At 44.4% G+C, this 144,179-nt stretch overlaps 8 protein-coding genes across 8 annotated transcripts in view; 4 read left to right on the top strand and 4 right to left on the bottom strand.

Moving 5' to 3' along the window:
• Positions 1 to 1,035, bottom strand: part of kcna3a (potassium voltage-gated channel, shaker-related subfamily, member 3a) — a gene marked incomplete at both ends in the record, with an annotated part of 1,533 nt that extends 498 nt beyond the window's left edge. The window contains one exon of the mRNA XM_084441055.1: positions 1 to 1,035. This exon is cut by the window's left edge and continues 498 nt beyond it. Within this exon, the coding sequence (XP_084297181.1) occupies positions 1 to 1,035 (1,035 nt within the window).
• Positions 1,036 to 50,379: 49,344 nt separating this feature from the next.
• Positions 50,380 to 51,042, top strand: ngfb (nerve growth factor b (beta polypeptide); the record flags this gene model as incomplete). The annotated part of the gene is made up of 1 exon (XM_084441147.1): positions 50,380 to 51,042. One exon carries the CDS (start codon positions 50,380 to 50,382, stop codon positions 51,040 to 51,042), a length of 663 nt encoding a protein of 220 aa, XP_084297273.1.
• A 3,151-nt stretch (positions 51,043 to 54,193) lies between these two features.
• On the top strand, positions 54,194 to 71,013 carry LOC311311595 (ATP-binding cassette sub-family C member 12-like; the record flags this gene model as incomplete). The annotated part of the gene is made up of 21 exons (XM_084441345.1): positions 54,194 to 54,442; positions 57,148 to 57,321; positions 58,983 to 59,130; positions 59,213 to 59,361; positions 59,784 to 60,005; positions 60,171 to 60,242; positions 60,363 to 60,487; positions 60,576 to 60,648; positions 61,127 to 61,330; positions 61,433 to 61,567; positions 63,211 to 63,300; positions 64,427 to 64,653; positions 64,926 to 65,063; positions 65,295 to 65,478; positions 66,231 to 66,320; positions 66,679 to 66,868; positions 67,387 to 67,546; positions 68,885 to 68,963; positions 69,178 to 69,291; positions 70,206 to 70,370; positions 70,918 to 71,013. The coding sequence occupies 21 exons, from the start codon at positions 54,194 to 54,196 to the stop codon at positions 71,011 to 71,013; spliced, it is 3,084 nt and encodes a 1,027-aa protein (XP_084297471.1).
• A 1,054-nt stretch (positions 71,014 to 72,067) lies between these two features.
• tspan2a (tetraspanin 2a) lies at positions 72,068 to 82,812 on the top strand (the record flags this gene model as incomplete). Its single annotated transcript, XM_084440693.1, has 8 exons — positions 72,068 to 72,136; positions 75,228 to 75,330; positions 81,570 to 81,667; positions 81,922 to 81,996; positions 82,098 to 82,190; positions 82,301 to 82,366; positions 82,504 to 82,587; positions 82,747 to 82,812. The coding sequence occupies 8 exons, from the start codon at positions 72,068 to 72,070 to the stop codon at positions 82,810 to 82,812; spliced, it is 654 nt and encodes a 217-aa protein (XP_084296819.1).
• A 2,198-nt stretch (positions 82,813 to 85,010) lies between these two features.
• Positions 85,011 to 90,712, bottom strand: slc25a55a (solute carrier family 25 member 55a). The gene is made up of 10 exons (XM_084441501.1): positions 90,626 to 90,712; positions 89,553 to 89,671; positions 88,920 to 89,045; positions 88,383 to 88,438; positions 87,029 to 87,119; positions 86,693 to 86,811; positions 86,377 to 86,572; positions 85,946 to 86,100; positions 85,679 to 85,754; positions 85,011 to 85,516 (listed from the first exon to the last, which is right to left on the bottom strand). Exons 2-10 carry the CDS (start codon positions 89,570 to 89,572, stop codon positions 85,357 to 85,359), a joined length of 999 nt encoding a protein of 332 aa, XP_084297627.1. The 5' UTR covers positions 89,573 to 89,671; positions 90,626 to 90,712; the 3' UTR covers positions 85,011 to 85,356.
• Positions 90,713 to 93,168: 2,456 nt separating this feature from the next.
• Positions 93,169 to 94,438, bottom strand: tshba (thyroid stimulating hormone subunit beta a; the record flags this gene model as incomplete). The annotated part of the gene is made up of 2 exons (XM_084441346.1): positions 93,169 to 93,447; positions 94,277 to 94,438. 2 exons carry the CDS (start codon positions 94,436 to 94,438, stop codon positions 93,169 to 93,171), a joined length of 441 nt encoding a protein of 146 aa, XP_084297472.1.
• Positions 94,439 to 96,991: 2,553 nt separating this feature from the next.
• slc5a8l (solute carrier family 5 member 8, like) lies at positions 96,992 to 112,962 on the top strand (the record flags this gene model as incomplete). Its single annotated transcript, XM_084441347.1, has 15 exons — positions 96,992 to 97,345; positions 107,928 to 107,993; positions 108,281 to 108,332; positions 108,736 to 108,803; positions 109,024 to 109,178; positions 109,429 to 109,569; positions 109,932 to 110,061; positions 110,213 to 110,301; positions 110,446 to 110,558; positions 110,735 to 110,802; positions 110,901 to 110,987; positions 111,133 to 111,326; positions 111,602 to 111,714; positions 112,574 to 112,659; positions 112,837 to 112,962. 15 exons carry the CDS (start codon positions 96,992 to 96,994, stop codon positions 112,960 to 112,962), a joined length of 1,842 nt encoding a protein of 613 aa, XP_084297473.1.
• Positions 112,963 to 118,400: 5,438 nt separating this feature from the next.
• On the bottom strand, positions 118,401 to 123,497 carry LOC311311598 (monocarboxylate transporter 1-like; the record flags this gene model as incomplete). Its single annotated transcript, XM_084441348.1, has 4 exons — positions 118,401 to 118,645; positions 118,823 to 119,602; positions 119,842 to 119,985; positions 123,281 to 123,497. 4 exons carry the CDS (start codon positions 123,495 to 123,497, stop codon positions 118,401 to 118,403), a joined length of 1,386 nt encoding a protein of 461 aa, XP_084297474.1.
• Positions 123,498 to 144,179: the final 20,682 nt, after the last annotated feature.

The raw sequence follows: 144,179 nt of genomic DNA on the forward strand, positions 1-144,179 counted from the left end.
ACTGGCCTTGAGTGTCTGTCCTAAAATCTGGAGTCCCTTAGAGTGACGGGAGAGCTTGAAGATGCGGAAGACCCTGACGAGCCTGATCACCCTGAGTATGGCCAGGGACATGGCTTGCTGACCGTTGCCCTCCTTCTCGGCCAGCTCCGTTCCCAGCGTGATGAAGTAGGGGATTATGGCGACAATGTCAATGATGTTCATTATGTTCTTTGAAAACGTGGTTTTGCTGGGACATGCGAAGAACCTGACCAGCAACTCGAACGAGAACCAAATAATGCACAGAGTCTCAATCACAAAGAAAGGATCTGTAAATCCACTAGGGACGGAGGGGGCAGTCCCATTGACCGTCGGTACCACCGTTACCGGATCTTTATCATCCCGAAATTCTGGCAAGGTCTCCAAACAGAATATAACAATTGAGATTAAAATAACGAGGACAGATACGATGGCTATTCCCCGGGCTGGACCAGAGCTTTCGGGATATTCAAACAGAAGCCAGACCTGCCGTTGGAATTCATTGTTGGGCAGGGGACGTTCCTCTTCTTTTATGAATCCCTCGTCGTCTCGAAATTTTTCCATTGCCTCTTCTCCGAGTTGATAAAAGCGTATTTCCTCGGAGAAAATGTCAATGGGGACGTTAACAGGTCTCCGGATGCGCCCCCCTGATTGGTAGTAGTAGAGAATAGCATCAAAGCTGGGTCTGTTTCTGTCGAAGAAGTATTCGTTCCTCAACGGATCAAAGTAGCGCATCCTTTTCCTGGGGTCTCCGAGCAACGTTTTCGGAAACTGATTGAAAGTTTTAAGTTGAGTTTCGAAGCGTAAGCCTGAAATGTTGATAACCACCCGTTCGCAGCACTCATGGCCGCGCTCATATCGATCCACGGACAGGTGGGTCGAGAGAGCAGCAGACTCCTCCAACATGTTCTCGACTGTCATGACGCCCTTATCTGGTTCAGCGTACCCAGGGTTTTCAGCGTTGTTCCCTCTGTTCCTGAGAGACGAGGGGGACTCGATGAGGTTGAAGTGGTCATCCATACAGTTGGTGTGGAGGGGCAGAGTGCGCCGAGCCTCCCCCTGCCAAAGCCTTCCTCAGAAGTGCTAAAGCCGACGCTCAGGCGACGCGTCTTCTCTTCTCTTCCCCCTCCTCATCACCTCCGCTCGTGTAGCCTAGTGTAATGAAGTGTTGCCGCCCCACGAAGTGCACGGCGGTTTATGTAAACACACGTCTATTCCCGCCCACGGCGCGCATATGTCTGACATCGCTCCACCATCCGCCCAATCGGAAACCAACTTGACACTCGCAGAGACACCAGACGCGGCCCCCCGTCTCAATTTGTTTCCCACATTCTGTGACCGTGACACAAACAACAACACATTATAAAAGGCGACCCCACCGAGTTCTGACGCCAGGCCGTTGGATAGCGTATTGGGTAAAGTCTTCCTATTGAAAGCCTTCTTGCGCAAACAACACTTTTTGTCTGAAAAATAACATTATGATAGAGGGTGGAGAGAGAGAAGGCGTTTCCTCACCCACATCTGTTCTCCCCTGACGAGATGTTACAGGAGTGGCTGTCAAACGCGGGCGCTGTCCGTGGTGCTGAAAGGGTCTCGCTCTGCTCCGAAGGCTATAGGTTAAGGTTTACGTTCACGCACGCTCTTTTTTAGAAGGCTAGTGAAATCTACCTCTAGATTGTAGACCTATTCACCGGCTACAGAAAGTAAACATACTAACCATGTATTTGCTCCACCCACTAAACCAACTAATCTCACTAATATGTCCCCCAGCCTGTTTTACACACCTGTCTATTCATAACACAAATATTTCCACCACAGTCTCCACAACATACCATGCATTCGCTCAATTGTTTGCATTCATGGGTGTCCTTCTTTGTAGGTAGGCCTATAAGCAAATCCATACAGTCATAGGCTATTTCAGAAAGTTGATTCAAGCCATTTCAGCTGTAGAATATGAAGACTGTGGAAGTAGCCTACTAAAAAACAAAAGTATCCCACTTATCAGATGCTTTTATCCAATGCTAATATATAGTGCAGTAAATGAAGTAACAACTTTTACCTCATCACAAGACACAGCTGAAGACTTGAAAACGGACCAGCCATTCTATGTTCGATCCCTCTTTCCATGATGAGAGCACGCGTCCGGCTCTCATCGCGTGATAGAACAGCCCAGAGCAAACACCTGGGATGTCGGCCCCAGAAAAAGCTGGGATTGATGAGGGGAACGTGCGATCAATGATGGTATTAATAATTCATATTGACGGGCCTGTTCAAAAGCAGGCCGTCACAGTCGACGGCAAGGAGGGAAACACATTCAGGGTACAAACAGACCCCCAGAGCACGAGAGCTGGGATTCTATCACACGACAGAGGAGACTGGAGGAGAATATCCACACGTTGGACTCCCAGCCCAGATTCCCTTCATTTGCACGCTGTCTTTTCCATGGACAGGTGGACATGCTGGAACTCAGCGTTGGGACTCTGCCAGTGTGGGAGGGGAGCATGTAGCCTACAGCGAGTATAGAACAGCCTTCAGGAATGTGGCCGTTGGGGGATTATGCAATCTGCAGGCCATAAAGCTGTCCACTAAGGCAGTGAATTGATCACTTTATATGAACATGGACTCATCCATGATCCTCAGAGATACAGAGATATAAAGCTCAGTGTGTATTCATATGGATCACACACTGCGTGAGGTGTAAAGACTTTGGATTTAACACTGATAGGATTTTTCAATGTACTAATTTACCAAAGAAGATTTAGTAGGGTGGGAGGGGCTACTGATACAGCCAGCAGACAATTTCCATCCAAGTAGGAAATGTTTTGGGCTGTTTGTGCTGCCATGGCAACATAAAATGTCTACGCTTTTTCAGAGATGAAAAGTGTTTTGAGGCGGAGACTTCTTACATAATTTACAATGTGTCTCTCCATCAGGGACACAGGCGGTATGAAACGATTTTCCCTTGATCATGAAGGAGTAACCCTTTTCAAATCAGACAAAAAGGAAAACAGTCTCTTTGTGTTGACAGCGTGGACACTTTTCAATCAACAAAGTGACAGATGAAAGAAAACACACTAGGTAGAGAAGAGAGACACTTTCATTTTCAGTGCCAGTCTTTATTGAATCTCTCCCTCACCTCTCTCTCTTTCTCTCTCTCTCTCTCTCTCTCTCTCTCTCTGTCTGTCTGTCTGTCTGTCTGTCTATCTATGTCCGTCCTTTGACCCCCGTTCTCTCCACCCCAAATGGAAAATCTTAGCAGAAAATAAATTGAATTGTAATCTGTCATTTCCCCAAGCCCATTATGTAAGTACTGTTTATCCCGTAAAGACTGAGGGTTTCTGTCCTGAACCGTCTCTGACCCCTAAGATATAACTCACACTTGTAGAGCTAATGAAGACTAATAATGTGTTCATACAGCAGGCCTTCTCTCAGTTGGGTTGTCTGCAGCAGAGATTATAAGGGCAAATCATAAGGCAGTAGAGACTCATTCACAGCTGGAGAAACAAAAACACAAAGATATTTTACATGCATATCATTCTAATCAAATACATATTTTGTAGCTGGTTTCAGAGTTGTGTGTGTGTGTGTGTGTGTGTGTGTATGTGTGTGTGTGAGAGAGAGAGAGAGAGAGAGAGAGAAAGGGGGGGGAGAAATAGAGAAAAAGAGATTGAAAACCTTATTATGGGATTCCCCACTGAAAACCATCAACGTAGGCCTGCTGTAAGAGCTGAGAAAATGGGGCAACACATCAAGATCTGAGCCACTGAAGTAATTCTCCGTTCAATCACCTTACCCTCCGCCATCGAGGTACGGCAGGTGATTTGTCCTCCATTTTTATTCTGGAGCGTGGCTGGCTGCATGCTTGACCTTTTCACGTGCCAATTTCACACATGTTCATGAATACTTAATGAGCTTCTGTTCTATAGGCGTTTTAGATGCATCTCCTCCCTATCCCTATCCCAGTCTAACCTGTCATGCTTTTACTAATCTAGGTCTAATAGTCAATAGTCCTCTACTTGAATCGGGACAGCAGAGAATGGTCTACACAGCAAATTATGATGCTGCTCAGTCATTTTGAAAAGTAAAAATTCTAAGTTAAATCCTACTTATTTTATTTTCATTTAATTTATCTCTTAGACAGGCAATCGCACGGGCACATCTGTTTTTCATATCATTAAATCAAATCATTTTATATTCCAATCCTCTTATCATATCTTTATCCTAGAATAATCCTCCTACGCCGTGGCGAGATGGCGTGTGTGTCAGTGAAGGGGTCCTACTCCATCATAGTGGCTCTAGTGGACCGCCCGGTCTGAGTGATGAGGAGCAGAGAGAGAGAGAGATCAATAGAGCCAGAGAGAGAGAGAGAGAGGGAGAGAGAGAGGGAGGGAGGGAGAGAAAGAGACAGACAGAGAGAGAGTGACCAGGGTTAATCGATCAGCGCCACGCTGGCTTCAGGGTAACTCACCAACACAAAGCCGGCAGGATCATTAGAAGTTCCATACTGTCCATCCTGCCATGATCACCGGGCAGGGTCAAGGTCATGGTCAAGAGTAATGTACTGGAGCAAAGCCAGCATTATTATCACTGTGTTATTAAGCATGGACAGTCATACTTATTAGAAGATGGACTTTACTCAACATGTTACTGATCACAACCGTGGCCACGCCCTTACCTTGTGATTACAAAGGCTCTTATTCCTGTTATTATTCTCTATCAGTGATTTGGCCATTTACAAACACTTTAGTGTTTTCTTTACAGCATTGGTAACTGCTTTGTTAAGAATCATTATCTTAACTCTGAAGCAGCTGAGAATTTCAACATGAATGTTATGACAACACCAGAAGTTGAGCCATCATGTGATAATGATCTAGTAACCACTTTCAACACCAAATAGACCCTTTCCCCAGAACCCGTGTCAACATGTCAAAGCACGGTAAACAGGTGTAATTAAGAACATTAGTTGTGGCCCTGTTCCATTTGGGATTTCGGTTGGCCAGGGTCCTTATATTGTGCATGCTGACTCATTGGAATTGCTGTGACACAGAAAATACATCAGGACTTTAACTAATTTGATCAATTACACCTGTTTACCCTCCTACATGAAGAGACCAAGCTGCAGATCCACCATGATATTCATAGAGAAGACCTTTCTGCCTTTAATATGGCAATACCTGCATACATGCTATATCTATAAATAATAAATGCTATATCTATAAATCATAACAACTAATAGGGTGCTGCTTTCAACAATGACAGCCTTATAAATCCAGCCTCCAAAACACCTGACCCTGTTCTCTACCTCCAAAACACCTGACCCTGTTCTCTACCTCCAAAACACCTGACCCTGTTATCTACCTCCAAAACACCTGACCCTGTTCTCTACCTCCAAAACACCTGACCCTGTTCTCTACCTCCAAAACACCTGACCCTGTTCTCTACCTCCAAAACACCTGACCCTGTTCTCTACCTCCAAATGTGAGGAATTTGCTAAGATAAGATAATGTGACATTAGGATGAGTATCACTCAGGATAGACCAGTATCACTCAGGAAAGACCAGTATCACTCAGGCAAGACCAGTATCACTCAGGCAAGACTAGTATCACTCAGGCAAGACCAGTATCACTCAGGCAAGAACAGTATCACTCAGGCAAGGCCAGTATCACTCAGGCAAGACCAGTGTTTTGCTTGTTAACCCTCTCAGTAGCAGCAATGTAAGCTCTTTTGCACTGGCTGATACAGGAAATGCTGAGCAAAGTAGCATCACAGCTTAAGTCGTCCTGTTGTGGAGGAAGTGTAGGTTGGTTGTTACGCTGCTGTTTGCTCCTGGGTGTCAGCTAGGACACTGACACAAGACAGAGTGGATTTTCAGGTTAATGTATTTTATTTCATTCTTGGGCACGATAGGCATGGGCATTTGGTATTGGGCTCAATGCATACGTGTGTGGTGTGCAACACAAGCAGAGTACAAAAAACCCTATAATAATGCCCTTCATATCTCCATTGCCAGCAAGAAACTAAACATACATGCATATTTTAAACATCACTATTAAGCAGTCAATAATCACACTGGAATTCAGTTTGAATAACATACACTTCCACATGGCTTTGTGCTGCACCTTTAATAACCCAGTTAAACATCAAAGGCGGGCTGCTGACAGTTGCCGCTCTGAAGCTGCACCTGTAAAGAACACACATCTAAATAGGCATGTAACCCCAAAGAAATACATACACAAGGAATAAGGAAGTAGTTTAGCTTCATCACTCAACAAGCCCAATGTAAACACAAGTGCACAGTGAATCTGTTGTCCTCCACCCATGATGTATGTCATCAGGGCTGCGTTCAAATTCAGCTAACAGAGGCGAACGTTCGTCGCAAACATGTTTTCTCCAAACGGTCACATTTGAACGGCTTTTAATTAACGTTCCAAATAGTTCGCATAAACGCAACAATGTTCCAAAATATCGTTAGGCTACACATAAAATGGCTTCAAGAAGACAGTACTTGCTACGGCAACTTTTGTCATTGTTGAATTTGTTGATGATGAGATATTCGATATTGTTCAACTGCTACAGTGTTGCTTCCCATCTAGTGAACCAGCCACTGGTAGAGTCGAGGGTTTTGTGACCGAAATCAAATCAATCCCCATCTGGGAGCACATCTCCAGTAAGCCTGGGTCCATTGTGATCCTCGTTCCGTTACTGGCGAACTACCTCTCCAAACTGTTAGCTTCTGTTAGCAAACGTTTGCGGCAAACACAAAGCTAACGGAAAATAGTTCGCTAACGTTCGCAAACGTTCGCTATGTTCGCTGAATTTGAACGCACCCCAGCATGTAGCCTACTGTTGTTGAATGTGGAAGTGGGGTGGGCTTTTCCATTTAGCACATATTGTGCTTGGTCTAAAATGTAGTGAATTAAAATTTCAGTGAGTAAGATGAAGGGAACCAACAATGTTATTAAAAAACATTGAAAACATGCAATGAGATGATAATCTATGATGTTATGTGTTTTAGAATGTGTTATAGTTAGCAGTCAACATAACTTTCAGGAAAGATCCATATAGGTAGGTGACTATATAGGCCGGGTTAATCCAACATTTTCCTGTAGCTTGTTGTTAAATGTTTTATAATTGTTGTGTGTTACTATGATATTCAGCAGCTAACATTTAGCCTACCATTCGGGTAAAATATTTGTATTTATTTATTTATTCTTTTTTTTTTTATATTGTGCTATGTTTTGTATAATGTGGTTTTTATTCTATGTATGTGAGAGAGGTCAGGGAAGCATCATTTATAGTTCTTCTATATTGGCTCAAATGAGTGTTGACATTTTTTGTGTTGTTGTTGGTTCCCTATGGAACTCGCTAGTGGAACTAGTGAAAATCACTGTCAGAATAAGTGTGTGTGTGTGTGTGTACACCCACCCTTCCCCCCATCTTTCTCTGAACAGTTTGTTGCCTCTGTGTGTGAAATGTGCTAAATCAAATTTGATTGATTGACTGAGTTATAATTATACTGAGCTTGATTTTCTGAAGATTGTATGTTTAGCAGCAGTGGCCTTGAGCGTTACACGACACAACACCACAGTGAGGCGGTCTCAGAAGTGCCGCTCCCTCTAATATTCCTCTTCCTTAATTAGTCTTTGCCACCACAGATATGCAAACAGCTGCTGCCATGGCAACATACAAGACAACCCTCACACTGAATGGTTGGCGGAATAGACCCAGGCATCTCCTCAACCTGTAGCCTGAAACAGTACAGTATATAAACCTGTAACAGTATGGTATATACACCTGTAACAGTATGGTATATAAACCTGTAACAGTATGGCATATAAACCTGTAACAGTAGGGTATATAAACCTGTAACAGTATGGTATATACACCTGTAACATTATGGTATATAAACCTGTAACAGTATGGTATATACACCTGTAACAGTATGGTATATAAACCTGTAACAGTATGGTATATAAACCTGTAACAGTATGGTATATAAACCTGTAACAGTATCATATATATACCTCTAACAGCATGGAATATAAACCTGTAACAGTATGGTGTATAGACCTGTAACAGTATGGTATATACACCTCTAACAGTATGGTATATAAACCTCTAACAGTATGGTATATAAACCTGTAACAGTATGGTATATAAACCTGTAACACTATCATATATAAACCTCTAACAGCATGGAATATAAACCTGTAACAGTATGGTGTATAGACCTGTAACAGTATGGTATATACACCTCTAACAGTATGGTATATAAACCTCTAACAGTATGGTATATAAACCTGTAACAGTATGGTATATAAACCTGTAACAGTATGGTATATAAACCTGTAACACTATCATATATAAACCTCTAACAGCATGGAATATAAACCTGTAACAGTATGGTGTATAGACCTGTAACAGTATGGTATATAAACCTCTAACAGTATGATATATAAACCTCTAACAGTATGGTATATAAACCTGTAACAGTATGGTATATAAACCTGTAACAGTATGGTATATAAACCTGTAACAGTATGGTATATAAACCTGTAACACTATCATATATAAACCTCTAACAGCATGGAATATAAACCTGTAACAGTATGGTGTATAGACCTGTAACAGTATGGTATATAAACCTCTAACAGTATGGTATGTAAACCTCTAACAGTATGGTAGGGTACTACTGTATATAAACCTCTAACAGTATGGTAGTGAACAGTATAAACCTGTATAGCTACTGTAACAATATGGTAGGATACTACTATATAAGCCTGTAGCATATAACAGTATGGCAGTGTACTACTGAACATCAACCTGTACCCTGCAGTAACACTACAGTAAGATGTAGGCTTAATGTACTACTGAACATCAACCTGTATCCTGCAGTGACACTACTGTAAGGTACCACTGTGCATACAGGCTCAAAGCAGTACACATACACACACACACACACACACACACACACACACATCACAGAACAGTTCTGCTGGTTAAACACACACACAAAGGTAAGTGAAATTGATACATCTACAACACTGTTGACAAACACATCTGGATGGATGACACAGAACACAAATACTACAAAAGCACAATGTTTGTTGTTGTTGTTCTTGTTTAGTACGATTAACCTCTCCTTTTGTCACCCTCTGAGACTAGGCTCACAGACAGGTGGTAAAGATATATTTAAATCAGGGGTGTTAAAGCGACACCTTGGGTGTTTTCAGTCCGACGGCGTGATCTCATGAGGAATGACAGGACGCCAGCAGAGTCTTACAGCCCCAGAAATGCCTTGTGATGCATCACACTCTAAGCCTTAAGATGCCATTACAGATGACAAGACCCCGCCTTCGAAACCTGAAGGTCGTCCAGCAGCACGGCGTGGACGCTTCCCTGGGGTAGGTGATCCCGTCTCCCTTGGGAGGAGTGTGTGTGTGTGCGTGTGTGTGTGTGCATGTGCGTGTGTGTGTGTGTGTGTGTGTGTGTGTGTGTGTGTGTGTGTGTGTGTGTGTGTGTGCTCGGGACCCCAAGTCGTACACTCTGTCAAGGTAATTGATTGGTTGGGCTGAACGGAGAGCGGCGGGTCAAAGCTTTGCGTCTGACCCGAGCAGAGGGCCTCTGTGCTGGGAAGAACAGGGATGGGGGCCTGGGTACTAATACACTCACCACTATTGATTTGTGGTGGAGGAGGAGGAGAAGGGGCCATACATTCTGACGGGGAGAGGAGAGGGAGGGGGGGAGAGAGAGAGAGAGAGAGAGAGAGAGAGAGAGAGAGTAGGAGCAAGGTGAGGTCATGGAGGAGCGAGATGGAGATACAGTAGACCTGGGGTCTGGGAGTACTGTTCCCGCAGAAGACGACGACTCGCCTACTACTGTAAACCTGTTAAAGGGTGGAAACAGACACACATTGTCATCCATTCCTTCCATCCTGGCACAGTGGAACCTGCGTCTGTGTTCATAGTATGTCTCAACAACAAAGATTAATATCTACTTGCGTAAGTTCCAAGAAAGCCATTAGCCTTATGTGACGCACACACTGTTTGAGATCTGGATATAAATGGGATGAGGCCAGTTGGGCTGGGGGCTGTACATCAGAACATTGTGAAGCTGTATTGAGTGTGTATCCGTAATAAATACTCGTAAAGGCTGAACGACTTGAGTCTCCTGTGAAGTTTTGTACTATCAGAAATAACCAACAATGCAAACACACACATGCACACACAATTTGACGTTGTGACACCTCAATCTTGTCATAATCTCGAGGATTAATACAGTATACTGTACGTGGAGGCCTATTCAGAATTGCATGGCTCTGCACTAGCTTGCAGGATGGCAGTATTAGAAGCGGGAATCACAGTTTGGGAGAAGCAGATGGACCGACTAGTGTGACGCAACCCCGGCTTCGTTCTCACCGGCAGAGCGAAGCCAGAAGCGGACCGTGGGAGACCCGGTTCATCCGAGGGTCATCTGCGGCCTCCTCCGCCAGCAGCAGCAGACCGTAAGTGAATCAAGATAATAAAGAGGGGTGGGAAGCCGGAAACTCAATTTGCGTCTGTCGCCAATATCGATAAACAGCGCTAGACGTGCATTTACTTCTCCACCGTGCGCTACGCCTTCGACTCGCTCGCCGGGCTATCTGTTCGTTGCAGTTCTGCCCGGCGTTGACACAGAATGAGTCCCTGGGGCGCCATTGCATGATACAGTGAAATCTTGCGGTGGAAAAAGTATCGCGTCAGAGGAGGGGGGCCTGTTGAAAGAGAGGGTCAATCACACAGGAAAATGGAGCTCGGAAAACAAGTATAAATGGATGGTTACCTCGATTCTAACGATTAAAAAAAAACTATTTTAGAGATGTTGATTGATTGAATAACCCTGTAGGCGGTTCCGTCGGGTTCTCGTCCAGAATGTGGAACCATTGGTGTTTGTGTCTGGATACAAGAGTCTGATCATTGTGGAATGTCTTTGTCTTGTGTTTTGTTTTTCTTTTCTCTTTTTATCTATTTTCTGTATCCTGTATTGTGTATTTTATTGTCATATGGACCTCCCATGCAGTGTGTCTTGAATAAAGTTTGAATTAATTTAAATTGAATTGAATTGAATTGAATTGAATTGAATTGAATTGAATTGAATTGAATTGAATTGGATTGGATTGGATTGAATTGAATTGATTCAGAACAACAGAATCCAACCTAACAGCAGAACACTATAGGAAAACCTGGAAAAGTGCCAACAGCGGAGCCATTCCGTGTTTTGTTAATCTTTGGGAATGCTGGTAACCATGGAGAGGCAGGAGAACATCCAAAAGGTTTAGTGACATGAGAGGAATTTTCCTTCCTTGGTATTCCAGCAGGAGAGATCAACTCCAAATGATTATTTACAGCCTGCGGCAGCCCCAGGCTGAAACACACACACACACACGCACACACACACACGCACGCATGCACACCCACATGCACACACATGTGAAATGAAAAAAAAAACAGGCAGGTTCCTCTTGCCACAGCTGTCTCTCCCTGCTTCCCTGGAGAGAAAATAGAAAAATGAACAGACATGAATATGAGCAACGAGCAAAAGTGTTAAATTACACCTAAACTCACATGCTGACATGCACATACTGAACTGCACTGTACTGTATGCACACACATACACATACACACACACACACACACACACACACGCACAGGTCTTTGATCTTGCTTCCGTGTATTAGCTTATAAATGTAGATCCTATGAATGAAAATCTAACTTGGGTTAAGTTAGAGAATCAAAGAACACGCGAGTGGTCGGTCAAGCTGTTTATCCAACTAAGACAATAGTTTTATTTTATTTTATTTTATTTCTGTTTTACGATTTGCAAAAAGGATTCTGGACAGGAAGTGGTTCCCACGCTCAGAATGAATGAATGATTGAGGGAGTGTAGTCTTATATTCGTGGGAGAGGAAGTGACGTCAATCAGGACGAACAGGACAAGGAAGTGATGTCACACAGAAACAAATGGTGGCGGTCTTATGAGAACGAACTACAAAGTAGTTTACACAAACAATCCCCATTAACAGACAAAAGATAAATATATTCCAATACTGCACATCATTATCTACTACAGCAATTACACACTCTACGAAGACGCTAACAGACACGCAGCTTGAGAACAGGGATGTGCGATGATTGATGTCTGGTATTGAAGAATCCGTGGCCGGAGAGGAAAGTAGTTTGCCGAAGCTGGATTCAATATTTATTTAGTGAAACAGCGTACAGATCTGCGTCAGTCACAGTGAAACGCTTTGGCAGTCAGCGTTCCCTGTGTGTCCCACCTTTATAGTCGGTAGCCTGTATCTATACATAGTTTCAGTCCAATGCCGTTATAGAGTTCTCTAACTATGACCTTATGCTGTACATCAGGGGTCAGCAAGCTTCTTATAGCTGCACCCCTGATCTTCAATGGACAATGACCATGACCAACTGCAACATGTACTGTAAATGGTCTTGTGCTGAGAATAGTCGTGGCACTTGTGACTAGGGATGCATTGATATGAAAATTTTGGCCGATACCGATAACATTGCTGCCAAAACATTCGGAAAAGCCGACAATTCATAGATTTCCACATTGTTTCCTCTCAAAAACAACACACACAACAGCAGCTAGACAGAAATAATGATCTGCTGTTCACATCGGCCCTGTTTTGCACATCGGACCGATACCGATATATAAAAAAATGACTAACATCGGCCGATACCGATATGATAGCCGATATATCGTGCATCCGTACTTGTGACAGAATAAAAAACCTCTAATTAGACAGGGATGTGATGCGATGGTATTGATGAATTCTGAGCCCACGGCCTACAGCTCACCTTGAGGATCCCACCCTAAATCTGTCCCTTCACAGGCCCCTCCACTGGACCTCGCTGCCCCTGACCGCTCTGACGGGGGAGGGCAGAAGACTGATCGATTGTCGAGTGATTAAAACTGACTTAAAACGGAACACAATTTGAAATCTCATCGGTGTCAAGGTCGTCTGGCCTCTCAAGCATGTTAAAGTGAATGCCACTGGCCCGGGAGACAGGAAGGAACAGTGACATGGATGGCGACTGGTTGGGGGACACAGTAATAACCCAAATTAAACACATTACTGACATTCGGTGGGGGCAGTTGTTCGATAGTGGACCGCTGCTACGAACCGGTACATAGTGTCTGCTCAGAGCAGACTCTCAGAGCAGCCCACTGGTACCATATGGACTTAGGTGGTGTTCTCCCCTACCCACACACACACACACACACACACACACACACACACACACACACACACACACACACACTCAAACACACACTCAAACACACACGTGCACACACACATACTCTCTTTCTCTGTCTCTCCCAGGGTGGTCCTCTGAATCGTTCAAACAGATATAACAGACATGAAACAGTGAGCTTCCATTACCCCCGTAGCCTACACACACAGTCACACACAAGCATACACACATACACGCACACACACATACACACACATGCACACACGCACACACACATACATACACATGCACACACGCACACACAAGCACACACACATACATACACATGCACACACAAGCACACACACATACACAAACATGCACACACAAGCACACACAAGCACACACACATACACACACATGCACACACGCACACACACATACACACACATGCACACACAAGCACACACACATACACACACATGCACACACACAAGCACACACACATACACACACGCACACACACATACTGTACATACACATGCACGCACGCACACACACACATGCACACATGCACGCACACACACGCACGAACACACGCACACCACCTCCCCAGGGTGGTCCTCTGAATGGTTCAAACATAAAGCGGTGAGCTTCCATGGCTCATGAGAGCCAGCGACGGGATCCTGAGGCGACTCCGCTCCCCTGCATCCGCTGGCTGTGAAATATTTACTGAGAGGCTGCGCTGCCTGACGGGCGGGAATCCAGGTCAGTGGAGATGAAAAGAGAGAGAGAGAGAGATAGGGCGGGAGAGAGAGAGAGGGCGGGAGAGAGAGAGAGAGAGAGAGAGAGAGAGGGAGAGAAAGACAGAGAGAGAGAGAGAGGGGGGGGGGCAGAAGAGAAAGAGAGGGAGAGAGAGATCAGTCTGGTCTCTGGGAAACACCTCCCTGCACAGGCTGACAGGCAGGCAGGGGGAGGACAGACAGGCAGGCAGGGGGGAGGGCAGACAGGCAGGCAGGGGGGAGGGCAGACAGGCAGGGAGGCTAACAGGGAGGTAGGGGGAGAGGCAGGAGGGAGGCAGTGAAGCAGGCAGATAGACATGCGCAAGGGAGGCTAATTTAGCTCTAAAAACCTACAGCGCTCAAACATCACTCTCGCGCAACCAGTTCCCTCTACACAGTAAAGCTGTGATGCCTGCCTGTGTACATTGCACTGGCCCTATGAATGAGAGATGAGAGATGCACCCAGGAGACCCAACCGTGACATGGAGGCGATATCTCTCTCACTACTTCTTCTACTGCAAAACAATGAACCCTTCTCGAAATCCCAAACACCAGCAAACACATTTAAAGATTATCATTAACAGACTTCAAAGCTCCAGTCCTCATTAGCTGCCGGTCCTTTGAAGAGACGCCGGCATTCCTCAGAGCGAAATCACAGATGGATCTCTTCAAGAACTCTCTCTCTCTCTTTCTCTCTCTCTCTCTCTCTCTCTCTCTCTCTCTCTCCCCCCCTTTACTCTCTCTCTCTCTCTGTTATTCCACTAATTACACAATATATACAAATGTATAGTTTTTGGCCTTTTCTATGTCGCCTTTGAATAAGCCAATCCATAATTACCACGGTGACGTACTGTATATAATTACATTTAATTGCCATCATCAATTGTACCAGCATTACTTGCAGTTGAGTATGTCAACAGTTTCTTTTTTAAATCGTAAATTGGGTCCATATTGTTCTCAATTAACATTTAGAAGAACCTGGAACCTGGACCTAAAAGGATTTAGGTCAATTATCAACCACTGGAAAGAAAAGAGTCATTAGTTTGAACGATGCATGTGGGGCATCTCCTGTCATGTCAGAGGGGCTAGTGGAGGTTGTGACCAGGATGTAGGGTCACTTACTGTAATAAGCAGCGAAGGACTCAGGTGTGCCGGGATGAGGTAACAAAAATCAGACTGTGGAAAACTCTTCATGGGACCTGTATGACATGGCACAATCACCCCTGTCCAGCACTGTCCTTCAGGACTGCCCTCAAAGAACATACAAATACATTTATTTATTATATTTATAATATACTATTTATGATGAATATTTATACGGAATTTTAGCTTCACTTGGCTCCCAGTGCAGCAGTAGTTCTGTATGAAGTGTGAATTCATGAGGTTTCTGACACTTCCTTTTGTTGTTGTTTTTGTTTCTTGACTGCCTTGCAGATGTTGTTTTGGCAGGAATGGAACATCTGCTCAGCCTGGACAGATGTGGACAGCCAAGCCGGGTCAGAGAGGAGGAGCCTGGTAGCAGGAAACATGATGATCCTGCATGTATTGGAAGTTGCAGGGGGGGACTCTGAACAATGCTTGAATAATAATAAATATATTTATTTGACTGGACATACTGTAGTAAGCAGGCGTATGCATGTGAGTCAATCCCCATATCGACTGCTGTTCGCCCCTGTAGTCATGTCTCTGTGGGGGGCATGGCTCACAGGAAGAAGCTAGTAGCAATAGTCTTGTTTGAAGTGAGTTTTTGAACACATAGACACAGGCACACCCATGCCTGCCACCCCCCCTCCCCACCCTCACCAGTCCCAGCCCCCTACCACTTACACACACGCGCACACACACACACATACACACACACGAACATGCACACACACGCACGTACACACACACACACACACACACACACCCACACATAGGCACACACACACACGAACATGCACATACGCACGCACACACACACAAACGAACGTGTACACACACGCACATGCACACATACACACACACACCCATACACACGCCGCATGGACGCACACACACACAAACACACACACACACACACACACACACACACACACACACACACACACACACACACAGAAGAATACGGCCAGAGGCCACTGGCCCATACATTATATTCCAGCCATTAGCTTACCAGCTAAATGTGTCATATGTTTCATACCACTACTCCCATTTGTCCTCCAGGCGCAAAGCCAATAAACACAAACAAATAGCCTCCATATATGAACAATTGGACACAGTCACTGCACCTCGTGCGTCCGGAGCGAGATATCACCCCAGCCTGCCTCTCTGTGCAATTGCCTTAGCTCAATGATTTATGGAAAGAAGAACAATCTGTGTGCAGATGGGACATGGGTATAAATATTCGGACCCGTCAAAAGGACCGGGGGGGGGGGGATGTTCCCATGCTGCTGAGGGGCTGCAGGGTCATTGAACTGAAGCTGATCTATAGCTCTGCTGTGACAAGGAAACATCTAGAAAGTGACACACCTGGGTGATTGGACCTGGGTCGCACATCCATTCACGGACCGGTACCATCGTGGATTGTGAAGTGAATGGTACTGATAAACGTGACTATCCTTTATTTTTAGAGAATATCTGACCTTTGAAAAATTACCCTTCTCGGGCATTTTAGGTTTTTAGTATGAGAGTTTTTGTGAGAGTAGTACCACTGTGGAACAAACACAGACATGCACAAAAACTCTATAGGTTATCTATCTTTTATTTTTAGAGAATATCTGACCCTTGAAAAATTACCCTTCTCGGGCATTTTAGGCTTTTAGTATAAGAGTTTTTGTGCGTGTCTGTGTTTGTTCCACAGTGGTACTTCTCTGTGAAGCCCCAGTCTCTAGAGTCACCCTCTCTAAAAGGATGGGCTCTATAGAATGGAAAACATTCATGGTTACCATGGGCTCATGATATCCAGAGACTGACTGGCAGCAGCTGATGTGTGGAGGTGATGGTGGAGGACTAATTAACAATAGGATAATATGTCTCAGGAGAGCCTCGGGAAATGCCTCAGGAATGACAGACAAACACGGATTAGTGTGCATGAATTGCACACACACACACACACACACAGACGAACACACCCACACACACACACACACAAACACACACACACACACACACACAAACACACACACACACACACACACACACACACACACCTCGCCAACCTTGTTAAGAACACAAACACCGCTTGTGTTTCCTTCACATGACTGCTCAAGCCTGCTCTAACGACCGACGGCGAAGGAGGATATGACCCACTCCTGAACTGATGGGAAGAGAGCGCTGGCTAATGGCTGCCATACATCAACACTGAAATGAACTGCCACAGCATAAGACCTCAGTACTGTATGTAGGCTAGTTCACCACATATAACAGTGCATAAACCCCCACCTAACACCAGAGGAGCGTTTTCATCTATATATAGATGTCTTTAGAGACGTGCACGGAACATTTGCATTTTTATAATCTGTGTGTGAAATTCATTCTTCGCACAATTCACATACTGCAGTGCCCCCTCATAGTATTTAAAGGTTGGCTTTCTTTCTGTATTAAGTTTCTAGTCCTTACGTTAGATTATATAGGCTAATCAACAGCAGTAACATGTTTGGTTGTTTGTTTTAAAATGTGAACTGAAATGAGCAGCCTGAACTCACTGTGTATTTCACTGATAGATGGAGCTAGCGTTTATTTTCTGAGAAAATAGACTGACTAACCCCACCGTTCCATAACCCTAACATAACCGTCACTTCTCTAAACCCCACCGTTCCATAACCCTAACATAACCGTCACTTCTCTAAACCCCACCGTTCCATAACCCTAACATAACCGTCACTTCTCTAAACCCCACCGTTCCATAACCCTAACATAACCGTCACTTCTCTAAACCCCACCGTTCCATAACCCTAACATAACCGTCACTTCTCTAAACCCCACCGTTCCATAACCCTAACATAACCGTCACTTCTCTAAACCCCACCGTTCTAAGCAACAGTCTTTCACCTCCTCTACTGACAAGCTTGACCATACCGGTACATACATCTGTCAATTTGGACAATGGCACAGTCAGCATCACTCTGGACTATTGAAAAGGAGTAGACAAATGTTTATGGTCCCAGTATGGACTCAACAACGTTTTATCCATAGACAATTGAAATGATGAGTAGCAGCAGCCATTAACAGCACAATATCATATGTGCCCAAAACAGATGCCCTCACGTAGCCACACACTCTATCTGCAGCTCGATTCAGTATCAAGTTTCAACCTCTTTTCAAAGTGTGTATCAGTTCAAAGCCAGTAGGGGGCAGTAGACTGATGTGGTCTAGAGGTAGCTTAGGCTACTCACACACACACCCCTAGGTCAATTTGTTCAGCCCAGAGGTGGGCTGAAATACTATTACATACTGTCACTTCAGTGTTTGCGTTCAAGTCCATCTTGAGTGACAGATAAATGAGTTTGCATATTTGGAAACAGCCCTTTGGTGCCATTGTGTACCAGAAAGGACCAAGCATGCAGAGAGTCCATGAAAGCATTTCCAACAGTATTTCTACCCAGATCTGATTCAATCCCATTCCACTCTGATAAAAGACAGCTTGTTTCAATTCGCCAGACTCTCAAACTTCATTACAGACCTCACCATAGAACCAGAGAGCGGGAGGACTTACTGGATATGACAGCCTGAAAACACACTAATAAAGTTGTATTTGTTATCATTGCTTTTTTTTAACCTTTTTTTTCCCCCAAAGCACCCATGCTGCAGGTTATCCTAACAACCACAGTTCAGATTAAGGACCTTTCAACAGTTGAATACACATACAGTGAAACCTAAGAGCTTTGGCGGTCTGAGAAGCTGCCCTTGTGCCAAAGGACACGTGGAACAGTTTAGATTAAAGTTGAGGTCAAAGGTGAAATACGAAGGTCTGCTATGACACACTACTCTGCAACAGAAACACTTAACTAGAGAGCAGTCTAACTATCCACACACGTTCAGCTCACTATCCACCACCCCCAAAACCCCAGACAGCAGTTGAATTGAGTTTGTGGATACTGAGCCTCTAGACTTTGAAGCATCTGAAGGGGCTCCCAGAAATAAACGGATGCCTAATTATATTGAAATGGTGTAAGAGTTGACCATGTCCACACGCTCCCCATATCTTGGACATATGTAACGGTAGTAGTACTCTGGTCTGCGTTGCGTTCTTTCAGCTCCCCCCGTGTTAAGGGCTTGCCCAGGGAGGGATTCGAACCTTACGAGCTCTTCCACCTGCGAGGTGGACACGCTGACTGTTGCGCCAATAGGGAGGTACCTCATGGAGGGACTGTCAGCGCTCAGTTGAGGAGTACATTTGACCAGATACTCGCTACCGCTCCCACGGGGCGAAAACGGTCTGTTTTCGGGAATATCCAAATCGGACATTTGTCATATCCGGAGGATGTTAGAACTCCAGAGTGGGACATATCTGTACGCAGTGTGTTAGGACTCCGTATATTTGTACATTCTGAATATAATCAATATGCTGTACGTTCCACCACGCTGCATACTGATATCCCATATCGGTTCTGATATGCTCCGGATGTGACTAATATCCCATTTGGATATTCCCGGATACAGACCCTTTTCGCTCACTGTCACGCCACAAGGGCTTATGAGGTCTCACGATTCACTTGGTTACAATAACAAATGTGAATCCTTCGGCTGTCAGAGAATGGATACGCAATAACAAGACTCTTGTTTGCCTGTGATCCATGCTTGACTGTGTGCTGGATTGTCCAACAAACTAAGGATCCCCTCCCAGTGATCCTCTCTAATGTGGTGAAATAAATCAGCGTTATGATAGACGATGTTTATATTGTTGTCTATCAGAGGATAACATCTACCATCTGGAGTCCAGGCTGGGAAGGGTTGGGGGAGATGGCTGGTTTGACCCAATAAAATGTACAGGTTGATGAAAGAACATGGTGAGTGGTTTCAACCTGAATTAAGTCCCTATGCTGTAGTCTCTATTCTGCTCTCTTGGAAAAGCCGCCTTTTTTCAGTTAAGGCTCATCACCAAGGTCAAGGCTTATTATTTCCCCTTGAAGAGGGTTGTTCATGGTTTTATAACCTCAATGCTTGACTACTGCAACTCTTAGTATTTGGGTGTAAATCAGTCCTAACTCCGGAATTTGCCTTTTCATCTAGCTGAACTCCATCACATCTGTAGCCCCGCTAGAGCACTCAGGTCAAGCAGTCAGCTGCTCCTGGACGTCCCTCAATCCAAGCTCAGAACCAGAGGTGACCGAGCTGTTGTAGTTGCTGGTCCCAGACTGTGGAATAGCCTACCACTGCATATTAAAACTGCCCAGACCTTGGATGCCTTTAAGTCTCTCCTGAAAACTCACCTCTTCTCTATGGCCTTCATTACATCAAGAGCGTAACACCCCACTATGTTATGTTTGTATTTCCTGTTTGTCTCTTGTTATTTTCTATTTATTACATTGTATTTATTGTTTTAGTGCTATTTAGCCCACTGTACAGCTCTTTGGTCAACCACTGTTGTTTTTAAATGTGCTTTATAAATAAAGTTTGGCTTGACTTGACTATGCTAAGCTACAATACGTAGGTGTGCTTGAGGGTCATTGTGTGTGGTATGACTTTTTGGATATCATCAAAAACATATCAGTAGGAATCAAGTTCAATTTCTGCCCAACATTGACACCAGCCATTACTGCAATCTTATTTAATGACACATGGAATGATATTTTTATTTATCTGTGGAACATCCCCTGGCAATACACTTAAAGGATTAGTAAAAGATCCCTTGTAATTTTGAAAGAGTTGAACTGGGGATATTGTAGCAGTGATTGTGTTCAATCTTACAGTATCGGGTGCTGCCACTCTCGGGACCGTTGGGGTTTGAAAAGGAGCAGGCTGTCAGTCAAAGCAGCCCGAGGACAGCAGTGTAGGAATGTTGTCTGGGAAAGCAAGAGCCTGTCTGTGAATCTCAAGTGCTCAATGAAGCATATGACAAGAATGTCATCATAACTGCCACAGAATGGGAGAGAGAGAGAGAAAGAGAGAACAGTGAGAGAGAGAGAGAGAGAGAGAGAGAGAACAGTGAGAGAGAGAGAGAGGGAGAGAGAGAGAGAGAGAGAGAGAGAGAGAGAGAGAGAAAGAGAAAGAGAACAGTGAGAGAGAGAGAGTCAATATTCTGGGGGGTGGGGGGTGGGGGGGTATTACAGAGGAATCCCCCCCCCCCCCATCTCCCTGCCTGACTGGCACTGCAGAACAATGGACAAAAAGAGGAGAGAACAAGCCATGGGTGTACAGAGAGAGAGAGAGAGAGAGAGAGAGAGAGAGAGAGAGAGAGAGAGAGCCAGAGAGAGAGGACAGGACCAGTGGCAGGAGTGTTCTGGTTCGAGACGCAGATGCTTGATACAGTATGTGTTACTAAAAAGCAGAGTGAATTCTCTTGAATGCTTACTATGTGAGTTTCACACTTGGCTCTCATCAAGCCAACCAATAGAAATGCTCAAAGAAGAAAAAGGTCCAAAGCACTCTTCTGGCAAAAAAGTGAAAAAAAGAAAAACTTAATTGAGATGAAAATGTCATTATGACATCATAATCCACAGTACATGTTAACACTGAGGTGGGTAAAACCCACGCGTAACGTTAGTGGCATAAGTCTCTTCAAGGTGTGTAAAGAAATGCAGCGCCGAAGTGCTTCTACAGAAACCTAGAGCGAGGTCTCGAACACCCGGCTCTCTCCAGTGACTCTCCCGCCTCCCGGATTCACATAGCAGGGTTGGGATCTCGGACCCCTAGAGTTCCCCACAGGGAATCATTTCCATTTCCACCACTGGACAGGTCTCCAGAGATGACATACCGACATACTGTACATACATACAAACAAACAAACAAACATACATACATACATACATACATACATACATACATACATACATACATACATACATACATACATACACACAGACAGACAGACAGACAGACAGACAGACAGACAGACAGACAAATACAGTAGATAGATAGATAGATAGATAGATAGATAGATAGATAGATAGATAGATAGATAGATAGATAGATAGATAGATAGATAGATAGATAGATAGATAGATAGATAGATAGATAGATAGATAGATAGATAGATAGATAGATAGATAGATACAGTCTGATGTCCGCTGGCACAAAGGAACACCTGAACCGCTACGTAGTGCACCTGGGTGGGATGAGTCTGTGACTGAAGGTGCTCCCCATCTGCCACAGCTCATCATGGAGGAGATGGGAGGGGTTGTCTAGAACAGACTTCAGTTTGTCCCTCATCCTCCTCTCCACCACAGTCTCCAGGCTGTCCAGTTGTTGCCCCACAACAGAGCTGGCCCTCCTTACCAGCTAGTTCAGCTAGTTTGTCTCCCCAGACCTGATGCTGCCTCCCCAGAAGGCGACGGTAAAGAACAGTGTGCTGGCTACCACAGACTGGTAGAACATCCACAGCAGCCTGCTACACACGCAGAAGGACCTGAGGCTCCTGAGGAAGAACAGTCTGCTCTGTCCTTTCCTGTAGAGGGCCTCAGTGTTTTCAGTCCAGTCCAGTTTGTTGTTCAGGTGCACTCCCAGGAACTTGTATGAGTCCACCATCTCAGCTTTCTCCTACAACAGGAGAATATGTGCAGTCATCACAATATGAGGCCGTGATCCTCTCCGGCTTAAAATTAGTCTCATCACTGGGCTTTCTTTGGGGCGAGGGGAGAGACCCTTCAACCACTCTGGAAGACCTTATGGAACTCGTTTGCAAGTCAAAGTCTTCTCAAACACACGCCATCTCTGGAAAAGTACTTGATGCATGACCTAAACCAAACACGATTGGATAAGATTGAATGAATTCCCTCCGAGGGACCTAACTTGAATATTTCAGCAGGGGGCCTGTATTTCGCACGGGGGACGTTCTGTTCACCATGGCGGGTCGTTTGATCACGTCCTGGATTTCAAAGGTTGGAGGGTCACCTGATCCTCTGGGTTGGGAGGAGGTTGGGGGGGAGGTGGGGGAAGCGTTGGCCTCAATGCCCCCAGGCTGATGGGGTATAATAGGTACCTGCCCACAGTCGGGCTCTGGGCCCTGGCCCCTCTCTGCCCCCCTGGACAGGGCGGCCCACCTCCCCAGATCTCATTTCAAGGACCAATCTATCGATTGATGGTGCAGGACAGGTTCCAGGGAGTTCAACCTTTGAAGAGATACTCTGGTCTCTAGTCCATCTCCCTCTCTGTCTCTTTCTCTTGTGCTCTCTCACTACTTTTCTCCCTCCCCCCCTCTCTCTCTTTCTCCCTCTTTCATTGTTGAATGTATAATAAGTAACATATTTCACGTCGGTGTAAATAAACGGTTTCAGGTTTTGACAGCATGCGCCAGATGGTTTGAGACCATTCCGGTGTATTGCGCTGTTCTATTCTTCGCAAGGACAAGGCGTATATTTCAGCAGTTTGAAGTATCAGCCAACACTCGGATAGATTGCAGTGTCAAATAAGTTGTCCCATCTACCTTGGATCACTATTATCGATGTTTAAGATCACATAACAGACCTCTCTGTCTGGATGTAGGATACATGGATGTGAACTCACCTATGTCTGTCTGCATATTTTCGGCTTGTCCCCAAAACACAGATTAAGCTTGATCCTGAACATTCCGATGGAGATTTTCTAACGAAAGGTCTTTCTACTTCTAGTCCAAATAGACCGTTCTAGTCAGTTCCAGTCAGGGAAATCTATCTTAAGTATTCTGTTTACTGGGCGATCTGACTGAGTATTTCCAATACCGGCCCTGTAAGATTGGTCACAGAGGGGATTGCAACATCTGAATATATCTATGTTAGTTGATGATTTCCAACGGGAAACCAACAGAGAGATTGGGTAATCACAATCACCTGTTTATGTGGGCCAAGACATTAAGCACATCTCAGGAATCGTTTCCTCGCCAGTCAGGGAGGCGCGCAGGTTTTACTACCCGCATGCGACCATAGACAGATTATGAAATGATGGGCCCCTGGGCCCAGACACGTAAAGGGCCCCCCTACCCATTTCATTTATCAAAAATTTTAATTTGCCAAATGAGACGGCACCCAATCTGCAGATGATTTGAGAAAACTCACAATGAAAGCAGCTTTATTCAGTTCGGTTTCGACTCGAGGGACCTCAACTCTGTGGGGAGGACTTACTTTTTGGATCTCTCCCCAAAAGAGTTGAAGGGAACATATTGCATGGAGTACTCATCCCCTCTTAAGTACTATAAACACTCACTTAAAAACTACAGGTATCATGATGGTTTCTTTCTTGTGACATCTTCAAAGTGAATGTTTAAGCTATTGTTCCCAGGATTTTTGAGGCTCTGTTATTGAATGAAAACCTTTTGACTATGCAACAAGAAATGTAAAGGGCCCCCTAAGCTCTTGGGCCCCTGGGCCTGGGCCCGGTAGGCCCGTTTAGTAATATGTCTTTGCTTGTGACTGCAATCGCTAAAGATGCCGTCTCACTCGGGTCCTCTCGTTTCAGCGGAGATGGGGATCTTCCTGCCTGAATCGCCACTGGGGTGAGAGGTTGTTTTCAGAGAGGGCTTTTGAGACAGAGGAGCATTCCTTCTCTATGAGAGAGACCGATTTGTGAGCAGCTCTCTGTTGTCCTCTACTTTAATATCCCAATACTTCCCTCCCTACACACACACACACCCACCCACACACTCTCACACACACACACACACACACACACACACACACACACACACACACACACACACACACACACACACACACACATACACACACACACTCTCTCTCTCTCTCTCTCTCTCTCTCTCTCTCATTCACACACACACACACACACACACACTCTCTCTCTCTCTCTCTCTCTCTCTCGCTCACTCACACTCACACACACACACACACACACACACACACACACACACACACACACACACACACACACACACAGGAGGCAGAATCGTGGAAGTGAGTCAATCCCTCAGGGTGGAAATAGTGGGAGCTCGGCCAAAACAGAAATGTATGGTCCCGCTCTACAGTGAACTGTACATCACAATCCCTTATTGTGGCTGTGAGTCCTTGGGGACATCAGCGGGGATCCGGATGACGTGTGTCATGTGGTCATGTTGCAGGATCATATCTGTCCGGGTGTATGAATGACGCGCCACAGCATTCATCTCTCTCCACTTTCATCACCGTCATCACAAAACCATGAATGGCAACGGACACAAGCACACGCACATGTGCACACACACACACACACACACACACACACACACACACACACACACACACACACACAAACACACGCTTAAACTTCAGCGTACATCTATTGAATGGATCGTGACAGATACAGCACTGTATAGCACCGTGTTTTGTCTGGATGTATTTAGATCCCAACTCTCTGTCTCTGTTGTGGGCTCCTGATGAATGTTTAACGTGACCTCGTCTCTCAACACCGAGAGGAACACAGGCATCAAGAGACCAAACAGGAACGGGATCCTGCTCCAACAAAAAGCCAGCCAGGAGGAGAATAGATGTCTCACTCAACACGCACAGCTGTAAACACACACACACACACACACACACACACACACACACACACACACACACACACACACACACACACACATAACACACTCCCTCCGAGATCACAGCACTACAGGACAAGTGAACAGGATACACCTCTGAATGACGCTCACTGAAATCATAGGCATTACTCTGTCCACACGTGTACTGAACCCTGTAAAAAGATTAATAAAAACTGAAATGAAATTAAAACTAATTTATTTTTTCTTCTATGTGTTTATGGAAGGGAGAGGGACAGGCAATAGCTCTACAGAACTGTGAATGAACAGTATGAAGTCTACTCTCAAAGTCATTTGTAACAACAAAAGAAGCCTCTGACAAAAGGTACCGGATAAGATCCCTTTCAGGTCTGTAAGGTCGGTTCTGTGCGGAACCCTAAATGATTCGCTCTGACCTGAGAACGGTTCTTATCTGGAATCTTTTCTCTGAGGGTTCCAGCACTATGACAATTTGTTCTATACAGTGCTCTTTTTTTAGAATCTATACAGGGAGACCATTCGGAACGGACCCTAAATCTCACCAGTGAAGTCTACGACTCAGCAATCATCGGGGTTGAGATTAGCTGAATTGAAGGTCACTGAGAGCCGCTAAGCTGGCAGCGAGACAAAGACTCAAACGGGCCGACTGTGTGACACGACATTACATAGTGGTGAGATTTCTGGAATTCTTCTTTTTAAAAAGAAATTTAAGCCAGTGTGGAAATGCTCCTTTCCGTGGAGACAACACCGGCATTGTGCTCTGGGGCTCACAGACTGTCAGGCTATGTTCCCCCCCCCCCCCCCCCCCCCCCGGGCTAGTGTGTCGGACGGGGGGTGACGGGGGTCTTGGATGGCTGGAGGGGGCTCTGGGCTAGAGAGGTAGATGACAGGCCCATCCAGGGTTGAGATAGAGGGGGGTTTCTCTGGGGATCAGCAGCCTGGCTATACAGCTCAGCAGACCTGCTCACATAACTGGCTCTGGGACTGGCTGCTGCCAGTCTGGGTGACAGGAGTGACCGTGGGTGTTTTTGTGACAGGAGTGACCGTGGGTGTCTGGGTGGAGGACAGGAGTGAGACGGTGGGTGTCTGGGGGAAAGGAGTGAGACGGTGTGGTGAGGGTTAAACTCACAGAAGCTCCTGTCTCCTCAAGCCTATAGAGCTGCAATTCTACAGCATATTCTCTACTCATCAGGGGGGTGTTGTCGCACAGACCTGGCAACCCTCTTTGGTAACCTACAATGTGAAGTTGATGTTTTATTTCATGTCGTGTTTTTATTTCTTTGGCAGATCGATACAAATTGGACGTTTCACAGAATCAAGGTGAACTCCCATATCCTGTTGAGTTCCACGGGGTCAGTGTGTCTCTCCTGACGGGTCCAGTTCTGATCCGATGTGACTAATAAAGTCCAGATGTAAGACCGACCCGGCCAAAAACCCCCAGTTAGAGGGGGTCTGCGGGGCTGGCGGGGTAGATACACCCTGGGAGCTCTGATGTCCACCCAAGTTCTGCTCTCCCTCACTGGCTTCCCTTATCAGAGCAACAGATCGTGTTCAACTCGATCGGTCCGGTTCAGTTTGATTTGGAGAACATTTGAGTTCTTCCACAGCTGTATAATCATCTCTGATGCGTACTCCTCCGCTCAGCACTCTTCTCTTCCTTCCCGTTCCCTCTCTTCGTATTTGCTTCCTTTTTTCCTGGCCTTCCACCATGTCCCTCGTCTTTCATCCATCACAGAACTGCTCCACAAACGCTCAGACACAGAACTCGCCTTCCTGTCACCTGCAGCATGTCGCTGGGAGACAATTTACCGGAATCTCGCAAATATGAGATGTTCAAAATCGCACGGAAGCTGTCCAATTGTTGAAGCTGTTCATTAAGAATAAAATGACAGACTCGTACTTTGACACTAAATAACCCTCCTATTTTGAGACACTGGGTAAATAGAGGCACAGGTCCATACTGTACAGCCCTAAATACAGTGGAGACATTAGTGTCCGACATCTGGATCTATACTATAAATATCAACCATAAGGTTGAAGCATAATTCTTTGAAATGTGTGGTCCATAAAACTCTAACTACACAATGTAAACAGATCTTTTCCATTTGCAAAGTCTGGTTGCACTTACACGGCTGCCTAGTCCTATCAGTTTTGCAGTGTTGCACTCTTACTCTCTCTCTGTGTGGCACGGTGGTACAGTGATTTGCACTGTCGCTTCATGACACAAAGGTCCTGGGTTCGATTCCCGCTTGTGACGCTGTTGGCACAGGATGTAGTCGAGTACTCAGGTGGGGTAACCCTGTTCTGCCTTCTCTCTCCCTAGTGCCTCTCTCTCTCCCTCCTATCTTCTAACCAGGTCCAGTGGATGCCCCACTGTCACCAGCAGACCTCCCGGAGTCCGATAGATACCCCCATGTCTGCTGTGGATGTCGTAGAATGTTCTCTCTCCTATGATGCTTTTAGCCTCTCTCACTCTGAAATGTAATTTAATGTAATGTATTGCTTTATAAATGTTCTTAGCCGGTAGACAAACATACTCCTGGAGCTTGCTCGATCGCCTTGTTGAGAGGGGTCAGGGAAGAATTTTTACAGCTCACTTATCTGGCCCCCGGGTGATTACTGTTTTTTTTCTTCCCTCTGGAATATGTAGAGAGTGGGTCGTATGCCCACCTCCCTTGTTCTCTGTAAAGCGCATTGTGTTGCCTCTGGGTATGAAATGCGCTATACAAATAAAGCTTTGATTGATTGATTGATTGATTGATTGATCTCCTGGGCCTTTCTGTGTGGAGTTTGCAAGGGTTTCCTCCCAAGAACCCCAATATAAGAACATGCAAAAAAACAGATCGCTCTTCAGCCTGGTCCCTGACCAGGACTTGGACGGAGCATTTGGACTTGGTTCCCGGGCGCCACTGATGAGGAGGAGGACAGCTGGGAAACCCAGAGGACACCGGTCACCACTGAAGGTATGTGTGTGTTGTGTGTACTGGGTTGGTGCTCATTCATGTGTGCGTTCATTCGTGTGGTTAATAAAAGACCCTTGAGGTCAATCAAAGCTTTATTTTTTATAGCGCATTTCATACACAGAGGCAACACAATGCGCAGGTCCTGTAATTAAATAAATTATCTATGTTCTATTCTTCTTTAGGTAAATATTTTTACTATTTTTACTATTTTTACTGTATTATCTTACTTACTATGCCTTATTTGTTATTTATTTATTTATTTATTTTACTTATTTTTAAGTGGTGTAGCCGCTTCTATTCATGATGTGTGTGTGTCCGTCCGTATGTGTGTCCATAGAATGAGATTTAGAACAATCAGGAGTAGCCAATACTGTTGGAACAAAGTTTTGCTACTGTAAATATTTAGTTTATCTCAATGCTCACGCCAATTCCACAATTATACAGTCTACTGAAATACTTTTATGCTGCATTACATTCCAGTAAGAGCGTCAAGTATTTTACCAGCTGTTAACACAGAACCATTGTGAGACATGTGTCCTGTCTGTCTGTCTGTCTGTCTGTCTGTCTGTCTGTCTGTCTGTCTGTCTGTCTGTCTGTCTGTCTGTCTGTCTGTCTGTCTGTCTGTCTGTCTGTCCATCCATCTCTGTCTGTCTGTCTGTCTGTCTGTCTGTCCATCCGTCTCTGTCTGTCCGGGACGTTGACGTTCCCGTCTCCCTGTCCTCAGGATCCGCTGCGTGTGGGTTATGTGTCCTCTCCCCCGCCTCTCTCCTCCTCCCTGACCGTGTCATCTCCCCCGCCTCTCTCCTCCTTCCTCCCCGTGTCTTCTCCCTCGCCTCTCTCCTCCTCCTCCTCCCTGTGTCATCTCCCCCGCCTCTCTCCTCCTCCTCCCTGTGTCATCTCCCCCGCCTCTCTCCTCCTCCTCCCCGTGTCATCTCCCCCGCCTCTCTCCTCCTCCTCCCCGTGTCTTCTCCCCCGCCTCTCTCCTTTCCTCCTCCTCCCCGTGTCCTCTCCCCCGCCTCTCTCCTCTCCTCCTCCTCCCCGTGTCCTCTCCCCCGCCTCTCTCCTCTCCTCCTCCTCCCCATGTCCAAAGCCGGGGAGCCGTGATGAACGGCGCTGGAGCGGAGGCTTCTCCTCTTAATGTGTTTCACAGCCGAGCAGAGGGAGGCGGCCGCGTCCAGATCCCTGAAGCCCCGCTGTGCCAAAGCAGGAAGGAGCATCTGCTGGCCTGGCTGCCCAGACACGCGGCTCGGAGTGACGGCAGACAGACCCGGGGCCACCGGGGGTGTGTGGGGAAGGGCCTGGAAGGGATGCTTCAAAACATGTATGTCTCCTTCTTTTTGAGGGGAGATGACAAGGAGAGAAACTCTATAAAGACTCTAGTAGTAACAGCAGCGCGCTGAAAATTAGAAGCTTTACCCTTGGGGGAATATTGGCCGCATACAGGATATTGCTTCCAGGTGTTCGAAACGAATTGTGACATCACGGACACAATGAGAGCTTTATCAGAACGTAATCTCTTGATTGCTGAATTATTGAGAACCACGTACAGGAAAAACCACACAATTTGAGCTTTATACTCACTTATCGTTAGAATAACAAACACAGAGAGAGAAAGTGTCAGAGAGAAAGAGAGAGAGAAAATTGAAGATATAGTGATAGAGAGAGATATGCAGAGAGAGTCTGACAGAGACAGAGAGAGAGAGAGAGAGAGAGAGGGAGAGAGAGAGAGAGAGAAAGTTGGAATGAGAGAGATCCCATCACCTTACCACCTGGATTGGTTTATACTTCACCCTGAAGCTAAAACCCTATTATGGGGCCATTAACACCATGGGATGTTTCACAAGCTTGCTACTGCCCTGCCTACTGCACCAAGCAACCCCCCCCCCTCGTAACCCTATACCCAAACTGTTCGGGTGCCGATAACCGCTGCGAAAGTCGAGCAATTTCAGGGCCTTGGGAACCAGACGGTCTTTAGAGGGAAAACACAAACACATGGAGAGCAAATGTCAGAGAGGTGAGTGGATTCATACGAGTCCTTGGAAACACGGTTCAAGTTTTCACATGGAGTGCTACTGTAAATAGAATAAAGTGTGATACAATAATTTCATCCCTCCCCAGCTCTCCTGGGTATACCCTATGTGAGAGTAGGCTATTAGTGTTCACCTGAGACAGAAACTCAAAAAGAGGTGCTATCTTCAGAGAGCTGTGTTCTAACGGATATTATAGATAAAGTCTTCAGTATTATTAATCCCTGGACCGCTGTGGACTACAAAAGCATCCAGACCCATGACCTCATAAACATCTGCTGGAGAAAAACATGCTGCAATAACAGCTCACAATGGTCATAGAATGTACCGGAAACCCCCAGAACAACCACCCATAACGTTTTAGAGAGTAATCCTTCTGGGAACTTTTTATGAGGTGAGGACATGTTAAGCTATTGGTCTCATCAACAGTTTATCATGTCCAGTTTAACAGGCCCCGCCCCCAGCGCAGTCATGCATGGAATGTTGGAACTGCTGTTGTCCCTCTTTCTCATCATTCTCTCATACAATCTTGTGCCATTAAAAGAGATACCCTATTAAAATAGATACCCTATTACCTCCTGTAATGGCTGCTATTGACAGAGACAAAATCAAAATCAACTAGAATATCAGTAACCAGTGGCACGTTGTCAGAGAGATTGAGTATTTTGTTTTAGTTAATGGACCTATACTTTACGGCCAACTATTTATTATGCAATGGAGAGTGTTTTGTGTACTGTATATCAATAAGCAACGTGATCAAGCTGAACCTGGTCCATGACGAGTACAGGCTACCTGGCAGGCACTAGGACCCGTGGCTGTCCTCAGCTGAGCGCAGTGCCGTCCCAGATACTCCTCACACTAACTTTCATCAATTCCCAAACAAGTGCAGGAGTCTGAGTGAGTGGACCCTCTGAAGCAGAAGAGAAGGGCCAGGGCAGTTTGCGGTCTGTTTGAGGAATAGGACCAAATCAGGAATATACCTTTGGCTGGTCAGTGACGATCCGCTGGTGTGGAGAGGAGAGAGAGGAGCCGTGGCAGATCAGGTAGGCGACTTTATCCCAGATCCACAGTTTTAGACAGCTTGACTGCAAGCTTTACCAAGCCCAGAGGGGATAGGGCACAGTCACTCATCCTTGAGGTCCACTGAGAGGTCAAGCTATATAGTATAGGCTACTCTTCTGTTTTTGAACAAACAAAATTTTCCAGATGCCTGCCTCTCCAAATGTTAATAATACGGATGATATTGCTCTTAAATACATTTTATTTTCACAAATGTTTAAATTATCAAGACAGTGTATTATAGTATAGTACGGGTATGTGTATTAGTATTTCTACTGCATGTCTCTGAGCAGACCCTGTGGGGTCTACAGTGCTGCTGCTGTACTGTATACAGTCAGGGGTCCGGGGCAGCAGTGGCTGTCTGTCTGTCTGTCTGTCTGTCTGACCGGCTGGCTGGCCGGATGGCAGTCCAGACCTCAATGGGAACCTGCCATCTTGTCGGTTCCCTCAGGCAGAGATGCAGCCATGCAGCCTGAGGCTCGTCAAGTTACACCGGTCCCCGTGACCGCCCTGCCCTGCTCTCCTCAGGCCTGGGACGGGAACTGGTCACAGCAGTTACTTTGTGGGTGTTCTCACAGAAAAATAACTTCTTATTCCTGCTTTTTTGTTCTTAAAAAAAAACTTAAGTTAATGAGTTGTAACTATATTCTGTGGACAAACAATAGTACAACTACTATTCTATTCAGCAGAAAGAAAGCAATGTCAATAATTCTAATTTGGCTTGAACATGCGCCTACTGTGAGCATCCAGTTATATTGTCTCTTCAAAAATCCAGTTGACGCAGTAATCTTACTTCAGGGAAAGACAATTATGCTGGCCCAGATGTGTCAAAGCTGCCATTCTACTGCTTATTTCAGTACCTGGAATGAGGAGTGGAGTTTGTGATGACGCCTGAACACCTGCTCTTTTTCTCCAAGAGGGAGGTGGTGACCCCCCACGGTCCCAAGCAAGCCCTCCCCACTCCTCCTCCTCCTCCTCGTCCTTCTTCTCTCTTTTTCCATTCCATTTTTGTTGTTCCAGTGAATCTGGCAAAATACAAATGGGATTGTGTGTCAGCCATAAAATATTGCCAGCTGTAATGACCTGCTAATGAGCCCAGAAGACCACAATCCAGATGTTTCTCTATATGCTGCCCTTTGAACTATCCCTCTACTCTTGGGACCTGGAAATACACACATACACACATTCAACCAAAATTCGCTCCGGTTCTGACAGAACAAGCCTTCGCCGGCTCACCTGTGACTTAAATTGGTCCTCACCACAAGCCCCAAGCACTGTTATTGTGTGGTGGGTCATGACTCATCCCCACTTTAGAGCCTCCCAGAGGCCATCTGTGGTCTTAGGAAAGTACTTAGTTAGAGAAGCAATCTCCTCCTGACACCTGTCTGTCAGATCCACCAATGTGAAGAGCCTCCATTACAGGTCCCTGGAGTCTCATAATCCACCTCCACCTCTTCTAACCCCTCCCCCTCCGCCTATTCTAACTCTGCCTCCTCCTCTAACTCCTATTCTAACTCCTCCACTTCCTTCTTCTCTACATCCTGCTCCTTGATCTCCTCCTCCAGCTCATCCTCCTCTATGTCCTCAATCTGCTCACCATCCTCTATAACTTATCCTCCTCTACATCTGATCCTCCTCCACCTGTCCTGCTCCTCCATCTGCTCCTTCTCCTCCTCTACACCTTCTCCCCCTGTCCCACTCTTCCCCCTCCACCTCCTTCTTCTGCTCCTCATCATCCTCTACCTCCTCTTCTATCTCCTCCTCCTCCTCCTATATCTCCTCCTTCTGCGCCTCCTCCTTTACATCCTGCTCCTCCTCCTCCTCTATCTCCTTCTTCTGCTCCTACTCCTGCCCCTCCTCCTCCTCCTGCTTATCCTCCTCTACGTCCTCTTCTTCGTCCTCCTGTCCTGCCGCTCCTCTTCTTCCTCCTCTAGCTCCTCATCCTCTTCCTTTATCCTCCTCTACCTCCTCCATCTGCTCCTCCTCCTCTACGTCCACCTCCTCCTCCTCTTCCACCTCCTCCTCCTCATCTTCCATTTTATCTTCCCCCTCCCCCTCCTCCTCCTCCCCCCCTCCACCTCATCCTCCTCCTCCTGCACCACCTCCTCCTCCCCCTCTACCTCCTCCTCCTGCTCTCAGGAGAGGCCTGGTGGTGCTAGGTTAAGCCCCCGTGTCTTTCCTCTGTTTGATCAGGATTTACTATGAGAGGACCAGGAGAACTGAAGAAAGGAGAACTGAAGAAAAAAACCAGCAGTCCATCCTGTTACTGTGTCCAGACTGAATACTAATTAAAATCTGAATTAAAGGCATCCCAACAATTTCAATAGTTCTTCAGAGTTGGTGCTCTTTGAAGACAGTATAGGGGGAGGGACACTGGGCCTCATTCACCAATCGTCACCAAAGTATTTTCTTCTTAAACCCCACGCCCGCAGTTTTCATGAAGATTCTGACCAATGTTTTCGGTAACACTTTATAATAATCAGTTTTAAGGCATTTATAAAACATTTGTTAATAATAAACTAATCATTAACAGATCATTTATAAACATGTGTACATGATTCATAAATTATTTGTAAATATACTAGCTAAACATTCACAAATGATCTGTAGATGATTTCAGGTCACATGTAACATGAACATGAACACATTATCAACATTACTTGTAAATGAGGTGTTCAACATTAATTAATGTTGGTTAATATGTAGTAAAACATTTGTAAATTATTTTAAGTATGCCTTATTTATTTGTTTTTCATGTTTATCAAATGATTTGTTAAACATTTACTAAAAGTCTACAAATCATTTGTAGACATTATTGCAGCCCCAAAGACTGTTATAAACTACTAGTTTATAATGAACTAACCATTAACAAATAATTTATACATGTTTACATTACATGTATAAATTACATGTTACAAATTTACATTTATACATTGTTGTTATTTTTTTATCACAAAGGAACAAAGCTGTCTACAACATTTACAGATCATTTATAACAGGTGAAGAAAAAGTCCATAAGACATTTGTAAATGATAAATAGTTTCAACTTTAGATTAGCGCATGCAAAAACCTTTACAAATGATTTGTAGATGTTTTATGATGTTTTATTTATGTTTAACAAATCATTCGTCAAACATGAAAAACTAAGACTGCTAGTAACTGGTGTAAAATGTTATTCTTAAAAGCAATTAAAAATGAGTTACTACACATGAACTAATGTTATATAATGTTACTTAATGTAAGTACTGTTGATGATGTGTTATAAATCATCTACAGATCATTTTTGAATGTTAAACTAGTGTATTTATAAATAATATATGACTCATTCATAAACATGTATAAATTATTTGTTAATGATTAGTTCATTATAAACTAGTAGTTTATAACTGTCTTTGGGGCTGCAATAATGTCTACAAATGATTTGCAGACTTTTAGTAAATGTTTAACAAATCATTTGATAAACATGAAAAACAAATAAAGGCATTCCTAAAATCATTTAGAAATGTTTTACTACATATTAACTAACATTAATTAATGTTGAACACATAATTTACAAGTAATGTTGATAATGTGTTATAAATCATCCACAGATCATTTGTGAATGTTTAACTAGTATATTTACAAATCATTTATGAATCATTTACATGTTTATAAATGATCTATTAATGATAAGTTCATTATTAACAAATGTTTTAAAAATGCCTTTTAACTGATCATTATTATAAAGTGTTACCAGTGTTCTTATTTGGGATTTGTTTGTACAGCAGGTAAGAATCACTCAAGAGCAATCGTACATTTGACTGCTGACATGTTTCTGCAAAATCATTATAATATTTCATTATTATATTATAGGATTGAAATACAATAATTGTATCATTTGTAATATATGCTAATAAATGTTGTCATTATTTTAAAATAATAGCCCCGATGCACTGGTCCAGCTCAGATAAATGTGTGACCTTCTCCAGATACAGCGTTCACTGAATGAGTTGTACAGCTGTAATAGCATCCATCCCATGCATGTTATTTATGTCCACTGACCCTACTGAATATGACAGAGGGAGTCCGGCGCTCCACCGTCTTTACATTTTCCTTTGAGCATTCTTTTCTTTTCAGTTTCTGGGTGATTTGTGTGTGTGTGTTGTAATAGATGCATTCAAATAAGTGTATTCTCTGTTCAAGACATGGTCATAGGAAATCTACATTGTGAATCCTGTGTGTTATACAGTGATGCATCTGTCTCCTGACCCCACTATCCCCAGGCCTTAAAGGTTTTATGGGGGTCCCCAACGGGTCCCCTCCTATCAGTTAATCTTTGATCTCTCTAAATGTTCGCTTCAGCTGTTCACCCCCAGACCTAGCCTACTCACTGATAATTGGTTAGTGAAGTTTTTAATATGCATTATGGGTTGTACCCACAGTGTTTATAATGCTCTGGTTTGATGATAATCTTTGCTCTTGGTGGATTTCCTTTCTCTGAGCGCCCAGCTTTGCAAACTCGTGAACTATTTGTAATAAAAGTAACCAGCTTGGACTTGCAAAGATGAACCTTGGCATTCTCGACTACTCTTTTCTTAAGTATTAGAATAAATCTATCACAGGGTGTGTATGTCACAGGTTGCACTGTGTCGTTCGACAGTATCACTTCCAAGTTTTCCACCCTAACTTGCCCACACTTCGATCCAGGGTCCTCAGACTTTCCAGCACACGGGACAAAACATCGCTTTAACCAACTGCACCACCGAAAAGCTGACGATTCAATGGGTGGGCGGTATTCCTCCTGAGTTAAACCAGTTCAACTTGGTTAGGGTTATTTAGCGAGTTTAACCAGTTCACCTTGGTTAGGGTTAGGGTTATTTAGCGAGTTTAACCAGTTCAACTTACAAGGTTACATGGGCACACGGTACGCACTTTCAATTTACGATAAGAACACAGGTGCGAACAAATTCTCCAGTGTAAGAGCATGTTATGAGTCAGACTTTTCTTAGGACCTTTCTTAAGAACATTTTAACAAACAAACAAACTTTGGAAGATGTTGACGAATGAGGCCCTGACTGTTCTGTACATTTTATTAATTGACACATTTGTGACGGTCTTGTCTAATGTGTTCCATGCTTCCAAAACATTAATGTCCCACTTTGAAGCAGAGCAGGATGGTATAATTTTAGCAATTGTCCTCAGCTTGGGATTTGTGAAGTGTATCCCTGGCAGAAAAATAAAACCAGGAGCATGAACCATGTTCAGCTTTTCCAAAGGTTAGAACGATTTCCATCAGTTTTGAGATCCTCGTTGGTAAAAATGGATTCTGTGTTACATTCTCTGTGTTACATTCTCTGTGTTACATTCTCTGTGGTATTTCCTGGAAAACACCCATCTATCAGTGCTCTTGTCTCTAGACCAGATCCTCAGCATGATAACATAACATTGGACGTATTTACTGCAATATAATTTAACCATCCACACATGCCATTCACACACGCCATTTTCTATTTAAAAGTACAATTTGAAAAAGTAAGTAAGATATTTCTTTTCCAATAAGCTTAATTTCTAAAACAATGATGAGATGCCATATTTCATAGCCAGGCCTGCTATGTGTAGCTGTTCTCTGTTCTCTCTCCTGGTCTGTTATGAAGAGCTGTTGAGAGGAGCAGGCTACAGCCGATGTACCAAGAATGGCCTTCCTCCCGTCCAGCTGTTTGCTCTCCTTGCCAAACAATGCGTTGGGCATGCGTCCGTCTGTCTGTGTGGGGCTCATCTCACAGCAGTCAGACACGCAGGCTTATGAGATAATGAAAATGCAGGATATTAATTAATATCAGCAACTGGGCATGTTTTAGACGCTAATTACGACAATTACCTTTCTTTTGCACAAAGTACAGGTACTACCACCGGTTACAGCTGACACCCTTTGCATTGCTGGGGAGACTGGAGAGGAGCATCACCTACATACCACAAAGAGAATGTTGTGACGTTGAGGCCCGTTTATTTTACTTGCAGAGGGTCAATCATTTCTGATGTTCTGCACCAGTAGATTTATGTACACTGTCTAAACGACGGATTTTATTTCAATATTTAGAGAAAGTGAAGACAGTTGTATACAGTGCCAAGGGACATAATGTAAATCTGCACATCTGCTAAGATGATCTGAAAGGAAAGACAGGGTCATGATGACTGTCCATCATGCAGTTACTCCAGGCTGCTTACTAACTAGCCTCTAGTCTGGTCAGTGGTGACAATAAAGGCAGTTTGAATCTAGAATTCTAGAACTCAGAAGTCTAGAACTCAAATTTCAAGGTGTGAACATTCCAGAAATTAACCTCAAGTCCAGAGAGCATTACTGTACCAAAACACTGTTTTCAGCCTGACATACCAATAGCATGTCGAAATGATAGCAGCTGGAAGCCAGCACGCTGTCTTGGTCACTTTGAACCCGCCCGTTGTCTGCCAGGCAATGCCATGGAGACACGTATAAACAGAGAAAAACGGAGGTGTAAACAGATGGAGCCTCTGCAAAACAGCGAATGTTATGACCCGGACTTGAACGGGCGGCTGAGAGTGCCGAAACGTAAACACGTATTGGCGCTGAGATATCTCCAGGGCATTTTCTTCATTGTATTTTCTATTACCAGGATGGGAGAATCTGCGGGTCTGTGCTTTCTCAGACTGATGTAATGCACGCTCGGCGCTTTCACAGAGGGGACAGGCTGATTTGCCTGGCTGGGCTTCCTCCTAGGTGGACGGAGAATCATTTTGGTATTTTTGTGGCCAAGTTTGAAAAGAATACGGACAGATGTGGTCACATTCCTTGATAGAACAATCATTGATATGGAAGCCCATCGGATAACATTGACGAAACAATCTTGTTGCTGTGTGTGGACACTGGAGAGTGTGGAGAGAGTGTGCTGCTTTCTTTGGAGGTGTTCCACATCTGCATAGCCGTCAGTCAGGAGCTCCCCACAGTTCCACTGTCCATGGGCCTGAGAACTGGATGGAATTTGAACTCGGCGTGACCACCACTGTTCTAGAATCAGTCGGGTCAGGAACAAACCTATTGCAAGGCAATGGGAAGATTATCAAGTGTTATCTGTTACATGTAAAGTAAACTAGATTTTACGTTTCATGTACTGTTTGTCCAACTAAAACAAAAACTATCCTGCATCAACAAGTGAAAAGTGCATCCGTTAGTAGCAATGGAACTCTATAAAACTATAAAGCATCTTTCCTCATCATTGCAAGCAGAGCTGCAGCCTTCTGGTATGTGAGCTGTGCTCCAGTCGGTCAGTGAGTGTGATGTGTGTGTACTGTATGAGGTGTGAGTGTATGTGTGGAATGTAAGTGTGGTGTGGTGTGTGTGTCTGTGTATGGAACTATGTTGCGAAAAGATCCAACCGGTCAGCTGTGTCTGCTCACAGCACAGAGAAACCAAACAAGCCCTCAGTGACTAATGAAAGTGTCCATGTTAAACTATCCGTGCTCAGCGACATGTTTACGAGCCTCTCCTGGTCCTGCATAGCACAGCCCCGTCCTCCTTGATGGACGATGTCTTCACTGCTAAGAGATGAGGACGAACCTCAGGGACCGTTCACATGTTCCACAATGCCAAGGACAATTTTGTGTTGAGTCCATTCCAGTCCATTTAGTGTCCAGTCCATGTCCAGATAGTGTCGGATTCAGTCCAATTAAGTGTCCTGTCCAGTCAACGTTCCAAGTATGGTCCAGTCCAATGTCCAGGTCAGTCGAGTGAAGTCTGGTCCAGTGCTGTCTCTAGCCAGTTAGGCCGCACCTACCGAGCCTGTAAGCCGAGTATCTCTCTCTCTCTCTCTCTCTCTCTCTCTCTCTCTCACTCTCTCTCTCTCTATCCGAACACCATCTCTGAAATGGTTTCCTAATCCCTCATACTTATCTGACACTGTTAAACGGTAACACAGCAGCCAACTAGATAAAACAGGAAAGCTGTCAAGAATATAGGAGCGTGTTATGGCTCAATTGCAGGCTATTATAATTGCTAGTGTTAGCTCTGATTAATGGCCTAAGGTTGAAGGAGACATGTACATTTCCTGACTGGTGGAGCAAGCTGGAGCATGTATGGTATAGCACACAAGGTATATGTCATTATGAGGCACGGCTTCAGGTGAGCTGATGTGATCTGCATCTGTCCTGTTACCTTGTTAGGCTGCTTATAACAAGCCATTCTTTGGTTAACATCTAATCTTAACATCAAGGGTTAGAGCTGGTCGTCCAATTATCGTAGGGTCGGTGGTTTGAATCCCAGCTCGTCCTGAAGACATGTCAAAGTGCCCTTGGGCAAGACACTGAAACCCAAATTGCTCCCAATGAGCAGGCTAGCACCTTGCATGGCAGCTGTCGCCATTGGTGTGTGAATGGGTGAATGAGAGGCCTTCATTGTGAAGCGCTTTGGATAAAAGCTCTATATACTGTAAGAGCAGTCCATTCACCATTTATCATCTATGTCCCAAACCAAATCTGAGCCTGCTCTGTTAAACCTTCTAAATACCGAGTTGATGTCCAAATACAGAACGTGATTGATGCTGATGTTGATGTAACCTATAGTTTTAGATACTACCACCATCAAGATCATGGCTTGGATATGGATATAGCTTTTGAATGGTCCCCTCTGCTTTCTTCAGTCAGTTCTCCTGACTTCCACTGCATGTCTTCGTATCTTGTAGATAAGATTTCCTCGGGTGAAATCACTCACTCAATCAATAATGTATTTACCTGTAGTGTGCTGAATTCATTTTACAACTCTTAAAGTTTCTAATCATTCCTCTCTCATCTTATCTTCTTTCAATGTTCTGGAAGATGTATTGATTTTTCCAAGCTTTCAATTAAGCTTCAAGCTACTCTGAAAAAAATATTTCAAACATGACAGACCATAACATTTCTCCTTCTCACCACAACTGCAGACATGTTTTAGAAATGGGCCAGTCAGATCTGGAGTGCCATGTTTTTCTATAGTGATATCAGGGCATGCTGGGAACTCTAGGCCTAGCTGATTTAGTTAATAATTTATTCACTCATATTCACTTCATACATCTATGGTTATTTGGTATCGTTGTTAGCCAGCCACATCACGTTTGGATGCAACACAGGGTAGCTAGCTCGCGGCCACAGAAGTGAATGGGAAAACGCTCACCATGAATAAATGATTGCGTCAAACCAGTTCTCCTCATCTACGCACATCAGATTATTTCACTAGCTAGCTAGTGTTATACCGATAGTTATGTGTTGACATGCTGCATGAAGTTCTAGCTAGTGTTAGCTACTGTGTCTAGCCGATGAAATAGCTATTTAATTTTTTAAAGTTCATTTGGGAACCAGCAGCGTAGCAGGATTCAATACACAAGCAGCCCAGTGGTGCACCTGACCTGAGTTGACGGAGAAAGGGTGACTATACGCTTATCAGTTATGATGATGAATAAGTTACTTTTTCTGGCATATGATTTCTACTGTTATGTCTTGTCTTCACAAACACAGTCATCATATATTAGCCCCCACACATACAGAAGATAATTTTATCTTCAAGTTCTAGCTGCCTTGAACCATAGTTCTTGTTGTGTTCCACAGAAGCCAAACTCAGAGTCCAACTCCCTGACGGACCCTGTGGTTTTACAGTAAATGACGGAACTACAGTACTGTCTCTCTCACTGTTTCACTCTGCTAAATTAGTTTAACTGAATATTCTACCTCAATGTCTCTCACACATAAAGAAAGTGAAAACTTGCCCGTCTTGTCCTTCAGAGTCAAGTTAAATGAGCCCCATGTGACAGGGATGCCCACCTCCTGTGGCGCTGAATGTGTAATGTCTGCTTTATGTCATTATTTGTTTGTTGGCTGTAAGCCGACACACCAAGAAGAGGGAATCCTTTTTGTCGCTCCCTTCCTCTGTCACTGTTGGCGTTGTTGACCTGCAGTTCAGTGTTGCTACCACAAGAGGCAGTGGTCCCAGAACATCAAAAGAAAAAGACTCCACAGATTTCCCAGGTCAGTAGTTTTCGAGTGGATAGTGCGCTGCCTATCACCGTGAAGGTTGTGAGTTCAATCCTTGGTGTGGACATACCAAGGTACCATGACATATTTTGTCACTGGATGTTGTAGAAGTTATGTAACGAGTGTGGGTCATATTTGTTAATTATAGACCCTTTTACAGCCTAGTCAGCACAAGTATGCGCGCGCATTCATGAAACAGTAGCAGAGGAAGCCCATTTTTTTTGCGGTGCCCATTTTATATCAGGTAAGTTATTTTGACTACCTGGTTTCACTGGAATGTCTGGTTGAAATGTAGCCCTTCTCAGTCCTGTTGTCGCATTCCGCTCGCTCATGCCAGACAACAGTCCTTTGCTGGTCCATTCACTTTGCCGTCAAAATAAATCGGTGTCGGCCTAGTTAGGAGAGGCGCTCATATTTACAAGTGTCAGATAAACATGAAACTTCACTTACCTAAGCAAAAGGGTCTATTTAAACAAATGCTGGGTTTTGAAGCCTCTGCGCTACCATTAAATAACTTATTTAGACGTGTTCTGTCCGAATGATTTTTTTTAACCGAGGTAGTCTTCTTCTGTGGTGGTGGCGGTCTCTTTGGCGGTCTCTTTGGCGGTCTCTTATTTAGACGCGCAGAACGTGTAGGTTAGCTACTACAAGCCAGCTAATCCTTGTCACCAACACTTGCCTCACAACGTACATAGCTAAACTATTCACACAGCAAGCAACGTCAGCTGACTGGGACTGTCTCGTGAGTAGAATAACCAGTGTTGTGAAATACTGTACATTTAACAACTGGTCAGTTGATATAAATGATTGCACAGCAATCAAGCAGGACAATATCATTAGGGCTAGGTTAGGTAGCTAGCAAAGTCAGCTTGCCCAGCTGGTATGGTTATAGGTTCATTCCTATGGGATAGCTTAGTTAGTAGTTTGTGCAATGGGTTGACTAATCACTAGATCAATATTTTCAGTTGGGGATAGGACTACAACACCACCTGTGCTGTGGCACCAGGAATCTGCTCTGACCACTGTTTTTATTCACCACCATATCATGTTATTATACAGAATAAATGTACTGTATGTCTATGCGACACAAAAAAGGTTTTATATAAATGTTATTTTTGGCCAATATTTTAATGCACTATTTTAATGCACTATCTCCCTTCTGTTCTGTTGCAGCTTTGATGCTGGGATGCCTGGTGTGGTTGAGGCCAGAGAACACCGTGATGCAACACCAGTCAGGTGTCGGCTGCTGTGCAACGCTGATGGTCTTCAGGTGCAAGCCCCACCTGGACAGGACATGGCCAGACAGCAGTATCTGATCATGGATGGTTGTGACTGTGTCCATGATACAGGCAGTGCAATTACATAACATGTCAAGTATACTGTACAGTAGTATACAGTAGTGCAGAGTCAGTTGTCTATTGTATAGACGAGGTGTTCAATTGCTCAAATGTTGTCAGGTGTTGGTTCGAGTGTACAGTGGTGCAGAGTCAGTTGTTTATAGTAGTTTATAGTACTCTGGTTGTACTATACATAGGCCCTCACTCTAATTATAACAATGGCACACATGCCACCCCCTGGACCAACAAGTGAACATGTGACACCTTGCGCCTTGTCTATACAATAGACAACTGACTATGCACCACTGTACACTTGAACACTCGAACCAACACCTGACAACACTTGAGCAATTGAACACCTTGTCTATACAATAGACAACTGACTGTACTACTGTATACATGTGCATTACATGCCTCTCTTCTTTACAAAGATGGTCACAACCACATGTCCTGAGAGCACATGCAAAATAACAACTTATGGCTACTTTTGATGTGCATGTCTGTATGTTTAATAAAGCATTTAGGAAAAGTTTCAATCAAGACTTGAGTATTACCTATTTTGTTGAGTACTATGTTTACAATTGTTCATTCATGATATTATTACAATTGACCTTTCAAGTCTGCCTACACTTCGGTTACTTAGCTAAGAACCATTTTAATTACAATTTACTTCTAAGGGCAAATACTTTACTTTCATATCTTCATATCAATATAATATCAAGATCCTAGTAGATGTCCAAATAACCCACTGTGTCCTGGGTCTACTTATTCAACACCTAAAGGGAAGTGCAAAACAGCAAGTCATGACCTTTATCCAGAACAAAAGTTGAACCCATTGCAGCAAAATAGCTAACATTACAGGAATCATCAGTGTAACTGCTTTAGCCACTGACCGCTACCATTAATGTTATGGAAGCTGCTGCTAGTTGTTGTGAGCCCATGAGCTAACTAGCTATCCTGCTCTCATTGTGCTGGATTAGCATTGGAAGCATTGGAACTGATGTGTCCAGGTGACAAGACCCATCTTTATTTATCAGACATTACCGTCCTACCAGTCCCGCACAGAAACAAGCCAGCCAATGCACATAAGCCAGGCTTGACCCGGCCTGGTTTTCTGTATCCCTCCCAAGATCCCTCTGCCCCTCCAGTCACAGGTGTTCCCCCAGCTCTGGGAGTGTTGACGCAAGGGTGTAGCGACTCTTTCCAGAGCCTGTCTAACTGGGGTTCTCAGTCCCGCATGCACTCCACCCAGACCCTAGGACCAGCTGCCCCGCACTGCAAAACGAACGCTCCACCAGTTCAGAACACAACAAACACATAACAGTAACATGGACAGCTGTACACTGAATTGTTCAGGAAACACTCCTCTGCTCGACCTGTAGTATACGTTTGGAATGGCCAGGGAACTGTACTGCTTACTCTTCCAGTTCAGTGTCTTTTAGGTGACCTTGTTTCTCTCTGTCTCAGGTCAATGGACATCTGGCTCCAGCCTTGAAGCCATAAACTATCCCTGGAATGAGGGTGAAGTGGGATCAGTGTACACTCTGGTACCTGGAATTCAGAACGCAGAGTTTACACTCTAGATGTCAGTCTTCAGGGTTCTCTGTGCACAGCCATGGACTAGCAGACCTGTTGCATGATGGGTAGGGATGTTAATAATTAATCGACTATAGATTAATTGCCGATAAGAATTTACTCTAGTAAGATTTGGTAACTCAATTAATGGTTTGTTAATGGAATGGAACTTTTTTGGGGGGAACGAACGTTATCAACGGGAGTTACGGGATAAGGATAATCCTGATTTTTATCATCAAAACTCAAACTCAAATCTCCACCTTAAAATTTTGAAATACCAAGAACAACCTTTGATCAGGATTCTGAGTAGGATCGGATTGCCAAATCCGTATCTCAATCTAGGAGGATCAGGATCACATATCCTGTTTTGAAATACCCAATTTTGAGATTGAATCCTATCCTGATCATTCTGATCCAGATTGAATGTTTTGAAATACTGGGCCCAGGCGATTCAATTGCCTTTAAAGGAAATGTACAGCTCCCCTAGAGATTCAACAGCCTCTTGGAATCCAACATATTGTCCATCTTCTACCGACATCAGAAATGCCAGTGTAACCGAGTGAAACTGGGTTCTTGTGAGTATTTTAATACTAGGTAGCAACTCGTTGGTTAAACTCACTCCCCAGTGTAAATACCGTCCACCCACACCAATCAAGAGCTTGATTTTCATCGGCGTAGCTGGTTACAAAGGTGTCGGTCCCGCAGGAAACCTAGCTTCGAACCCCACCCAAAAGATATGGGTTACCGGTGCCTTTCATAGCCTACTGGCCCCACTTGTTTTGCTGTAGTTTCACACGCCAAGCTAGCCCAGCTAACAAGCGATATGTGAATTCACCTCGTCACCCCCCCCACAGACATGTTAGCTTAGGCTGCATCTCGCGATTGACTTCAGGGATCCTTCGGGGATGTCTGGAAGTGGGGACCGGGTTCTACAGGACTTCAGACTCCAAACGGGCTCGCCAGCTTTCATGCTCGGTGAACCACAAAGTATTGCTTATATTGTTGATGTTCAACATTCAACTGCTGCCAATATCAACTGCCTGCGGTCACAACACAGCCCCTCTTCTCCTGTTAGCATAGCGGCAAAACAACCTCTGCTTCTCTGTCCTCCTCGGGTTCATGGGAGCAGCTGCGGCCTCTGCTCCTCTCTCTCAGTACTGCTCCTCTCTCTCAGTACTGCTCCTCTCTCTCAGTACTGCTCCTCTCTCTCAGTGCTGCTCCTCTCTCTCAGTACTGCTAGTCTCTCTCAGTGCTGCTCCTCTCTCTCAGTACTGCTCCTCTCTCTCAGTACTGCTCCTCTCTCTCAGTACTGCTCCTCTCTCTCAGTGCTGCTCCTCTCTCTCAGTACTGCTAGTCTCTCTCAGTGCTGCTCCTCTCTCTCAGTACTGCTCCTCTCTCTCAGTGCTGCTCCTCTCTCTCAGTACTGCTCCTCTCTCTCAGTGCTGCTCCTCTCTCTCAGTACTGCTAGTCTCTCTCAGTGCTGCTCCTCTCTCTCAGTGCTGCTCCTCTCTCTCAGTGCTGCTCCTCTCTCTCAGTGCTGCTCCTCTCTCTCAGTACTGCTAGTCTCTCTCAGTGCTGCTCCTCTCTCTCAGTGCTGCTCCTCTCTCTCAGTGCTGCTCCTCTCTCTGTACTGCTCCTCTCTCTCAGTGCTGCTCCTCTCTCTCAGTACTGCTCCTCTCTCTCAGTACTGCTCCTCTCTCTCAGTACTGCTAGTCTCTCTCAGTGCTGCTCCTCTCTCTCAGTGCTGCTCCTCTCTCTGTACTGCTCCTCTCTCTCAGTGCTGCTCCTCTCTCTCAGTACTGCTCCTCTCTCTCAGTACTGCTCCTCTTTCTCAGTACTGCTCCTCTCTCTCAGTACTGTGGTCCTCTACTCTGGCTCGAAGAGATATGCTTGGATATCACTCATTACAGAGTGTTGTGAAATACTTAATCTTCGTCCTCTAAAACAATGCAATGCATCATGGACTTCAGAGGCAGAGAAGTAGAGAAAATGTGGACCCTCTGTTAAAATACACATATCCAGAGGATATTTAAAATATATAAGGAATGGCTTATTCGAGGGAAGACAACCATGCACATAAACATATTGGACAGCATTGAAATACAGTAGGACATGTAGAACCACAAGCTTAAGAAAGTGTACTGAAAGGTGTGACGTCATACCGGCTGTATTTCTGCCAACATTATCGACATTAACTCGAGACACACTTAATACATTTCATAAAAATAACCCCGGGAACTGATAGAACTTCTCTCAGAGATGGCAAAAAACAATAGGACATTCAAATTGGGTGATTTTCTTTCCTTTAAGGTTATTACTGTAACTGGTGGCTAGGAGTTTCATTCACCAGATCAAAGACCATTTTGTTTCATGGCATTGTTTACTTAAAGTGTCACTTTAAAGGTGACAGTTTATGCACTAGGGACAGTCATTCATCTTTCACACCACTTCATAATGCCCTTGACTGAAACATTAAATCACCCTGATGTGTGTGTGTGTGTGTAATAGAGAGAGAGAGAGAGAGAGAGAGAAAGAGATTGCGTGCAAGCATTTGTCAATAGCCTTTGTTTCTGCTAACACACACATAACATAAATCGTTCAAACAGGCGATATTTGACAGAGGGTTTCCGTAATTCTAGGGACACTCCGTTTATCAACCAGTACCCATCTTCCTCTAAGGTCCCTCCTAGCTCTCCTCCCCGAGCGTGGATAGTCTACAGGCTTCAAGCCAACACAAAGACTGTGCTTCATCCCTGGGAGCAGTTTTGCCCGAATACCCCAAGAAACGCAACAAGCAACATGTCATTCAGAGTCCAGCGGTGGCCCACAGATAAAGTCACCCACAGATAGGGTCACCCACAGCTCCCCAAGGCTTTGAATGGGAGCCGGGCCGGTGGGCTCAGCTTACCAGGGGCTGGCGTGCTCGGGTTACCAGGGCCACTGTGGGACCTTTACCATATGAATGAAATCTGCAGGTTTTTTTCCAGAAGTAGGGAGAGGGTCGGAGGGAAAGAGAGCGGAGGGGTTTGTCTGTGTCGCCGGCCTGGTTTGTCAGTCAGGCCAGACGGATTTCATTAAAGTGACTCCATTAGAGCTAATGAGCTGTAGGTCGGTGCTTGTGGGTGGGCCCGGCCATTCAAAACCAGCAGACCACATCAGTGACTGGGCCCTTACTCCACAATGACACACAAAAAAATGTTGGGTCTTCTTTACATACATGCAGACTCAGCTCAAAGTATCTTGTGTTTTCCAGCCAGTAATTTCAAACAGAACCTTATAAAACGCACAGGATGATCTGAGTCGGAGAATATTCAAGATTTAAGATCAGTTTATTTGCCATTTATATGGTTTACACATACTAGGAATTTGACTAGGGTAATGGCATACGCTGATGGAGACAACAATTGCAAATGCAATATAACCAATAAAAATAAGGCACAAATGCAAATCACGCAATATACAGAATGGAGTGTGGTTAGCGTATATACCGTACAGTGTGTGTGCAGAGGGTAGTGTGATAGATGAGCGATGTTTTATATATACAATAAATGCAATGTGTGTGTCGTTGTGATCTGTGGTACAATCAGAGGTTGTATGCAGGTGGGGTAAAGAGCCAGTGGGGGGTGGGGGCTCACACTAATATCCTTGTGTGATGGATGCTGTTCGGGTTCAGAAGGTCAGATAACTTAGTTGTGTCAAGATGACATTATGGTGTTGGACCCCAGGAAGTCTTAACTGTTGTTTTACTGCCAGTGAATGGGGATCCTAAACAACTAAAAGATAAACATTGATACTTTAGTGTATTGTGTATTCAAACTCCCTCTGGCTCTGGCAAACACACTGTACAGTACTCACTTCCCAACTGAATTCTACTGTTTGTGTTGCCAGTGGCTCTGTTTGCGCTGCGTCTCCAGGCTGTTGTCCAGTGAGCTGGAGAGAGAGAGAGAGAGAGCGGCTGGTTTCAGTGAGCTCACTAGGGATGATGTACGTTACTGTGTGACAGTAATGAGGTGTTGGAGAGACGAGCGGTCCGGTGTGGTGTCTCTCTCTCTCTCCTTCTCTCTCTCTCTCTAATTGAGGCACCAGATCTCAGGGAAGGAAGATAAGAGGACTGGGTGGTCCAATATGAGTTTGACTTCATACTACTGGCCAGTGGAGCTGAGTGTGTCGTTTATTTCAACATTGTTAAATAGAGTACATTGATGATGGTACTGTACATGACACAGGATTCACACTGCCTCCATCCTGTGTGTGTCATTTATGTATTATGTTAGTGTGCGCGCACACACACACACACACACACACACACACACACACACACACACAATGACACATATTGACGTCTACAGTACCTAGCTGATTGACACTGCGTGTGCTTGTGCTCTCTCTCTTTACAGGACGGAGCGGAGGCGTGTGGACCTACACTGAGCTCATCAGAGCAGAACCGAGGGGGCTGGGCCTTGGACCAGCTGCACTGGGCAGAGCAGGCCTGGGTAGTGATCTAGGCAGACCGCCGGACCGGGGAGAGCAGAGCAGCCCTGGGGGAAGTGGAACAGTCCTGGGTAGACGAGAGCAGAGCAGACCTGGGTAGACGAGAGCAGAGCAGACCTGGGTAGGGGAGAGCAGAGCAAACTCGGGTAGGGGAGAGCAGAGCAGACCGGGTAGGGGAGAGCAGAGCAGACCTGGGTCCGGGGGAGCAGAACCGGCCAGAGGACAGGCCCAGGCCTGGGTAGTCGAGAGCGGAGCTCTCGTGATCTGCGCACGGGGGGGCCGTCACCAGCCCTGATGGCAGGACCCTGGACTCGCTGTTCCGGACGCGCGCTCTAGGGGCCCAATAAAGGGGCCACACTTCTTGTGGAAAGACTGCACAGGTGAGGACAGAGGACCGACACACACAGCTGGGCGCATTTTTCTCCTACATTCGGCTTAGTCCGAGACTGCAAAACATACCCATGGAAACCCTCTGCTGAAAATGATTTTTAAGCCAGGTCCACATGAGCTGCCATGGGTTTAAAGAGTTTTAGAATGGAATTCAAATGTTTTGTGACTGCCAATGTGGAACTCTGACATGTCCAATCTCAAAAACAGCTGTTTTAAAACGGTCAAAGTTATGGAAAGACTCATGATGGGAGGGGCGTTTTGAAATGAGCATCTTGTCACAGCTGTTGTATGTGAACATGGCTTTAGAAATACAAAATGTTTAATCTAGGGAGCTGACTGCACCCGCTAGTTCAACCCTCAATCCTTCTTCACACTTTATAAAATCATCTCTCCTCCTGTAAATATGAACATGTAACATAAAACAAAACATAAAACGTTACAAACGACAACATGTTTTCCTTCTATGCAACAAACCAGTAGACGTGTTTGGTTTTTTCCCCAAGTGTGTTGTTAACTACCACAATGTGAGCTGTCATTTTAAGCCACCTGAAACACAGCTGTTGTGTGATTAGGAGACATAGGCGACCTTCTCACCTTAAGCTGTCACACAATTTCCTTGTCTGCCAAAGAGGCAGCAGAGCCCAGTGGATGACAGGGTTGTCTGATTGGGAGCCACCAGTCTGTGATGTAGAAGAGGTCCAAATTCTGCTCTGACACTTTAGAGCTCTTGGCTGTTAGACATTCTCTATAGACCTAATACGGACAAGAGACAGTGATCTGTAACAGTTGTTATCACCCTGTAATATCTACTAGTGTGTGTGTGTGTGTGTGTGTGTGTGCGCGTGTGTGTTTCTCCCAGGTCGAGCGCCCATGAGGTCATTCATGCTGATCCTGCTCCTCGCGATCGGCGTCCAGGCTGTGGTCACCATGGTTACGGTGGGAGGGGCCACCTGTCCCCCGGCCTCCTCGGGACAGCGGCAGAAAGAGCCCGGCGGGACCCCCGCCCCCACCGTGGACCCCAAACTCTTCGCCAAACGCCGCTACCGTTCCCCGCGCGTTCGCTTCAGCGACCAGTTGCCAGAGTCGGACCCCTCGGGGCGGCGGGCAGGGACGGGGACAGGGACGGGGACAGGGATAGGGGCGGGGACGGGGGTCCGGGCCCGGCGGCGGGCGGGGCGTCAGCCGCAGCACGAGAGCAGGGGGCTCCTCAACGTGTGCGAGAGCATCAGCTTCTGGGTGGGCAACAAGACCCGGGCCACGGACATCAAGGGCAACGAGGTGACCGTGCTGCCGGACGTGAAGATCAACAACGTCAACAAGAAGCAGTTCTTCTTCGAGACCGTCTGCCACACGGAGCAGCCCGAGGGCTCGAGCTGCCGGGGCATCGACGGCCGACACTGGAACTCCTACTGCACCAACTCGCACACCTTCGTCCGGGCGCTGACCACCTTCCAGAACCTGGTGGGCTGGCGGCTTATCCGCATCAACGTGGCCTGCGAGTGCGTGCTCAGCCGGAAGTCGTGGCGGCACTGACCGATACGCTCGCGCGTGTACGTTCGCCACGACGACAGCCTTCGTCCTCCACGCGCGCACACACACGCGCACACACACAGACAAATACAAACACCGCTGGACAGCTTTGGGACCTCTGCCTTATACCGCCTCACATAGCCCTCTGCACACAGTAAATTATTGGTTCATGTTACATATGAGGACTGCATGAATATACTGTAAACCAACCATTTGTTTATCTGTTGTTGTTGTTGTTGTTGTTGTTGTTGTGCTGTTCTGTTGTTGTTGTTTATATTGTTATTTATTAAACACTGAGGTACAAGCATCGTAATTTGTATGGCCTTATTCTCTCTGGACCAGGGTTGGGGTCAATTTAAATTCAAGAAATTACATTGAATTTTTTTATTTATTTAAAAGAAGAAAAAAAAAAATCCAAAGCACTCTTCTTCTTCGTATCAATCAAGGAAAACAAGGAGAAACTATTTGGCTAGCTTCAGTTGTGGAATAGAGACTGAATTGACCCCTCCCTTGTGCTGGGCTGCAGGCCTGTTGTTTCTTCTCAGGGAGGAATGAATAGCATTGAGACATGACAGGGATTTATGGCTTGGCTTGTAGGCATGACTGGGTACTGAGATGAACCGCAAAGCCTTTCTAGAACAATATTGATGAGGACAAACATGGGAACATTTAAGGTCCCCGCTTGACTCGTTGAGTTGAGATTCATACTGTTTTCCTATTTTCTTCCAAATTATCCTTGACGTTTAGAAGTGGAAGAACATACCTTGACATAAGGGTAGGAGCAAGGGTATACTTGCGTTACGCCTCATCCATAAAGTGGCCACTGTTCAGATACTGTAAAAGACTATCTTCCTTCCTCCCTTCCAAATTGTTGATCTGAAATGAGTGGATTGGTGTGAGCATCGTAGAAATGATGGTAGAGAAGAATCACCTTTCCAATCATGCTAGATCAGAGATTACCTCAAGGAAAGGAATGCTGATTGCATTTCTAGACCATTCCAATGGGTGGCCACTAATCCAATGCGTGGCCTTGGCCAACATTCCGCAGGGTCTGTTCATGGCAGCCGAGGTTTGCACCCTGCGGAATGTGGAGATGAAATCTCCGGTTCCGTACACGAGCTCAGTGGACACGGCGGTGATGACTAGTTTATACACCCTGATTGGCGTTCTGCTGTTAAAGATCGAGAAGGGACGACTTTGTCATTACCGAGATAGGCTACTTAAATTAGGAAATATTCCTTGGCTGCCTACTGATGAGCCATTCCCAAATGATAAAGCCATGTATCGACTCATTGAATACAGCTACATTATTTGTATGAGGAGAACCACTTACTTCAAATGAATAGAGGCATCCACATTCCATTGTGACTTTTGGAAAGTTGACAAGAAAGGGATACCTTAAGCTAAGTGACAGCGCAAGCCAAACTGAAAGGTTTAATTGTATAGTCAAATCACATCACATTAGTGCCCTCTAGTGTCGTCCATGACCCCATCGCTGTCCCAAGGCAACCTGACTAACAGAAAGGATAATCACTGTGTCAACATTTCACATATTTGTTCCGCACAAAACACATAAAACACTTAAAACGCCCCAAGTCTAAACAGACATCTCTGAAAATGGAAATTGGTTACACCTAAAGGCAGCTACTGTACAAGCACTCGTATTGCATAAGGAGTTGGTGTGCCTATATGTATGTTTGTGGCTCCTCTCTACTTGACATCCCCACCAAGCAACGGCATTGGCTTTAGCCTTGCAGAACCATGGTAGGTGACTCCTGCACCAACTGAGGTCCCGGCTTCTAAAGCAGCAACGCTCCACATGTCATTGGACTGAGCAGGAGAGAAGCAGCTTCAGTATCAACAGAAACTTTGTTAACTTGGTAAGTACATTATCTGGGAGGATGTGAAACACAAATATGTTATTCAAAGCCTAATGGAAATCTCTTTATTTTTCTATCTTTGGTTCATTTTCTTCTCAAGAAACTAAAAATGGAGATGGAAAAGGACGTTAACTCTATGACTGACACATACCACCTGTCGTCTAAGGAACATGATACTGGTACTTATGGTACTTTCCATAGGTACCAGGCTAGTTTGAGAACAATGATTCCTTTTCGCAAGACATCAGAGTAAGTCAAAGAAAATGTACTAATTGTTTAATTGTGTGTATGGTATATGTATAGTTGTTGGATTGTGTGGTATAATGATGAGTAGAGATATTGTGTCATATGGGGATGATGATTAGATATATTATGTCATATAGGAATGAAACATTAGAGATAGTCTGTGATATATGGGATGATTAGAGATGTTCTGTGTCATATGGGGATGATGAATTAAATGGTAAATGGACTGCATCTGCTGCGGTAAATGGACTTTTATCCAAAGCGCTTTACAATGGCCTCTCATTCACCCATTCACGTACACATTCACACACAAATGGCAGCAGCTGCCATGCAAGGTGCTAGCCTGCTCATTGGGAACAATTTGGGGTTCAGTGTCAATTAAGAGATATTCTGTGTCATATGGAGATGAGGATTAGAGATATTCTGTGTCATATGGGGATGATAAATATGAGATATTGTGATAATGGGATGAAGATCAGATATATTCTGTGTCATATAGGAATGATGCATTTTTATGTTGATTATCATTATCTAAGGACCAATCCAGTGGATGATGCTGGATTCTTCTCCTTTGCCACTTTCTCTTGGATGACTTCAATAATGTGGAAGATATTTAAAAAGAAAATGGATTTAGACAACATGGCGAACCTTTCCTCCCATGATGGGGCTGATATGAATGGAAAAAGGTGGGAAGCAGATCAAATACTGTAAGACATTCTAGAATCTCTGAGCTTGGATATATAAACAAAATGTCTTATATTATTTGTCTAAAATGCTTCAGATTACAGAGACTGTGGGATGAGGAGGTGGCTAGGAAAGGACTTGAAAAGGCCTCCTTTGGCTTAGTAATTGTCCGTTTCCTGAGAACACGGATGATTATAGCTTTCCTGGTGTCTATTGTGTTCACGGCGGCAACTTTCCTGAGACCAGTAAGTTTGCCCTGGGCCAATGTCCACTCACCTCCAACCTGCTCCACAAAATGATTAAAGATGTAAATCAAATGTAAACCAGGGCACTGAATGAACGCAATGCTCCCCCTGCAGACGATCATCCTCAACGCGCTGATGAAGACCTTCCAGGAGGCGGACCCGGACGTGGGGCACGGCGTGGGTCTCTGCTTTGCTCTGTTCTCCACTGACCTCTGCAAGGCTTTCTTCAACTCCCTGCTGTGGGCCATCAACCTGAGGTCTGCCCTCAGGATCCGCAGTGCCTTTGTCACCGTGGCGTACAACAAGGTGGTCTCTTTGAACTCCCTCCACACCGTGTCCATGGGAGAGGTAGGTTCACTTACTACCTCAGTTTCCCTATTTTTTAATAGCTCTTCAAGTACTTTCAATAGTAAATTGCACCTGCAGCTCAGCACCTTAAATGCTACTGGGTGTGTGATATACCAGCCTGGTCTCACTTGGCAGACTTCAGAATTCGACACTCACCGAATAAAAAATAATTTTCTCTTTGTATCTTTGTATATGCTCAACTTACATTCAACTAACTATCCACTCAACCCTTTCCCTAATATTAAAGGAGTAGTAAAGGGAAAATGCATGTTTAGCCCTGTTTTAAGGTTACTTATGATCATATACAATGGTTCAGATCAAAACGTTGACTAAAATAGCACTTTTGAGAAAGTCTGATAATTGCTCTACCAACGTTTTGGTCATACAATGGATGTGGGGTGGCACCTTGAAAAATATTTCAAAAACATGTTAAACTCTCGATTTCAAAGACAAGAAGCTCACGAGGGGGTAATTGGTGTCCGTTGGTGTTCTGACATCAAATTCGCCGCAAAGTATGAATCCTGTAGGGTTTTATTGATCATTTTATGAAATCCATTGACTTGTATTGAAGCTACCGTTGTAGATGTGTAGATCAATCCGCAGAGGGTATTCAGGAAGCGGAACTACTTATGGTAGCTATTGTTATTGTTTATGCTGGTAGGCTACCTAGTTTGCGGAACTTTACACACGTATGTGCTGCGACTAAATAGTTCTATGCTAAATATTTTTAAAATGCCTTTCCAGATGAACTAGAATCTTACTTTATGGCGAATTATATGTCAGAACGCCAACTAACACCTCGGTGAGTTTCTTGTCTTTGAAATCGAGAGCTTAACATGTTTTTGAAAGATTTTTCAAGGTGCCCACCCACATCCATTGTATGACCAAAACGGTGGTAGAGCAATTATCAGACTTTCTCAAAAGTGCTAGTTTTGTCAACATTTTGATCTGAACCATTGTATATGATCATAAGTAACCTTAAAACAGGGCTAAACATGCATTTTCCGTTTACTACTCCTTTAAGCTTCAACAGTTGTCAAAGGTCAGCGAAGTGAAGCTGGTTTGATTTTGGATATTTCAGTTGGATATTCGAGGTGAACTTCACCGACACTTTGACGCTTATTTCGCCGACTGTAGGCTACCCTACCGAAAGCCGGGGTTGAGAGCTGTTACCGCAACGGTCCTCAAGACCGGCTTCTTCGCAATATAAATGTTAGGGGCCGTCTACAAATTACCGTTTTATATTACTTTTTTCAAATCTTTGATCTTCAATAGCTCTAGTACCATGTGACTCAAAAACACCAAAATTGACTTAAATTGTTCAGGGACAATTGCTGCACTAGATAAACCTGTCATTTTCTCAAATTTTATCTCACATTATTTAATATGAATTTTTATCTTCATTTTTTACCTTTTCTTTATCATTTAGTCATATATAACGGTGATTTGTAGACGGCCCCTAACATTTACGTTGCATTGTGAAGAAGCCGGTCTTGAGGACTTTTGCGGTATCGCTCTCAACCCCGGCTTTCGGTAGGGCAGAGTCGGCGAAATAAGCGTCAAAGAGTCGGTGAAGTTCACCTCGAATATCCAACTGGAATATCCAAAATCAAACCAACTTCACTTCGCTTCTAAAGTCCATACATTGACACTTTGCAGGTTAAGTAGTTTGAGCATCTTAAAGGGCAATGCTCGTTTTTGACAACCTGGACCTTATTTACGACATATTATAAGAAGTTTGACTCACCGAGATCACTTTTGTGTAGTTCGGAGGCCTGTAGAAGAAATTTAAAAATCCAGCGCGAGCCAGTATATCCATGTAATGACGGTGATCGGGGCACCGAGAATGCAGTTTCTCAAAATCTATTTTCGGCCGCTAAACGGTTGTTTTCATCAATCAGATTGGATGAATTGACAGTTGAGATTCCTGAACGCGAGGCATTGTTGTGGTTCTCAAATACGGGGTCTTTAGCCTCTGTAATATGATCTTTACACGCCTTTCCCCACTTGCTCCAGCACGCATGCGCACAGGCCAGCGCGCAGACTGGCTATTCTCCGGCTCACATTCTCTGCGCTACGATCGGATTGTTGCTGACGAATGACGACGACAATATTCTCGGCACCAACAACGATCGTAGCGCAGAGAATGTGAGCCGGAGAATAGCCAGTCTGCGCGCTGGCCTGTGCGTATGCGTGCTGGAGCAAGTGGGGAAAGGCGTGTAAAGATCATATTACAGAGGCTAAAGACCCCGTATTTGAGAACCACAACAATGCCTCGCGTTCAGGAATCTCAACTGTCGATTCATCCAATCTGATTGATGAAAACAACCGTTAAGCGGCCGAAAATAGATTTTGAGAAACTGCATTCTCGGTGCCCCGATCACCGTCAAGGATATACTGGCTCGCGCTGGATTTTAAATTTCTTCTACAGGCCTCCGAACTACACAAAAGTGATCTCGGTGAGTCAAACTTCTTATAATATGTCGTAAATAAGGTCCAGGTTGTCAAAAACGAGCATTGCCCTTTAAGATAAAATAAAGTATTTAGGCTACTACTGCAGTAGTTCGACGTTCATCTCCATGACATCCATTTTATTTCATGTTTAATCATCGAAAGGCTCAAGTGTTATTTAAAGTACTATAGTTACTACTGCCTATTTTTTTTTTTTTTTTTTTAAAGCAACCTACAACTCCATGTGTTGGCAGGTGATCAACGTGCTCTTCACCGACGGGATCCGCATGTTCGAGGGAGCGGTCTTCTTCATCTATGCCTTGTGTCTACCGGTGTTGCTGCTGGGCTCTGTGATCTACTTCTTCTTCATCCTGGGCTCCGCTGCGTTCAGTGGGATCGGAGTGATCCTGATATTCCTCCCCATACAGGTGGAATAACCAGACCTTGGGTCCACATCCTATTTGAAACAGGTTTTGCGCTCTCATGTCAATCAACCAATCAATCAAACCTTTATTTAACCAGAAATTTAAAAACCCCTAAGGCTTGGGAAAATGTAGTCCCAGACACGACCATCTTATTTCAACACAGGTGTATCTATTCTCTGATTGCATAGGATTCTATTCTATTCTAAGCCCTTTTGAGGCTGAGGTCTCTTTTTATGCCTCCGCCAGGCGATAGCATTATGGTTTCGTGTTGACCGTCCGTACGTACGTATGTCCGTCCGTCCATGCGGCTGTCCGTCCGTCCGATGTTTGTTAATGCAATATCTCGGGAATACATTGACGGAATTTCTTCCCCTTTGGTACAAAATCAATTCATTCAAATGTTAGAGGTCACCGTGACATCACAAAAGGCACTTTTTAACGATAATGCTAATGCTAGCTAGCTAACGCTAATTCTAACACTAATGCTAGCTTTAGCTAGCTAGTATTAACATTAGCTAGCTAGCATTAGAGTTAGCTAGCATTAGCATTAGCGTTAACTAGCTAGTGTTAGCATTAGCATTATTGTTAGAATTAGCATCATTGTTAGCATTAGCATTATTTTTACTCATTTTTTCCACCCACTTTTAAAGGAGAAATCAGGATGCATGTCTTCAGTCTCTAGTTGAGCACAGCATTTAGAGACTGACTCATGTTAATGTCTTGTCTTTCAAATGGTAGGGTTGTTGAATTTTTATGCCTCCGCCAGGCGATAGCCTCTGGCCGGAGGCATTATGGTTTCGGGTCGTCCGTCAGTCCGTGCGCCCGTCCGTCCGATGTTTGTTAATGCAATATCTCGGGAATGCATTGACGGAATTTCTTCCCCTTTGGTACAAATGTTCACTGACACTCAAGGATGAACTGCTTAGATCGTGGGGGTCAAAGGTCAAAGTTCAAGGTCACTGTGACCTCACAAAATGTGTTTTTGGCCTGATGAACACTATCTCAAAGGCTTAATGGAATTTGTTCATATTTGGGTAAAATGTCCAGTTGGACTCAAGGATTAACTGATTACATTGTGGGGGTCAAAGGTCAAGGGTCACTGACCTCACAAAAGGTGTTTTTGGCCTGCTGAACACGATATCTCAAGAACGGCTTGACAGAATTTGTACATAATTGGCCAAATGTCCAGTTGGACTTAATTAGATAGATTAATTGGATTCGATTTTGGTATTCAAATGTCAAAGGTCAAGGTCACCGTGACATCACAAAAGGCCCTTTTGAACACTAACGCTAGCTAGCTAACGCTAATCCTAATGATAATGCTAGCTAGCTAATGCTAATTCTAACACTAATGCTAGATTTTAGCATTAGCGTTGGCTAGCTAGCATTAGCGTTAAGGTTAGGTTAGCAGTTAGTCAGGGTTAGGGTTAGTTAGGTTAACTGCAACTGGCATTGTTGGGCGGAGGCATTTAGCCGCTACACGGTTTTTCTAGTTTATATATATATTATTTAATTTTTTTATGCCTGGCACAGTGGAACTGATAGGCTGCCACTCAGGGCAATCTCAAGAAAACACCTAAGCCATTGAAAGTATTTTACATCATATTTCAGCCCATGTGATTCCATAACTAAAACCACGCAACTGATATGTTGCTGTGCTGTAGTTTTTGTCGGCGGCAGTGATGAACAGGTTTCGGAGGAAGACAGTGGGATTCACAGATAAGCGTGTTCGGACCATGGCTGAACTCCTGGCCTGCATCAAACTCATCAAAATGTATGCATGGGAGAGCTCCTATGAGAAAAACATTCAAGGTACATTCCACTATTTCATCTAGACATGCCTAAATTTCCATGTACCTTCGTCTAATTAACATCACATTGTCTTCATGTCCAGATCTCAGGAAAATGGAGGCACATATTTTGTCCAAATCTGGATACGTCAGGGATACCAATTCTACCATCACATACATCCTGCCGGTCTTAGCTTCAAGTGTGATGTTCATCACTCAAACAGCGATGCACAGAAACTTGACTGCTTCGACTGTAAGTTGTTGGCTTATTCCGAATCTAACTGTCTATCTGTTACAAAGACACTCTGAATATCTGACTTGTTTTTTCTTCATCTTCTCATCCATAAAGGCTTTTACCGTGCTTGCTCTATTCAACTCCATGAAAGCCGTCTTGGGGCTCCTCCCCTTCTCTGTGAAAGCCTTAGCTGAGGCTGCAGTGTCAGTAAACCGTTTGAGGGTGAGATGCTCCTCTACCTTGTCCATTTAAACTGACCAATTGCTGAATATACACCGGAAGCAGTCATTATTTCACACAACTTCAGTGTCAAATTACAAACATTATTGCCAAACCTTTTCTCATTCCAACCATAGCTGTGTGATTATGGATGCTTATTTGGTAGGACTCAATCTTCTGAACGTAAACACACCTGTGTTGTTTGTTTACATGTAATCTAGAGAATCCTGCAGCTGAAGAACCCAGAGCCTTACCTGATTAAGATGGAGTCCTCTCACAACGCTGTGGTCCTGGAGAACGCCTCTCTCTCTTGGCCTCATGCCGACCAGAGCCAGGGAACTTCACAGTCCAACCCAGCGTTTGATGAAGAGGAGAAGGAGGGGGAAAGCATTACTAAGCCAACCTCCCTCGTGCTGCGACACATTACCTTCACACTGAGGAAGGTACAGGAAGCGAACACCATGTTTGGGGTCAGGGGTCAAGCGTGATGGTTGGGTCAGAAAGTGGCATTCAAGGAATGTAAAGAAGATGGGCTGCATCCGGTTTCTCTGTTTCAATTATGAAAAATATGCATCACTCGTTAGTGATCAGCCTATTGTCTGTTGCAGGGTCAGTTGTTGGGTGTTTGTGGAAATGTGGGCAGTGGAAAGACATCGTTGCTAATGACTATTCTAGGACAGGTAAAAGCGAGTTATATTTCTTCTATTCCAAATGATTAATGTTCATAATGTGCCACAGTGACAGTATCAACTATGGGCATGTGAGCACTTCCGGCATGACTGTGATCCTGTTCCCAACAGATGCAGTTGCACAGTGGTTCTGTGTTGTCGGGCGGTTCTTTTGCGTATGTTGCTCAACAAGCCTGGATATTCCACGGTAGTGTCATGGACAACATATTAATGGGAGAACCATTTGATAAACCAAGGTAATTGTATTACTGTCTCTTCTAAAATAGCAGATCATCACAGCAGTTGGGAGTAAAACATACTCGTCTGTCATAATGGCCTTCACAGATATAAAAGAGCAATCGAGTCATGCTGTTTAGGACCTGACCTGGAGATGCTACCTTATGGTGACTTGACTGAGGTACCTACACACACATTTTCTCCATCAATGGGCATATCACTTGGCTACAGATCATATTTGATCTTGGTAAACTTAATTTATTTGTTCATGAATGCAATTGTTTTTATATTTAATTGTGCCATAAATCTCGTAAGCTATTTCAATGTTAAGTGCACTGCACTTACTCTCAGTTGTGACCTCAAACTTCATTGCTGTGATTTGTCGGTTTAATTGATTCTGCCAATGGGTGCTCGATGCAAGAGTTTTATTTAGTTTTTTGCCTACTTTATCTAAATGTATATACTTTTTCAGCGCTCTAGATTGCAGGAAAGTGCAGTTATATAGGCTAGGTAATCAAAACGTACTTTCTTAACGTACCGCCATAGCGCCGGTGCTCATGACGAATTATCTCGAGACTAAGCCCGTTCGGCCTGTCAGCGGAATGGGAAGGTGGTTTTCTACAAACACAATTTTAATTCATATGGATATCTTCCTCCAGATAGGCGAGTCGGGTCTGAACCTGTCCGGGGGACAGAAGCAGCGTGTGAGCCTGGCGAGAGCAGTGTACGCCAACAAGGATGTGTTACTCTTGGACGATCCTCTGTCAGCTGTGGACGCTCACGTAGGGAGGCACATCTTCCAAGAATGCATCATGAAAGAGTTGCAGGGAAAAACTGTCATTCTAGTGACACACCAAATTCAGGTAATTCTACACTATGCCACTGTATGTCACTCAGCACTATGAAGACTCGCCCAAATGGAATACAATTTATCTGAATAGCGAATACTTATTTCCCACACGCAGTACCTAGAGTTCTGCAGCTCTGTTCTACTGCTTGAAGGTGGTGAAATAAAAGAGATGGGCAACCATAAAGAGTTGATGAGCGCTGAAGGAAAATATGCAGAGCTTGTCATCAGTCGGGAGCTGGAAAAGTCCAAGGTGACGCGCACACACACACACACACACACACACACACACACACACACACACACACACACACACACACACACACACACACACACACACACACACACACAGTGAGGGACAGAGAGATAGAGAGAGATAATTCCCAAATTACTCATGAACCAAATAGACAAAAATAATTAACTAAGATATTTTGAACAGTGGAAAAAATATCCAATCAATTATTAAACTGGAATACTACAGACTGATACTTGATAGAAATATTAAATTGGCCCCAGATTTAATCAAAATTTAAAATCCAATACATAGACAAACTCGGTGACCATGAACTTGCTATTGAAACTGGTTGCCATACAAATGAATGGTTAGAAAGAAAAAAAAGACTTTGGATCCAATGTGTAACAGGAGAAATAATATTTTAGGACAAAAATATTTTCTCATAAATTGTCCAAAATATAAAGACATTAGAGAAGAATTATTTCCCAAATTTGACCAAAAAATTTAATAAAATAATACATCCTTCCAGATGACCTACTAGCCAAAACTCCTCTTGGAGAAGAGAGGGCTGCTGCAGACCTGGCGAGGGAATGTGTAACTGCATGTCACAATGCTTGACCTGGCGAGGGAATGTGTAACTGCATGTCACAATGCTAGACCTGGCGGGGGAATGTGTAACTGCATGTCACAATGCTAGACCTGGCGGGGGAATGTGTAACTGCATGTCACAATGCTAGACCTGGCGGGGGAATGTGTAACTGCATGTCACAATGCTAGACCTGGCGGGGGAATGTGTAACTGCATGTCACAATGCTAGACCTGGCGGGGGAATGTGTAACTGCATGTCACAATGCTAGACCTGGTGAGGGAATGTGTAACTGCATGTCACAATGCTAGACCTGGTTTAGTGTAAGACTACACTGATTTTGTCTATAGTTTTTATGATTCACTTTTTGTATCATCATCATCATCATCATTAATATGTTTACAATAATAATAATAATCATTATTATTATTATTATTATTAGGCTATTATTGTTATTATTATTATTATTAGTAGTAGTAGTAGTAGTAGTAGTATAACTATTCATTGGTTAATTAATAATTTATATTAATGTTTTTCTGCTTTGGCAACATGCTATTATTATTCACTGATTGTATTATTATTATTATTATTTTTAGTAGTAGTAGTAGTAGTAGTAGTAGTAGTATATATCTTTATATATGTGTATAAGCATAATATACATAATTATTTATTGGTTAATTCATGATTTATATTGATGTCTTTCTGCTTTGGCAACATGTTTTATTATCAGACGTCATGCCAATAAAGCTTCTTGAATTGACTTGATTTAACATGACATGCCTCGAGTTGACTTGACTTGAGAGAGAGATACATGTGTATACGGCACAAATATGTAGATAATTATAATCTAATTATCATAACTAAACAATCAATGTTTGCCAGTATGTAGTTCTCCACCACTTGTTTCATCATAATTCTGAATGATTGTTTTTCCGTTTTGCTCTTCCAGAGCAAGGTCAGAAGAGACAGAGCCCAGTCTGCTGAAGCAGAGGGGGGTGAAGATAATCCAGGTAAGAAGAGGGGGGTGAAGATAATCCAGGTAAAATCCTCTGTGTGATTGTCTAATCTCTGATAGAGGATTTACTGGAGTGACACTCCCACCCTGATTTTACAGAAAAATCACCTGACGTTGAGAACAAGGAGGATGTTGAAGCTGGGGAAGATGGTACGTTTGTTTAACTTTCCCTTTACAATAAAAGATTCATCAGATCAGCCGCTCCACCTCGTGTTCTCATACACATCTCATATTGATTATTGTGTCCCAGATTTAAAGAACCAGCTTGTGATCAAAGAGGTGTTTGAGGAGAGGAGCAAGTCGTGGAAGATATACCACCATTACTGCAAAGCCGCTGGAGGTCAGTCCCTGGGCTGAAAGGCTTTTTGTCAAAATGGATTTAGTAGCGGAATAATAGCGTAGCCTATTAACATTTAACATTCAATTTATGTAGTTTTTCTCTGAATGGGAAGCATTAGTAAATGTGCTGCAATCTCCAATCAAAAGCCAGGATAGATCTTTGGATCATATCGCTTGACCGGTGTGGGTGTTGGATTGATTTTGAAATCAGGACGCGGCAGTATGATGATGCTAACTCTTTGGTCCATTTTCTCAGGGTATGGCGCAGTTTCATTCGTTTTGCTCCTGTTTCTGGGAATCACCGCTTCCACTGCTTTTAATAATCTGTGGCTGGCTCACTGGATTAAGGAAGGCTCAGGGGTAAATCTATAGCGACGGTCAACAACAGTCCCAGCATTTGTTTAAATCAATTATCGGCGTTTGGTACTGTGCAACTGAGTTACTTTAATGGTTTGTGTGCTAAAACTTATATGTGCTTCACAGAGTAATTCCTCCAGTGTAAATGACACGACGGCTGGAAACATCAGTAAAAACCCTCACCTCTTGTACTACATGCTGGTCTTTGGGATGAGCATCGTGGTCTTGTTGTTCTTCAGCTGCCTGAGGAACATCTTTTTCACCAGAGTCACTATACGCGCCTCCTCAACTTTCCACAACAACTTATTTTATACAGTAAGACAACACTCCATTGTCCTTCAAGATAAATTAGGGGTTGTATTTTTTGTTCTTTGTTTTTGTGTGTGTTGTTTTTATTTGTGAAACACGCACCAGAGAGACCACCACTAGTATATGTCCGCTAGATGGCGCCCGTGTTCAAAGTTTGAATCCTGCACTATGCAAGGCGAAGTAGCGAGTCTTCACTCTGCAAACACAGGACAAAGGGCTGTGCCTCAAATATAAACCTTGTGAGAGTGATGTTCCCTCTCCTGTCTTTTAGATCCTTCGCTGTCCAATGAGCTTCTTTGACACTACCCCTACCGGGAGGGTGATGAACCAGTTTTCCAAGAACCAGGATGAGATAGATGTGGCGTTACCTTTCTACATGAGGAACCTGATCCAGAACATGCTGGCCGTGGCCTACGTCTTCCTGGTCACCTCCATCGTCTTCCCTCCATTCCTGGTGGCGCTGGTCGTACTGACCGGAGTGGTGGCTGTTCTCTTAATGTGAGTGGGCAAGCATATAGACATACACACACACACACACCTACATCACCCCCTGCCACTCATACACACACTCATGCGAGCATACACACACACACGCACACATCTAAACACACGCATGCATGCACATATACACACACACACACACACACACAGTATCACACATTTTGATTCTGACTGCCTCTGCATCTCTTGCCTCAGTATTGAAGTCGATTTAATTTGATAAACAGCTAGTAACAGTGGATGTGATGACCTAAAATCAAACACCTTCACAGCATCTTCCAAACCAGTATCTGGAAGTTGAAGAGCATGGAGAACATCAGCCGGTCTCCTCTGATCTCCCACACCACAGCCACCATCCAGGGGCTGGTCACCATCAGCGCCTATGAGAAAAAGGGGCAGTACATACAGAGGTCAGAGAAACAAAGTATAGATGCTGCTGTCCAACCCATGGAGAGGATGAAAAAACTGCAGCACAAAAACCTGGGATTTTTGGGCCAATTTGTCTGCTTGCCTTTCCCATTAATGCAGAGCAATAAAAATAAATAAATAAATAAAATAATGCAGAGCAATTAAGGAGTTTACTGACGAAGTTATGACTTTTAATGACTTGACACTGCTGTGTGTGATTTGTCTCCCTCTAGGTTTAAGGAGCTGTGTGACATAAACTCCAGTCACTTCTACCACTTCAACTGCGCCACGCGATGGCTGTGCACCCGGCTGGACTTCCTGTCCACCACCATCACCTTGACGGTCGCCCTGTTCTCCTTCTTCTCCCACGACACCAGCACCGCACTCAAAGGGCTGGTCCTGTCCAGCATCATGCAGGTACTATACAGGTGTGTGTGGGGGGGCAATGTAATCCATCAGATTATGGACTGGATTCCCCAGGTAGCGAAAGATGTAATCCAGGGCATTAGGGACTGGATCCCCCAGGTAGCGGAGGCTGTAATCCATCAGATTAGGGACTGGATTCTCCAGGTAGTGGATGCCGTAATTCATCATATTAGGGACTGGATCAACAAGGTAGCAGAGTCTGTAATCCATCATATTAGGGACTGGATCCCCCAGGTAGCGGAGGCTGTAATCCAGCAGATTAGGGACTGGATTCCGCAGATAGTGGAGGCTGTAATCCATCAGATTAGGGACTGGATCCCCCAGGTAGCAGAGGCCATAATCCAACAGATTAGGGACTGGATTCCCCAGGTAGCCGAGGCCATAATCCAACAGATTAGGGACTGGATTCCCCAGGTAGTAAAGGCTGTAATCCAGCAGTTTAGGGACTGGATTCCACAGGTAGTGGAGGCTTCAATCCATCAGATTAGGGACTGGATCCCCAGGTAGCAGAGGCCGTAATCCAACAGATTTGGGACTGGATCCCCCAGGTAGCAGAGGCCGTAATACAACAGATTAGGGACTGGGGGATCCAGGGTTAGGGTCAGGGTTAGATGTGTTTGTAAAGAGGCATCACAATATAGTGTAACTTCTAATATGTTTCTGTCAGGGTGATTTCTAGCCATCATCTATTGACACTTCTGTGAAGTTCTGATGATGTAATGATGTTGATGTTCTGATTTCAGTTGACCGCACAGCTGCAGCTCGTAGCCAGACAAGCTACTGAGACAGAGGGAAGGTTCGCCTCAGTGAACTCCATGCAGAAGTACATAGAGGTACCACAATCATCACTAGTCAACCGATCCGCACATATATTTGATTTGTGGGATTGGGTACCCACAAGGCCATAGAAGAATGCCCCGTGTTGCTGAAGCTGTTGGATCTGAATGCGTGCGCATGCTTTGAATGTGTGGCCATGCCTTGCTGTAACAGAGCCAAACAGCAGTCTAAAAAGGCCGTTTTCACAGAGGAGTTCAATCACTTATCCCACTCGATTCATCATAGCAACAGATCAGTATTTAAAAGTTTAAAATCGTACAAAAATTGTGCATAGCCTGCCGCAGATTTCACAATGGGTTCATATAAATTCAGTTTCCTTTTTCTTTTTCTGTTTTTATTTATTTATTTTTTCAGGAGTGTGATGCCGAAGCCCCCAGAAAGGTCCAGGATGTGAATGTGCCAGAGGACTGGCCACAGAAAGGAGAAATCATATTCAAGGACTATCGAATGCGTTACAGGAAGAATACGCCCATTGTCCTTGATGGACTGAATCTCCAAATCCAACCCAAAGAAAACCTTGGCATTGTGGGTAGAACTGGATCTGGTAAGACTGAGATCAGAGGACATCATTGGCCTGTCTACCAGACCTGGGTTAAACCCAGTCAGGAACTTTAAAGAGCCTGTTAATATCCATTGACATGATTTTTTTGAATTTATGATCTCTAATTAATCCATCTGTCTGGGGGAACCTCTGGGAAGCCTCACAGAGCAGGAATAGAACAGTTCAAGATACATTTGCTTGCCGAAAGCAGTCAATGTTTAGCTAGATTACAATAAATAGCATTACATTAGAGTCATTTATCAGGTGCTTTTGTCCAAAGCCACCTAAAAATAATTCAATCTACCGTAGGAAGTCACTATACTACTACTCGCCAGAACTCACAAGTGCATCTCCTTTCTAAACAAGTGACTAAGAGCATAATCTAGTGCTGAAGGCAAAGTGCAAGAGTAGAACAAAGGTGCTTAAGAGGGCGGATGCTGGTCGTACTTCTTGAAGAGGTGGGTTTATGGCAGCAACTCTGCTGATGTCAGGTGCCATTCATCAACAATGTCTCTGTCCAGGGAAATCTTCTCTAGGAGTAGCCCTGTTCAGACTGGTGGAGCCGTGTTCTGGAACCATCTTGATTGACGGCGTGGACATAAGCAGCATCGGACTGGAGGACCTGCGTAGTAAACTCTCCGTCATTCCTCAGGACCCTGTGCTGTTCATCGGCACTGTAAGGTACAGTACTGTAGGAGGCCAAGATAACGCAGAATAACTTTAAGATCATTTTAATCTCGTTCCAAACTTTGTCATTTTAGAGTTCAGTTGTGTGCTGGAACATTTCTTAAGATGTCAAACCTTTTTATTGCTCAAAGGCAATCTTAAGGGGAGACACTATGGACAAAATGGCATTTTTTCATCCACTCAATTTTTTGATTTTTCCTCATTCTCTACTCTACTATGACATGTATACTATCACTACATTAAAGGAGTAGTAAAGGGAAAATGCATGTTTAGCCCTGTTTTAAGGTTACTTATGATCATATACAATGGTTCAGATCAAAACGTTGACAAAGCTAGCATTTTCGAGAAAGTTGATAATTGCTCTACCACCGTTTTGGTCATACAATGGATGTGGATGGGCATCTTGAAAAATCATTCAAAAACATGTTAAACTCTCGATTTCAAAGACAAGAAACTCACCTAGGTGTTAGTTGGCGTTCTGACATATAATTCGCCATAAAGTAAGATTCTAGTTCATCTGGAAAGGCTTTTTTTAAAATATTTAGCATAGAACTATTTAGTCGCAGCACATACGTGTGTAAACTTCCGTAAACTACGTAGGTAGCCTAGCAACATAAACAATAACAATAGCTACCGTAAGTAGTTCCGCTTCCTGAATCCCCTCTGCGTATTGATCTACACATCTACAACGGTCGCTTCAATACAAGTCAATGGATTTCATAAAATGATCAATAAAATCCTACAGGATTCATACTTTGCGGCGAATTTGATGTCAGAACACCAACGGACACCAATTACACCCTCGGTGAGCTTCTTGTCTTTGAAATCGAGAGTTTAATATTTTTTGAATGAATTTTCAAGATGCCCATCCACATCCATTGTATGACCAAAACGGTGGTAGAGCAATTATCAACTTTCTCGAAAATGCTAGCTTTGTCAACGTTTTGATCTGAACCATTGTATATGATCATAAGTAACCTTAAAACAGGGCTAAACATGCATTTTCCCTTTACTACTCCTTTAACACAAAAATGCCCAGACTTTATTAAAAACTATTTTTCAACATTTTATGTATCCACACCCATGAAAACATCTACGGGTGAATAGGATTTTTTCCCCCTTTAAATATATCCTCATGAATTTCTAACAATTTAATGAGATATCACCTAATCTGCATACCTAAACATTTTTAAAGAGAAAGTGTAATACAAAAATATGTATCTTACTGTGAAGATTAAACTGGTAGAAATGCATGAGGATATCTTTAAAGGAAAAAAAAAACATATTTGACTGTACTGTCTCCCCTTAATTGTCATATCCCTTCTGTCACAGGTACAACCTTGACCCCTTTGACAAGTACAGTGACTCAGATCTCTGGCTGGCTCTGGAGAGGACCTACATGAAGGACAGTGTATGTTTGATACCAATATGTTGAGGCAGTTAGCTTTATGGCAGAAAAACATGTTTAGAAATATCTTCATTCATTGAAACCAAATGTACACATCAGTGACATATTTCTTATTTTGTTCCACTGAGCATAATATCAAAACTATATGTTTATGCCACAAATCACCCATTATGTTTTTGTGTGTATGTGTTGTTGTTGTTGTTGTTGTGCATTTTAGATATCCATGTTGCCCATGCAGCTGAACTCTGCTGTGTTAGAGAACGGCGAGAACTTTTCTGTGGGTGAACGCCAACTCCTCTGTATGGCAAGAGCTCTTCTCAGGAAGTCCAAGGTGATCGAACTCTGGTCATGTAGTTGCCCATTTCAACTGGTCTTTGTTAGTTAAACATTTTGAGTGCCGCTAACTTTATTATTAATTTTATTGAAGACATAGATGATTTAAAATGGATGTTGGGGGGGGGGGGGGGGCAGTGATAAGAGCCTGTGTTTTGTTTTCTTTAAATGTTCATACTGTATGTTTGTGCTCGAGGACCCCCTCGAAAACGAATTGGTGCAACTCAAGGGGCTTATCCTCATTTCATTAAATTTTTGAATGTAATGGACGCCTCACTGCAGTACACACTCGCTGCACCGTGTCAGCGTAGCCATGTCTCATTGCACGCATTGTCTCAGTGGTGGGGCACATTGTCTCTGGTGGGGCACCTCGAAGGATTGGGGCACTCAACATATTTGGTGCAGACGTCTGAGGAAAGCTTGTTTTGAAATTAAAGTCGCACAGAAACGGACCTTTGAGATCATCTAACTTCCGTAGTTTGACGTATTTCTGACGCAAACAAGCTATGAGGGTGGGTCATAATGTTAAGAGGAATTTGATTGGAACATTAACAAGTGGACGGGTTTTAAGGACTTTAGACAGATTCGATAGAAGGATAGCGTTGATTGCCAGGTGGATGTCGTGAGATTATTGGCCTAAAATCTAAGGTACCTGTTGTCATCATTGCACGTGACCTACCATTTTCCAGGAAGTAAGAAATTATATATTTTGATATAAGATTAAAACAAAAGTAGAATTTTGTATTTTTTTTGGCATACATCGTTGAATAGGTGAACACTATGACCAATTATGTGAACCAAAATGGGACAGAATGCTTTTTTTCATTTCAGTGCGACTTTAAATGTATTTGAATTATTACAGTTTGAACCAAAGATCCGTGTAGCCTACTCTAATACTGTATGTTCCTCCAGATCATCCTTCTGGACGAAGCCACAGCCTCCATAGACCCTGAGAAGGACGCACTGATCCAGAAGACCATCTCTGACGTCTTCAAGGACTGCACCACACTGACTATTGCTCACCGCATCCACACGGTCATAGACAGCGACAAGATACTGGTCATGGAGAAAGGACAGGTAAAGACAACTACACTACTGTACATTTGTATTTATTTTTCATTTAGCCTTTATATAACCGGGAAAAGACCCACTGCAAATCTGTTTCAAGAGAGGCCTGTCCAGGAAAGGCAGCAGTCTGAATGGCAATATAAGGTTGTTCAACTCCAGGCTAAAAATGCATTTAATAACCACGGAATTATACATGTAACCTTCTTCAGTAGTGTACATTGTCATTAACACAGTCAATTTAGAGAATGATAATCACTGAGAGCATGTTGAATTTATTTTACTTGATGTTACCAGCTGATAGAGAGAGAGAGCGAAAGAGCTTGCGAGACCTAGAAAGAGAGAGTGTGTGTGAGAGAAAGAGTGAGAGAGAAAGAGAGAGTGTGTGAGAGAGAAAGAGAGATAGAGAGAGAGTGTGTGTGTGAGAGAGAGAGAGAGAGAGAGAGAGAGAGAGAGAGAAAGTGTGTGTGTGTGAGAGAGAGCGTGTGTGTGAGAGAGAGTGTGTGTGTGTGAGAGAGAGAGAAAGAGAGAATAATGCCTGTGCTGTTTCCCCGTCAAGGCTGTAGAGTTCGAGCCACCGGCTGTTCTGACTGAGAGGCAGGGGTCACTGTTCTCCTCCCTCCTGAAGGCGGCCAACAAAGTTAAAACCAGGTGAACCCACAGAGCTGTGACCTCCGCTGACCCCCGCCCCCCTGGACCAAAGACCCAACGATAAGCTCGATATCAAAGTGACTGCATAGTGTCATAGTCTTCCTAATTGGAACAAGCCTCAGAAGATTACTTGAAATCTTGTGCGTAACTGTATCTATTTATTTTTTATTTTTTTTTACCACATGTGATGGTTAGTGGGTGAAGACAGAGACTGCAGTAGATAGATATAGATATCGATGATGATATAGATATCGATGATGATCAACAGCTGCAATGTGAACAGTTCAAATAAAGACTATTATTTATTGCATTCCTGTTTGATTTAGATTTATTTTCAGTATTGTTAGTCAAATCTGGTTCGCCAAGTCATATGCTTTCCATGGGTCAGTTGAGTCACTGTGTTTTAAGATGAGATGAACTGTAATGGGGCGGTGATCCCATGTTTCCACAATAAACAGATTGCCTTGGGAGGGCATGCTATTTTAAATGGAAGGGACATGCTTATTGCTATTTTAGAAGGAAGACATTATGACTAGAAGGATTTTAGCTTACAATACATATCTCATTTGCTTTCTAATATATCCAGGGGCATGCTGTATAGCGTTGTCTAAATCACAAAGATCACATTACAGTTGATTTACACAATGTTGTTTGATTTAGGCTATCTACTATCGTTCACTGTAGTGTTATTAATGCAATAAAGGGTGTTGACACGTATACGATATCGAACATGTTTAATTACTGTTTAACGACACCTGCTGCATCATGAAATCTAGGCCACCAGTGAAATGCTGGTTACATGCTGGTTAACCCCTCACTGCCAGTGGCTGAAATGGGCGGTGCGAAAAGGCGCGTGTAGCTGCAGCTCTTTCAAATGTTTTCATTTGCAGATTGTGTGGTTGTGCAGACCGTAGTCAACAGTTGATGTCCGTCGATAATTACACATTGCTAAAATATAATTACATTACAAAGGAGAGAGAAGCGTTTGATACCCGCGTTTTGTAGCCTATTGGCTATTTGTCGTTTTATAAACGGATTCCTCAAACCTGACGGTCAAAATGAGTAAAGTGCAAGGTGGGATGAAATGCGTGAAATATCTTCTATTCATTTTCAACTTCATATTCTGGGTGAGTCCGCTTTTGCTCATGACAGTTTTTTGTTGATGCTCGGCAGGGAATCGATGTTTTACTCAGCTCATTGTCGTTATTTAAGAATCACAGTCTCGGTTACATTACACTGTTTATCCGAAAACATTAGATAAACCTTGTATATTGATTTGTCGAAGAACTATACTCTAGGCTATAATGTAGCCTACTTGCAATAATCATTTCACTAGACGGGAGAGTGTTTCGGAAACTATTGTTTACATATCAAACATGTTATCATTGCCAATCATGTTTTGTTCATCAGTGCTCTTGTCAGTCAGAACCTCACACCACTCGTTTGACTAGTCAGTAATTGCTGTTGCTTTATGTTCATTTGCTGGCTTTGTCAATTTGGGTATACATCCACCTCTCTCTCTGATGCTCTCTCTGACTCGCACACACGCACACACACGCACACACACACACACACACACACGCACACCAGCCAATCTCTATCTCACGCACACAGACACGGAAAGAAACAAATTGTTAATATCGATCAGTAGAGATGACTAAACAGTCCTCACAGTTACATGCTCCACACCGGCATTTCATATAGGCCCACTGTAGTTCCACAGAGAGTGTAAATTGATGTTCTCACAGTATGATGGGTGTTATTATGTTAAAACATAAATGTGCCCTGTTAAATAATTATTGTATAACATAGTTAGAAACACTTTGTCCTGTGTGTGTGACACAGGAAGTACACTGAACCTGTTGCAGATCTGCACTTTGTCGCTACATCCAACATTGCTACGACAGCCACAGTTAATTCCGTTCTCCCTCACTTGAACAATTTGGCATTGCGATGTGACTTTCTTTTTGAAAGTCTGGGAATGTGTTTAGTCTGTGAGTGTGGTGTGGGTGCGTGGAGGGTGGTCATCGTCTTGTATAGTTTTTAGAAAGGTGGCGAGATGCTGAGCAGGTCTTTCTAGCAAACCTGGAGAATGAGGGTGGAGTTTACTCATAACATGTGGATACATAAACATTCCTTCTCACCTGGAGAGCTTGCCACTGAGACATGCAGGCTTTTTTGTCTATCACTATTGCTAACGAGGTGAACATTCAAACACCTTGCTTTGGCATTTCATCTTAAGAAACACACTGCCCATTGTAATGGCCAATGTGTTTCTTAAGCCGAAATGCCAAAGCAAGGCATTTGAATACAGTGAAACGTATTAGCAGGATTTACATAATGGTTAGGCCTAATAAGTGGACACAAACAAGCTTAAACGGAGTCTTAGGCTGAGTGTGAGCCTTCCTTCTTTTATACGAAGTCTTATTTGCATACAAAGTATGCCGAAGTGCTGATACAGCTCTACACATTATGATTATAAATTGTGTGAAGGCAGGGTTAAGCATCCAATAAATAATGACAATATGAGGCCTTTATCACATATAAAGATCTATGTATGAGGTCATCCAAGCAGGATAGGAACAAATATAATGAACAGAGCTCTGATTGTTTCATATTATGATTCTTTAATGGTTGAATTAGTCTGATGAGGCCAGGGTTGGGAGAGGGTCAGCGGATGATGGTGTCAGGAGAAGGTCACAGTTGGTTACACAGTTAGTTTCTACTGTATTTTTCCATTACTTTTTGCCTACATGCAGAACACATGGTAAATTAATTAACATAGGCCTACATCAAACAACACTTCATTGCGTCATTTCAGATAATTTCTCCTCCCTGTCTGTTTTTTCCATGTTTCTGTAGAAAGTGTTTTTTCGAGGGCGATTTGGTACTGTGGTGTGAAAGGCAGTGTGTGATGAAATGGATGTTTCAGTAATGATCTAGAACCTCTCCAAGGGCAGGGATCATGCGCTGAGAAGCTGTGGGCCAGCTTTCCCGGAAGGATTAACCCTGCATGGTTTTACCTCCGTCTTCAACTGAAAATCTCCATCGACGACTGGATGTAATCCAAGATCAGGCTGAATTCGTGCCCCGAGGACTCGTCTTTATACGTTTTTAATTGGTCAGCGCTGTAACAGTGGCTGCCAGACAGTCGCTCGTCACCACAGTGGCGTCACTTCAGCAGACAGCGGCTCTTTGTGCTGGCCGAGCCGGAGGACAAGAAGCGACGCCGTTGGGAGCCAGCTGAGGGGCGGGCCGTGGTCAGGGGACAGTGGTGGGGATGGAGGGGGGGTGTACAGTGCCAAGGGGCCGGCAATGCCAGCGTGTGTTACATCACCCTGGCACAGCCTGCAGCTGAAGCTCCCCACAGGGTGTGAGCTGTGTGCTGTTGCTGCTGTTATCAGTTAAAGTGTGTTTGCTAACAGGTCACCGTCAGTCAGGTTGTGAAGCTATGGCTCAGAGAAGGAACAGCACTGAGGAGCAGCTTGTACTTGATCTGGCTTTGACCCTGTTAGACCATGTTATAGACGTTATGTAGGCCTACATGTTAGCCCCCATTTTCCCATCTGCAATGTTAGTGAGTCAAGCTGAGAAGTAAGTTTGAGAGTGTCACTCATGTCTTACTGTAGCGATTTTATGTTCCGTTTAACGGAAAACAAAACATATTGTGTTCGTGCAGTGTAGGCTATTTCGTTTTTTTGAGGCAATGGATTTTTCGTTGTGTCTCCGTGAACCGCTGATGTGGAAACAGGACAGGAGGACTGTAGATTCTGGTGAAACCCACCCTAGGAGCCATGAGGAAAAGCCTTCTCCTGCTCTCTGTCAGGCCTGGCTGGTTCTCCTCATCTCAACTCTCTCATCTCCTTTCCAAGGCAAAGTTCATTAGTAACAGATGCGATGCTCTCTCTTTGGTTGATCCTACCACTCACGGGAATAAAATCTACTCTCTGTTGTAATAGATGCTATTATCACACAGCTCAAAGAGAAGAGAGTGCCAAGTGTCAGCTCTGTATGTGTATGTGTACCATATGTACATATGTACATACGTTTTTGCTTGTGATCATGTTATCATATCTTGTTGGAGTATATTATAGTGATTGTTGTTGTTGAATGTTTTGTTATCACTGATATATGTTGAAAGATATTTGGTTATTAATGTTGGGTGTATGTTGTTTTTGTGTGTGTTGTTGTTGTTGTTGTGGGTGTGGTGCACCCCAGCTGTCAGGCTCCTTGGTGCTGGCAGTGGGCTTATGGCTGAGGTTTGACCCCGACACCACCAAGCTACTGACCGGAGACGGAGCGCCTGAGACCTTCTTCATAGGTGAGCCCTCACACACACGCACGCACGCACACACACACACACACACACACACACACACACACACACACACACACACACACACTTATGCACACACATGCACAAACACACACAGTCACACACACACGCACACCTGTGGTCACACACACACACACACACACACACAAATACACACAAACACACACACACACACAAACACACACACAGTCACGCATGCACACACACTCATGCGTGGATTTCTACACTATGCTAGTTATGAGTGACTGTAATCACAATCTAACATTCACTTTCAGTAGAGGTAGATTTGGTACAACAGTTTTCATTAATGAGTTGTTTCTATATATTTTTGTTTCTCTCGTAAAGGGACAGACCTCCCTGGGATAGTTGTCACTGCAGCTACTGTATCTTTTTTATTGCTGCTTTAGTGCCTTTAGTCATGTCCTAGATGGCCAAACCCATCTAGGACATGAAAATGGATTTATCAGAGGTTGAGCGCAGCCAAATCAAATCCCTCTTCATAAAGCACAGTAATATCCCCCAGCAGAGGTCCTGTAAAGAGAGACCCTGTGTTTGGAGGGACCGTTAGTGTTCAATTAGTAACGTTCCATACAATAGCATCTCTCTCTCTCTCTCTCTCTCTGTCTCTCTGTCTCTCTCTCTCTCTGTCTCTCTCTCTCTCTCTCTCTCTCTCTCTCTCTCTCTCAAGGCAGGGATAATGCAGCCTATTCTAGTTACTCCCATCTAGAGCATGACCTAAAATGGTGACTTCACTTCATCAGCTCTGTCTCTCTGCTGTCTATAGTACCCTCAGGATGGGACTTAGCTGCAGGGCTAGGGCGCGGCTCGGCGACCAGCTAGCAACATTCCCTCCCCCCTCCCCTCCCCTCCCCCCTTCCTCCCTCCAGGCCACCCTAGCCACTCCCGTTGCTGTGGCCACACAAGAGTGATATCATCAACCATTGCATCATCTTCACACAGTGATACTCGGCCTACGGTGCCAGGCAGCTTCACAGCTCCTGTCCTTGTCAAAACATGGACGAACAGAATAGGCTGTGTGTGTGTGTGTGTGTGTGTGTGTGTGTGTGTGTGTGTGTGTGTGTGTGTGTGTGTGTGTGTGTGTGTGTGTGTGTGTGTGTGTGTGTGTGTGTGTGTGTGTGTGTGTGTGTGTGTGTGTGTGTGAGGGGGGGGGGGGTTCTGACGGGTTTGCTGCGAACGCAAAAGCTTGCCATGAGATAACGCATATCATACTTACGATGCAAATGTCCCTAGGAGGCCGAGCGGGAGACAGGTCCTCTTTCTCAGGTCCACCCCCGGGAACACGGGACACGCTGAGCAGGAGACAGGTCCTCTGTCTCAGGTCCACCCCAGGGAACACGGGACACGCTGAGCAGGAGACAGGTCCTCTGTCTCAGGTCCACCCTCGGGGACACGGGACACGCTGAGCAGGAGACAGGTCCTCTGTCTCAGGTCCACCCCTGGGGACACGCTGAACGGGAGACAGGTCCTCTGTCTCAGGTCCACCCTCGGGGACACGGGACACGCTGAGCGGGAGACAGGTCCTCTGTCTCAGGTCGACCCCTGGGGACACGGGACACGCTGAGCGGGAGACAGGTCCTCTGTCTCAGGTCCACCCTCAGGGACACGCTGAGCGGGAGACAGGTCCTCTGTCTCAGGTCCACCCCTGGGGACATGGGACACGCTGAGCGGGAGACAGGTCCTCTGTCTCAGGTCCACCCCCGGGGACACGGGACACGCTGAGCGGAAGACAGGTCCTCTGTCTCAGGTCCACCCCTGGGGACACGGGACACGCTGAGCAGGAGACAGGTCCTCTGTCTCAGGTCCACCCCTGGGGACACGCTGAGCGGGAGACAGGTCCTCTGTCTCAGGTCCACCCTTGGGGACACGCTGAGCGGGAGACGGGTCCTCTGTCTCAGGTCCACCCCTGGGGACATGGGACACGCTGAGCGGGAGACAGGTCCTCTGTCTAGGTCCACCCCCGGGGACACGGGACACGCTGAGCAGGAGACAGGTCCTCTGTCTCAGGTCCACCCCTGGGGACAAGCTGAGCGGGAGACAGGTCCTCTGTCTCAGGTCCACCCCTGGGGACACACTGAGCGGGAGACAGGTCCTCTGTCTCAGGTCCACCCTCGGTGACACGGGACACGCTGAGCAGGAGACAGGTCCTCTGTCTCAGGTCCACCCCTGGGGACACACTGAGCAGGAGACAGGTCCTCTGTCTCAGGTCCACCCCCGGGGACACGGGACACGCTGAGCAGCAGGGGTACTTAACCCCCCCCCCCACACACACACACACACACACACACACCCCCACGTCTCCTACACAGCTCCAAGATTGATCACGCTGTGTCATCTTCCAGGGGGGAGCCATGGCAACCGGATAAATATTATGGGTGTGGGCGTGATGAGCAGATGGAGAGGGAGGGGGTCCCTTAACGCAGCTCCCATCACAGCTTTAAACACGCAGGCCCACGGTGGCAGCATTCCCCACAGGAGATTCACTTTCCACACGCTCACCTGAACCTGTGTGTGTGTGTCTGTGTGTAACCTGAGCCCAGCAGCCCCGGATTGTGTGTGTGTGTGTGTGTGTGTGTGTGTGTGTGTGTGTGTGTGTGTGTGTGTGTGTGTGTGTGTGTGTGTGTGTGTGTGTGTGTGTGTGTGTGTGTGTGTGTGTGTGTGTGTGTGTGTGTGTGTGTGTGTGTGTGTGTGTGTGTGTGTGTGTGTGTAAGCTGGGACTAACAGCCCAGCAGCCCTGGGTTGAGTGTGAATGTGTGTGTGTGTGTGTGTCTTTGTGTGTAAGCTGAGCCTAGCAGCACGGGTTGAGTGTGTGTGTGTGTGTGTGTGTGTGTGTGTAAGCTGAGCCTAATAGCCCAGCAACCTCGGGTTGAGTGTGTGTGTGTGTGTGTGTGTGTGTGTGTGTGTGCGTGCGCGCGCATGCGTGTGCATTATCTATTATATTATATTTGCATTGTCCTATTGATACTAGCCTCCCTAAATATTGGTCCAGCCAAAAACAGCAGAGATAGGTGTGGGTGGAAAGGAGGAGTGCGTGTGCGTGTGCGTGTGCGTGTGTGCGTGTGTGTGTGTGTGTGTGTGTGTGTGTGTGTGTGTGTGTGAGGAGCGCTCCATCTGAAGAACCCGTCCAGCCTGCCCGGTTTTCCGCCGCTAAGTGTCGAGATCGGTTCTCTCTCGGTTCTCTCGGTTCCGTGTGGTTCTCTTGTGTTCTCTTCTCACAGCAGTGAGGCCTCTCCTGCTCTCCCGGCCTCCTGTCTGTCGGTTCCTGAACCGGTAAACAACAACAACAACAGCCCCCGTGAGGGATCATTAGCAGCGGATCATCCTGCGGTTCCTCTGATTGGGCCCAGAGCACCGAGCGCAGGGACACGCTGGCCCACAGACCCGGTGGCCCCTCTCAGAGCCAGGGAGGGTGGCAGGGAGGGGCCCAGGGAGGGTGGCAGGGAGGGGGCCAGGGAGGGTGGCAGGGAGGGGGCCAGGGAGGGTGGCAGGGGGAGGGCCAGGGAGGGCGGCAGATGATCGATTGATCCCCGGCCGAGTCACACCAAAGACAATAAAAAATTGCCCCCGATGCCCCCTGCAGGGCACTAAGCATCAAGGGTTGGATTGGGGGTAAGTCCCTGCGACATACTACAGTAGTGTCATGTCCAGGGGGTGGACTTGTACATCAAGCTGCCTCACGCTAAGGAATCAGGAGACAGGCTCCTGCCCTATGGGCCACTAGGCTTGAGAGAACCATTGGTTCTCAAGGCTACTTATGTTTCCATGGAGATAGATTACTCACACGCTTGTTAATCAAGACACCCTCCTCTCTGGTGCCTCTCTGCCACTGGCTGGTTGCAGGGGAGTGTGGGCCACCATCACTGGGGGGATGATGCCATGCTGCCAGCCAACCAGTCAGTCGTTGAACCAACCAACCAACCAACCAACCAGCCACTCAGTCAGTCAGTCAATCAGTCAGCCAGCCAGCCAGCCAGTCAGTCAGTCAGTCAGTCAGTCAGTCAGTCAGTCAGTCAGTCAGTCAGTCAGTCAGTCAGTCATTCAGTCGGACAACCAACCAACCAACCAGCCAGTCAACCAGTCAGTCTGACTGTCAGTCAGTCAGTCAGTCCAGTCAACCAACCAACCATTCAGCCAGTCAGACACGGAGCTACAGTGATGCCTAGACAGCCTAAGAGCAAAGCTGACCCCTGAAAAGCCTGGCCTGTGTCTCCGAGGGGGCTGCGGGGGCTACTCTGAGCGCTCTCTCTCTCTCTCTCTCTCTCTCTCCCTCTCCCTCTCCCTCCCTCCCTCCCTCCGGTTATGCAAAGTACATCCAATCCAACCAAGAAGCTTGTTTTGTTAAAGGGAAAGTACCATCCTTTCCTGTAAGTCAGTTAGTGTCGCTATCACTTCCCATCACGGTTCTTTCATTTTGACTCTCATCACTGATCTCTGTGGTGAATGCATCTCTGTGGTGAATGCGTCTCTGTGGTGAATGCGTCTCTATGGTGAATGCATCTCTGTGATGAATGCATCTCTGTGGTGAATGCATCTCTATGGTGAATGCATCTCTGTGGTGAATGCATCTCTGTGGTGAATGCGTCTCTGTGGTGAATGCGTCTCTATGGTGAATGCGTCTCTATGGTGAATGCATCTCTGTGGTGAATGCATCTCTGTGGTGAATGCATCTCTGTGGTGAATGCATCTCTGTGGTGAATGCGTCTCTATGGTGAATGCATCTCTGTGGTTAATGCGTCTCTATGGTGAATGCGTCTCTGGTGAATGCGTCTCTATGGTGAATGCGTCTCTATGGTGAATGCGTCTCTATGGTGAATGCGTCTATGGTGAATGCATCTCTGGTGAATGCGTCTCTATGGTGAATGCGTCTCTATGGTGAATGTGTCTGCAGTGTATTTCAAATGCACAATCTAGTGTATTTCAAATGCACAATCTTCTTGTGGAACAGAACTTCAAGGAGGCCAAAAACGTCGAATCATCACTTTATTGAGCATGCCTACCACAGGGGTCGAATCTTCGGCAATACTAGAGTTTCTCTTACGAGGTGGCGAGCTTATATCTGGCTTCAGACCAGGAATCACATGACAAACAAATTTGCATACAAGGCATACAAACATGGTCACAAACGGTCAACTGATATTCTAAATGGTCAATGGTGTCAGCTGGTCTTTGCATCAGTTGAGCTCTTGGCCCCCTTCCTCGGACATGGGGCTATTTTGGGTCTTCCTGTCTCCTCCTAGAATCACGTTACAAACTATAGGCTAACTGACTTCAGAGGTGAACTTTAGGTCACGCTGACTCAGAGACAGGACAAAAGAATGCTGACTCAGGACAGGACATCTGTTGTAACTCACCTGTTAAACTCCTTAAGTTAACACAGTTCCTACTAAAGTGAAGTTTATTCATTATTCTTAATAAAATTATTACTACATGAGAGTAATAAAGTATGATTGATGTAATACAGTATGATACAGTATACTACAGGTCTCTATGGTGAATGCATACTCACCAACTCGTGCTCTTTTGTAAAACCTGTGCAGTATGCTGACACCCTCAGTTGTGGTTTGGAACTGCAGCCTTATAACAATGTATGACCAAATCTTGTGTAATGTCCTTGTCTCCCCTCTCCTCTCTCTGTCTCTCCTGCCCTCCCTCTCTCTCTCTCTCTCTCTCTCTCTCAACCTTCTCTCTCCGTCTTCGGCTTTTATCTTTCCCCTGCCCCCCTTCTCTCTCTGGTCTCCACTTCTCTCTCTCGCTATCTGTCTCCTGCCTCTGATATCTCTCTCTCTTGTCTCCACTTATATCTCTCTCTCTGTCTCTCCTGCCTCTGATATCTTTCTCTCGTCTCCACTTCTCTCTTTCTCTCTCTGTCTCTCCTGCCTCTGATATCTCTCTCTTGTCTCCACTTATATCTCTCTCTCTGTCTCTCCTGCCTCTGATATCTTTCTCTCGTCTCCACTTCTCTCTCTCTCTCTTTCTCTCTCTGTCTCTCCTGCCTCTGATATCTCTCTCTCTTGTCTCCACTTATCTCTCTCTCTGTCTCTCCTGCTTCTGATATCTTTCTCTCGTCTCCACTTCTCTCTCTCTCTCTCTCTGTTTCTCTCTCTCTGTCTCTCCTGCCTCTGATATCTTTCTCTCTTGTCTCAACTTCTCTCTCTCTCTCTCTCTCTCTCTATGTCTCTCCTGCCTCTGCTATCTCTTGTCTCCAGCTGTCTACATCCTGATTGGTGCCGGCAGCCTCATGATGCTGGTGGGCTTCTTCGGTTGCTTCGGGGCGGTTCGCGAGTCGCAGTGTCTTCTGGGAGCGGTGGGTAAAGCACAGTATCAGTAAAGTCAGAGTTGGAAGGTCGATGTCTCTCTCCCCAACACGTCAGCTAAGCACCCTAGAGTATTGTCTTATAAGGACTCTGACTCTGAACATTTCCAGCTCACCCATGAGTTTGGTATGACTGAATTTTGCTGAATCTCAGCCATCTTGAATGAATGTGCAGCTACACTTGTGTGTAGCCATGTGCGTGCTGTGTACCGTGGGATAGTAACACTTCTCTCTCTGTTTTCCAGTTCTTTGCTTGCCTTCTGATCATCTTTGGTGCAGAGGTTGCTGCTGGAGTGTTTGGATTCCTAAACAAAGAACAGGTAAATCGAGAAGAATCAGTACAATGACATTTGATCAAACTTTTGTGAATATATGTATGTATAATAAAATGAATATATTATTTGCTTGATTTGGGTTTTAGATTGTTGAAGAAGTCGAGAAGTTCTATCTCACTTCTATCTCCGACGACCCCAACTCCAATGGCACAGCCATTGCGACAATGTACCACACTGTGGTGAGTGACAAACTGTTTTCATTCTGCTCTCTAACCTTCCTGCTGTCATCACATTATCCATGAAGTCAACTTCACCATGTTGATACAGTGTTTATCCGGTTCCTTACCAGCTTGACTGCTGTGGAAGCTCCACCTCTAACCCTTCTCTGTGTGCTGACGCTGGGGATGAGACTAAGGTACAGCTCTTCTCACTGGCCCTCTGTTGTAGTACCATGCTTACCCACCAGGGGGCAGTGAAACCAAACAGACAATGCACAAAGACACACGAACCCTGTCTGGCAGTTCTATGACTTTTCTCTCTGTGTGTCACTAGGACTGTCTGACTGCAATAACAGACTTTTTCAACGAAAAGCTCTACATCATCGGATATGTGGGGATTGGGGTGGCCGGAGTAATGGTAAGGTCTCAGGAAGACCACACTCATCTGTCATTTAATACGATGTGCGATGTTTATCAGTGTTCGCTTTAAAAGGAGACAATGATAATGCAAAACGTTATTGCCATCTCATAGCTGTGATTTATTTGATCTTCTCAACTGTTCTTGTTCTCCCCTCAGGTCATAGGTATGATCTTTAGTATGGTGCTCTGCTGTGCAATCAGGAACAACAGGGATATCATCTAGGGGTCCCCCCCCCCACCCCACTGTCTCCCCCAACAGAAGTCACACTGGTTGCAAGCACCCTCTAATCATCTTCTGTGAACTAGGAGGGGGGCGACAGAAGGCACGAGGAGTGGGGGATCACCCTCTGACATTTTTATGCAAGGATTTGGCAGTGATGGTTTTATATGGCCGAAGGAGATAGGAGCGCATTAGGCTGCCGTACATTACTGGTGCTTTCCCCGCTTCTTTCCGAACTGAATCGTGCGCCACGTAGACCACGAGTCCTCTCCTCGGCTCTGCTCTTCAATTCTCCTCTCCTCTTGTCGTCTCTCCTCTCCTCTCCTCTATAACCTGAATACTAGCAGCCTCGCTCCTCATTCTCATGCACAGCCACATGCTCAACATTAGGCACTACTCTGTGACATTCCCCGTTTTTTGCATCCACTTGTAACACTGCTGAGCTGCGTGCAGCGTTGTGTATATCCTCTACGACACTGTGCTGTGGCTGAGGAGTATTGCTGTAAATATGAACACCTTTTTGTGTATTTTTAACACTATTTATTCAATGCCATTTGCAACCTCAACTTGAGAGGATGATTTTGTGCCCTGAGACAGTTGTAAGTCTGTCCTACTAGCGTTATTGCTAACAGGTCAGGAAACAGGGAGCAGACGATGCAAAGTGCAACAGAAGCTCATTTCAATTTGACCGTTGTCACCATTATGCTATCTGGCTAACCGGCAAAGCTGGTTATTAACTTCCTTCCTGTATTTCCAACCTTCATGAATGATAATGGCCTTTCACATTTGCATAGTGCTGTTGAAGCTCAGTTAGAGAACATGCTGCATTTGAACTGTTAAGGTGAACCAGTGTAAATGTTGTGTGATTGTTGTAAATGTTCATTTTCTTGCATGCCAACAAGATGTACTGTGAAGTGGTAGATCTAGATTTGAGATGGTGTGAGCTTGTACTGGACTGCTTGTACTGAACTGCAAACAATTAAACAAAACAAACATGTTTTTGTTGGCATGTGCATTTTTAGAGGAAGTAATTAATGTGGACAATTCAATAGTTTTCACGCGGTGTCAGATCTTGGCAGATACAGAAATTGATTTAAAACAACCCAAATCTAGCTGGGTGGAAAGGGGTGGGAGCCAGGAGTAACTGCTTATAGAATGTATAGATGCACTACACAAGCAAATTAGTTTATAGAGCAATTTTATGTTGATATATCAAGTGCATGTACAAAAGGACTGGACAAACAACATAAGTGAATTAACAGTCATCTTATAAGTGAATTAACAGTCATCTTGAAAAGTCATACTTTTTGGTCAACAGACTTCCTCAGTGACAATTGCGCATTCATTCATTTAAGGCATAAACATCCACACATGAAATTCTGTGACATGTTTCAAACTTCCCTTGCACAGAAATGTCTGGTGAGAAATGGTGGTAGCTCTTAACATCACCCAAACTATTTTTTGACCATCCAAGAAATAGAGCTACCAGTGTTAACACTATGATGTGGGTTGTCTGAGCACAGTCCATGTCTTCACCTACAGTACATACTGGGACCACCCGACAGACTGGGACAACAACCATGACAACCACAAACTCAACATCCTACTGCATATAAGTACTGGGCATAAACATATCTCAGAAACTCTTCAGAATGTTAACAGGGTACAAAAACAAATGTAAATAGTTCAGTAAACTAATATGGGACTTCAATCTCACAAATTCAACAGCATATATATACATATATAACAGAGGTTACTTGTTGACAGTTGAAGGACTTTTACTGTAGGTGGACAGTTGAGGGAACTAGTGAGTTCTTTGGAGGCCAGTGTGTTCTTCATGAACAGCCCTTAGTGATTGGACCTCCCTTCCTTTATCCAAAATGTGAGTAGAACCTAACAAAACACTGAATTTGTCCCAAAAAAAAAGATGGGTCCTCTAGACACTTTAATGCAACTTATTCCGCGTGACATAAGTAGCATTCGTTAAAGGCTTGGTGTTGTAACATTGCAAATACATTGCAAAAAAAAACACAATAACACTCCCAGGGAATGCCATAGCTGCAAACCATTTAATTTAACAGCAAAATGTGGAATAATCTTAAATAGTCACAAAAACCAGTCTGTGTAGACTGCAGAGGTCACGCCCCCCTGCCTGGTCACCCTCACAGAGGGCAGGCAGGGGGGTCGGTGTGGTCCAGGGACTGGGATAACACTGCAGCTCTGGGTGCTCAGCAGAGCTGCTTTCTTCAAGTGCCCACGTTGGCCACGGCCCGTGTGAACAAGCCGGAGAACCAGGAAGGAAGTGCCGTGCAGTCGTTACACCGCACAGGAAGTGCCGAACCGCGTAGTTCCTGCTCGTTAGTAGGCTCCTACAGCCTTTCGTAGTTTCTCTAAACATACTCTGGTGGTGGTGGTGGTGGTGGCAGCAGTAGTAGACCAAGTAGCTGCCAACTTTTGTTTGCTTGTTATACTTTGTCTGGTGAGAGGGTCCCGTGCGTAGCCAGGCCAGCACGGGGATCGGGAGGGACGGTTGCACATCTGTTCATCTCAGGCAGACAGGAGGTTGACCGGCGTGTTCTCAAGGATATACTCCCCGATGCCGACGAAGTACATGACTTGCGCAATGCCGAAGAGAGGTGCGATGACGAGGGCTCTACAGCCCGCCCCCTTCAGGAAGGCCGAGGGGCCCTCCTTCCTCATGATCTTACTGCCGACACACACAGGAAACAACAAGTTAATAAAACGGAGTCTATCAACAGACCTTAAACCAATAAAACAACACCGATGTGTCGTTAGGTTGCGTATCTTATATCACGTGACGTTAGAGTCATAAACCTTGAACAAAGTGATAAAGAGGGCCTCTAGTTACCTGACACAGTCAACGACACCATTGTAGCACTCCTCGTTGGCTCCTTTATTGAGAGACTGCAACCGGGTCTTCACCACTGAAACAGAACAGGTATTCATTAGACCAAATTCAAAAAACGCAAACACACGTCAACGATCGGGGACTTGGGAAACCACCTTTTTAGACTTGAGTCACACATTCTCTTTGCTACGCTAACAGGCTCTTTGGTTCGGAGCAGCTGAAGTCAGCGGTGACAGGTGTCTGCGGTGAGGAGGGTGGGGGACTCACCGTCGACGGGATTGACAGCCACAGCCGCGGTGGATCCGGCCAGGCAGCCGGACAGGAAGGCCCAGTGGAAGGGGGCGGCCTCCCCGGGGCCCGGCTGGCCCAGGCGGTTCAGGTTGGCGAACAGAGGGAAGTAGACCATGGAGAAGGGAACATCTCTGGAACACAAAGACGGAGAACGAGGTGACTAGGGGGTACACAAAAGTCTGGTACGATATTATATAGCTTATGCATGTATGCCGTTTACAACTTTTTGCACAAAGAAACGTAAAAGTACAGCATACATTCTCAATAACATTGCAGCTCTTGTAGTAAGCAAGGCGACACACTACACAAGACTGAACAATTGACTCCTTATTAACCTAGGCCTTGCTTGTTGTTCAAAAATCAATCGATCGATCAATCAATGGTATAGCTCAGGTGTGAGTGGTCACCTCATGAGTGTGGCTCCCAGCCCTTTGTAGAGCCCCTGGATGCCCTGCGTGTGGAGCAGCTCCCTGGCGATCTGGGTGGCCGACGCGGCGCGGGTGGCGGGAACCGCCGGGCCCACGTTGTAGGAGCGGGTCAGCACAGTGTTGGTGGCGCCCAGCTTAGCGGGCGCCATCATGGCCGGCTTCCTCTGCTGGGCGGCTGGCAGCGCGAGAGAAGGGAGGTTATCATCACGCAAAACGATTCAGAAAACTTGAACGTGCATCTGTAGTGTTAAACGTTGGCATGCGGCATGTCAACAGGAAGAGGTTGGTAGCTCACCTAGTCTGCCAGCATCCTGCAGCTGGATCTTCAGCATCTCCATGGGGGTAGTGATGACTACTTGGCACATGCCGGCACCACATCCAGCCAGCATTTCCTTCACCACAGTCAGGCCTTTCCTGAAACAGAACATGGCAACGTCAGAAAAAAACAAATCCGCCGGAGACAGTCGTCTTTCATGATACTTCGGGGAAAATCGGGCAGGCGGAGAAAACTTCCACTAACACAAGCGTGACGATGACAAGAGTGGGTACGTGGTCAGCGCCACACTGGTCACTGCAACTGGATTGGCGATCGGTAGGTGATGGCCGTACGCGGCGTGTTATGGTCTCTTACCCGTCTTTGCCCAAGTGGTGGCGGAAGAAGTCGTTAGCCGCCAGCTTGATAGCCTTCTCGGGGGTGACCAAGGTCAAGTTTACAGCAGCACCTGAGGACAAAAACATTGACAATTAGCCATGCATTCACATTCAGCTGTCACGGTTTTTCAAGTATGTGGCACAACAAAACACAAAACATTCCCCTGCCACAGTCAAGACACAGAATATGAAACTAACTGGTCAGTATTCTAACACAGAGTTGTGATGATAGAAAAGACAGGAGCAGAGATCAGAGCATGATGGCCTCAAGGCGAGATCATGGAGGGGATTATTTCAAGAGCAATGACACAAAGAACATGATGAGTAGGAACATAACTGACAGGCAGAACCTGGAACTACGAGAGGAGAACTGACCAAGACGCAATGAAAGAGGCTACGAAAAGGGGATGCAGAGAAGTGAAGTTAAGAGAGGAAATGATACTGTAGCATTTGTCTGATAACATGCTCCATTGTTTTGTCAATGTGAAAGCATTTATACACAAAAGGTCTACCGGTCAGAGAGACGACAGAATACGTCTAGTCAAGAGTTCACTACGACTAGAAACAGAGATGTTAGCGAGGGGACAGAGAAAAGACAAGCCGACAGGACAGGACGGATGACATTCGTTGATATTAACAGACTGACATAAAAATAAAAATAAACATAAAACTTGGTGCCTAGTTGAAATAGAGCAGTTTTGTAAGAACCATTAAATGATTTGCCTCCAGCGTGGCTGCGCCTTATCGGCTAGCCTGCAATATCCCAGGGGGACCCACGTCTGTAATATGAAAAACACAGATGCAAACAAACAGCATTCCTCACACAGATCCCTCAGCCAGACTACGGCCTCACCCCCCACCCCCTCAAGAAGAAACTACAGTATGAATGTCCCTCCATTTACAACACCTCTTTCAAATTACAACATCTCCCTCAATTTCAGGCGTTAACATAGCATTTCAAAGTGAAAACTGAGCTGAGTGTGTACAATAGGCTATATAAATGATTAACAATATTTGGCTTGGTTTGCTTGAGAACAGGTATGCAATTATCTTCCTCTCCCTGTAGCAATATACATTAGGCCTACATCAACAGAACTTTGTGTGATCAGTGACATTTATCAACCATACATGTGGGTATCTCAGTCAGCACAGATACTACTCTCCTTAACACCGTGGTCAAGTTAGTTGACACAAATATGGTATTACAGAGGCAAGAGGGGTGATAAATCTGCATTGGTTCCATAACAACTAGCCTGTTTTAAGATCACATTTCCCAGCCATTTCTTATTGGCTATGTGTGAGTGTTTGAGGACTAAAATAGGAATGAATCTTACCTCGGTACATTCCAAAGTATCCCTCTGATCGAACGGTTTTTACAAGGCAATCCATCCTGATAAGAGAAAAGAAACATGATTAACACAAGCGTTTCTTTTTAGTTCTAATCATCTCCGTCTTTAAAACTATTCTGTTGAATTTCCGTATGGAATGCTTGATATCATTCAGTTAATGAAACAGCGGTCAAATATATAACAATATTTAAAAATGAGCATTGGGTGGATCAACTCACAGTCTATAATCTATCTCTGTTTATGATTAGACATGCATGCCATAGCGAGCGCCAAGGCATGTTAGGGACTTAGGCCAGAAATGGCAGCTGAATGCACATGTGGAGGGCAGAGACAGAACTTCACCCCCATTGCACATTCCTGAGGATTACTCATGTGTGGGGGGGTGGCTGGTGGAACAATGATGGAGAGTCGTCAGGGCTACCGAACCAGACACTCAGCGCTCTCTGATTTCACAATCACAATGGCGACCATGCCTTTTGAACCTGCCACCACCCAGACCTCAGACAGGGGGGGCTAACTTACATGCTTCGGTAGACCTGCTGTCCTGGTCTCTGGTTCTGTAGCCTGGTCTTTGCCAGGTCAATGGGAAACACACATGTGACCCCCACGATGCCAGCGATTCCTCCATTGATCAGCTTAGCGGGGAGGCTGTACAAATCAAAACAGCTGTTAGGAACATAGATGTAAAGAAACTTGATATTTAAACATCTGGGCTTCAGGTGCGTTAAGGCTTTAGCCCACTTGAGTAATTTTACTAAATCAAATCAAGCTTTATTTATATAGCAAAGGCAACACAATGTGTTAAACAGAGTGAAGGGGGGTACATACTGAACCTACCCCTAACACCTAATTTTCCAGAGGGAAGCAAAAAGCCAGTTCACCCATTGAGCCACTGTAGGAGAACTGTACAAATTCTTCCCTGACCTCTCTCAGCGAGATAATCAAGCAAACTCCTCGAAAATGTTCAATTGTATTAGCTATAGGAACATTTTACAGAGCACTATGCATGGAATAAAGGCTCACTGCCAGGGTACTCTTAACATTAAGCATAAACTAATCAGTTACTAATTACAACTGTTAAAATAGGTGACATTGAATTGAAGTGTACGGAGATGAGAGAGAGAGAGTAGGAAGAAAATAAATAGTTGACCTTACCTGATCTGCTGCTGAGACATTTTGACTTTCAGTAACGTAGAAGCAGTAACAGACGAATCAGAAGATGTGACTATGCGGAGGTCTGTAGATCAAGTGCCGATGAGTAGGAGAGTGGTGTCCTATAGAGTGACAGGAGTTAAGGTTAATATATATAGACAACCCAATCGGTTCCCAGGAGTACACATGCAGCATTTAAAGCCTTATCCCATCACATCACCCCCGGCTGGGATTACTCACTCCGCCCACACGTAGTAAAATGGATCACGGGTTTATGATGCAGCAGCACCAAGGGGCGTGTACTTACCGTAAACTTGATATATGCACGTCCCTTTTACTCAATGGTGTGTCCTTAGCTAACCTTTTGATCTACAATCCCTGTAAATATCGTGTGTGTGTGGGTTATTTTTCTATTGTGCTGAAATGCGTGCGTCTGACTTTTCTTTTTTTTTTCTAATTCAAAATCCTTATTAGCAACTAGGCTATGGTGGGCTTGCCTGGCGGGCTATGGCAGAAGTTTGATCTTGGGCGTGGTGAGGCATTCAACTGTTCTGAGCACACCCGGCAGAAACATAAATCGTCGCCTATGGTTCATAGCCAGGAATAACGTTAACATAATTCGGCTTTCGCTTGCATTCAATTGACAAAGCTCTTGTCTATAAACACCGTTATGCTACAACAATATGCAAGGAATGTATACATATAGCTAGCGATAACTTGACGTTAGCAAGAAATTGTCCAGACTGTCCAATTGTCCGATTCTGGCTAGCTGCTAACAGTTGAACTTACTAACGGTATGTCCAAATATCTAGTGGCTAGTCTAAGACTACCTAACGTTACATAAAATACACGGATTGATTGCACAGTTAGCAAAGTACTAAGCTAGGAGCTTAAAATGTTGCTTGCTTGATTATAGCCCACTCACTAGATAGACCATAGTGCTACTGATACTGCATTGTTAGCTAGTGCTAGCTGGTTAGCTAAAGACACAATGAATGAGAATGTATTGTGCTAGCTGGCTGGAGACTAACGTTAATTAACTCGCGTTGCACTATTACACATAGCTGCAAACTCACCTTTAATATCAGTATCACAAATTATTGGCGTATTTACAATAAGCGCTGTGATGGTTTCGTCGATGGTAGATTTCACTGCTGCTGGACACAATGGTCTGTTAAATTCTGAGACTCGCTGGAAAATTCCATTCATGTTTTCTCAAAGGGGGAGGGACTCCCAGAACCAGAGTACCGAACCATCCAATCAGGTTTAAAGATGGACATACTGACTACTCATTGGCCCCTTTACTTCCTCAGTTGTAAATAGTTGAAATTTTCCACTCTTCCACTATCTCTATGCCGTTTTGTACAATCTACAAAATGAGAATATGGATGGGAATTATTATGCCAGACAACAGTCCTTTGCTGGTCCATTCACTTTGCCGTCAAAATAAATCGGTGTCGGCCTAGTTAGGAGAGGCGCTCATATTTACAAGTTTCAGATAAACATGAAACTTCACTTAGGCTACCTAAGCAAAAGGGTCTATTTTAACAAATGCTGGGTTGAAGTTTCAAAGCACCGCCACCGCCACAGAAGAAGACTACCTCTGAAAAATAAGGGCTATCATTCAACCATACTGAAATACATTTTTAAGGACTGCCTCACTCTCCGGACGATCCTAAACATTAGGGCCTGCACTAGCTTCTAATTAAGGCCAAAGGGTATTAAAGTGATATGAGTTAAACTATATTTTGCTAGAACTGATTCAACAGAATTTTACCACCACAGCTTATAGAGCATGTTATTAAAATATGTGTTGTTTTCATATGATGCATGCAATGCAAGTAAACCATGGTTGGTGTGAATGGGAGCAGTGTAGGTATGTGTCCCACATAGCCAACGCTGCAGGAATGCCGAGGGCAGCAAATTCCATTTTGTCGATTGCTTTATCCAATACGGTATTAGGACTCTGGCTTTTCAAAACACCCCTAGATGGGGAATGTCAGCTGTGCAATTCAAACTATTGTGTCATCAGGTCAGACAGATTGTTTTGGAGTCAAATCAGGTCAACTAGTTGTACATCTGTAGACTGAAAATGAACAACAACTGACATGAGAGGTGACTCATAATACCTTCAAATCAGTTCTAAGCACATTGGCCACTGAGTCCCTGCATCATCATCAATGTGGATTAAGAATCCTTTTAAAATAGTGCATCACTACAGGACAGCCCTCTGAAAACTCCCTTATGGTTCCTGGTAGATGTCTTTTTCTTTTTATTGATGAGATCATAGTTTATTGAAATGGTTCTACCTGGAATCAGCAAGGAGTGTTCAGAGGGTTCTCCCACAGAGAAGATTGAGGGACCTTTTATGCTTCTGCGTAGCACCTTTTCCCTAGAGGGTAGTTCACTGTGACTCTTCTCTGTGGTTGCTAACCTATAATTAAAGGGCAGGTTTACACAAGTAGAGGAACCTCTACTAGTCAGGGTTGTGTATAACTCATTGAGTCTCTTCCGGTCAATACCTCCTCCCTATCTCTTCCCAGGCTAGTGTTAATCCACAGCGGCCTTGCAGCTATGTGATAATAATACAGTGACCGGCCACACTCAAACGGATCAGCTAACACAACAGCCCAATGGAAAGTCTGTGGCATCAGATTAAGTAATGGAGCGAGATGGAAGAGAGCCCCATGTGATGGGCTTATCATATAGTATTCTCACACACTGGCCTTCTCAGCTCTGGTGACCTATACATATAAATAAACTACAGCTGTCCTCCGAAATGCCCCTTTGTATATTTTCGACCACACGTGCCCAAATGCATGAGCTACTTCTGTAAGAGCAAAACTGAGACCGAAATAGACACATGATACAGTATATGTACAGTATGAATTACTACATGACAGTCAGTCAGTGACCAGAGGTGATATAGAAGTCAAAGTCATTGTCAAGGTCTGTTTTTACATGACGCAGGTTCGTATCCACTGGGCCGAACCCCCCGCCGAACTCTAATAATCCTCATGTGTATAATGTTGCGCTGTGACCACTGATGGTACTTGTTCTTATAGAAAGCTTTATTGATGATGATTGGCACGTACAGTAGGCTCATTTACTTACTAAATGTACTTACTGGAAGCTAAAATGTAAAAATGTACTTGACTGTATATTTCCAACAGTTAATCTACATGTGAATGAGACGTGGCACAGGATGTGACAAATGCAAGATTAGTGTGCCTATTTACAGACTTAAGCTTTAATCAAGTTCAAAGTGGTTTACAGGGACGATAGTCACTACCACAGGGACAGGCAGAATCAGGGACACAAACTCATGATGGGGACAAGAATGCCAGGGTCAGCCACCATTGTAAACAAAACACATGTCCACATGCCGGTCACAAAGAGAGAACACTGATGCAACACAACTGATGCAATCAGGTAGGCTGACAATGGCACGACAACTCTCCCCGGACACTCACGCATATCCACCAACCAGCAGATGAAAGCAACTTTTTGCACATGAAACATGAACAATAATGAGGGAATACCATAGTAAGGTACAGTGGATACATTTTAATATACCAAGAAAAAAGAGAAGAAAATGATCAGCAAAATACAAGAACAATCAGTTGATGTGGATGTATTTCCTCTGGCCAGGGTAGGAGTAGATGTGTCTGACAGGCTTGGAGCAGCGGGCCCTGTCCCCAGTGGCCCTGTGGGTACACTCGTCACTGTGTGTGTTGCAGGTGCTGCAGTGGCAGCTGAGGGCTACTGGGTAGGTGAAGAGTGGGTTGGCATTGAGGGGGCAGCCGGGCAGAACGGCGGTGCGGTACTCCACACGGTCGTAGGTACAGCCCCTCTGGACCAGGAAGCGGGGGCCTGCCAGCTCCTTCACGTTGCTGTCCTATATCCACAAACACAGATGTACAATAGGTTCATGTAGCTATCCTATACCCACACACACAGATGAACAATAGGTTAATGTAGCTGTCCTATACCGACACACACAGATGAACAATAGGTTCATGTAGCTGTCCTATACCGACACACACAGATGAACAATAGGTTCATGTAGCTGTCCTATACCCACAAACACAGAGGTACAATAGGTTCATGTAGCTGTCCTATACCCACACACACAGATGAACAATAGGTTCATGTAGCTGTCCTATACCCACAAACACAGAGGTACAATAGGTTAATGTAGCTGTCCTATACCCACACACACAGATGAACAATACGTTCATGTAGCTGTCCTATACCCACAAACATAGATATACACTAGGTTCATGTAGCTGTCCTATACCCACAAACATAGATGTACACTAGGTCCATGTTGTTGTGCTATACCCACAAACATACTGTAGATGTACAGTAGGTCCATGTTGTTGTCCTATACCCATACACATAGATGCAGATGAATCAATTTTCATGTTGGGATTTAATGATTTAACAAACAGGTTTTAGCAATAATAGCCACATGGTCCAACAGCTCACCTGTAAAAAATGTTCAAATTATAATGTGCACTGCAGATGTGTAGTTACATGTCACTGGTTTATGACTGGGTTACTGTACTGTTTGCTCGGTGTATGGGCTACAATTATCCAAGAGTCAGACTGTCTGAGCTAACTCAACTCCTACCTCTGATTTTAATTCCTCTAATTCCATGATTTTAAACTCAGCAAAGCAATTACAAATATGTTCTAGTGAAAGGTACAGTAGCACCACTTACCCATGAGTTGCAGAAACCCATACAGATGGTTGTGTTAATGGCCACGCAGAAGTCACACTCCTGTTTCTCTACATAAAGAGTGTAGTCGGTGGATGTACAAATGGGAACAGCAGGTCTGACCAACAGGCAAAAGAGACTCCAGATGTAAACAAATGAATTCATCTCAGGCGAATGGTGTATTTTCTACTTCTGTGATCAAGTACCTGCATAAAGGTTAAACAAGACAGAAAGATATGAGTAGAAAAATAGACATTCTTATCACTTGGAATTTACAGTATGCCCATTGAGTTTAATGTGTCAACATGCTTAAAGAAAACAAACTGCAGTTGCAATTGGAAGGTATAGTTGTAATTGATAGGGATTGAACACAGGTTTCCCCCTGCGCCACCCCCCAGAGTCTACCATTAGACCAAGAGGACATCCTCATGGTTTGATGGCAATATTTGGGGTTACAAGTCTCAGGGCTACGGTACCTTATCATGAAAGTGTGGTTTCAAACCACCTCTGCTATAATACTATTTCACACAACAGGCTCTGTAATATTGCAACAAACCTTGTGGGGTTTCTACCTGGGGTCACTCACCTGTGAGATGTGGCCTCCTGCTCTGCTCTGTTGCTGCTACTATGTGTCTGAGGGCCCCTGGGGGTCTTTATACAGGCCTCCTAATCCATCTTGATCCAAGCGACCCCTTATCTCCCATCACTTGATGCTGAGGACGCCGGAGTCCGTGACCATTACAGGATTAGATGCATTATTGATACCTCCTGAGAACAACAGGAGACTACTGAGAACATGACCCCTTCTCCCCTAAAAACGGCTGTGTGCTTGACAGCAAAAACTCCATATGTTGCAGTATGAGCAGGTACCACCGGATGGCACAACAGAGAAGTGAGAGTAACTGATAGCATTACATTAAGAAGCAAATGCTTTCATTTCCCTCTTGAGTTTGGTGGGCTTACTTGCCACATTAAGTTTGCTACAATACCACCTTTTCCAGTCATAGTTTGTAGGTCATGTGGCAAAGCATGATGTAGGACAAGAATGACAAGTCGCTAGACAGGCACTGACAGTCTGATGGAACACTGCAGCATTCAACAAGCCTAAACAAATGTAAACAGTAAAACAAGCTGTGCATGTCACTGTGTACTGAAGCAAAACGTTTATTCAGTACCTGACGCCACAGTCTGCACAATTAAGACTCCCACGGTTGTTCTACCAGCCCAGATTGCTCAGAGATGTCAGCAAGTCAGCAGCTAGTCAGCAGCAGTTCAGCAGTTAGTTTCATGAGTTCCTCCAGCTCAGATGACAGAGCACACCATGGTTATGAGTAGTTGACGAAAACAGAGATCTTACAGTAAATGGGTAGTGCCTGTAGCCATCCAGCATTTAAACTTTTTCCACGTACCTATATCTGCATGTGTTTTCATTTGAAGTTAATTATTATTGAGGATTATCCCTCTCCTATTGCTGTGTGAAGTTGCAACTTTGAAGAAGGTCTGTTTTTGATTTGAATTGTTTCTCTGATACAAGTATATGTTTACTGCCAAGGACAAGATTTAGCTGAGCTTCTTCTTATTACATTGTTTCCTTACAATTGAACACTGCTGGAACAAGTCTTAACCCAGCTAGCAGGGAATGAACATTGGCAAACGTTCCCAACAAGTTCTGCTAATGTTTTCACATTCTTAGAACATTTTTAGAACAAAGGATTGCTACTGTAGCTGGGAAGTTGTTAACGGTGTCGGTGACATCAGAGTAACAGTGATACTCTACTGTTTCAATGGCTTTATCTTTATGATGTAGTAGGGTCTACCACAACTCACACTCAACCCTTACTCACCAGCAAAACCCAACCCAACTGTGGCTCTTTTCCTTGGCATACGGGGGCTTATCTTGAGGCGTATGTGTTCTAAGCCTCTACAGTTATCTCACAGCGGACTTTACTCATCCTATCATTTGGAAATTCAAATGTTGAGGAATCACACATAAATAGACAGGCATGCGTTGACAGCTAAATTCAGCACCACTCTCTTTTGAAGCCTACTGAATTTTGCAATCAGTTTTTATGATCTCAAGGCTGTGAATGACTTCAGTATCTTTTGTCCTTGAGAAATTATTAACTACATGTAAAGCGTCTTCATGGTCAGCCAATACCAACGGAGTGTTCTCCCAATCTTCTGTCAGTAGCCTGTTAGCTTTCTTGCGAACTGGAGGAAGTCTTCACTTGTGAAAACCCTCCAGAAGAAAGACAGACAAGGACGATTTAGAAATCACCATCCGGATTCTATGAGGACTCAATGAATTCTATTTGTGGATGTCTGTTGTGACAAGGGAATTAACTCATCTGGATAAATTTTTTCACTTGGCTCAATAATTGTTTAATGAAGGGTTCATTTTGTTGACCTAGACTTGCTAGACTTCATTTGGACAACTTGTCTTGGAAGTTATATATTGGTCTTACAGTAGAGCATTGGAATACATAATCATAAGCTTTTGAAAATGCACATCTTATGAAATAATTTTTTCTTGAGGAATAGTTACACCTGTGGTGCAATTCAAATCTTATTTTTCATCTAATATTGAATTGATCTTGTCGAGTGAATTTGACAAAGGAAGTCAACATTGCATAGCATCAGAGTAGTGCTGTTTACTGCAGTTAGATAGTAAAGGTGGGATAAGTGTTGACTCCTCAGGTGGTTCTGGACTTATTAACCATGGCAGGTACAGGGGGCCCCGTGGCATTCTTCTCTGTGTGGGACTATGTGGTGTTTGCTGGCACAGTCCTGGGGGCCGCAGGCATCGGCCTGTTCCAGGCAATCAGGGGACGCAAGGAGACTAGCAGTGAAGAGTTCCTTCTTGGAGGGCGCCAGATGACAGCGGTGCCGGTCGCCATGTCCCTCACCGCCAGCTTCATGTCTGGCATCACCGTGATCGGCACGCCGGCTGAGGCCTACCGCTATGGTGCCTCCTTCTGGATCTTTGGAATAGCCTACGTCTTTACGACCACCGTCACAGCTGAGATCTTCGTCCCACTGTTCTACCGACTGGGCATCACCAGCACCTACGAGGTAAGGGGGGAGGGCGGGGGGTGGGGGATGTTGGGCAGAGTAGGGGGGGGGCAGGAAGTTAAACACTTAGACAAAGAATTGTTCCAAAAGTTTCTTAGGTCGTACCTTGGTTCTTAGGTCGTACAGTGCATCCACAAAGTATTCACATCCCTTCACTTTTTCCACATTTTGTTGTTACAGCCTTATTCCAAATTGATTACATTTCTTTTTTTTTCTCAAAATTCTACACACAATACCCCATAATGGCAAAATGAGAAAAAGGTTGTTTTTTTATTACATTTTTGCACATGTATTAAAAGTAAAACACTCAAATATCACATGGGCATATGTATTCACTATGTACTCAATACTTTGTTGAAGCACCTTTGGCAGCAATAACAGCCTCAAGTCTTCTTGAGTATGAGGCTACAAGCTTGGCACACCAATTTTTGGGCAGTTTCTCCCATTCTTCTTTGCTGATCCTCTCAAGCTCCATCAGGGTTCAAGACTGGGCTCTGGCTGGACAACTCAAGGGCATTCACAGACTTGTCCCGAGGCCACTCTTTCATTATCTTAGCTGTGTGCTAAGGGTCGTCCTGTTACAAGGTGAACCTTCACCCCAGCCTGAGGTCTGTAGTGGAAATAAATCTGATCGAAAGTAAAGGATTTGCCAAGGTTCCCTCAAAGAGGTTAACTCTGATTTATTAAGAAAACATATGAGCGCAAGGACTTCAGGATAACGCACGTGAGTGGTTCATCCGACAGAAGTGAAACAGAAAGGTGTTGCACGGTCTTATATTCAAGCAATACACAGGTATGACGCTTCCAGGGATTTGATTGGCTAACCCATCTGTACACGTCATAATAAATGGCAGACGTCATCAACAATGGTCAAGAGTTAAGACACGTGATATTAGAAAGGGCAGTCAATCTTGAATTGGTTTCATGTAGGGACATGTTTTATGTAGGGACAATAGAACAATGGAAGGTTACTGAAAGTCTGGGGTGTGTCGACCTCCTGGACATGTCATCCTGTTATAAATGAGGTTAGCACAGCTAGGGGTTTTGTGTGAAAGGTTGAGGGAGGTAGAGTGAAACTGGGACAAGGCTGATGTTAACAATTTCTATGACAGGTCCAGAACACTCTCAAGGTCAAGGTCAACTTTATTTATAAAGCACGTTTAAAATCAACCGAAGTTGCACCAAAGTGCTGTACAATATATAAAATAAACTAAAACAAAAAACAGAATAAAGTGCACATAATCACAGAACAATAAAAGGACAGGACACAAAACAGGACAAGGGATGTAGGCTATCAGGCCTCAAAAGCCAGTGAAAACAAGTGCGTTTTAAGCTGAGACTTAAAGAGCCCTAGGTTCTGTGCATGTCTAATGTGTGGAGGGAGGCTGTTCCAGAGCTTTGGGCCAGCCACCGCAAAAGCTCGGTCACCCTTGGTCTTAAGTCTTGATCTAGGGACTGTTAAAAGAGTCTCGGAGGAGGACCTCAGGGTTCTAGATGTCGCCCGAACTTGAATCAGTTCAGCCAGATAGTGGGGGGCCAAACCATGTAGAGCCTTAAAAATAAACATTACGATTTTAAAATCAATCCTGAAGCGAACAGGAGTGATGTGGTCCCGCTTCTTGGTTCCAGTCAGGAGGCGCGCAGCAGCATTCTGGACCAATTGCAGGCGCCTCAGTGACCGCTGGTCAAGGCCCACATACAAGGCATTACAGTAGTCCAATCTTGAAGAAATAAAAGCATGGATGACTGTCTCCAGGTCCTTAAGAGAGAGGTACGGTTTCAGTTTGGATAAGAGCCTCAGCTGGAAAAAAGAGCCTTTAACCACAGAGCCAATTTGTCGCTCAAAATTAAAACCAGTATCAAAAGTGACACCAAGACTTTTAATAAAAGAGAGATTCTTGGCAGCGAGGGGCCCTAGATTGCTAACATGGCTGTCTTTATGACCAAACAAAATAACCTCGGTCTTCCCATCATTCAGACTAAGGAAGTTTAAGTCCATCCAGGTCTTGATGTCATTTAGCGCAGATGTTACAGGCTTAAAGGAATCCTTACAGTTCAATTTCAGGCGGAGGTACAGTTGGACATCGTCAGCATAGCAGTGGAAAGACACATTGTGTTTCCGTAGAATGGAACCCAGGGGCAGCATATATAAAGAAAATAATAAAGGGCCTAAGATGGATCCTTGGGGGACACCGCAGGTGAGGGGGGCCACACTAGAGGAGAACTCACCCAGCTGGACAGAGAAGCTCCTATCAGTCAGGTAAGACTGTAGGAACATGAGAGCCGCACCTTTAATGCCAGCACACTGTTCAAGGCGGGTAAGAAGGGTCTTGTGGTCCACAGTGTCAAAGGTCGGGGTCAGATCTAGTGTAACCAGGATAGCAGCACACCCAGAGTCGACAGTAAGAATACTATCATTAAAAATCCTTAAGAGATCCGTTTCAGTGCTATGAGCAATTCTAAAACCAGACTGGAACTTCTCATACACATCATTCATCGCTAAAAAAGAGTGCAACTGAATGGAAACAATCTTTTCCAGTATTTTGGACAAAAAAGGCAGTTTAGAGATGGGCCTAAAATTAGAGAGAACAGTTGGGTCAAGACTAGGCTTTTTGATTAGTGGCTGCACTATAGCATGTTTGAAGGAGGCTGGAAAGAAAAATGTACCCGGTTTTGGCTGCCTTCACAGCTCTCTGAAACTCCATTACACAGTCCTGCAGAATCCCGAACGAGACATGTAGCTTGTCCTTTTTCCACTTTCTCTCCGCACGCCTACAAGAGCGTCTGAGCGCACGGATAGAGTCAGTAATCCACGGTTCAGAGCGTGTCTTGGGACTTCTACTCCTCAAGGGGGCGACAGAGTCCAGTATAGAGGTGCAAGTGGAACTAAACAGCGCCACGAGCTCGTCCACACTGAGCGCACCAAGGCCATCCACATTCGAGAGGGTAGAGCCATCGACAGCTGCCGAGAAAAGCGCTGAGATGTCCGGGTTTATCACTCGAAAACGGCGCACAGGAGCACGTGAGGGGGCAACAGCACATGGGACAACAGCAGTGAATAGAACAGGCATGTGGTCAGAAATACAGGCGTTATCACAAATTTCATTTACACAGTGAAAGTGAAAGTGACAGTAAGGCCATGCGATAACACCAGGTCCAGCGTGTGGCCTTTATTATGCGTCGGTCCCGAGACCCACTGAGTGAGGCTGAAGGAATCAGTCAGAGCCAGGAAGTCTTTGGCCAGAGGACTGGATTCACAGCAGACATGGATGTTCATATCACCCGAAATCATAACGTGATCATAATCCACCATGACAGACAGAAAACTCTCAAACTCCTGGATAAAATCCTTGTTGTATTTAGGTGGGCGATATACAACCGCACACAGCAGAGGGGGAGATGCGTTTAGTTCAAAGAGTTGCAGCTCAAAGCTCGAGTAAATGACAGATGGAATCTGCCGACAATGAAAGCTGGACTTGAAAACACACGCAAGCCCACCACCTTTCCCAGTGGTCCGAGGGGTGCTGAGATACGTACAGTCGGGAGGGAGGAGTTCGGAGAATGGTATAGACTCACCAACGTGTAACCAAGTCTCGGTCAGGAACATAAAATCAAGCCCACGGGAAGTGAAAAAGTAATTTAGTTGGAACGTCTTATTCGCCAATGACCTGGCATTAATCAAAGCCATGGACAAGATCAAGTTGGGAGTCAGACTGGTCACAGCCCATCTTACTGGGCGCAGGTTATTGGGGACAAACCCATCAGCGCGGGCTCTCACCTGCCCGGACAGCGGTCCTGTTGTTCGGCTACACCAGCCAGAGGCAGCCGGCCCAGCGGCTGGAGCAGGTTTTCATCAAGGATCTCTCTACATTCATCTTTCCCTCCATCCTGACTAGTCTGCCAGTTCCTGCCACTGAAAAACATCCTCACAGAATGATGCTGCCACCACCATGCTTCATTGTAGGGGTGGTATTAGTCAGGTGATGATACCACCATGCTTCGTTGTAGGGATGGTATTAGTCAGGTGATGATACCACCATGCTTCATTGTAGGGGTGGTATTAGTCAGGTGATTATACCACCATGCTTCACTGTAGGGATGGTATTAGTCAGGTGATGATACCACCATGCTTCACTATGGCCGGGCATCCTATGAGAGACAGGGGAGGGGGGGTAATAATGAGTCACATGATCACACCATCTTCAGTCTAAAAAGCTGCTACATTATTATGAATAATTTTATAATAATAACAACAATTTCATATCAACTTACTATAAGTTTCCTCAGTAGCTCACTCTTCTCTGACACTTTGTCAATGACAGTGTCTGTGTCCAAAGCAACAAGAACGTCTTTTTCAGTGGCCATCAACATGAAGGCTTCCAATTTGCTGGCAGACAGGCTGCTCCTCAGTCTGCTTTTGATATATTTCAGTGTTGAGAATGACTTTTTTAACCTAGCCCCTTAGTAACAGTCCTGAAAGGAGCTAGGCTTACCAGTCAACTGGCTGGTAAATTATCCATTACCAATAGATTTTTAGCAGCTAGCCATTGGCTAGTAAATGGCTAGGGTTAATTTTGGACCATGGCCACACACAGCGTTAGCCTGCTCCTCTTTTTCTTCGAAGATATAACGTGAAGTAGCCCAGCAGCAGCAACACTGCTAGGCTAGGCCAGAATAGATAACGTAGTAATAGCGCTAGTGCTAATTGCCAAGCTAACGTGCTAACGTTAGCACTACTAGTACTGACGTTATCTGGCTGGCCTAGACAAACAGTGTTAACGCTAGCTAGCTCAAACGTAGCTAGCTACGACCCGATTTGCTTGGCAGGGAGGTGGGTAGCTAGATAATGCTAGCTAGCTGTACCTAGCTAATGCTAGCTGGCGCTAGCCAGCAGATAGCCGTCACCCATATTCATATTTAGCTATAGCTTTTTTAGCTTTCAGCTATATTTCCTTACCGTTTCAACTACACACTCCTCCTGCTCACTCTGTCCTTCCTCGGCCCTGTCATGTCTCTGTCCCTCCTCGGCCCTGTCATGTCTCTGTCCTTCCTCGGCCCTGTCGGTCTCTGTCCCTCCTCGGCCCTGTCATGTCTCTGTCCCTCCTCGGCTTCCCTGTCCTGCTCTCGGCCACCATGGCCACCAGCCACCTCTCCTTCAAGTTCGTGTTCAACATGGTGTTGCTGCACAACGTCGGCTGAGGCTGTAGACGTTGAAGCAGCCCCTGGCGCAAACATATCAGTAATTTTTGCACATGTTGCAGCATCCGCCTCAAGACTTTTAATCTTTTAAACTCGTAATTTCTCTGCGCCCCCCTTGCGCTTTGGTTTACTATACTTGTCCTTATCCATCTTTCTCCATCCACTGACTTTTGGCTCTCTAACGGCCCACGCAAATGACACCTGAAACTAACAGAGGGAGGGGTGGGGCCTACATATGATTGGGCCAGCCCAGTGTCAGTATAGAAAATGGACCAATGGGCCGCTGTCCCTGCTCTATGGGCCGTTCGTTAGCCCCCAAAGAATTTTTATTTTTTTTAGATCGGCCCACAAGTAGGTCCGGCCCACCGGGCATTTGCCCGGTACGCCACATGGCCAGTCCAGCCCTGCCGGTACCGCTGTTACGTGACAACCGCTCTCCGCAGTTTCAGTCAGTAAAAGTAACCCTGCATCAAGAGATAACTCTAGAAGATAAGTATAAACAAATATTTTTGTCTCTGAACTATCCATAACAGTCAAATAACATAAATAATAAATACATAAAATAAAAAATTACAAAGTGCAAAACAGCAGCATCCAACAGTTTTAGTTGTATCTATCAGCTAACAACTATGTATTTATCATCGTTCACTTAAAGTCCAGGTTAACCCAGTTCAAATTTTTGTTATGAGCTTCATACACCACAGGAAAACATGTCATTAACCACCCAGCCAAATCTGAGTGATTAAAAATGTCGCTAAGTATATAAAATAAGGCTTCAAAATCGGTTAAAAATCAGCAGCATTCTCTGGTCTGAGACCGTGGGGGCGTGTCTGCTGAAGGCACCGAAGCCACACCCAATTGCGTGGGGAGGGGGTGTGGAGGGAAGAACCTGTCAAATAGTACCGTTCTCTGGTCTGCATATTGTCACACTGGCACGCCGTCTCTTTTGTGGTAGGAAGGCACAGCTTTGTGAAAACAGAGAGGAGTTGAAATTACAGTTGTCTAATGAGTCAAACGCACAGATGCTTCCTCCTAACCTACCTCCTGACAAACAACACAGGTAAAACTGTAGCTACTCTATACCAACGCGCCAGTGTTACTGCCCTTAGATGCAAAATACAAAAACAGGCAACGAGGAATGTATGAGTCTGTCCCTATTTTCTCCCTGCCACCTCCGGACCCATTCCTATCCCTCCCAGGCGATCCTGTCGTCCCTTGGGATCAATGGAAAAAGTTGTTTAAAATGTACCTTTTAGTCACTGGCTTGAACAGCGCTGATAGCGCGAAGAAGCGTACACTACCGGAGTTGATAATCGGGACAGACTCATCCACTCTCGTTGGCAATGTTATGTGTGAGAATAACGAGCACTCGGCTTCAACTTTCCCGCAACATATCCAACAGAACTGGAATGTTCAGCCAGTAGCCGCCGAGCACCGCTTCACTGGGAGAGGGTGCGTCTTTCTCCAGCTGCAGCTGGTCTACCTAACCATCCCCCTCGCTCCCGCCTCCCGGTCTCCCGCTGGAGAAATATATTGTAACCATTACCGGTGAACCCATACGCACATCAGGTGCCACAAATATGGCAGGCAGTTTCTGTATAGTTAACGCTTATAGTCATAATATATCATCCGTAACGTTATTTGGTGGGTGGTCGCCTGGTCGGTGCTGCTAGCTATGTTAGCTAAGGTTATATACACACTCCCATCTGCAACAAACTACATCGCTAATGTTAGCTATAATTCCTCCTAAGATTACATATAATTCATCATAGCTGACATTACCACATAAATGTCAAGACACATATTTTGTATATTAACGTAGCAGTGTATTTTCCTATTGCTTACGTTACCTAGCTAACGTTATAACGTTAATTAGCTATAAGCACACAAGGCAGCGGTGTCGGCACCAAAGGTTGATGCGACAGGAGGAGAATGGAGGCCGGGGAGGGAGACAGTTGGCTCTGCCGAATTCACCAGGACCAGTCGTGAGTCCGTGAAACCCAAAAGCCTCATATTATAATTGCAGAAGCTTTCGGGAGTGAAATGTTTGCTGTAGAGGCGGGCGCTAGCGGTGACAGACTCCTCTGTAACACCATGGCTCTTCAAAAATGCTAACCATTTGCTTCTCATTTCAGCTTTACTCGGGAGTTGAAAGAAGGAGACCTTATCGTCCCATTCCTGCTGGCATCGAGGAAGGATGCATTTTCGTTTAGTTTTATGCATAGGCATTGCTAACTAAGAAAAACTAGCTAATTCTAGACTGCTGGTAAAAACTAGCTAATTCTAGACTCAAGATTGAGCAGGAGAACCGAAGATTCAAATCCGTTCTAGCTTTATATAGTGTTAGGGCGGGGATATGCTAAGAACACCTCTCTACGTCAACAAGTACCATTTTAAGCCCGCCCAGAAAATCCAGAAATCAAAATTGGTCAAAAACACAAAACTGGTCTAACTTCACAATTCAGTACTACACATGGTTCATCCCATTTTTACATGTTATCAGCAATGCATCACTAACACATAGAATGTGTTTTCAAGCAAATCTCTGATTTTGGTTAACTAGGACTTTAAAAGAGCCGGCACCGACCGACCCATCACTAGTTTACTCGCGGAGCTCCGTACCGGACCAAGATGGCGGCTGCATCTTTCGTCCGGCAGCAGCAATCAAATCCATAGACATATACACTAGACGCCGCATTGACGTTGATTTGACTGCTGCCGGACGAAAAATGCGGCATCTTGGTCCGGTACGGAGCTCCGCGAGTAAACTAGTGATGGGTCGGTCGCGAACGATATGGCTTTATGTGCCAACTTGAACACAGGATGGATGACTCTCTCAAACACATATTGACCTAAACACATCACATCACATTTTCCAGGTGTTATTTTCTCATGTCATGATTAATATGTGGTTGAATTTTTTAAATAAAGCCACAAAACATCAAAGCAATGTTTAGATCATTTAGTGAGCATATGAAACGTGTAACATATGTAGGCTAACCTAAATGTATATGTGGGTCATGGATGTATTAATAGAACTGGATACAGCCACTCCATTCACTGACCGCTATCAACAATGAAGCCCTATTGAACCGCGCCATCTTGGCAAATTTGTAGTCATTTGACCATTTCCGGTGACTTTTGTACTTGCGCAGTTGTGCTTTTCTGGTCTTCCGGTGACTTTTGTACTTGCGCAGCTGTGCTTTTCTGTCCTACGCGCGTCCACGGTCAACGTTGGCGTTGACCGCTTCTAGCTATCGCATGGCCGACTGGTGTAAGATGGATAGCCTAACGTTAGAGAGATAAATGTAGTCTATGGTTATGTTAATAAAGCTAACAATGATGTTGTAACATGCATGCAGCACTGCCGATCTGAACGATTGATTCATTATTACCATGGATCTGTATTGGGATTGATCAAGGTCGAGTGTGAAATAGCAGCCACGAACTCAGCGGGTTATCCGAGATGCGGTAGCAGCGGCCAAAGCTCCTGCTGGCGGGGAGTGAAGCTTTTCAACTCGCTTGTCACTGGCTCCCTGGAGGAATTAAGCCTGGCTGCAATAATGTTATCGCGAACGGAATGAATACTATCTACTAGCAAACAAAACATGTTCAGATATAATTAACCTGTTAAAACTAAGATGCCTGGATGAAAAAATAATTTCTCCAATGGGTATATTTTACAAAAACAGGTTAATATGCAAGCCGGTTTTCATTGCTAAATCAAAGCGGGGAGAGCCGGGAACGTGCGTGGACGCGCGTAGGACAGAAAAGCACAACTGCTCAAGTACAAAAGTCACCGGAAATAGCAAAATGACTACAAATCTAGCCAAGATGGCGCGGTTCAATAGGCCTTCACTTTAGATTTTGAATCCTGGGGGCTTGATGTGGGTGGAGCTACCAGTAAAATAGGGAGTGAAAGTAATATCATCGCCCCCTAGTGGTAGCGTTCCTAATGCCGAGAGAATGAATGGGATTTCTCATAGACACGTCTTTTGAAAAATTATATCTTGGTCGACACCGAAAAGTTAGTAGAATGCCTTAAATGGCAAATACTTGGAGACAAACTTTATTGATTCTGGTGATCATAGTTGATTTTCAATCACAATCCGAATTATGAAAATATTTTTCTTAAATTCCATTGACTTTGACTGGAGGAATGGAGCAATTTCGAAAATTTGAAAGAAGGCGAAATACTGTTTGAAATTCTCACAGTTGGTAGATTATTAATGTAAAAACACACAAGTTTTTGTTTTGATAACTTCGCTGAAATGGTTTCGTAGTGAATATTAGAAAATCTGGTCTATGGGAGTTTACATTGAAACTCCTCTCCAATAGGAACAAATCCGCTAGGGGCGCATGTTTTTACTTTCCCTCCCTATTTTAGGCTAACATAAAGTCTGCGGATGTCAGAAAACATTTTGAAGCCAAATTTATTCAACCAAAGGTCAACAAAAAACACACAAAGAATAATGTAAATTTAAAAAAAAAAAAAAGAAATAATAGAAGTAGCCTACTGTAAAAAAAACAAAAGAAACAAATTGTACATTTGTGTTCATTAGGCCTGTAAGCTTTATGAGCAAAAAAGAAAAATGCTATCCAATAGCCTACACAATTTCATAATTCCATTGTGTCTATATTTGTTGTACTTTTATATTCTACATATTTAACATTTACAGTAGTAGGAAATTATGAGTTGTGAGCTCATGAGCTAACTGGCTATCACAGTCTTATTGTGCTGGATTAGCATTGGAAGCATTGGAACTGATGTGTCCAGGTGACAAGACCTACAGTATCTTAATTTATCAGACATTATTTAGTGTAATTTCAGTTCACAGCTATTTTGGTGGCATGGCTAGCTGATTCCCTCCTACTAACCAGTCCTTAATAGAAACAAGCCAGCCCTGCCAAAAGCCAGGCTTGACCTGGCCTGGTTTCTAAGAGAGCAGGGTTTCAATTAGAGGCTGGGTGAGAGAGGTAGCTATTAGGTTATTAGTGATTAATTAATGGTCAAGATGTGATAAGTGGATGTCTAGTGTTTGATCTTCTGTACTTCTTTGTTCTATTGTTCCTGATGGACTAAGGACTGATGATGATCCAGGAAGGGTGTAATCTGTACCTTACACTTTATACGACAACATACAGTAAAGGTCAAAAGCATGTGACCAGATACAATATATTCTCTTTTTTAGCTCCACATCAGAACAGTCATGCACTGCATATGACAGAAGTTCAGATTAGACATGTGCTCGACAAGTGATTCAGCATTGTTTATTGTTTATTGTTTATTGTAATTCACTTCTGAGAATATGAGTGAAAGCAATCAATGGTGCAGAAAGCCAGAACCTATAATGAGTGACTGAGATGTTCTTCTCCTTTCTAGTATCTGGAGATGCGCTTCAACAAGCTGATCCGGGTGATCGGGACAACTATGTATATCATACAAACGGTAAATACAGACGTCAACAACGTTAAAAGATTTACAGCAAGAGGCTCAATATCTAGCTTCAATATCAACATGAAAATGCCGTAGACAATCTTTCCTAAAACATAGTGGACATGAGATGATAATGGAAACTTGGCCACATAACACCTGAATGAATCATATGAACATCTGCCCCTTTTCCTTGTTTGTGTACATTTCTGTTCTCTGAAGACATTTGAGACCACTCATTAATGGGTATCATTCCATGTGTGTATCTACATCCAATCGGCTAATGGTTGTGTCTGTTCCAGGTCTTGTACACTGGGATGGTCATCTATGCACCGGCTCTAGCACTCAACCAAAGTAAGGACTTATGAAATGTTGGACTCTGTAATGCTGCTACCTGGTCAGAACTCGTGGTATAATTTTGTTAGTGAGTTTCCAGACCACATAGAAAAGTGGTCTGAAATGGCCTGGCTGGAAACTTGTTATTAAATTTCTCCAACCACTATCATTAGTCTGAATGGTAAAACAGTATAATAAAAAATAAAATAATAATAAAATAATAATAATAATATCAGGATGGTTTACCAGGCTAGGTCTGCAGATCCTGAATTCTGTTATCAGCACCCTGCTGTGTACAGAGACTTTGTATCACAATCGGCTGAATCAACAGATTCAAATCAGATTAGGTAAAGAGACTCAGGTGGAGCAGCAGCTGCATGTGGTTGACAGGAAGTGAAGTAGGATCGATGTTGTCTCTCAGTCACAGGGCTGGATCTGTGGGGCGTCCTGGTGGCTACAGGTGTGGTGTGCATCATCTACTGCACTCTGGTCAGTACTGTACAACATCTCTGTTTTTTCTCTCTCTTCGTGAAGAACATTGTGCTGCAACTATGCAGATAAATTTCCTATATACTGCAAATTAGGATTGACTGATTTATAGATTGATTGACTGATTAATTGGTTGATAGATTGCTCAATCATGCTAGGACAATACAGATTGCATATTGTCCCGTCAGGAGTGGCACCTCATTGGTGTGTGTGTTTCCAGGGCGGTCTGAAGGCAGTGATCTGGACTGACGTGCTGCAGATGGTGATCATGCTAGCAGGCTTCGTAGCCGTCATCGTCCGGGGGGCTGTGATCCAGGGGGGCCTGGGAAAGATCTGGGACGACTGTTTCAAGGGGGGACGACTTGAAGCGTTCGAGTAAGTAGGCTACATACACCACTGAAAAAAAGGATGCTATGATCGATATGTTCCATGACTGAATAAAAGTTACAAGTGATGTCACTAATCTGCACATACATCTGAGGACAGCTCCAATCTACTGTATGCTGTCATGAATTGAATTAGAACACTGGAAGATGGCTCTATCCTCATTGGCTCTGAGCAAAATCAACCAGTCAGTCCACACACCTTCTGTATTTCTCTGTAAGCGTCTGTCCTTGTCTCACAGCTTTGATCCAGACCCTCTGAAGCGACACACCTTCTGGACTATCGTGGTTGGTGGCAGCGTGATGTGGACGTCCATCTATGCCATCAACCAATCACAGGTGCAGCGATACATCTCCTGCAAGACCATGACTCAAGCCAAGCTGTGAGTAAGGTGGCATTCCTGTCACCTGAGATTAAAGTTGAGATGTGAGCAAAGTAATTTCAGAACGTTTCTTAGTTCTATCTCTCTCTAGCAATGTCACGCACATGTCCTTTTAATGGAACTTTTTATCTAAGGCATTTTATGTTTTTATATCAGTGTGGTTTCAGTGGCAAAAGCATGTTATATTTTACCAGTGTTGTTTTAGTGGCAATAGAATGTTAACTTTTTTTATGAGATGTCCGAGACAATTCTGTTTTCACGCTGATGCTTGATAAAGGTTTTCCTGCATCTGAATCATCCAGTCTCTGCATGGTCTCGTGTCAATGATGGACAATAAAGTTTTGTGTTCCTGAATCCCCCAGGTCCTTGTATCTGAACATGGTGGGCCTTTGGCTGACGGTGAGCCTGGCTGTGTTCTCTGGCCTCACCATGTATTCCATCTACAAGGACTGTGACCCTCTCACCAACGGAGACGTTGGGGCGCTGGACCAGGTTAGTAGGTTAGAGTTACAACCCTCCATACTGTACATACGCATGAACCTCACTATACAAAACGACATAGTACGGCAGTTATCAAACCTCCAATCTGAAGGGTGTATTTTTTCCGTGCGTGTGTGTGTGTGTGCGTGTGCATGTGATCAAGCTGCTTCCATACCTGGTGATGGACATCCTTGCAGCCTATCCTGGAGTGCCTGGCCTGTTTGTGGCTGCGGCCTACAGTGGAACACTCAGGTAAAACCTCCCTGTACCAAAGACACGTTTACAAACAACTCTTATAGCTGTTCACCTGTCGATGAACACCTTCTCTATGTTGAACTACATACTGTACTTGCTGATGGAAGGCACTGTCTGTATGTCCCCACCTCCCTGTTCAAGCACTGTGTCGTCTAGCATCAATGCCCTGGTGGCTGTTACTGTGGAAGACTTTGTCAAGCCTGTGTGGAAAAACCTGACGGAGAAACAGGTGTCCTGGATTAACATGGGACTGAGTAAGTGTCAGAGGACAGGGAACAGCAGTTGTCGGCCATACTTGGAAGGACTCCTGTAGAAGGATCTACTTTAGACAATGTACTTTTTTTCCCATGATGCTTGGGAATTATTGGAACGTACAGTATTTGTAGAAACGTTGCAAATATGATTGTGAATATGTTCTGATCCAATACAGGTGTGTTCTTTGGGGCACTGTGCATAGCGATGGCTGCTGTGGCTTCCTTGATGGGCAACATTCTGCAGGTATAACTGAACTTCCAATCCAATGTGGCTCTATAGCGCCCCCTGCTGTCTGTCGGTTTGTCATCACCCTGGTCCCTGACGTGGTGTCCTCTTCTCAGGCGGCCCTGTCTGTGTTCGGAATGATCAGCGGACCACTCCTCGGCCTGTACCTATTGGGAATGTTCTTCCGCACAACAAACTCGAAAGTAAGCACTCCTTTTTATTATAAGAACAACAAAAAAAGTGTCTTCATTCATCAACATCTGGAACACTGTAAATACAAACCTCACAGCATTATGAAAGTTAGAAACAAGACTGTTTTGAAATACAGTTCTGCTGCTTGCCTTACAGGGGGGACTTTCAGGGTTGATACTCGGGCTGATCTTGACGCTGTGGGTGGGGATTGGCAGCCAGATCTACCCTCCCACAGCTGAGAAGACCAACCCCCTCCCACTCAGCACAGCCGGCTGTAACAGCACAGCCGGCCTCAACTTCACTACGACGGCCCCGTGGACCAGCGCGGTCACACTCACCCCTCTGCCAGGGTGAGTCAGCTTGGAATCGGTTTCTGTAAGATATTTTTATAGTTATGCTCACTGAATCTGCTAGTGAATATTTAACCTACAAGTGAATATAACCTACTGCGGATAAAACGCCAAGTACATCTCAAACACTCACTCGCTAGTACACAGACAGATACTCAAACACACACACACACACACACACACACACACAGTTTCAATGTTTGGGTTTTATAGTATCATGTTAGACATAGATATGTGGCGACAGTTATAAACTTGCTCTTGTCCTCTTGCTCTAGTGGTGAGAGGCCATTTCTGGCAGACACATGGTACTCTCTATCCTACCTGTACTTCTGTCCCCTGGGCATTCTGGTGACCATGATCACGGGCCTGCTGGTGAGCACCATCACAGGTGAGCCATCCATCGGCCTTCACCCGCCACCCCCGATGACATAGAGCCTGGATTCAGCCCCTGAATATGAATTTTCTAAATCTGACTCAAGGTCTGGAAAGGCTCTCGTCTAGAGTGATCTCTTGGTTGGAATTCCAACCAGGCCAATCAGTATTCTTTGAATTAAACTGCACAACTTGATTGGTTAGGGGATGAACTAATCGCTGAGGACTCCCTCGGCAACGCCCATAGCAGAAAACGGCTGCAATGGGAGCCTGTTCAGACTGAATAGTGAAGTAACACGAAATGGGAATTCAGTCTCAAGAGTTAGGCTGATTCAATCTCAAGAGTTAGGCTGATTCAGTCTCAAATGTTAGGCTGAATCAGTCTCAAGAGTTAGGCTGAATCAATCTCAAGAGTTAGGCTGATTCAGTCTCAAGAGTTAGGCTGATTCAGTCTCAAGAGTTAGGCTGATTCAGTCTCAAGAGTTAGGCTGATTCAGTCTCAAGAGTTAGGCTGAATCAGTCTCAAGAGTTAGGCTGAATCAGTCTCAAGAGTTAGGATAATTCAGTCTCAAGAGTTAGGCTGATTCAGTCTCAAGAGTTAGGCTGATTCAGTCTCAAGAGTTAGGCTGAATCAGTCTCATGAAGTTAGGCTGATTCAGTCTCAAGAGTTAGTCTGAATCCGTCTCAAGAGTTAGGCTGAATCAGTCTCAAGGGTTAGGCTGAATCAATCTTAAGAGTTAGGCTGATTCAGTCTCAAGAGTTAGGCTGATTCAGTCTCAAGAGTTAGGCTAATTCAGTCTCGAGTCAGGCAATGACATACGTAGGCTGGGAGACCAGCCTGTGTGTGTGTATATATCTGTGCTCTGTCTGTTCAGGTGGCTGTAAGCAGGAGAAGCTGCGGTCTGATCTGTTTGTGAGGAAGAGTGATCTGATCTGCTTCAGCCATGGCAGAGAAACCCAGGTAACAGTGAAGCCTCCTTTCTCAGGTTCAGGTCACAGGCCTGCGCACGAGCGGTTCAAACCCTCTCACAACAGTGGAGCGTTATGTACATCCTACCAGATCTGGTTGTTCTTTTGCTTAAGGATAATGATCTGAATAATTACTAAAAGCTCTACTTGTGTTCTCTGTCCCACACAGGAGTCAGAACCTGAGCGGACAAGGAAGGCTGGGTTGGACCTGAAGAATGGTGTGGAGAACCGAGGGTTTGATGTCTCCCAGCCTGATGTAACGGACAGAGACGCGGAGAAGGTCACAAAAATGTGATGATGATGATGCCACCACCACCACACCACATCAACACACAATGTCAACCAATTGCAGGACAGAAACTGCTCCCTCATTTCTGTTATGCAGGACTTGATTCTCACAGCACTTTTTGGAAGATAAAGACTCTTTGAACAATGTGTTTGATTTAAATATTTTCACTGAAATTTCAATGTAATTTTCTTGTACACTGTATTTTATTTATGCCAAAGCAAACATTTGCCTGTGTAGCCTATATGAAGCATTCGCTACAATATTATAATAACATGTCTTGTGTGTTTCACAAACGCGACATATATATCATTTTAATTTTGTGGATATTAAAGTTGTGCCAATAAACCACTCGTGCTGTTGCTGTGATTATTTTCTTAACTCTGGCCACTGTGTCTCCATGTTTTTACATGTTCATAAACTTTTGTTGCAAGAGAATTGAGCAATACAACAACCTCTAAGATTAGATGTTTTAGATTGCAGACATAATCACACAAAGCAAATTACTTTTCTCCCTCCTCAACTCTTGGTCTAGTAATAGTCAGCACACTTCCTTTGTAATGACTTCTTAGCAAAAGTTCAGCAATGTTGACTGAAAACACAGAGAGAGAAGGCTAAGCTGTAATAATCTTGTCTCCTTGGCAATGTTCACAATAGGTGGAAGTTGACAAAGAAGTTCCCCGCCCACTTCTCTCCTCTGTGTCATGAGGACAAGCCTATTGCTGTGTGGTCAACAGGGAGTGGAGGTGCTTTCAGCCATGGGAGGGGGGAATAACCGCCGGGCAGTTCCTGGTTTCACTCTTATCAGGACGAAAGAATAATAAGGTGAGCAAAAACCCTCTTCCTTCAAATGTCGGCTGTGAAACTTAACCGCCAGGGCATTAAGAAAGATCTAATGAGAAGACAAAGATGGTTAATTTTGTATAAAGGTTGTATAACTTTATATATCTAGTTGCCGTCTCCAAACATATCAAAGGACAGTTGCAGTCGATTTGTTTGTTCGGGTTCTTTTGATAAGAGACTTATGTACTACCGTTTATCATGCTCATGTTCCAGGGGGCTAAAATGAACAGATCTTGGGTCATATCTGCTTGCCATGACTGTGTCAAATGCCTATTCTCTGTAACCTTTCTAAATACAAAGCCAAGTGTGCCCATCATGGGCTTTACAAGGGGAACACAGGAGTCCTGGGGGGATCCTCTTCCTGGTCTAAGACAAACATTTCAAGGATCATATTCAGTGTTTGCTCTTGTAACATAGCATAATCTATTATCTGTATTCAATAGGGGGGATTGATGAGGAGAGGACACAGATTGGTCATGGATGCCAGGTTTTCTCTGCCTCTGGCCTGCTGTCTTTTGGCTGTTTCCCTGGCCTCAACAGCAGCCAAGCTTTCAGAGAGAGAAGGCACTTCTACAACAACCAATCCCATCCGTTTGATTGGTGCAAATACAACCACAGTGGCTGAAATCTCAAATCAGACTAACAGCACTGCCATGGCAGCATCATTAAATGTCACCACCATCAAGGGGATGGTGTCTACGGCAATTGATTTCACCACAAGCGTCAATAGTGGGGAAACTTTATCTCATGACTCTGCCCAGGAGAGGTCAACACTCGCGACCCCCACAGCAGCACTGACAGAGAGTACAAACACGTTCCAAACCTCCCAGCAAACTCCCACCTTGACCCCTGTAACTGATACAACATCTGTGACAAACACTGTCCCAGGCATCCTTCCTAGCACAGAGCCGAACACAAAAGTGACAATTACAATGGTGACTCTGAACAGTACCTCAAACACTCCACCGTCCATCCATCAGTCAACTGAAGATTCTCATCACACCACCAATGCCACCTCATGGACATCAATGACTGACACAATGAATAAGGCCAAAACGGGTAGGACCAATTGCTAGATTTGGTCAATTACTGTGAAAACAAAACCATATTGAAGAAAGTTTCAACTCATCGCTTGATTTCTCTCCTTGATTATTGAAACAGGACTGGGATTGGATGATTCAGAGAAGATCTTGACTGCTATCTTCAGCGGTGCGCTGGGAGTGTTTGTGTTGGGGTTGGTTATACTCAAGATCATTAGATGCAAACAGAGGAGAGAGCAGTACTCACATCAACCTCTCAGTGAGAACAATGGTAGGGAATACACACATACTGTTCACATACTGTACTGTGCATTCACTCTTCTGCTTTGTATTATCTTTCCTTTTGTTTGGCTAGCTTAATAGACACTATCTACTGTACGACGCACACTGTGAGAGTACTGTACACAATCCTCACTATTCGAGCAACACATGAATGTGGTTCATCACATACTGTACAAGCTGATTAACGGTGCAATGTTTTTGTTTTAAGTAGATGGATTCCTAACAGAGGATGACACACTTGTCATATCGGGGGGACTCTACGACGGCCACAACATCTATGATCCCTCCACAACAACCGAGGACGACTTTAATACTGTTCACTCCCAGCCAACACTCTTCCGCCTAGAGTTCTTAAGTGAAGAACAATGATCATATTTACAGAGGGAAATCACCTTGCTTGCACGGTTTAATTTTTTTTATCTGAGGGAATAATCAAAAGTCAATGCATATTAGTAGCTTTTATGGATGGAAATCTAACTTGGTTAAGTTAGAGAATCAAGAGAACACGCGAGTGGTCGATTCAAGCTGGGTTCAAACAGACAATAGTTTTATTCTAAAAGAACGATTTGCTAATTGGATTCTGAAACAGGAAGCGTTTCCCTCATCAGAATGGTTGGACTGAAGGATCGTGGGACATTTTATAGCATGGTAGAGGGAGTCACATGCACTCAGGGACAAAGGGTAAGGGGAGGTGATGTCACAGAGCAAAGGGTGTTTTCTAAACAGACTGATTTCAATGGAATAGGATTATGAAAGAGGTTTCACAGTGGTTGTAAAACAATGAACAGAGAAGATCAATCAAATAGGAATTCAATCAACTAGGAAGATCAATCACAATAGGAAGATTCAATCACATAGGGACACAGAAAGGGGATAACACATTGTTGAGACTGGAATTTCATTAACACTGTCTGCTAACTTTACTCAAAATAATGAGTGTGATTATTTTCTTAAACATAATTTTAATTGACATTGAATACTGTATACAGGGTTTTTACACCTTTTCCTAAGCGGAATTCAAGCCCTTTTCAAGCATTTTCCAGGTGCAGTTTCAAGTTCCAGCACCAAACAAACTATGATAAATTAAATATTTACTCAAAATGATAATTTCACTTCTTCACACACTTCACACTTCATCACATTAAATCAGATGCTATAGTACTATAAACAAAAGACTTAGCATCCTACATAACCTGGCTGAGCCAATCACTTCAAACAACCACCAGACAAAACTTACATTTCAATAAAGACTTTACTGATAATAGGCAAAATAAGAGCACAGTAAGAACCGGGTAAGTACCCCGTAAGACATAGGTAAGACATGGGTAAGACAGTTTAAAACACAGGTAAAACACGGGCTGTATTATAAAGCGTTACTGCACAGTAGCCAACTGCTATAAAGATACCTGCTCTAGGTGTAGCTGACCCAACCATGTTTGTCTGGGAAAGGGCAAGTTACCTCCCTGTCAAAACGTTTACTGCTTTAACCCTGTAAAAAAAAAAGCCACTGTACAGTATAGGACTTGAATAGCTATACTGCAAATTGTTCTGCGCTTGCCAAGATTTACTATCTTAGATTTAGAAATTATTATTATTATTGTTTTAAAAGTAATTTACTAGTTTATATCTTATTTCTAGACTCAAACCAGCTTATTTTAAGACTTCTTATCAAGTAAAATGATCTTGCTGCATGGACAGATAATTTCACTAGGATTAAGTAATTTCTCCTCAAATTATTATTTATCTTTTTTGCAGTGTAGCTACAGTAACTTACGTACAACAAAACATCTGGAGCTTAGCAAGAGTTTCAGGCCAAATCTGAATGGCTGGTTATATTTGCCAATTGAGGAAATTTAAATAACTTCAACAACTGCAACTTCTTCATGAATCCTCCACTTTCCTCAACAATTTACCAAGGTTTGACAGCAGATACTGTATAGAGTATGTCCTGCTGAATTGACTCTGGGAGGCACCATCAACTTGAAGTTGAATGCTGTCTCTCTCCACCAGTCAGAAAGCTTACTCCTAACAAACATGCAACATTGTAACTAATATTGATATCAGTTATAGTAGTTTCAAAATGTTTATTTAAAAATGTTTAACATTTTTAACGATTTGACAGTGTACTATTGCTATTTTGTATGTTCTACTGCAATTTGAAATCCCCATGAAAATATGAACGAGCTCTGAAAAGGAACAATGAGAAGAATGCATTTAATAGGTTACTCATCATCAATACTGTACACTGAAACTGTAGGCCCTACACTGCATGGGTGGATTCGCTCATGTCATATCAAGTCCCACTCAAGACCATTGAGAATCCTTTTCTGTCATGGCTCAGCTTTTGGAATCTCATTGGTGACAGGAATAATATGAGCAAAGGGGTTCTAAACCTCAGAATGACCAATTTTGAAATTATCACATTTAACTCAGTGCAAGTGCAGGATTTAAAATGGCTATAATGAAACGTATATTCAATAAATCAAACTGTACACAAAATCATTGTTCATAATCTCATTCTACAACGTGAGGTCCGTTTCTTTAGGAATCAGAAGCTATGCAATCGCCTATGTATGATTTTCATAAGATTTTAAACATTTCAATATTGCTATGATAAATAGAGAGCGATAAGTAATTGAGATCCTCTGTGAAAACTGCTCAGCTACAACAATTATAATAATAATAACAATAGTTCATAATAGGAATTCACAATTCATAATAATTATAAAGTAGCATTGTTCTATGGTTTTTTGGGTACCCAAACCTACAAACCTTGAGATTGAAGCAGACTGAATTATAACTTAATATACTTTTTTTCTTCATAGCAGAAGTTAGATACTGCAGCATTAATAGAGAATAGAAAACTTGCAGATAAATATAAATTACTAAAAGTGCGACCAGAATGATATACATGTCAATACAATAGCTGTTAAGTGCTGTCACAAAAGACATGTGCTTTTGAATACACACGTTGCAAATGCTTAAAGTGCATTGTAGAAAGTGCAACTATGGTTCATCAGTCTTACCTCACACACTCACCAAGGCACAACCCAAGGACATTTCATTGTGGTGATAATACTATGCTAATTATAGGCTACATTATTAAACAAAAGAGAGGCGTGGAAATGGGGTTGGATAATTATGTTTTCTTGAATTCTGCCGTCTGCAGAGTCCAAAAAGAAAGGAAACGCTTCTGTTTTGTCATGTAAAGATACGATACACACATTTCAACTCATTGATAACATTGATATTAAAGAACAAGTGGGAATGAACGATGAATCATCAGACAGCGTCCTCTGCCGTTTTCTTCTCGGTGTTGGTCTCGATCTCCTTGGCAGCATTGTCCTTGTTGGGTTCCTCCTCTTTGTCCTCCAGTTTGTCTTTCTTCTCATCCTCTTTCTTCTCTCTGTCCAACAGTCGGTAGTTGATGCCCATCCCCACGAACAGGAACGCACTGGCGAAGATAAGGATGATGCCACAGCCAATGTATGTGTACTTGTAGTCGTGATAGATGTCATTGAATTTACCTGTGAGGATGAAATGGAAAGAGAATTTCAATTTACAGTAGCCTATTTTAGCATACCAGTTATATTGTATAACATTATAGCTTATTTGTAAATCTATGAGTATGAATAACACCAATCAAACGTGCCATTATCTCCTTATTGGAGTTGACTCCATACAGTATATGAATGCATACTCACCCAGCAAAGGTGGGCCTAACAACACAGGCCCACATCCCATGATGGTGACCAGTCCAACAGCACTGGGGAAGCCTTGGATACCCACTAGGTCCATGAGCGTCTCAAACATCACAGCGCCGGCCCAGCCGTAGGCAAAGCCAAAGAACATGGAGTAGACAATGAAGCCTGTGTAGTCCACTGAGAATGGGGCGAACACATGGCACACACCATTATACAGGACAGAGGCGGCGTAGAAGTACTGGACCCTGGGCCGGACCCACTTGGTGTTGGCCAGCAGGCCCATGGTGGGCCGGGCCACCATGTCCACCAAGGACATGGTGGAGAGCAGGAAGGCGGCCTTGTCTTTTGGGATTCCCCTGCTCTTGCCAAAATTACTGAGGAACACCAGCGGGGCGAAGAGGCCGAAGTACATGATGATGTTGCCCAGGAGGTAGAGCAGGAAGCCGCGGTGTTTGAAGAGCGAGAGGTCGAAAATGCTGTTGACCTTTTGCATACACGTCTTGTCCTCCGCGTCAGCCTCTTTTGGGTGAGGCTGAGGTTTGGGTCCGATGGGTCTCATGAGAGAGCCGGCCACGCAGGAATTGAACAGCACGCCACCCAAAATGAGGAAACTGCCCCTCCAGCCGAACTGGTCATACAACCAGGAGTTCAGTGGGGCCAGAGTGGACAGGAATATAGGGCTGCCAGCCATGGCGATCCCATTAGCAAGGGGTCTCCTCTTGTAGAAGTACATGCCAATCATAGTGAGGGCAGGATTGAGATTGAATGCCAGACCTAAACCTGTTAAAACAAATGACACTCAAGGTTAACGTTGGTCTTCCAATTCTAATATTAAATATACTGATTTATCATATTTGAGAGTAATGAATGAAGTGTAACATACTAATAAGGCCTGCAGTGTGATATGATGCATTAAAGCACACAGGAGAGAGGGGTGTAGTGTCAAAAGAGTACACTGGGTGGCGACGGAGATCACTAATAACAAACATATTGAAGAATAGGAAACCTAAATGAAATACCTCCCACTATTCCAATACAGAAGTAGAGCCCTTCAATGGTGTTGCAGAAGGAGGCAGCAATGAGGCCTCCCCCACACAATAGGCCCCCCACCATTACAACAGGACGGCTCCCATACTTGTTCACCAGGATACTGCTGATAGGCCCTAGGATGGACAGATGATAACAGAGAAAGAGAGAGAGAGAGAGAGAGAGAGAGAATACAGTCAAGGTGATAGGAACAGTGCAGTTTCTCAAGTATTCATCGAGAGATTCAATAGCATTATGTCAAAGAACAATTCCACCTTTGACCACCAGAGGGCCTCAGATCCACACCCCTGTGAAATCACACAACTTCTGCAATGATTTCTCACAATGCTGCACTGCAGTAATATATCTGCTTTCGCCACCGTTCACAATGCAATCTCACACAAAACAGCACAATCGCGATGAATCGAGAAAGGTTCACCTGGGAGCTAACAGAAAAATATGTCACCGCTATTTGTGCTCTGATGCAGCATGTGACTAAGAAACTTGACTTTGACTTTGAGGTGAATGTATGCATTTGTCACTGACATAGCTTAGAATTAGAACAGAATCCAAAGGACCGTTTCCAATGTGAAGCCTCATCACAACCTCTCAGTCTGATTACATGGGCAAGACCTTGTGAACATGGAGTTTCCCATGAGGCGGAGACAGAAACAGAGATACAGAAGGAGATGGGATAAATCTTGGATGCATGTGATAATATGCGACCATAAACCAAAACATGTCATATAAATAACATGGAGGGGTCAGCTGGCTAGCTGTCCCGCTGACCGGCCTGTAACCACAGGCAATGAGGAGAGCGAGCGAGGGTTCGCGTGGTTGACGACTCTCCGGTCTACGTGCCAAATCCCCACACGGCAGAGGGAACCCAAATAGAATCTGACAGTTTTTGTTTAGAGATTGTCCAGACTCATTTGCTAGCCTGGAGCTAGACAAAGGGTTCTTAGTCTGCATTAGGCAGGCTGTCTGAATGCTAACAATGAGTTCCTTCCTCCTCTCTTGTAGTTGGTTAGCATAAACAGGTCTTGGGGCAAAACCACTGTAGGCTATATCACTATGAGTGTGATAGATAAGGGATTGAAAGGCGTACCATTACATCTGTACCAAATGGCTAACAGTGAGCGTTTAGTGAAGACCAGATACCTCTTGATCCCTGCATAGGTGCATGAAATCAAGTAGTGTGACTAGTGACTCTCTGATCATAACAGTCATGAGACATTGCTTTAGGAAACAAAGTCCAGCAACACAGCAAATGTGCATATGAAATACAGACATGAATATTCAGAGGAACAGACACAACAGTATTTTTTGTCTTTGCTAACGGTCGATACAGTACAGTAGGTCAAGTCTCACGATGTGTTCTGGCTCTGTACAAGGTTAAAGGTCATCCTACGCAGTCATGTGCTCAGCATGAACGTTCAATCGTGTGTCCAGAGCCAAGTGAACAGACAAGCTACATATGAAAGAGAGAGAGAGAGAGACAGGGGGACAATTTCATAACCAGAGAATATTACAACAGGACCCTGGCGTGACCTTCCGCTTATGCAGATCCTCGTGTCGTGCTGAAGCTAAGCTCTATCTTCAGAAAGGAGGTGCTGCAAAACAGCATTGCTACCTCGGTGGGGCCGAGAGCTCTGCCTAGCAGGGTGATACGGTGACTGTCTGGATGTGATACTGTATCTACACAGAGTTCACCCAGTTACACTCGCCTCTCTCTGGCATAAACTGCATTGTGTATGAACGACTTAGAAAGAGTTCCAGGGTTTCTGATGCTATTACTAAGTATTAAGGCAGTACATGCTACATTCTAAAGTGCATAATATGAATCCAAAAAAGTTTTGTTGCTTGTATTTCCCACTCAAACATTTCACTATAGGCACTAGGCTATACAATTTAAACAATTTAATTACCGTTATGCAGTAGAATTATACGGTCAATTTGCAAAAGAAAGTGGGCAATAAAGTAAAAAGGTTTATTTTCTCAGACTTTTCTCTCATGGGTATTAGTTTGTGTTCCTGCAGAGAACGAGACAGCTCCTCTGTGGGGCTCCTCTAAACAGGGACATCTTTGTCCTCATCTCTGATGACTGCTGTGTGCGTGTTGAATGTCATGCAGATGAAAAGAGCACTTCCAACGCTTGGCTGACGAGACCTATCTGACATCATCGAGCGTCCGATTCATCCTGCTGGTACAGGAACGTCCACCCGGACACCACATTGGCCTGTCATATATTATGTATGTATGTAACCCATTAATTTTGGCATGGGTGGGAAGTTTGGGTGGGAATTGAACCTGGGTCTCCCACGTGACTGACACTGTTTTAACCAGCTGCGCCAATGAAAAGCCAGCTTGTGATTTTAAACAACTCGCTACCTACTCGAAGACTCACGAGAACCCAGTTTCACTCGGTTACATGTAGACAATCTCACCTGTCCATCACAAGCGAAAACATCAATCCGGTCACATTAAAGAGCAGGACTGAAACCCATCCCCAGACTCTGGAAACAGATAGGACTCTTAAGTACAACGCCTCAATGGAGGAGTAAGAGCCCTCGAAACGCTCCATTAATTTTATTTCCATGAGAGTGTTGTGTGATTCAAGTCTAGCCGTCTCATTTCGGACAATACTCTTAATCTTAATCTGGCGCTTCGTGACCTCACTGCTCACAGTCAATGGGAGGGAAACAGAGAACCGTAGGTGGCTGATGAGAAAGCAGAGAAAGACCGGGTGTAACGCACCACTGTCCACAAGATAGAGTGCTTGCAATCTCACCAAGAGATGAGAGAATACTGAGCCATGAGAACAAAAGTACAATCCTACAGTTCAGTAATGATCTATGGTGTATTATTATGCAAAATGCAGGTGAAAGTCATATGCGGTGGCTGGCATTTCCATTCAAAATCCCCAAATCCTGCCTCCTATATCTCACCCGTATCTACACCGATTTCAGTGTCCTTTGGCACGTCAACTCACAGCATCAATGCCTAAACATACTGTATACTGTATATGTAGGCCTGCACATTTTTATACAAATCTGATGTGGTAAGTACATGTTTGAAGTACCATACCAACATAGCCACAGTAGCCTACTGTACTGTAGGTGTCAAAGTTGTGTGCTGGAAAACCTTAGTGCACCAGTCGTTTTCTTTTGAGGCTCTTACTCATCAAAATGTTTTTTTGTTTGTAATAGTCTTGTAAGTATGTAAGTATGTAAGTATGCAGTGCCTTCCAGCCCAAGCCTTTTGAATAGGCATGAGAAGGCAGTTTCAGAGGTCTGGGTTAAAAAGGTAAAGGTTAGGAAAATATAATTGTTTCAGAGAAACTCCTATAAAAAATAATTATAGATCAAATAAAATGTCATATGACTGTACTTTGAGCTTACTATAGTCATGTAATGTTTTTGGGGGGCTTACCTCCACCGTACATGACAGCCAGCATGATGGAGGAGATCCAGGACACCTGGCTGGTGTTCACGTCAAAGATCACCTCAATCTCCTTGAAGAAGACAGTGATGGACTTGGGGAAGGCGTAGGAGAAACCAATGGAGATTAAGGCCCCCACCACCACTGCCCAGCCCCAGCCACCTTCGGGAGGAGTGTAGCCCTGTGGAGCCCCTACGACAGGCGCCATGGCTGCTCACCAAAAATGTCCACCCAAACTCCGACCAGCAACTGAAGCTTTCTGGAGAGAGAGAGGGAGAGACAGGTAGAGACATAAATGCATCCATGTACTTGGCTTGTACATGTTAGCATTCAAACTAACTCCATGCTACGATATAGTCCAGGGATGATGTTCAAAAATATGAATAGCTTATTTTGTAACAAAAAAATCAAAAAGCATCACTGCACACACGTGTATCACAGCAAGGGTGTCAGAGCAGACTTTGTCCATCCAAATGTGCTTCGTGTCATTGTGTTCCCTTTTAAACTAGCTTGCAGACCACATGATTTGTAACAGTTTGCATTATGTGGCGCAATTCAGCATTCTGAGGCCAGCTGCCTTCTGATTAAATTGTGTTCAGTACAGGTATGCATTACCTTCAGCACACATCTCTGCTCAAGTAGATAGAGCAGGTGGGAAATGTGCTACTGACAATGGAAGTTGCCAGTCAATGCTTCATGCACAAACAGAGACTTGTTGGAACTCTCTTGTTTTGGTGTCTTAGGAATGTATTAGATACTGTAGATGTTCACTTGTATTGTGTACTTTCAGCCTGTAAATAATGATGTCTGAACAATTATCAGTGTACTGCATAACACGTACAATCCTGAGGGATCGATATCATTATCGAGGAACATTCATGTTCAGTCCAACGTTGAGTTATAGTGGGTTGAGTTCCATAGGTTCCAAACCCAATTCTCGGGTGTAATGTGCGGTCCTGTTCTAGTAGTTCGAATGTGGTAGGGGAGCTGGCTCTGGTTTGGAGGAGGGCATGAGGAAGGATAATCGCCATTTTGTAGGCCGATGCTAGCGTCAGCAACTTCTGCAGTTCAAACATGGATGTTTTGAAAAATTTGGATATGGAATGTTCCTTGTGCATTTTGTGCGTTACAATATAGCTTATATGTCTTTATGCTCCAAAAAATTAAGGGAACACTTATAATCATCAATCATCATTGCTGATCTCGATGAACAAAATATTCAAGTTGAAAATCTTTATTGATTATTGTGCAATTTGTCAAGAACAAAATGACATAAGAACAGGCAATGGAAACCAAATTAACCCAGTGAGGGATAGATGTAATGATTAATGATTGTTCCCTTAAGGGCGGTAGGGTTGTGACAGTTCATAGTCTGTTAAAATAAAAAATAAAAAAAGTAGCCTAAAGTTTGATGATGAGGAATCAGAGTTTATAATTAATCATAGCCCTATGTCAATAATTATATTATATATAAATCACTAAACGGTACATTGTTTTAGACAGTTTTAGACATGACTTTAACAGCTCTCAGCTATTTTACTATACTATACAACTGATTATATATTCACTTCTGATTCACTTTAATTGACCCACAGCAGGATATGACTGATTTGACAGTCTGATTGACTTCATGGTACAGCTGAGACTGTGGACTCGCTGTACCCACTATACACTACCTCATTATGCTTTATTTATTTATTTATTGTGCCCTTTGTGCAATTTGGGCCAACTGTCTTTTTGTTGTGTGGATTGTTGCGTGTATGCTACAACACAGGAATTTCCCCTCTGGGATCAATAAAGTTGATATCCATCTACTGTTACAAGATAGAGATTTGCCCTCCCTTCCGCTGCCCTCTAGTGGAGACGAGGGCTATGGCTGTGGTAGAGAGCCTAGTTTATTTTGAATTAGTCTCGCATAGCCAGACCTATCTCCACACTTAATTTACGCTGTGCCAGAGCCGTAGACAGGTCTGGCTGGACATATTACCATTCTGCAATAGGAGGGGAAAAAACCTCAGTATGTCTTTAAACCAATCACAGTCGTCTTGGGTGGAGCCAGCCCCGGACGCAGCGACGGTGCTCTTCCAAAATAGTCTAGATCGAATCTGATTGGTGCCGAGAGAATCTCTTGGCCCGAATCAGATTAATTTGCGTCGCCAGTCTCGCCACTGATTGGGCAGTGTGACGATTGACAAGGTTTATTGCCAAAACCTACATCCCTTGAGTGAGACTAATTTTGAATAGACATGAAATCCCACAGGTCACCCTTCGCTAAGGCCTGCCCCCCTTAGTTACTGTTGCTAAGTCCGACAAGCTTTCAGAGCCAGCATGGCGCTCCCACTGCTGCTGGAGAAATAGTGTCTAATTTTGGGAAAAACAAATAAGCAATTTCAGACAGAAGCAGGCCGAATTGTCTACTATATGCATTTGAAGGATATATTCAGGATGTCAGACTGACTCGGCAATGAAATCACGGTAATGAAATAAAGATAGAGCTAAATCCTACAGATCAAAAGTGGACCAGTACATCACCTGGCGATTCAGACAGAGGACAGCGACATAAAGGAGCAACACTGTTCCTGTAAAGCTGGGTAGGTCTCCATTCACTATTACAATCTTTAAGAAGCAAAAGCAGTAGGCCTATATAATGTTATATATTCAATAGTAAATTAGCTGTTAACTTAGTTAGCGGGCTAAGCTTGCTAGCTAGCCATAACTATGCTTTAAGCTAATTTAGGTTAACAAGCTAACATCTGCTAAAAACAGCATAACATTATTTTACGGTTTAAAGTAATTAATAACCTTGGAGCAGAAAAGGCTATTGCTGCATTCAAGTGTTCCTCAGAAATATCGTATTTACCACATTTACAAGTTACGAGCACATGAACGGCCCTCCAAGGTCGTAATTAATTAGTGGGAAATTGGGAAATAACGATGATACCCGAGTTTACGAGTTGACGTTTCATGACATTCTGGACAGCAAAACATGGCGGAAAGAGTGGAAACCATGGCAGCAATTGACGGTAAAAAATTATATAGTTCGTTATTCTGTTCTATTGCAGTCCCTTTTCAACCTAAACATCTATCAATCAGACACACAGATGCTAACAAGTCTAGCTAAGCACATTTTAGAAAGCAATAGTGTCACTATTACAGGTGCCCCAGGTAGAGGTCTTCTTGGGTCTAAAATGTGAACCCGAAACCGAGATGGACCCGAGACATTCGTTCAGAGATCCGACTAGATCCGATCATTTTTTTAAATATGTATACCGGGCCCGATTTTGTCCCGAGATATTAGAGACTGAACCCGAGAGCAGGAGTAGGACAGAGACCTGAGACCCGACTCGGATTGGGTATTTTACGGATCCGACAGGCAGTAGCAAGTAGCAGTAGCATTTATTAATCGCTTAGGCTGTCACAGCTGTTTGGCTTGCATGCTGTTGCATCACAGTTGGATGGAATGGCGATTTATCCTCTCAATCACAACAGGATCCATCACTGTTTTGTCAGGCTGTGATGTGGCAGAATGGAAATGAAATGGCCGTAAATAAATAAGGCTACACAAAACTGCCGCTAGGTTTGGCCTATTTATATTCATTTTCTTTCAGCTTATTTTTCACATCAGTTAGAGACAAGATACTGGTGGTGGCTGCCATATTTACGTGTCTCCGCTCGCGTCCGCGTGCCCTGCGCGTTTTCATCGCTTGGGTGGGCGTGTTTGGGCTTCGAGCTAACGAGTGTCTGGATGGCTCAAAACCTTCTCCAGTTGAACGAAGGCAAGACGGAGATCATCATCTGTGGGTCCACCAACCTGACTAGTCAGACGTCCAACAACATGGGAAGCCTATCCTCTTTGGTCAGGCCCCACGTCAGGAATCTCGGAGTCACATTTGACTCCGAGTTCAAGTTCGACCCTCAAGTGACCGCCACGGTACAGTCTTGTTTTTACCAGCTGTGCACCATCGCCAAGATTAAGCTCTTCCTCTCTCCTAGTGACCTGGTGAGAGTAGTGCTCATGTTAATCTTCTCCCGACTGGATTATTGCAATGCCCTCTATGCTGGACTCGCTGATGGGACTATCAAACGCCTTCAGCTGGTCCAAAACGCGGCAGCTAGGCTTGTGACCGGGAAGTTGAGGGACCATATCCCACCGGTCCTTGTCTCCCTCCACTGGCTTCCAGTCAGACAGAGAGTATCTTTCAAGATCCTCCTCTTTGTCTACAAAGCATTGAACGGCCTTGCCCCAGCCTACATCATGGATTTACTGGTCAAAACCTCCAGCTCGCGGTCGGACTCAGGTCGGACGACCAAATGTGGCTGAGACCTCCACGGTCCAACACAGTAAGGCTGGGAGATCGCGCCTTTGCTGTGTTGGCTCCAAAACTGTGGAACAAGCTCCCCATTCACACCAAGTCTGCTCCCACCGTAGGGACCTTTAAAAGATTGCTAAAAACCCATTTGTTCCCCATAACGGACTCCTAGGTTCACTTGCTGTTGTGTTGTGTGAGAGTTGTTTGTGTGAGCTTTTTTCCCCACACTGTGTGCTTGAGTGCTAGACTGTCCTTCTGTACTGTCCTCCCTTTTTGTGCAATCTTTCCTCTCCCTTTCTTTCTGCCCTCGGGCTGCGCTCCGGGCCAGTGTAACAACTGGATGGGGAGCGCATTACAAATGCAGTACCTATACCTATACTGTACCTATACCTATAATCTTGCATAGAATACTGATTCTGTCAAATATATCGGTTCAAAAAATTATTTCTTTATTCAGGCATCTTAACTTTAACAGTGTCATTATAGCGGAGCAGGTTATATTTTCTCGTATGTGGTATTTATTCTGTTCACAACTTCGCAATCGTACAGCCAGGCTACAGAGCTCCAGGAACCCCTATGCCAAGCCGAGCTGCATCATATTGAGGCCGGCCCAGAGTATGATAATAATAATAATAATAATAATAAGTAGAAGAAGAATCTGAACCAGAATGAATATGTTACAGATATGGGTCTGTGTTAGGATTCATCAAGGGCGAATAGAAAATAGCACCACAAACTCCGCTATTAGCCGCGTTCCTGTACCGCAACAGGAGCGCTCTGTTCCAGCCGCTCCTCTGCTATGGCTATGGTTTCAGGAGCTCTGTAGCCAGGCTGTACGATCGCAAACTTGTGAACGAAATAAATACCACATACAAGCAAATACAGTATAACCTGCTCCGCTATAATCAAACTGTTAAAACTAAGATGCCTCGATAAAGAAATCATTTTTGGAAATTATACAGTGTTTCCTCTAGATTTCTTCAGCAGCGGGGGTAAAGGATTTTGTTGTACCGTGGTGGGCATATCAACCGGCAATTTAAAAATATGAAATAAAATTACACTTACTGCAGAATAAACTTCAGAACATACTTATTTAAGCATACCCAAAGGAAAATTCAAGATGAGATCTCCCCCAGCTGGCACACAACCAACAAGTGTTTCAGATTTTCCCGGATTTAGCCAATTTTAATTCCCGGGAATTTTCTGACGACTTCCCGGGATTTCCCCTAGAAATTGGAAGTGCTTTTTAAAATTGGTTTTATGCTATGTAGACAAATAAATGCAACAGAATAGTGATATTGTATAATAATGTATCACATTAAACATTTTATTTATACAAGATTAAGCTCTTCCTCTCTCCTAGTGACCTGGTGAGAGTAGTGCTCATGTTAATCTTCTCCCGACTGGATTATTGCAATGCCCTCTATGCTGGACTCGCTGATGGGACTATCAAACGCCTTCAGCTGGTCCAAAACGCGGCAGCTAGGCTTGTGACCGGGACTAAGTTGAGGGACCATATCCCACCGGTCCTTGTCTCCCTCCACTGGCTTCCAGTCAGACAGAGAGTATCTTTCAAGATCCTCCTCTTTGTCTACAAAGCACTGAACGGCCTTGCCCCAGCCTACATCTTGCCCCAGCCTACATGTGCATCTTGATTCTAATGTAAAATAAAATTGTAAAAGGTTCACGCCTTTCTTCTCCGTGGCTACATGATTGAAAAGTAGGAAGTTGAAACAAAGTTGCAGTTTCAACAGTGATGCAAAGTTGACTCAAAGACCTTAATTTACCCATGTTGAAAAGTAAGCCGTTGAAACTAAGTTGGGATTTCAAAGTTGATTCACCTTTCAAATTCAACACATATTCAACAGTGATTGTAAGACCTTAATGAACCCATGTTGAAGAGTAAGATGTTGGAACAACGTCGCGATATCAATGTTAATTCACTTTTCAAAATCAAAACCTAATCCAACGTTGATTCACGTAGTCACATGACGTTGAATCACCCATGAATCAACATTGAAATGTCAGCTGGGCCTTTATATCACATTTAGATCGCTGAAACAAAAATAAGCACTAGTCAAGACCAAAGAGAGATTTTGTGCATTTTCTCATTCATGTTTCATAAAATACATATAAAAACATGAACAAGATATCAATGTTTTGTCAAATGGATAAATACAAAGTGGAAAGCACAGTGGGATGTTTGTGTGTGTGTACTCACATGACGGGATGTGTGTGTGTGAACTCACGTTAACCCACGTAGCATATGCTATATGCTCATATGCTACTGGCAATGTGCTACATACTCTCTTCTCCTCCATTCTCATTTTTATCTGCCCTCTTGCTCTCTGCTTCACTTTGCTCTCCACACGCCTCCACTACCTCTGCCTGTCTAGTCTGATATGGTTACATTTAAGAGTAACGTTAGATTATTTATCACGCAACCAGTAAGAGCATTAAAATATTGTAGTAACGTTAACATCAGGCAACCTATTTTACAACTAGATGGTATTTATATCTCTAGCTAAATCCTCAGCTGTTACCTATCTTCCTCATCCACCTTTCTCTTTCATCTGAAAAGGCAACCAGGGATATTTCAATAGCTTCTAAACATCGTTGGCGATTATTCTACCGATGTTTATTGAAGTAACGTCTGTATGATTCACTGAGTTCGCTAATGTTAGCTAGCTAGCTTACAAAGCTAACTTGGCTAACGGGTGACGTTTGCTAGTTGGAACATTAGCTACTGATAACGTAGCTAATGACAATTAATTTCCATTGGACATCAATAGAGAATATAATGCTCATTTAAACGGTAACGTTAGCTACAATCTATCTAACTTAACGTTTGTATAATACCTCTCTGTATTCTCTCTTTCTGCCGCTCTGTAGCTAATGCTGGAGTCGGGCTCTGAGGAGAAAATGCTCTCAGTGCTTTTTGCTTGTACTCCTCAAAGTGGAGAGAGAGCGGAGCGACGACCATTCGTTCTGCGGAGCTTACAGCCGTATCTACCGCTGCCCAGTAAAAAAAAAAAGAAATAAAAAGAACCATTCTGAAGTAGCGGCGCCAGTATTTTAGCAGCGGCGGGAAACCCTGCGATATATTTGACAGAATCGTGATTTGACGGCAGGTACTTAACAATGCTAATGCAGGGTCATGCAATACAGCGGGGAGAGCAAAAATCCACATGAACGTGTAATACACGTTCTATACTTGCTACACATCGCAAGAGTATGAGCTAGGCTAGCTGGGGTGTGCAGTGGCCCATGAACAGAATAGCTATGGTGTACTGCTCCTTGCAGGAAGGAATTGTTATCCACTGGAATAGCTAGTGAGGGTAGCCCAGCTTAACTGTAGTTCAGTTAGGATTTAAACTGTTAGCACTAGTTCACGCTAGGGAGGTATGCATTGGCTAATATCCCTCCCAGATAGCAAGCGGATCTGGGCCATATACAGGCCAGATCTGGCCCTTGTGGCTTAGTTCCGGCCCATATATGGCCCAGAATCATTACACATCCGCTTGCTATCTGGGCTGTGTATATCTAGCTGATGAGAGAGTGCTGGTGCGTTGATGCAGACTATACAGTAGTCTTTGTAGTATGCTGAGTTAGTTGTACGGCATGCACTTCTGTGGCGCAGCCTGTTTGAGCTGGTGCAGTGCGATGACCGGGTTCATACACGCTGAGAGAGTGGCAGAGTAGTTATGTGGAAACTGCTGAGGCTCGTAGCATGGAGATGGAGCTCCTCTGGGTTTTGCAAAACTGGCTGCTGCCTGCCGTGCGCATTCAGTTTGTGCGATCTGTAGTTTGGTGGTTCCTTGTATTTGGGCCTGGTTGCGGTTGTGATACTGTAATAGTGTATCAGCGTAGCCTTGTTTTGAGCTGACGTGGTGCGGTGGCCAAGACGAATGCCTCTGTCATTTTATGAACCGTGTTGGAGCTTGGTATTTGCATGTAGTTTGGTTGGTCCCTTGTATTGGGCCCGGTTGCGGTCATGTTGAGTCCGGTGTGTCTTGTTTGAATTAGGCCTACAGTATAGAGCCTTGCTAGCGCGGATGCTAGGGTGTGCAACTATGGCTGGCGGTAATGAAACTGGGGAGAAGGATGCCTCTTAGTCTCTTTGAGGGAGCGTGTAGGTGGGTATCCTGCTGGGCAGTTGTGGAGCATTGCTAGGCTGTGGTTGGATCATTTGGCTAAGAAGGTTGGCATAGAGGTGCCCGACTCGATGTCAAGGAGAGACTTGATAACCCTGGGTAAAGAGTAGTTCTCTGTGGAAGCTCTGTGGCCAGAGCGGATGGAAAGTAGAGTGACAGTTATCGGAGGCTGTAAAGGAAGAGTCTACGGTGGCCGACGCGTGCAAATCACAACGGCAAATCCGGAACACAACGGCAAGTTCAAAAAACACAACCACAAAGTTCAAACACAACACCAAAGTTGAAAAACACAACAGCAAGTCAGAAAACACAACCGCAAGTCGGAAACACAACTGCAAGTCGGAAACACAAACGCAAGACAGAATACACAACAGCAAGAGAGAAAACACAATCGCAAATTGGAAACTACGATTGCAACTCCCCAAAACACAACGACAATAGCCAGAAATCACATCAGAAATGTGTCAACCGGAAAGGGATTTACTACTTGTTGAATCTGATTGGGCAGCTATAGTGTCAATAGCAGTGGGAAATGTGCGGGTATCTCGGGGAATCTACGCTGACGGTAAATCCCAACAGAAGAAGAAGAATTGGGAATTGGCCGCGTCTTGCGTTCGGTGGTCGTTCGACCGAGATCCCAAAATTGGTGAGAAAATACATTTTTCTATATATAATATTGCGAATGGTTGAAATGGTAACATGGTCAGTAACATTTTACGTTACTGAATACCCTATGAACGACGTGAAATGTAGCTGAACTCCTGTAGCTAGATAACTAGCTAGCTAGCTAGCTAATTAGCTAACGTTAGCTCATGGCAGAGTTAACGTTACTATTAAACTGAATATAAGCCACGAATATAATCCCAAATAAAGTGATTGATCTGTTTGTTTCTGATAAGGTTGAGTAATTATAACCTGCTAGGGTTAGGCAGAGGGGCAATAGAGACAGTAGTCCTAGAGGGTTAGGGCTAGTAGAGACAGTGGTCCTAGAGGGTTAGGGCTAGTAGAGACAGTGGTCCTAGAGGGTTAGGGTGAGGGAGACAGTGGTCCTAGAGGGTTAGGGCTAGTAGAGACAGTGGTCCTAGAGGGTTAGGGCTAGTAGAGACAGTGGTCCTAGAGGGTTAGGGCTAGAGACAGTGGTCCTAGAGGTTGAGGGCTAGAGACAGTGGTCCTAGAGGGTTAGGGTGAGGGAGACAGTGGTCCTAGAGGGTTAGGGCTAGTAGAGACAGTGGTCCTAGAGGGTAAGGGTGAGGGAGACAGTGGTCCTAGAGGGTTAGGGCTAGAGACAGTGGTCCTAGAGGGTTAGGGCTAGTAGAGACAGTGGTCCTAGAGGGTTAGGGTGAGGGAGACAGTGGTCCTAGAGGGTTAGGGCTAGTAGAGACAGTGGTCCTAGAGGGTTAGGGTGAGGGAGACAGTGGTCCTAGAAGGTTAGGGCTAGAGACAGTGGTCCTAGAAGGTTAGGGCTAGAGACAGTGGTCCTAGAGGGTTAGGGTGAGGGAGACAGTGGTCCTAGAGGGTTAGGGTGAGGGAGACAGTGGTCCTAGAGGGTTAGGGATAGAGACAGTGGTCCTAGAGGGTTAGGGATAGTAGAGACAGTGGTCCTAGAGGGTTAGGGATAGTAGAGACAGTGGTCCTAGAGGGTTAGGGATAGTAGAGACAGTGGTCCTAGAAGGTTAGGGCTAGAGACAGTGGTCCTAGAGGGTTAGGGATAGTAGAGACAGTGGTCCTAGAGGGTTAGGGCTAGAGACAGTGGTCCTAGAGGGTTAGGGCTAGTAGAGACAGTGGTCCTAGAAGGTTAGGGCTAGTAGAGACAGTGGTCCTAGAGGGTTAGGGCTAGTAGAGACAGTGGTCCTAGAGGGTTAGGGCTAGTAGAGACAGTGGTCCTAGAGGGTTAAGGCTAGAGACAGTGGTCCTAGAGGGTTAGGGCTAGAGACAGTGGAGAGAGAGTTAGGGTGAGGGAGATGGATAGACAGTGGTCCTAGAGGGTTAGGGTGAGGGAGATGGATAGAGACAGTGGTCCATATCAGGTTTAATCAAAGGTTAGAAACAGAAGAACTGCAAGTACCAATCATTCTATACATCTTATTTTACGTTTATATTTACTGTTTCATTTTGTCTGAACAGAAAGATGCAAACAATGCATGGTTCCTGTGCGTCACCGACAGTCCTGGGAGAGTCGTCGGACCCTCTGGAGCTCCTCCTGGGGGACGAGTGCGAGGACATGCAGCAGAGGGCAAGGGTAATGTGATGTACAAGGCCCCGTCTAACAACAGGTTCATGGAGGTAAGAATACAAAACGGTTACACTCAACCTGATGATGGATAAGAATCTTCCTGGTTGTCAGTCAAGACATTGATTCAGGACAGGATGGATCATGACATCAAGGTGATTGAGGATGATGGGAAGAGCTTCTTCTACCAGCTGTAGTACAAGGGAGAATTTGCCCACTTTGAAACCCCTCCCACCTTCACGCCCTCAGACAACTATAAGTTCAAGTGGCTGTCTTTTTGTGTGTTAATCAGCCTTCTGTCTTCTGAAAGTACATTAAGATGATTAAAGAGAAGTTTTGTATGGTGTGTTCAGGTTCTGTGCCAGCTGCAGTAGAACTCAGGAGAAGGAGGAGCGGAAGAGGCCTTGTGTGTTTGAGCCCTTGGAGAATGAGGACCATGACTCTAAGGCCCTCTACGCCCTGGCCTGCCTGAAGGGAGTGCAGTTCAGGGTGGGAGACAGCGTCTACCTGCCCCCGGACGCATTTAATTTTGGGTGAGTTTCCTTATACAGTAAGAAATAATAATAATGACATGTCTGTCTTTGTTTTGAATCCCATTTCTCTGTGGGCATCACATAGGTGTAAATGTACTGGGTGTTGTGCGTGTCCCCTCAGGGTAAAGGCAAAGGGAAGTCCTCTGCCGCCCAGCAAACTCAGGACCAGAAGTCTCAGGAACCTACAGTCCCCAAGTTCCGACCTGTGTTCCTCCTTGAACGGTGGCTGTGCTGCAGGGGCCAAACAGTGACTAACAAAAAACAAAGGCCTCAGGAGTGCCTATAAACATAGTGCCCGTAAACATAAAAGCATAAACAATTCAAAGGATAAATAAAACACAAGACAAAACGAGAATGAGATCACTTGTTTTTTTACTTCCTGATGTTTAAACCTTAGAGAGTAAGAAAAAACATTCCCAACTGTGATGGCCCCAATGGAGTAATAGTGTAAATATAGTGCTGGACTGCAACAAGATTATAGTAATGGCCATAGTTTGCTTTTCCTACATGTACTTCTGCTGTCCTTGTTAAAAAATAAAATAAAAAGGCTAACGCTTTACATTAACTGTTTGTTCATAACGCATTCATAACATCTATAGCTGTGGCATGAAACAGTCATAACTCATTCATAACCTGGATAGGTTATGAATCAAAAAATGAAAAGTAGACAGCCCTAGTCTAAAGGAAAGAAAGAAAGCTGTCCATGGTTAATGGCACCCAAAGCCAGGGGAATTCTGAATTCCAAAGTCCATATTGTTCTTAAAATCAGTGTATGTATCCAAACGTGGCAGCTTCATTGTATTGGCGCAAGTGTTCGCCATCGGATATGGAGAGTCTAGGAACTGAATACATGGGCATGGTGCAATTCCGGCAGGTGGTAACGACGACAGTCCTGTAGCGAACATCAACACCTCCTCTAGGGTCACAGCAGTCTCATGTCCTACAAGGAGCAATAAGATAAAAATGTATTGCATTGTTTGGGGTGTACTGATCTCACAAAGGGCATCCATAACAATACTGTGGCTTTCCATAATGCTACAGTACCCTCCACAATTATTGGCACCCTCGCAGGGTTTTCTGCTTATCTTTACCAGGGGTGCCAATAACCGTGGAGGGCCCTGTACATATGTAGAAAAGATTAGAGATGGGGGGGGGGGTTAACTAACCTTCACAGTCCTGAAGATAGTCACCCCAGAAGCTCAGGGTTTTGTCCTCCTGGAGCCTCCTGTTGCTTCCCTTCGGACTACGATCTGGTATGAACAGATTTTCCAGTTCTTCACCAGAAAGCTTCTCGTCTGTGTGGCAAAGGACGGAGGTCAGCACACTGGGATGCTGCTGTAGTGCCGTCAAGAAATGCAGGCTGGCAAGTCCAGCTTTGAATCTGAAAAACAAAAATGTGTCGGCAAACTGAGTAAATGTTAACATAATTGAAACTGCACTGTGAAAAGAGCTACATGTACACATGGTTCCATCTGTAGTAATGGGAGAAATATGTTTTTATTAACAAAACATTACCTATCAATGGCACCATGGTTTCTGTGGATGATGTACCACCTCAGGTACTCTTGCACTACTGAATGCTTCTCTTCAACTGACTTCACATGACGGAGAAACCCAGCAGTTTCCAACATGGTGCTGTTCTGCACAAGGAGGTTTTGCAGAGACTCCAAAGAATCTGCATTCTGAATCTAAAAATGTGGAAAGCTTTAAGTCAAAACAACATACTGTGCCTTCACTACTTGACAAACATTTAAAGAATTTTTGTTAACACTTCAAGTTTTTATTTTTATTTTTACCCTAACCCCTCCCCCTACCTACCTGTCCCCACCTGTGCCTAACCCTGCACCTTTAATTAACTGATATCTATTACACATTAAATAGCTGCCTTATTTGAATTTATCTTCTGAACAATATCCTTTCTTCTAATGACCTTCCTACCTCATGAAGAACTTTCCCTAATTCTTCATCAGTAATGTCTTTCACGGTTGCATTGAAAGTGGACTGCTCTACGATGTGGCTGACAAGATCCCTTGACAGGAACTGTGGACCAGGTCCTCCATGCACTACAGACACAGCAATCATCTTCCCTGCCAAGTAGTACTCATCTTCCCTGACCCCTGCTTGTGTAAAATGCAGAGCAATAAAAAACTCAGCATCACTGAGCCCTAGCCCTAACCCTCTAGGACCACTGTCTCTATCCCTAACCCTCTAGGACCACTGTCTCTACTAGCCCTAACCCTCTAGGACCACTGTCTCTACTATCCCTAACCCTCTAGGACCACTGTCTCTAGCCCTAACCCTCTAGGACCACTGTCTCTACTAGCCCTAACCTTCCAGGACCACTGTCTCTACTAGCCCTAACCCTCTAGGACTACTGTCTCTAGCCCTAACCTTCTAGGACCACTGTCTCTACTAGCCCTAAAGCCCTAACCCTCTAGGACTACTGTCTCTAGCCCTAACCTTCTAGGACCACTGTCTCTACTAGCCCTAACCCTCTAGGACTACTGTCTCTAGCCCTAACCTTCTAGGACCACTGTCTCTACTAGCCCTAACCCTCTAGGACTACTGTCTCTAGCCCTAACCTTCTAGGACTACTGTCTCTACTAGCCCTAACCCTCTAGGACTACTGTCTCTAGCCCTAACCCTCTAGGACCACTGTCTCTACTATCCCTAACCCTCTAGGACCACTGTCACTAGCCCTAACCCTCTAGGACCACTGTCTCCCTCACCCTAACCCTCTAGGACCACTGTCTCTACTATCCCTAACCCTCTAGGACCACTGTCTCTAGCCCTAACCCTCTAGGACCACTGTCTCCCTCACCCTAACCCTCTAGGACCACTGTCTCTACTAGCCCTAACCCTCTAGGACTACTGTCTCTACTAGCCCTAACCCTCTAGGACTACTGTCTCTATTGCCCCTCTGCCTAACCCTAGCAGGTTATAATTACTCAACCTTATCAGAAACAAACAGATCAATCACTTTATTTGGGATTATATTCGTGGCTTATATTCAGTTTAATAGTAACGTTAACTCTGCCATGAGCTAACGTTAGCTAATTAGCTAGCTAGCTAGCTAGTTATCTAGCTACAGGAGTTCAGCTACATTTCACGTCGTTCATAGGGTATTCAGTAACGTAAAATGTTACTGACCATGTTACCATTTCAACCATTCGCAATATTATATATAGAAAAATGTATTTTCTCACCAATTTTGGGATCTCGGTCGAACGACCACCGAACGCAAGACGCGGCCAATTCCCAATTCTTCTTCTTCTGTTGGGATTTACCGTCAGCGTAGATTCCCCGAGATACCCGCACATTTCCCACTGCTATTGACACTATAGCTGCCCAATCAGATTCAACAAGTAGTAAATCCCTTTCCGGTTGACACATTTCTGATGTGATTTCTGGCTATTGTCGTTGTGTTTTGGGGAGTTGCAATCGTGGTTTCCAATTTGCGATTGTGTTTTCTCTCTTGCTGTTGTGTATTCTGTCTTGCGTTTGTGTTTCCGACTTGCAGTTGTGTTTTCTGACTTGCTGTTGTGTTTTTCAACTTTGGTGTTGTGTTTGAACTTTGTGGTTGTGTTTTTTGAACTTGTCGTTGTGCTCCGGATTTGCCGTTGTGATTTGCACGCGTCGGCCACCGTAAGAGTCCCTGGAGCACACAGACAATTTAAACCATTTTATTAGGTGCAGGTAAAAGACTAACGTTTCAATGTTAGTTACGTCTTCATCAGAGTCATAATGAGAACAAAGGCAGCGGTGGCACTTATAGCTTCTATCTAGTGTATTTTTTCCTATGCATTGAGTGTTGACTATACGGATCCTGTTGTGCTATTATTTACTAATTTGTCGACTGGCTTCCCCAGACCAGCCACATGATTGGTGGAATGTAGACATTGGCTGATTGCCCCTCCTGCTCACCTGCCCAGGTGATCAGCCCACGGAGAAGCTATAAGTTCCCGTGCTGCCTTTGTTCTCATTATGACTCTGATGAGGATGTAACTAACATTTAAACGTTAGTCTTTTACCTGAATATAAAGCAATTTACACTTTACCCCTTTCCACTCCTGAGTGTTCTCTGATCTGCCGTGTCCCGGATAAAGGGAGCGCCAGGTGAGTTAATCAGGGTCAACTGCTGTCGACGGAGTTCATCTGTTGCTGACCGAGGCGGCTGACCTCGAGGAAGACCTAGGACCTTTTGACCGCCCACGGAGCTCTGGACTGAGTGTGGACACCCCTTTTCCCAGATTCCCACCTGAATCTTTAAGAACTGATTTTAAAACCTGCGAACGAGCTGCTGAGGAAGACTGGGCTGGGCGAGACGACCCGGACCAGACGACCCACACCAGACCACCCAGACCAGACGACCCAGACCAGACGACCCGGACCAGACGACCCGGACCAGACTACCTGGACCAGACCACCCGGACCAGACCACCCGGACCAGATAACCCGGAACAGACCACCCGGACCAGACTACCGGACCGGCCCGAGCGCTGAGATGGAGGGCGTGGGTTTCCCTACGACTCAGGTGGGCTACCCTCCTTCTCAGCTCTTCACAAGGGCAAATGTGTGTGTTGTCTTGTATACTGCAGGCCCGTAGCCAGCCTTGTGGAGGGGGGAGTTTGTCTTTGTGGACCGTATCGTTTCGATTTGTTGACGGCGGTGGGGGGCTGTGCGGACAGGTCATTTTGATTGCCGGGCGATTTGTTGACAGGGGGGGGGGGGGGGGTGCGGACCTTTTGTCTTAAATTCTGGACCTTTCGTTCGTTCGATCCACCCGACCCCCCTTCCCTGGCTACGGGCCTGTACTGTGACAGGGAGGAGGATTTACTGGTGGCTACTCAATAGTGTCATACACCCTAGGCAACGTCGCTAGACCTGGTGATAGAGTATACGCCGGTTAGCTGATGAACAATCCAGCCCGCTGTCACGTACAATGAAGCATGAACATGAAACTCAAATAAACCCAACAAACACAAACCAAAGTGGTGGGTTTGTTCATGTTAAATTATGAATCCATTGAGCAGCACAGTGATCCTGTGTGGTCCTGGGTTTGATTCCTGCTTGGGACGCTATTGGCACTGAGGGGCGGGCAGGCCCTCCCCAGGGTTGTCAGGTATACAGGTGGGGTATATGCACGTGTTCGCAAGTGTTTCACCCATAAAGAATCCAATATGAACCAGGCCAGGTCCAGCCTGGCTTATGTGCATGGCTGGCTTGTTTCTGTTCAGGACTGGTAGGACGGAAGCTAGCCATGCCACTGAAATAGCTGTGAATTGAAATGAGATGAAAAAATGGCTGCGGTTACATGATGGCTTCTCATTCGGAATGAAATAATCAGAATGAAATCATTCAGAATGAAAGTTTTTTCCTGCAAATTTACATGGGAAATAGTCATTCCGAATGAGGGTTTACATGGGAGACACTTTTAATCACATTTATTCGGGTCCGCGTAAGGTTTGGGGCTAGGAAGGCTTCTGATTGGACAGGGGTTGACGTTTACCGGTAGAAAACACTGTAGTTCCGGATAGAAAGACCGGAATGAATTTGAATACGATTAAATGTTTACATGTGCGAACAATTCTTTAAATCGGATTGAGAACCGGACTACACCAACCCCTTACGCATTGGCCATTTACATTCCGATTGAGGTGTTTACATGATCAATTTTAATAGGATTGGGCTTTTAGTCCGAATGAAAAGGGAATTAAACTGTCCATGTAAACGCAGGCAATGTCTGATAAATTAAGATAGGTCTTGTCGACTGGACACATCAGTTCCAATGCTTTCAATGCTAATCCAGCACAGTAAGAGCAGAATAGCCAGTTAGCTCATGAGCTCACAACAACTAGCAGCAGCTTCCATAACATTAATGGTAGCGGTCAGTGGCTCAAGCAGTTACACTGATGATAACATAAAGTCATCCCCACCTGGTTTTGAACCCCGGTCTCCCGGGTGGGAGTCCAATGCTGTCACCACTACTCTACTTGTGCAGTGGAGATTGGCGGGTTGGTTTTGGTGTCCTGCTTCCAGTCCCTGGTGTGGGTTGGGGTTAGAATAAGGGTTGTGGTTGGGACAGGATCTGACCTATAAGGCAAGGGGTAAAGGTTGAACATGAAGAGGTTTGAGATATAGTCCCATAAAGTCATCCCCACCGGGTCTTGAACCCTGGTCTCCCGGGTGGGAGTCCAATGCTCTCACCACCACTCTACTTGTGCAGTGGAGATTGGCAGGTTGGTTTTGGTGTCCTTCTTCCAGTCCCTAGTGTGGGTTGGGGTTAGAAAAAGGGTTGGGGTTGGGACAGGATTTGACCTATAAGGCAAGGAGTATAGGTTGGAGTGAAAGGATGAACACGTGGAGGTTTGGGCTATAATCCCATAAAGTCATCCCCACCGGGTGGGAGTCCAATGCTCTCACCACTACTTTACTTGTGCAGTGGAGGTCGGCGGGTTGGTTTTGGTGTCCTTCTTGATTTTGGTGTGCTGGGACTACTGCATCTTGTAACAGAGTAAGGGAGGAAGGGAGTGATAACTGGACAAACGCTATAGTAGGTGGCTTACAGCCACGCACATTTACATACAAAAGAAAAGATTGCTAACGCTGTCCGTCCCTGACGAAGATGGACAGGAGCACGGATCATTCTCCCAGCTGCCCTTGGAGGAAGCACGACAGGTTGGGTTAAGAGCAGGAGAAGCATTTCATTGGCGATCCTGATGCATGTGTGTGTGTGTGTGTGTGTGTGTGTGTTCCTTGTGTCACCCATTAATATACATGTTTGAGTCATGCTGTATGACGAATAAATACTTTTTTTTTCTTTTTGTTCTTCTATTATTGCACACCATCAATGATGACAAGAATATAGATGAGCAAAGGTGTTCAAAACCTCAGAATGATAGATTTTAAATTATCACAGAGAACTTAGGGTTAGCTTAATGCAATATATATTCAGTAAAATAATATAATCACTGTCACTACATTGTCATTTTCAAACTGTTGCTTTCTCGATGAGGTTAAAAATTAGCTAAACAATTGCATAATAGAAAATACCTGCCTAAATGAACTTGTAAAAATGTCTAATTCTAACAATGTGACAAAAATAATATATAGGTGATATACAGGTGCTTTCACAGAATACATATAGGCCTACTGCAAATGCTTAGAGTACAGGCTACATAGTTCAAATTGCAAATATAATTCATATGTTTTTTTTGTCACAATCACCAAAGCACAACCCAAGTGCATTTCATTGTGCTCATACTATGCTAATTATACATACAAACAACAGAAAAAAGTGGACATTTTCTTGGAGAATTATGTTTTTTCTTACAATCTGCAGAGTCCAATATACAGTAAATAGCCCTGCTTCTGTTTGTCATTCACAGATATAGCCTAGTACAAACAAAGTCATTAACACAATATTGATATTACAGAACCATGTACACCCTATAGTGCTGCAAGCCCATGACTGCAGCACCCCTGTGATAGCCATCCATTACCGGCATGCCTTTACAGCAGAGAACCATTACCTGTTACACTTGTTTGGGCAACTTTTACGGTGATATCTATGTAAACTATCAGAAAATTAATTACAGAGCACTAAACTATCAGAGAAGGACACACACTTAGTTAATTAGATATTATCAAGGCTATTAATATAAACATTTTCAGCAATACATAATACATAATAAATTGCTTTATATCCATCTAGAAAATCTAATATTTTGATTAGCATTTGCTGTACATTCTTTTGATTTGAACTTTGAAGCTATTAACTAACCTGACGCGCCAGATGGTTTGCTTTGCGAGAGAAACAGAATGTGAGCTTGCGAGATAAGGATGGTCTCACAAGGCTAGCTGCATCTTAATGAAGTGTTCCACTGTTATTTTCCTGTGAAGCACCAACACAGCTTAGATTTTTAGTAGGCTAGACATAGTATCCATGATAATCATTGGATTGTGGGAGGGTTGTTAAACTAAGGAAAAGGTTGGGCGATATAGCAACAGTCAAGAATAACTGGGAATGTTGAACTATTCATTAACACCATTCTTTCGATTAGCACTTTCTGTACATGTCAATTTGCGCTTAAGGAAGCCCCCTGAGAGTGCCTGGTGTGGATGATGTGCTCGTATGATGAGGAGGACCTCACCTGCCTATTTTTGTACATTTCTTGAATTTTAACAGTTTGCTATTATTCAATCTGTTTGCACTCACGTTTTTGGCCTTGAGTTAGGCCTTGAGGTCTTTGTTTGACATGTGTTGTCACAGTAAAGTTAGCACTCTCAAAATGACATCGCCCTTTTTTGCTTTATGTCCCGGTCCCATTGTATTTAATTCTCAGAAAATAATTTGTTTAATAACCAGTGGCATTGCCTCCCATATGCAAATTACAAAAAAGGGAGCTGGTTTACCCGGTTGTGGCTAGATGGGATATAGCTACAGCCTGTGTAGAAGGCCACTGTTCAGAGACACGTTAAGTCCAAAAAACATGGTTGATGTTTGGCAACTATCCTTTGGAAACTATTTGGAAAAGGGCAGGCGCTTTCAAAAATACTTGGCAGGTGATTGGATGAATCATCTGTCTATCACCATCTATCACACACTAACTTCAAACGCTCTTCACCATCGTCACACCAAAACCCGCCCAGCTTAGCTGTTTGTATTTTCTCTTAGAACGCTGATTGGCTAGATCGTTTTCCGGTCTGGCACAAATTGATCTCTATGGAGAGTATGCAGACTGATTTGCGAGAGAAACAGAATGTGAGCTTGTGGCATCAGGATGGTCTCACAAGGCTAGTTGCTGGCTGCCATGACTCAACTTTGTAAACAGTTGTCACGTTTTTTCAATGGTTTAATGTAGGCTACTTGTTCATACAATCTTCATCGCCAGTTTTGCAAGTTGTTGGTTTAATTTATTCCTGCAATAGGTTTGTGCTCGGTTTTGAATGCAACGTCATGTTTTTATTAGGCCCACATACTCTACATTTTCAGGGTTGATGATCAATCCCCCCCCCCCACCCACACCCCTGTCTTACCCGATTTCTTCATTAATGCACCGCCACTGTTAATGACTGGCTTATTTTTTAGTAAATTAATTAATGTATTCATTTAAAGCAATACATAGCGTCTTCTCTGGTTTTCTCGGAACTGCGCCCCCACAGGCTCTGTGAGTAAGTGCACTGTCTTGTTTCTTTTTCTGGCTTCCTCTGTGATGTTTCGATTTGGTTTTCTCACGTCCGCCATGATATCATTGAGCTAAAAAATGCATGATATCCATAGACGCTGGAATAGTTAGCTACTACTGTGTTGTTTAAGCACAACGTTGCGCACGCGCACTTCGACTGAATGCTGCGTCCCGGGGGCACAAGTTTTAAAAGGTAATAAATGTCAATGTATTATCTTTCTGAGTAGCCTGTTTGGACGATTCACTTTTAGTAAATCTAATTGGAGAATTAGCACCAGACATGTTTGTAAAGGTCCAAATATCGCAATGTATTGCTTTAAAACAGATTATGAAAAGATTTTCAGTTTTCTATAAAATCATTAATATGTCAAACGCTTGCCTCTCAAACCAGCAGGCACTGAAAGGGACCGCCACGGTATGAGATCTGCTGAGCTATTAGATGGGAACCGTAAGGAACGAGTGTGAATGAAAGAAG

This window comes from Borostomias antarcticus, assembly GCF_949987555.1.
Source record: "Borostomias antarcticus genome assembly, chromosome: 7".
Lineage (NCBI taxonomy): Eukaryota > Metazoa > Chordata > Actinopteri > Stomiiformes > Stomiidae > Borostomias > Borostomias antarcticus.

What these genes read in the sequence shown, in the direction of transcription:
- slc25a55a (XM_084441501.1), bottom strand. Translation starts at nt 89,572, where the DNA reads ATGTCTCAGCAGCAGATCAG. An exon ending in GCAGGATGCTGGCAGACTAG is followed by an intron (nt 86,573 to 86,692) that starts GTGAGCTACCAA and finishes TCGCGCTGCCAG; the next exon opens with CCGCCCAGCAGAGGAAGCCG. An exon ending in GGTGTCGTTGACTGTGTCAG is followed by an intron (nt 85,517 to 85,678) that starts GTAACTAGAGGC and finishes GTGTGTCGGCAG; the next exon opens with TAAGATCATGAGGAAGGAGG.